Source organism: Chiloscyllium plagiosum, unplaced genomic scaffold, assembly GCF_037043375.1.
Source record: "Chiloscyllium plagiosum isolate Xiang-an unplaced genomic scaffold, Cpla_swu_hap1 HiC_scaffold_40, whole genome shotgun sequence".
In the NCBI taxonomy this organism is placed as follows: Eukaryota; Metazoa; Chordata; class Chondrichthyes; order Orectolobiformes; family Hemiscylliidae; genus Chiloscyllium; species Chiloscyllium plagiosum.
This window is the reverse complement of record NW_028270178.1, coordinates 21,733,426-21,844,429: the sequence shown is the minus strand read 5'-3', so window position 1 is coordinate 21,844,429 and position 111,004 is coordinate 21,733,426. Positions and strand designations below refer to the sequence as shown.

Here is a 111,004-nt window from a genome sequence, read left to right as displayed (position 1 = left end):
TGCCAATGGCGTGTTGTCACCTGTTCTGTCAGGCCCCAATACACATGTTTCCTTGGTGACTGTTGCAGACGTCAGATTCGTCTTCCTGAGAGTGAACCTAAGGAAAGAGACGTGCCTGGGTAGTGGCCTCGGCCGTACTTTCGAACCTATGTGCAGGCATTTCACTGACATCTTCCACCTCTCCCTCTGATAAGCTGGAATCGGTACCTGCTTCAAAAGGACCACCATCATTTCAGTACCAAAGAAAGTGCATGCAACGTACCTTAATGGCTACCACCCCGTGCTTCTGACTTCTATATCGTCATGAAGTGCTTCGAGACGCTAATCATAGTCCACATCAGCTCGAGCCTCCCAGCCTGCCTCAATCCCCTGCAATTTGCCTAACAACGCAGCAGGTTAACTGTTGACGCCATTTCCATTGCTCTGCACTCATCCTTGCAACATTTGAACAACACGGACATCTATGTCAGACTCCAACTCATCGCCTACAGCTCAGGCTTCAACACCATAATCCCCTTCAGAATGATCACAAAGCTCCAACAACAACAATGTCTCGGCTCTGCCTCTGCAATTGGATCATCGGTTTCCTGACCCACAGACTACACTCAGTGAAAACCGATGACTGCACTTTCCTCAGGATAACACTCAACACTGGAGCCTCCCAAGGATGCAGTCTCCACACGCAGCTGTACTTCCTCCACACCCATGACTGTGCTGTAAAATTTAGTGCAAACACTATCTTCAAGTTTGCTGATGACACCACCGTGGGAGAACGGTTATCAAATAAAGATGATTCAGAATACTGAAAGGAGATAGAGTGCTTGGTGACGTGGTGCAATATTAACAACCTCTATCTGGGTGTTAGCAAAACAAAAGAACTGGTTAGTGACTTAAGAACGAAAGGAGTAGAAAATGTCCACATCTCGATTAATTGATCACAAGTTGAGAAGATTGAGAGCGTCAAGTTCCAAGGAGTGTCGAGAATAGACAACATCTTCTGGACTTGCCATGGAGAGAAGAAAGCAGAACAACGCATCTTCTTCCACAAGTGGCTGAGGAAATTCATTACGATGATGAGAAGCCTCACCAACCTGTACAGATGCACTCTAGAAAGCATACTGTCCATGTGCATGGTACAGCAATCTCACTGCCATAGACCACAACAAACCAGAGAAGATTGCGTGCACAGCTTAGACCATCACCGAAGCCAACCTTTCATCCCTGAACTCCTTTTACACTTTTTGTTGCTGCGGAAAGAATGCCAACATCAGCAAAGACCCGTTCCACCTCGGTAATGCTCTCCTACACCCTCTTCCATCAGGTGGAAGATACAGAAACTTGAATACATGCACCAACAGGTTCAACAGTTGCTTATCCCTGCCTTTACTTGATTGCTGAACAGACTCTTTACCGTCCAATCATGTTGATCTTGTTAATGCTGATCTTGCTTCACGAAGTTCTTTTGCAGTGCAATTTGTATGGCATCTGTGGCAACGCACCCGATATATGACTTTGTTGACAATGACCTGCCTTTACTGCTTGCAATCAAAGGTTTTCACTGTACTTGTATACACGTGGCCACAATAAATCAATTCAAAACAGTTTGAATACACAACAATATTTATGGATTAACCCGAACAACTCCAATTAATCCTAATATTTATCTGTCACCATAAACAACTCCAATGCACAACAACATTGAAAGTTAAACCGAAACAGCAACAATATATAACAATATTTAGGTAGAAACACAAAGAAATTCAAGAGACAACAATATTGATGCAGATGCACGAACAGCTCCAAGGCAGAAGAATATTAAAGTAAACAAGTCCAGCTCCAAGGCAGAAAAATATTAATGTAAAACAAGACCAGGTCCAATGCACAACAATATTTCCAGAGAAATGCAAACACCTCCAATTCATAGCAATTCTATTCTTAAATACAAAGAGTTCCAATACACGACAATACTTATATACAGACAAAAAGTGCACCAATTTCCCTGAAAAAAGTATACTGTTTAGGATACTGTTGGGGGGAGGGGGGGTTTCCACGGGCATGCATTGGGGTGCCGGCCTCTGCCACAGACTCTATCCCTGTTGTACAGAAGGAAAGAGGGAAAAAGGAGGAGAGTGTTATTCGCTGGGGACTCAATATTTAGACGGACAGATAGAAGGAATGAAAGAAACCTGCAGTTGATGTGTTGCCTCCCAGGTGCCAGGGTCCGTGATGTCTTAGATTAGATTAGATTACTTACAGTGTGGAAACAGGCCCTTCGGCCCCGCCGAAGCGCAACCCACCCATACATTTATCCCTTACCTAACACTACGGACAATTTCCCATGGCCAATTCATCTGACCTGCACATCTTTGGATGGTGGGAGGAAACCGGAGCACCCGGAGGAAACCCACGCAGACATGGGGAGAATGTGCAAACTCCACACAGTCAGTCGCCTGAGGCGGGAATTGAACCCGGGTCTCTGGCGCTGTGAGGCAGCAGTGCTAACCACTGTGCCACCGTGCCGCCCACATATTATTTGCATAAGCCGAAATCAATAGACATTTTAACCACCACGGAGGGTGATACTGTATGGAAAGAGCTGCCACAGGAAGTGGTGGAGGCTGGTGCAATTTCAACATTTAAAAGGCATCTGGATGGGGATATGAATAGGAAGGTTTTGGAGGGATATGGGCCAGGCCCTGGCAGGTTGGACTACATTGTGTTGGGATATCTGGTCGGCATGGAAGAGTTGGACCAAAGGGTCTGTTTCCATGCTGTACATCTATAACTATGACTCTACATACTTTTGGCAAGATCCCATGTTATCCAAGGAAAGTGCGAGTAGGCCATCTAGTGGCTATTTGCTAGTATTGGATCAGCTGAAATACTGTATAAATCCTTGTAGCTGATTGTATTTCGGAGCACTTTATTGACTGCTTCCCATGATATATATATATATCGTGAATAAAGTTGGTCAATACTGAAGGTCTGTTTCCAAGATTTTCTTCAACACTCAAATAAAAGCTTTTATTTCTCCTTCATAATTGTTTGATGTACTTGTCCAAAAACTATTATTCGATTGTATAGGCCACCCAGACTGTCCTGTATCTCAACATTCTCCAGTCATCTTCAGTTAATGAATATTTTGCTTGTCCATGCTGAATACGAGATGGACAATGCACAATATTATACTCAATCTGCTATTTTTTGTTTACTCATCTTAACTAAATATTCCTGATGGAGACTTATTGTTCAACTCATCAATTTCCTTCTTGACTCTGTATTAGTGTGAGTACAGTTTGTGATTATGAATGTACAAGCACTGATCTCTCGTTAGAGTTTAACGATGTGCAAATGACCCATTTTTCCTCAATCTGTTTCTCATCATGACTCAATTCTCGCTCTAAACTAGCATACTAACCCCATCACCATGTGCTTCGAGAACGGGCTGTAACATTATAAATGTCCTTTAGAAATTCGAATGCGCTACATCTGCATCCATCCGGCTTCGTTTATCCTCATAGATTAGGGACTGTTTAGCCACGTTTTGCTTTTCAGAAAACACTGCTGGCTTTGCTTCATTTCAAAATATCTTGCACCAAATTCCTTTAAAAAGGCGGTGTAGCAATGTTTTCGCTAACAGTAACTGTTAGACTGACACAGACGTTATTTCTTGGTTCTGATTCCCATCCTTCGTTTGAGGAGGAGTGTACTTTGTGGTAATCTCTGTCAGTGAGAGGGATTGAACCTTAGTCAGTGACAGGGATTGAATCCATTCTGTTGGCATCAGTGTGCATCATAAACCAGCTGACAGTGAACCAATCTTCTCTCAGAAGGTTCAGGTCAGAATAGAATCAGAAGCGAGCAGTGCCATCCATCTGGTAAATGAAGGTGAGGCTGTGCAATTCAAAGGGCTGAACGACTGTTCAGGATTAAAACAGCGATGCTGCTGAATGAAAATAGGTCGTTGTGATGTTAGCCCCTGTCAGGTAAAACAGTGACAATGATTTGACTGTATAGAGGGTAAACACCATGACAACTATTTCCCTCTGAGAAATGAGCCGGTGTACAGCATGAAAAAAATGTATTTTAAGAACATTTAATATTCACAAGTGCAATCCTCAGCCACATCAGAATAGGCTGTTCTGAGTGAGATCACGGGCTAATATTTACTTAGTTCATGAAGAAAGGTTTGGTTTAACTTTTTTCTTAACCAACGTCAATATCAAAAGGAAAGGATGTTTCATCATCTTCGTCATCTCTTCCCTGAATTTGGTTTTGTAGCTGTATAAATACGTGGGTTTGTACAGGAACTCATGAGAATGTACCCAGATTCAGTGGCAAAATATGTTGGAGCTGTGTTATCACCTCGGTAATACGCTGTTGTTGTGAGCTCGCTGGTTAAAAAGTTAACGACTGCTGTTAGCCACAATAGGACAAAACTGCCTGATACACTGAACAGTAACACGATGGATTTCCTTCTGCTTTTCATCTCAGGATCAGTGCTATTCTCATTGCTGAGACCCCACAGTGCGCTGCATACTTTGCTTGTCACTAAAATACGCTGGAATGTCAAAGAGTTAAGCAGTAATATCAAACAAAAAGGCAGCCATGCAACTAAAATTTATTTCTGCCAAGAGTAGGCCTCACCTGAAGGCGAAAAATAAAAGGCCATATTGGAGCGACAGCCCCAGGCAACGCTTGAAATTATTCAGCTGGAGTCATAGGCAAACCAGAAAAAGAAATCAGGGCAGACAGCGTGGTTGAAATCACAGTGACAGTTCTCACTGTGCGGTAGTTTAATTTGAACTTCTGACAACAGATTGTTACAAACCGGTAAATTGCAAAGAAGAAAGTGAACCACACAGACATATCCAGTGTGGCAGGATTAACACAGAGAATGAACTAACAAACAGCATTGTAGGATAGAAATGAATGTGTAAAGTGATAATTCAAAATATGATGCACAATTACAATAAAAAATGTCACCAGGAAATCTGCAGTTGCCATGGCAATTATGTAAGGCAAGATACATTTAGAAAGTCCATAATTTCCACTGGAGAGAATGACGATGACCAGTAGGTTTGCTGTAAGAATGAAAGAGAAGAGATTAGAAGTCGGATTCCATAAAGAAATATCACGGAAATGTTTGGGAAATAGTTGGAGGTGAGTTTACAGCGAGTTTCCCAACGATTTGTGTACAATGTAGACGAACGGACTGCATTTTGAGGTCAAAACAACATTGAAAATTTAAAGTCTGTGCTCTTCCAATAAACTTTATATTTCACTAATGGCAAAATCTAAACTAATTCTAGATAATTGCTAAATATTTCTTGATTCCAATAAAACATTCTGTTTGGACACAAACATTGCATTAACATCCAAGAGTTGATTTTCTTTGCTGATACCTATCCTGGAGGCGCTGCTCAATAAATGTGCATCATTGAGTCTGTATTCCCCAGTTCCTTCTGATGGATAAGTGACTCTGCAATGAGGATTATTCCTGAAATCTGTTACATGAACACCAAGACATTCACTGTCCAAGAAGAAAAATAACATTGTCTTACCAAGAACACCAAAGGCTGCAATAAGAGGATAGTAAATGTTCTTTATTTGGAGAATTGTAACCAAACTTTCATGAAGAATAAAAAAAATCCCTTACATTATCTGGCTTCGTGTGAAATCCATCAGAGGTCCTCAATTTCACCTTCTTTATAAATCAAGCCATCTCTCCCTCAGATTAAATGAGACCATATAATAACTGTGTCAAAACAATTAGTGGCAGTCCTTTAGCAAACAAGAGATGGCTTTCTACCTCAGCGTGGCTGGTTCATCAGGGGGTTAATTACAAAGCTCAGGCCATGAATTCCCAAACATTAGAGTTTCTTTGAGTGTGTGTGTGTGTGTGTGTGTGTCTGTGTGTGCGTGTTCCCCAGAGGAAGGGAAGATGAAACCCAATGTGTAGGGAATATTTTGTGAAGGCTAGATAGATCATTCCACTCGTCATTGCTGTTGTGGAATGATGCTAATTTAAGAAAATCTTCAATAAAGTGTCATTTAATAATATTGTTTAGTCTAAGAATGACAGTGCAATATAATGATACTGACTGCTGTTAATTTCCTCACAGTACAATGCATTGTGTAACGTCATTAGCAGTGATGGCAACTGTTATGTAAGATTACTCTTGATTGGCACCTACTCATATTCCTGGCGATGCACAAAATCTAGCATTAACGTTAACTCTAACAGCGCACAGGAAATACTCTAACATGGTGTAAAAGATAAACTGTCTAGACAGCATGGTGGTGCGCACACATGCAGACACTCGTACACACACACATGTAAGCACGCACACACACACACACACACACATACAGTATCAAAGGAACGTTGAATGCAAAGGATTATTTAGATTTCTGAAATCCCTGTGTGTCAGATTAACACAGGAAATTCATCCAGCTCGGTCAGGCTTAAGATTCTCCTCCCAGATAATGGAAACTGTTCATGTGGACATTTGGAAACGTGAATCTAACCGAGCAGAACGGAGAGAATCAAACAAGGAAATTTGCAATGAATGTATAGAATGCTTCCATCCAGTTGAGAATGTTGCGAATGTGATATCATAGAATCATCGATTAATACCGTACAGGAGAGGACATTCGACCCAACAAGTCTCTGCCACCAATAGCACACTCATCCCGAAACAAATCCCACGTTCCACACTAGGCCGAGAGCCTTGGCTGCACCATGTGACCAACCAGGTGCTTTTTAAAGTTTGGGAAGTTTCCCATCTCAATTACCCACTCACGCAGTGAATTCCAGGTTCCCACCGCTCTCTGGTGGGAACATAATCCTCAAATTCACTTTGAAAACTCCTGCCTTTCACTTTAAAAGTGTGCCCCTTGTTATTGACTCTTCAGTCAAGATATTTGACCATATGGTTGATCAGATTAAACTGTGTGCATGTGTGACAGTGTTTCTCTGCACAAGGGTGTGTGATAGTGTGTAAGAGCATGTGATTACATCTGTGTGAGTGTTTGAGTGAGCAAGGACAAGAATGTGCATTGTGTGTGTGTGTGCGCGCGCACGCGTGCCGACAGTGCAATGTGTCATTTAATGAGAGTGACTGAATAAGAGTGAGGGGTGTGAGTGTGAGGGTTTTCGCTGCAAAGTATGAGAGTCTGAGAGCAGGAAATTGAGTTTGAGAGCGTATGTGGGTGTGTCAGAGTCAGTGACTGTGTGTGACACAGTGAGAGCAGTGGGTGTTTGGCATCGAGTGTGAGAGACTGTGACAGTATGTATGATTGTACAGTGGTCTGTATGTTTTGTGTATTATTACTGGGGCAGAGACAGGTTGGGGTTTATGGACAGTTACACCATGGGATCATCGACACTCAGACTGTGCACTCGGATGGACACATGCAGGCAGACAGGCACAGTCTCACATCAACATACTTAGGAACACCATTAGAAATACACACACACTCTCTCTCTCTCTCGCTAAAAACACACACAAATGCAAAATAACAGAGTTCAAAATTACTGCTATTAATCATAATAATAAAAATTCAGATATTGAATTATTACACAGAAACACATGAAACTGGAATTGAGTCGGTCACTTGCGCGCTGGAACTGACTCCACCATTTCAGAATTCACCATACCCATCGCCCCAGAGTAACCTTAGATTCTTATTATGCAAGGGAATACATCTACCTGTAACTTAAATATATTCGTTGTCCCAGAAAGTGATGGGATGGGGACAATCAGTTCCAAAGTTACACAGCCCTAAAAACTAAATTCTCATCTGTGTCCAAAAAGGGTGACTCCCCCACTAATGTTCAAACCGTGCCCACAGTCTGAACTCACCCACAAGGAGAAACATCCATTGCCCATCCACCATATCCAGATCATGAGAGACATTATAGACATTGATCAGGTTATACTTAACTCGTCTGAACTCCAGCAGGAACAATCCCTGTCTGTCCACCCATCCCCAAAGCACAAGTCACTCAATCAAAGGATTATTGGAGTAAAATATGAGAGGCATGGAGTAAGTTGACAGCCAACCGCTTGTCCCCAGGGTAGGAAAGTCTGAGACTAGAGGGCATGGAAATGTTGGGCTGAAGAGCCTGTTTCCATGCTATCAACCTCCATGGCTCTTTGAATCTGTGAGAGCCTATGGTACAAGACAATGGGATTGCCAATCAGTGATCCTGGTGTCACCAAATTCCCTGTCACATCAAGCCTATGGCTCAACCGCCCATGAGATAGGGCTGAAATTTATCAGTTGTTACAACACAGGGTAAACCCCTCTGCAAATGTAAACCCAACACACAGAAGCTGACTTTGTGCCGTAAACTGTTACATTTCAAGATACAAAGATTTATCCCAGATGTGACTATTTGAAGTAAAAACTAACAATTTTATTCTTTAAGTCCCACAGAGAACCTTAAAACAATAGCTATTGACAACTCATTTCTCTTAAATCTATCTTTCACCTCTCACTCTACAATACTGGTCCAATTTTTTTTTAAAACTGAATTAAGATTTACAAAATAAATCATGTTTCAAAACCAGCCAGCATTGTAAATTTTCCTCTGTGTTTTCCTGGGTCATCTTTTCTTCTGTCTTCTCTTGCACAACGTTTCTTATTGACAGGTACCATTCAGAGAACCACTATTACGCGTGGGAACACCTCCCACCTTGTACATGGCAGGTACTCATGTGACTCAACCAACGTTGTCTATCTAAGACGTTGCAGGCAATGATGCCCGGTGGCATGGTACATTGGGGAAACTGAGCAAACGCTACGTCAACGGATGAATGGGCACCACACAACAATCAACAGACAGGAGGGTTCCCTCCCAGTTGGGGAACTCTTCAGTGGTCCAGGACATTCAGCCTCAGACCTTTGGGTGACCATCCTCCAAGGTGCACTTCTGGACAGGCAGCAGAGAAAAGTGGCCGAGCAGAGGGTGAAGGCTAAGTTCGGTACCCATAGGGAGGGCCTCAACCGGGACCTTGGGTTCATATCACATTACAGGTGATCACCATTGCACTACAGATATTCCCACACACACACTCTCACATACACACGAACACAGGTACACACAGACGCACAAACATACACTCAAACACACCCATATAGACACACACACTCTCACTCTCACACATGCACCCCCTCACAGACTTAAGACACTCTGCACTCACTACAGACACACACACACACTTTCTCACACTCACAACCCCCACCCCAGACAGACAAACACACACAGACAGACAAAGACCCAAATGCACACATATATTTTGTGGGGTGAATTTGTACTTGCAGAGTTACATTGTACTTTGCTCAAAAACTGCATGCATTCATGTAGAACTCTGAGCTCAAAAACGGCATGAATTTATGTAAAACTCTGTTATCTCACTTTTTAGATTAGAATCAATCTAAACATCATGGCATAGACAGAGAACACAGGTGGCCAACACCTTCAACATATTGTCTAGCTATCACCACTGTTAACAGCTAACCCGAGAATGCTACTTGAATAAAAAGGTTTTGTGATTTACACATGAAAGAAGTGAAACTATCAGTGTATTCTAACAGATGAAAGGCTTAGCACACAATCAATTTCTCAATGTATAATTTCTGTTACATCACACTGTAAATTTTTGCTATAAACTCTGTGTTACGATCGAGTCCTCCACTATCACCTGATGAAGGAGTGTCGCTCCGAAAGCTTGTGTGCTTCCAATTAAACCTGTTGGACTATAACCTGGTGTTGTGTAATGTTTCACTTTGTACACCTCAGTCCAACAACGGCATCTCCAAATCATGAGTAAAATTCAAATTCGATTAGATTTTGATATCTGAGTCATAATTTAAACGGATTGGCCAAATTTGAATTTGTTTTTTTCCCCTGGCAACGCAACCCCCGTTATTTGTTTCAAGCAAATGTTCCCTTTTTAAATTGTTTAGCACACTCTGTGCTTTCCGTCAGTCCTTGCCAGCTTCCTCTCTTTCTTCAAGGTACAGTACACATCTAAACCTTCATACCACCGTCCCCTAAAGAAAAAAAAGTCTTCATAATGAAAACATGGCATCTTCTTTTTCTCTATCCCTTCGCCACATCACTACAACATACATATGACTTTAATCTAAGTTCATTTTAACTGCCTCCCGCATATATATATAAAACATTGAATAGATACCAAGCACATCTATACTTTATCAGCTAAATTCACTGTAATTTAGTGATGACATTCTTACAACCAGCAATATGCACCATTTGTAAATTGAAAGTCAGTAACATAAGACTCCAGTGAAATAGTCTTATGCTGTTGTCTTTAAAGCATTCGAAGAATTTAAGGGGACGATGATCCTTGCACACAACCATCTCTGACATGTCATTTGTGACATGCATATTAAAATGCTGTAAGGCCAGTACCAAATTCAACAGTTCATTTTCGATCGTGGAGTATTTCCTCTGGTGGATGTTGAGTTTCTTCAAAAAATAACCAATTGGCAGTTCAATCCCATCCTCATTTTCATGTAGGAGTAAAGCTACAAATCCTGTTAGTAGCATCAATGAAAACTTTGAGGGATTTCGAAAAATTTGGTGTCGCTAAAACTGGTTTCGTGGTTAATATTGCTTTCAAATGGTTGAATGCGTCCTGGAATTGTTCTGTCCAGTGAAACTCTGTGTTCTTCTTCAGCAAATCTATTAGCGGTGCCACTACATTGCTGAAGTATGGAACAAACTTCCAATAGAATCCGCTGAGTCCCAGAAAATCAAGCACCTCTTTCTTCGAGGTTGGTCATGGAAATTCCTCGATGGCCTTCGTTTTTGTTTTCTGTGTGGTCAACCTTCTCTGACCGATGATGCGTCCCAAAAATGTCAACAGTGCTTTCACGAATTCAGTTTTGTTTAAGTATATTCCGAGTTTTGCTTCTCACCGTCATTCTTAGGGCTCGGCCAACGGTATCATGTGGTATTTCCAGGACTTACTAAAGATCGCTACATCTTCCAAATAGAAGCTTGTTAACCCAGGCACACTCTGTTCATGAGTGTTTGAAATGCGGCGGGTGTGTTCTTCATTCCAAAAAAAAACTTTAAGCTGATAGAGCTCATTTGGGGTTACAAAGTCAAACATTTCCTTTGTTGTCTCTGATAAAGGTAATTGCCAGTAACCCCGCAGTAAGTCCAAATCGGTGATTGTAACTGGCTTGTTGGACTTTCTCGATACAGTCTTCCAATCTCGGAATTGGACATGATTTTGATTTTATAACAGCATTGACCTTGCGATAATACATGCAGTGCCGTTGAGTCCCGTTTGGTTTGGCAACCAAGACAATCGGCGAATTCCCCTTGCTCTGGCTTGGTTCGATGAAATTGTCATTGAGCACGGCCTCCACCTCCTTCTGGACCTGTCTGCCTTTGAGAGGATTAAGCCAGTAGGACTATTATTTTATCAGAACAGTATTCCCTACGTCTACTTCATGTACAACAGCATTTGCCCTGTCTATCTGACTTTTATATATATCCTGATATTCAGTGACAAATCTTCCAATTGTGTTCTTTGTTCCTGAGACAGATAGATCAATAACCAATCCCACTCCTTAAGGATTTCTTCATTTTTTAAACATTTTAAGACATATAAAAATCCACACCATCTGTATTTGATTCCTCACTCTGTGGGGCAGTAACTAACACATGTTTCTCCAGTTCTTTCTCTCTCGTCTAACATTTATTCAATACCTTCACATGACATGCCTGATAAAGGTTTCTTTTTTCTCCATCTGGCATCTTTCCTAGATAGTTCACCTGACTCAATTTTTTCTCAATTTGATAGGGACCACTAAACCTGGCTTTGAAGGGTTCTTCTATCATTGGTAACACGATATCCACTTGGAAAAGGTCCGAGTCAGAGAGCGTTTTTATCTGCCACCTGCTTCATTCCACGCTGTGCCGTCTTTAGAAGTTGTTTAGCCGACTCACCTACTCGATTTAAACTCACCCTCACTTCTAATACATAATCTAATTGTGAGATCTCCGACTTTGGTCCAATAAACTTCTCTTTAATTAATTTCAAAGGGCCTTTCACTTCATGCATGAATATTAACTCGAAGGGAGTGGGCTGAGTAGATTCATTTGGCGCATCTCTAATGGCAAACAATACGAATGGGATACGTTTATCTCAATCATTCAGATAACCTTGACAGTATGCTCTCAACATGGACTTCAAAGTATGATGCCATATTTCTAAAGCTCCCTGGGATTCAGGATGATACGCACTGGATTTAAAGTGCTGTATACCTAAACTATCCATACCCTCCTTAAACAGCCGAGCAGTAAAATTTGATGCTTGGTTCGACTGAATCTCTCTGGGTAGCCCATACAATGTGAAGAAAGGCATTAAGTCCCCACAGCCCTTTTGGCCTTGATACTCCGGAATAGAATTGCCTCTGGAAATCTGGTAGTCACATGCATTAAGGTTAACAAGCACTGGTTCCCACTTTTCGTTCTCGCGAGGGGACCTACACAATCAGTTATAACCCGCATGAAAGGTTCTTCAATGTGGGAATTGGCAACAAAGCTGCTGTTTTTATTACCACCTGTGGTTTACCTACCATTTGGCATTAATGACACATACAGCTAAAGGGAACCACACCCTTGTGCATTCCAGGCCAATAAAAAATATTTTGTACCTGAGCCTGAGCCTTTGGTACCCCGAGGCGACCTCCTACTGGTATTCCATCTGCTATCCGTAACACATCCTGTCTATATGCTACCAGCAACACAATCTGATGCACTTCGGCCCATTTCTCTTCTGTACTAACCTGCCATGATCTCCATTTTCGTCTTAGGATTCTATCTTTCAAATAAAATCCTCAGGATTATTCGCTGCATCCTTTTTAGAGTACACATCCACATATATAAATATCTTTTTTCATCTTGTTATCCTGTTGCAAGTCCCTTTGCCTTTCAGGCCTAAACACTTCTGTCTGACCCTCGACCTGTTCAGGTTTTTTTTTCCTGAACCATTTCATCAGACAGGATATCCGCTAACTGAACCTCAACTCCTTCAGCTTTCTCTTTAGTTTTTACTTCGTGCTGTGATTTATGATAGTGGGATCTGGCTCCCACACAGTCTGTGGAAATACCAGGATATTTCTGTTTTAACTCCTCAGTTTTTTGGTCTTCCTTGGGTTTCTCCTCAACAACGGACGACCTTGGACCCTGCCAAATCATTCTCAAAAACAAACTGGATTCCTGGAACTGACACTCTGTCAATCACTCCGAATGCAAATTACCCAGTCCCAGTTGGCACTTCAAAATAGATCAGACATAGGGGAATGCTAAATTTCTGTCCACCTATTCCACAAATTGCCACACTCTCGTGTAACAGATCAGAAAAGGTGCATATTCACTCATCCCTTACTATCAGCGACTGGTTAGATTATGTATCTCTCAAAATCATAACTTCTTGTCCTACTCCCCCTTGTTCTTTCTGAGTAAACTTTACCCACAGAGGTGAATTAGTTGTAGAGATCAGATACTAACTCCATATCCAGCCCCTGCCCAGACTGTGCACTCTCCTGCAGCTCCTCGGCTCTTCTTGGGGTTTCCTTTTCTACTTCCACTAATGCTACTGGCTTAGCTTATTTTACCACATCTTTTGCCATAATGCTTTTCTTCACCAAACAGCACTGTGACTTTATGTGTCCCACTTTACCACAGTGGAAACACCTGAGGCCTTTCAAACTCCCTGTCCACCGTCTTTGGCTTCTTTTTTGTCCTGTGGTAAATTCTTACCAGTGCTCTCTTCTCATGGTTTTGCAGTGTAGGATCTTTACTTCTCCCAACTTCTGTATCTCACAGTACAAGATTATGGCCGGAAGCTTGTCTTATGCACCAACATGTATCCATCTGCTATTCTTGATGCCCTTCTCACTTTCTGACCTTTCTGTTCCTCCACGTGAATTCTTAACATTTCTGATAGAGAATTTTTAAACTTATCCAGCAGCATAGCCTCTCCTAAGGCCTGACACATCCTCTATTTTTAAAGCATGCAGCCATCTGTAAAATGGCTATTTTTAATTCTTTCGAACTTGGAATAAGTCTGACCTGGATCCTTTTTGTTTCTGAAACACTGTCTGCATTCTTCTGGTATCAATTCATAAGCAGTTAAAATAGCGTGTGTGACCTCTTCATAATCTCTTGATCCCTCATCTGACATAACTTGCTCCGCCTCCCAGTTTAGTCTTAACAAACATGGGACCACTCCATCTGCCCAGACAACGTTTCAAACGAAATAAAGAATGTTTCGACATCTTTCTCATCAAAATGCGGCAGAATTTTGACATATTTGTTTATATCACTACCATCTGTTTTAATCTCCATCCTGATAACTTGAGTTTGCTGACGAAGTCGCAACCTCTCAAGTTCAAATTCTCTCTCCTTTTGCTCAGTGAAGAACGGTCTCTCTCTTTCTTAATTCTCTCTCTCTCTTTCTCGCTCCCTTTCGTCTCTCTCTCTCCCTCTTTGCTCAGCTAAAAAACTTATATTTTTCTCTTTTGGCTCTCTCTCTCTCTTTCTCCTCTCTCTCTTTCTCTTTCCCTCTTCCTTTTCTCTGTCTTTGTTTATATCCTAACTACATTTTCCTCAATTGTAATTAAAGTTTTTCCACCTCGACTGCAATTATCTGTTTCTCTAATACACCTAAGTGTTTGCGTAATTCCCTTATAATTTCTGCTTTACTTTAATCCTTGGTCAAACCCAAATCTAACTTCTTTACTAATTCTAAAAGTATGGCCTTTTTCTTACTTTCTAAACTTTCTTGGCAAATTTGAGAATCATCTTCAAATTCCAGAAATTCTTTGGCAATTCTAAGAGCCATTTCTCTCACGTTTAACCAACCACAAGTCATTGAAATTAAACAAATTGTCCCACCCACATTTTATTTAAAGATCTAGGACACTAACCTGCAAGTAATTAAATCCATTGGGTTTTGACATTCCCCAAATCGATTCAAATCTGTCCAAATCCCAGCGCGGATCTGTCTAAACCTGTTGAAATCGTGCACGAAAGCCCCCAAACTGTTATGGCATGGGGTAAACCCCTCTGCTAATTTAAACCAGCAACACGTGCTTTAATCTGTTAAAATTCAAGAGGCAAAGAAATTTCCCAGAGGTCACTATTTAAAATAAAAATTAGCAACTTTATTCTTTAAGTCGAACAGAGAATATTGAAACCAACATCTATTTAAAACTTCTTTCTCTTAAACTTATCTTTTCCTCCCACTCTACAATACTAGTCTGACAAAAAAATCCTGATAAAGATTTACAAAATAAAATCCCGTTTCAAACCTAGTCAGCTTTGCTGCATCTCCTTTGTAGATTTTCCTCTTCAGATTCTCACCAGGTCGGCCTCGATGTTCTGCTGTGCAAACCCCTTCCCCAGACAGGCACCTTTCAGAGACCTCTTGTGCTAGCAGTGTCCGGTCTTATATCCTAAAACATCAGATCGTATCATTGGTTTTAATATTATTAAAATATTAAATTCAAACTTGATTGGAGTTTGGTATCTTGGGACATAATTAAATCTGATTGGCCGAATTTGAATTGCGTTTTGTCTCATGGCAAGCTAACTGTTCTATTTGTGTCGACCACGTGTTGCATTGTCACCTTGTTCAGAACACTTTATGCTCGATCAGGTAGTTTTGTTAGCTTTTCAACTCCCTGAAAGGTACAGTACCTCTACACCTTCATAAAACTTCCTACCATCAAGCCAACTTTGTATCCAGTTGGCTAGCTCTCCTGGATCCCATGAGATTTAACGTTACTCAACAACCTACCCATACGATACCTTATCAAAGATCTTGATTAAGTCCATGCAGAAAATGGTTACTGCACAGTCTTCATCTACCTCGTGGTTCCCACTTCAAAAAAACAGAATCAATCAGGACTTTGTTTTGGCCAGAGTTGGAGAATTGTGTGCAGTTCTCACTGAAACCAGAGGATGGAACTGATTGGACTGGAGGAAGTGCAAAGGAGATTCTCCATGAATGTTGCTGGGGGTGTCACAATGCAGCTGTGAAGAGGGTGGTTCATAAACTCGGGCTGCTTTCTTTAGAGCAGGAATCGGGGTATATAATACTATGTGGGGCATGGACATTGCGGATAAACAGTAGTTGTTTTCCCATTGTCGAATGTCCAATAACAAGGCGGGATAATTTTAAACTGAAAGGCTTAAGGGGGAGCATGAGGAAAACACTTCTCTCCTCGAGGATGGAAGGGGCCTGCAATACACTGACTGGAGTGTAGTTGAGACGAGAAACCTCTCAACCTTTAAACAATACTTGATGAACAGTTGAAATATCATAACATTCAAGCCCACAGGCCAAGTGCTGAAAAATAGGATGAACGTGGATTCAGTATAATTTCAGTGGGACAAACATGATAGGCTGCCCAGCTATTTCTCCTCTATGTGATTCTGTCATTCTGTAATTCTGAAGGGAAGGTTCCGAATTAGTTTCTTTTCTCGTATTTGTCTGAGTATCAGTTCCAGTTCTTGATATCCTCAGTATCAGCTTCAAGTTCTGTATTAGAGTGCTCGTTCACAGATAGAATTTCCCAAATGTGTTGTAAAACTGAATGAACAAGAACAACAGTGGGACAACAGGGTGCAGCAGAACAGCTCTCAAGGAGCTCGACAGCATGAGGTACTGAATGACTGTATAACCTCAGCAAAATGAAGGGCTTCATGAAAAAGAATATCAGAAGATATTTAGATATGTATGGCATTGTTAGGATATGGAACAATGCAAGTATTGTCATTTGAAGATAAATTGAAATTAACTTTGATGCCTGATAGGTTCAGATTAATCTAGTCTTTAGGGTATTCAATTACAGCGGAAAATCTCAATGATATCACATCACTAAAATAAACCTGTTGTCATACTTTGTTTGTTCAAAATGACATAAAAATTTAAGATATAATCACAATTTCTCTGTGGAGATACAATACAGTATATATCAAAAAAAATACTGTTACTGTGTCAGTTCCAGTTTCGAGGGAATGCTCCCGTTCCAACTGATTGGCAGCAGCAGGGAGAGGTTGTTTCACAAACAACAAAATGCATCTTCCAATACAAAAGGTCGTCAAAGTATATTGCACCATCCTTGCTGTTGTTGGTATTCCTGGTAAGTCTTATAACAACTTAAGTTGCGTACATCTCTGCATTAAATCAGACTTATTCCACTCTATGACTCTTAATCATTTTATTTCCATTTAGCAAGGCAAATACTGATGCCAAATTCCAGTATCCTTACTTATTGAGTTCAAAGAAATTCGTTTGATTAGTAGGTTCCTCAGTAATGTGCAGCATTACCTGTTTCTCTATACTGTGCAGAATGGGTTTACCCAGAGCCCACCTTGATGGGGTTGGGCTGAGCACAAGCCCTGGCTGGACTAGAAAGTGTTTAGCAAGACCACTCTCTCTCTCTGTCTGTGGGAGTCCAAAGCCTGCTATTGGTCAGATGGGTTTTTATAACAACCCACCTGTTAGTGATACCTGGTGTTTCCCATTCCTTGATGGGGAGGGATTGTGTTGGGGTCTTGCTCAGGCAGCTCGTTCTAAATAGGCCCAGATACAACAGGTGGGCAACGATCGAGTTGAACAAGTCATTACAGAGTGAGAAGAGAATGTCAGCATGGATAGCTTTGACCATCTTGTCTGTTTTTTTCAGTCAGTGGATGTGTGGGGGCATGATATTTGTGAGGATAGTTCACTGGGAGGGCCGTTGAACATAGGATTCCAATTATGATGTGTAATGTTGGATTATTTGATTGGCAAAAAGACGAGAGAGTTGTGCCATTTGTAAAACGGTGGACAGTGCTGTGGTGTGGAGTTTACTAGGACAAATACTGAGATCTGGAGTACAGTGGTAACAGCTCTCACACAGAGGAACAGACAACATTGTCTAACAGGATGTTTCCCATGTTGCACTTTGTTGCTGTTACCCTTTGATGCTCCTGAAGCAATACTGGTCAATGTGAAGGGGCTCCCACGTACATTCGTTTGGGATTGTTATTTGGACTTTGATTACCAGTTTGGATAAGTGTTATTATTATTTTGATTATTGTTATGGTTATTTGTGAGTACCTTTAGGTGAATCGTATGGATATATTTTAAAACCAATTCAATGTGAGACCATAGAGTTACACCATCGAGGGCAGTATCCCGTCAACTTTGCGAGATCTCTGTTCTTCCACCTGGTCCACGGGGCTCAGAACAGTGGAGATTGGGTGGTACAATAGGGTTTTTCACTGATGAATGGCAAGTTGGTTTCGGGTGACTGGTGTGCGATTTAGGATAATTGATATTGTTGTGTTTCTCCGAGGGTCCAATCGGGACAAAAACATCCGGCCATACGGACTGATTGTTAGCTCTGCTGTTGGGATGTTCAGTTGACCTGATGCTCAGGATTCAGGGACTTGTTGAGTTGGATAATATATCTGGGTCACCGGTTGATTCATGTCCATCCGTAGCACACTGCTAAAAGAATATGAATTATAGATGTATATTGTTGAATCCATTGATTGTCAAAAAGATATATATGTTGTACTGCCTCATTACCCTGGATTGAATGATGTTCTTGGCCCCACAGCATGGCACATCATTGCACCAAGTGTCACACGGGATGTCTGTCCAAATAGTGAATGTGGTTTATAGGTGGGGTGTTTATAGGAGGTCACATATCGATACTGAGTAAAGCCACCCTGTTTCTTAGCTGTTGAAGTTTGAAATTGTGGAGGGGGGTGGAAATGAGTTAGTATCGAAGGGATTCGTTGTTGCCAGCTCACAGTTGGATGTTTATAAATGTTTGCAGTATTGTAAACACTGAGCTGTTCACTCCCACAGCACACTGTAAATGTCAGGGCTGCTACACTAACCCTGCTGGCTGGGAGATATCTGGCACAGTGTGTTTTACATCAGGGGAGTAACACAGTGAATCAAACTCTTTGATGCAATAACGTCCCCTTTCTTCAATTCCAAAATAGTTCACTTGACAGAAAATGTTATTGTTGGAGTGTTGGGTGGAAAAATATCAAATGAGATTCATGTGGCATTCGATAAGACTGTAAGAATGAGAGAACATGACTGCCATAGTGCCACAGGTTAGTGCAGTACAGAAGACTGAGTCAACAGCAATAACAACAACAAAACAGATACTGCTGGGAAAGGTCAGCAGGTCTGGCAGCATCTGTGGAGAGAAATCACAGGAAACGTTTCAGATCCAGGAACAGTATGCAATGGATTGCAAATCGGAAATCTTTGCAGCTGGCTGCATATGTTTGGCGCTCAGTTTATAAAGTGAAATGTCCCAGTAAATATAAACAGATGTGATTGTTGTTATGAAATTAAAATGGCAGATTAACAACGTTAGTTCAATGAAGTGCCCTGTACAAATATTTTGTTGACCCAAATAATATTTTTGGTACTGATTAATCTTCCAGCAAGGTTAGGACAAGCTCGGGGATGTGGCTACATTAATTTACTACTTGTACGTTATTAATCATGGATTTACAGCTGGACTGTTTCACATCAGTATTTGATTGGAATTGGATGAATAATTGTTGAATCTGCTTTTCATAATCTGCCCACAGTTAAATTTCGAGTGATCGCTGCTCTTCACTTTGAGGTGTGTGTCCTCCTTGGGAGGAGGAAGTGAACCGTTAATCAGTGAAAAATCAATCAGCTTTACGACAATATATAAAAATAAAAATACCGATGAATGGGAATACAAATGTCTATTTCACCAAATAACTAACTTTACTAACTGCAATATTAAGATTATGGTTGATAATTAAATTGGGGAGAATCACCTCGAATTGACAGACCAGAATTCCGAACATTTAACATGGTGCTTTAATATACCATCCAAGCCTCTTTCTACCAAGTGCTCTAACGCTCAATAAGTATTCCACATTAATGAACTTCATTTGCCATTTCTTTTATTAGTGTAGATATTATTTCCGTATCTACTTCACAAAGTTCTTTATATCTGGATGCGTCTGTGTTCTCTATGTCAATAACATTGCTCACAAGTCCAGTTTCTAACATTAGGAGCATTTCTCTTACTTTAGTGTGATAGTGACAAACGTTCCGACTCGGCCAGGAGCCCAAACTCTGTCACACGTTGCTTGTTTCTTGTACTGTAACCTCTGGCCTTCCGATACAGCCACATGTTGCCTGACCTTTCCAGCTCCACATTCTATCCACTCTGACTTCCAGCATCTGCTGTCCTTACCATCTCCACATGTTAACTCTGTAATGCACCAAACTCAGAACTGTTTACCTTGCATTTACGAAGGATTGATGATCTGTTCCTCAATTACTTATTTTTCCAGTTAACGTTTAATTCCTGAAAAGAAATCTTCAGCTCTGAAACATATTAATTCTGAGCTCATGTTTACAATAAGGAACCCTTGAAAAACTGAACTCAATGAGATTGCAACACTCTTTTGTTTCATCCTGACCTTAGGTGGAATTGGTTAGGGCTTTTGGAGGTCAGTCATCTTAGTCACCATACACCTCTGCTGGCTTCTGCATGGTAGTACTTTGACCCTAAAATCTGCAGCTGCCTCAATGATGCCCTTCCTTTATCATAATTTCAAAATTAGAGATATAGATGTCCCTTGAATTCCAGCATCAACAGATTTCTGTATTTATCAATACCATGGACCAACCATTGACGAGAAAATGACCTGGCCCAGCCACACAAGTGCTGTAGTCACAGTAGTATGTCAGATACTCTGATAACTGTGACAGTAAGCTCCCTGACTGCCTCTATAATCCATGTCCACCATCCAGAAGCACAGGTCAGGGCTGGGATGGAATGATCTCCATGTACTGGCTGAGTGCAGCTCAAATGCAGCATTGAGTGTAACACTCACAGATCTCCACATTGTACAGGACAGACAACTGGTCCTAGTGATTGGCACACAGATCATTCAGTACTCACTCTCTTCACCAATGACACCATGACCAGCAATGAAAATCATCAACATGATCCAAACCAGTGCAAGTCTCATTTGAATAGCACTTTCCATGATCTCTCGGCAGAACAAGGACAGCAGATGCAGAGAAACACCATCACATGCACGTTCTCTTTCAAACTAGATTTAATTCTGACTGAAAAATATTGTCATTCCTTCACTGTTGCTGGGTAAAAAGATTAGATTAGATTTCCTACAGCATGGAAACAGGCCCTTCGGGCCAACAAGTTCACACTGACCCTCTGAAGAGTAATCCACCCAGACGCATTCCCCTAACAATTTAGGATAGCATGACAATTTAGTATGGCCAATTCACCTGACCTGCACATATTTGGATTATCGGAGGAAAGCCACGCAGACAATGTGCAAACTCCACACAGACAGACGACTGAGGCGGGAATTGAACCCAGGTCGCTGGTGCTGTGAGGCAGCAGGGCAAACCACTGAGCCACCATGCCATCCTGATTCTGCAACTGTACCCCAGAAACACAGTGAGCTTTCCTGTATCTCAGGAAATTTAGATGTTCAAAAAGGTAGATCTCCAATCCCATCAGAAAGGTGAATAGAGCTGGGCAATGAATATTGGCCCAGCTACGAAAGCTCACATTCCAATGGGACATTTAAAAATAACGCCCATTACAACAAGTGCAAGAGGATATTTCTGATCCCGAGAGGTGGCTAATGTCTCGGAGAATGTTTCGTCTGGCAGAGAGAAGGAGAAATGTCTGGGCTGAAAGAGTGGATGTTTGGTACTGAGCGGATAATCCCTATCATAGCTTATTTTACCAAATCCCATAAATTTCCGAATTCTTAATGGTTTCAAAGCCAGGAGACCGATCATATTGCCTCAGTTTTCTTTGCTAAGTACTGGTCTGTGTGTTAATGTTTCAAACTCCGGTAAACTACGGTGATTTGAGTGGACAATCCCTTGTCTTCAAAACTTGGATCAAATTTGGAGTGGATCATTTCATATCTGTGATAATGGACTCAGTATGGCGATATCCAATCCCAGATAAAGATCTAAAAAGGAAGCGGTTGGCGGCAGTACAGAGTTGGCTGTGCATGTGGAGCTTCATTTACTTTTTTTCATTGAAGGGATGTGAGTGTCGCTGGTTTGGTCAACATTCACCTCCTTTCCCTAATTGCCCAGAGGGCAGGTAACAGTCAATCAGGTTGTCGTGGGTCTGGAGTCACACGGTGGCGAGATGAGGTAAGGATGACAGATTGTCTTCTCTGAAGGACATTAGTGAACGAGATGGTTTTTCTTCCTGACAACTGTCAATTATTTCATTGTCATCATTCGACTCATTAAAATTCCACCATCTGCTATGGGGAATGTTGAACCCAGCTCCCCAGATCATTAGCTAAGTCTATTAATTAACAGTCTCGATATAGTCCCATTAGGACATTATCCTCCAACATCTTTAGTAATGGTGTGAATCCACAAAGATTTAACATTGGCACAGTAGTTAGCATTGCGGCCTCACAGTGCCAAGGACCTGGGTTTGATTCCACCCTTGAGTGATTGTCTGTGTGGAGCTTGCACATTCTCCCCATGTCTGCATGAGCTGCCTCTGGGTGCTCTGGTTTCCCCACACAATCCAAAGGTGAGCATGTTAGATGGGTTGGCTAAGCTAAATTGTCCTATAGTGCCCAGGATATCTGGTTAGGTGAGTTAATCATGATAAAACCACATGCATTGGGTGAGGTCTGGTTAGAATACTCTTCAGAAGTGTGCTGCAGATTCGATGGGCCAAATGACCTCTTTCCGCACGATAGGGTTTCTACGATGTTATCATAGAAACAGACTCTGATGATTGCCATGGAGAATGCTGGTTAGGTGGTGAAGATTCCGAGCCCCAGTGTGTTCTCTGAATCTGAGAGGGGATCTCTATTCACAAGGAGAGGTGTTTGGGAACATGAGCCTGGACACGAGGCAGGAAGGTTTGCTTAAACTCTGATAAAATGTGTGATTTCTAAACCAGAAAGTTGCTATGAACAATGCAGCATGAATTCAGGTTATATTTGAGTGGGAGCTGTAGTATACAGTGTACAGCCATGTGGGAGAGTCCCTGTCAAATGTTGCAGTGCTCATGGTTTCAGTGGGTATGCAGCTTGTGATATGGTGGTTCGATTCATTGCTGGATACTTCTGTGGTACAGATTGTCAGGATGCTCAATCCTGTCCATGAGGGAGGGACTCAATTCCCTATCAATTGTTCAGCAACAGTCATTCCTGGACAGTGTGGAGTGATTTAATGTCATTCATATAGTGTGGGTATACACTTCAGGGGACACTCTGAGCCATGGAGGCTCCAAAACCAAAGACAGAAATTTTGCAATCAATGTCCATGTTAGGTGCATCCCATTCATTGTTTTATTGATTTGAGGTGTCCTGATGTGGATGTTGTGATCTCAGGGGAATCTCCAGCCAGTCTGAGTAACCTATAAACCAGGTGAAATCAACCACTGCCAACTCCAACAAAAAAAAATCATTCAGCACATGGCTGTGCTTTGTGTGCACAATTTGCTGTTCTCATTCTTCCCCTTCTTTTTAAATTGCAAATGATTCATTTTGAGAGAGCTTGCTGCTATGGTTCAGATTCTTTAAACTTCATATGACATGGAGCAACATTTATCTTTGTGCTATTATTTTCAGTCTAAGCTCAGGCACGGAGAATGTTTGATCAGTAACTTCAAGTCTTTCTCTCTCTCTCTCTTGCAGTTAATCTAGTGGTGATTGTAATCTTAGCTCGGCAGAAGTGTGGTCTTTCTACATGCACCACTCACTATCTGGTGGCCATGGCAGCGTCTGATCTACTGTTCACTATTGTTTATTTCATCTTTCGCCGATTCCCTTACTATTATTATCCACTGTGTTTCCTGGACATCACTCCTGTTTGTACTGTTATCTATGTGCTTCACCTCTTGCTCATTGATTGCTCTGTCTGGTTCACTGTTGCTTTCTCTTTTGACCGATTTGTTGCGATTTGTTTTCATCAGATGAAAGCTAAGTATTGTACAGAGAAAACTGCAAAGCGGGTTGTAGCAACAATCTGCATTTTCTTTTCTTTAAAGAACATTCCCAACTACTTTCGATATATACCTCAAAAGATTATCAACAATGTTCCATGGCACTGTAAAACAAGGCCCAGTTATTATAATGACCGGTGGGAAAGTTTTCAATACTTTGAACATTTTTTAACACCAATGTTACCATTCACCTTTATTTTCTTTCTCAACATTCTGACTGCCAGACACATCTTCGAGGCTGTTAAGATGCGTAAGGGACTGAGGGGTCAGAGAAAAACAGAGAATGATCCAGAGATAGAGAGCAGAAAAGATTCTGTGATTTTACTGTTTGCCATTACCACCAGCTTCATACTTCTGTGGATTCTGTGTGTTTTAAGGTTCTTTCGAGCTGGTGATTCCTTGAATTACGCTAATTATTATCTCTTTGAAGAAGTCGGATATATGCTGCGGAACCTCAGTTGCTGCACAAATGCGCTTATTTATGTGGTGACGCAGAAAAAATTCAGAGACCAGTTAAAGTATGCAGCAAAATATCCAGTTATAAAAATAATTCAATTGGTGAATAAATCCAAGTCACTGACAGACAACAGTAGACACAGCAGATAATGGAATGACGAGTCCACGTGAGGCATGTTCAGAAGGAGAAGGAGGAACACCAACGGGACAACACTCATTTTCTAATGGGCAAGGATGACTCAATCTGAGGGACAAAACAAAAGCGACTGCAGGAACAAAATCAGTGTAAAGTACTGTCAGCAAGGAGCAACAGTCAGTAGAAAGCTGGACAACAAAAGCAAAACTGAAAGAGGAGTTAGACATGCACCAAAGATACAATCATTCAAAGCAATCCGTTCTCAGTAGGTGACACGGACACATAAATCAATGAGCTGGAGGAAAGGATCATCGTTCACTATCGGCCCAGAGTGTAAGACGCAGCGACAGAGTCCTCTCCATTCTTCCTCACTGAATTAACTGATCCACACATCGTGACAAAGGGAGGAAAAAATAAAGAGTGTTATAAGGAGAAAATAATGTCTTGTAAAAACATTCTGTGCCCTTTGATTGTAAGTTTATTTTCAACAGTAATTTACTTCATTTCCATTCAATCCCTGGTATCATTCTGTTTCTTTAATCCTGCCTTTCCATGAACCAGCTGATGGGTTAGTGGGGAATCCAAGGCCAACCAGACGGACTCCTGGACTCTCTCTCCCTCTGCACCTTCCTATGACCCAGCTCCCCTTTCGATTTAAGATGCTCCTTCAAATCTGCCTCTTTATATCAGTTACTGTCACCTGACCTAACATCACGTTCGGTGGGTGAACATCAGCTCTGTTTAATTTGTCATGACAAATGTCTTTATAAAATGTCTTTGGGGATTATGTTGAGTTAAAGTGGACAGTGATGGTACTGTCGTGGTGAGTATAACTGCCTTCCAAGCAGATGAACGGGGTTTGATTCCCGGCAATGGCAAGTTGTGATTTTAACATTGATCAACCGGAAATCGAAAAGAGAAATTTGATCAAGATGAGAATCCAAACAGCTTTCATTCCAAGACAATATTTTCTCACAACCCATCCTTCCCTCCTTCTAATCCTTCTAATCCCACTAAAAATGACTGTGGCTGTGATCCATCTCTGGGGAAGTCGACCCACAGGAAGAGGGAGCTGGGAGCTGACTGGATGATCTGGGTCTTGGGTGGAATGGGCGTCTATGAGTGACAGACCTGGGGGTATTTCAAATAGGTTCTGGCAACCACTGTCCCTTTCACCATGTGCACTGAGCAGGGAGTGAGTATCTGTGTGTTTCTGTCTGTATCTGTGTGAGGGTGTGGGGTGTGTTTTAATGTCAATCCCAGTTTGATCCTTTAATACTCCCCATTCCCTCCCTGAACCATCTCCTCCTAAAGGAGGCCCCTGGAGCAGGGTATGTCCACAATGGGAAAGAGGGAGTGTGAGAGACCCTCGAGTGAGCTGGGACCAACCAGAATAGAAAGTATCACCACTTTAATCTCATCATGTCTTTCCTTAACTCCTGTTTATCTCTGAGTGATCCTCTTTTCTGTCTACCTCTCATACATTCCACTTCTCTCTCAATCTTTTTTCTTTCTCACACTATCTCTCTCTTTTTACTGATACTCTTTCTTTTTGCCTTTTTCTCTCCTACTTCGTCTTTCGACTTGTGGATATTTTTCCCACTATCTTCCTTTCTTTCTTCTTGTTTCACTTTCTCTCTTTCTTTCCTTCCCTATTTTTGTCTTTCAATCCTGAAACTGCAGCCCTCCAACACCAATTTTGCGCACCCCACTTCGGCAAATTTTGCAGTCCCACAAACTTAGCACCCCCCGTCCATTGTCCCTGTCCAATTGCCCTCCCCTTGGGTCTTTCTTCACCCTTGAACTGCCCATTCTGTACTTCCTACATTACACATCCACTGTATATCAGAGACACTCTGTGTCTCCATCCATCCACAATACTCTCCATGCCATGTCCCTGCCCCTGGGGTGGGTGACAAAAGGAGCATATGTAGAGACAAAACTGTCCTTTGACTGCCTGCTGTAATGTCAGAGATTTATTCAGCACATAAACCGACCCTACAGGCCAATCTGTCCACACTAACCATATTCCAAGACCAAGAAGTTCCACCTACCTGTGCTTGGTCCGTATCCTTCCAAACATTTCGTATTCATTAACTTATCCAAATGCACATTTTGAGAAGGCAAATCTTAATGGCGAGGTCCTGGGAGTGTTGCTGATCAAAGACACCTTTGATTTCAGGTTGACAGTTCCTTGAAAATAGAGTCACAGGTAGATAGGATCGTGAAGAATGCATTTGGTATGCTTTCCTTTGTTGGTCAGAGCATTGAGTATAAGAGTTGCAAGGTCATGTTGCAGCTGTACAGGACATTGGTTCGGCCAGTTTTGGAATGCTGCATTCAGTTCTGGTCTCCTTCTTATCGAAAGGATGTTATGAAAACTGAAAGGGTTCAAAAAAGTCCTACAAGGATATTGCCAGTGTTGAAGACTTTGAGGCTGAATAGTCTGGGGCTGTTTTCCCTGGAACATTGGAGGCCGAGGAGAGACCTTATAGAGATTTATAAAATCATGTGGCATGGATAGGTTCAAACAAGAGGTGAGAAGGGAAAGATTTAAAAGGGACCAAAAGGGCAACGTTTTCATGCAGAGAATGGTGTGAATATAGAATGAGCTGCCTGAGGAAGCGGTGGAGGCTGGCAAAATTACTGCATTTAAAAGACAAGGAGAAACTGACGACTGCAGATGATGGAGATCAGTGTCGAGAGTGTGGTTCTGGAAAAGTACAGCAGATCATTCCTGATGAAGTCTTATGACCGAAACGTCGATTCTCCTGCTCCTCAGATGCTGCATGACCTGCTGTGCTTTTCCAGTACCACACTCCTGACAACATTTAAAAGGCATCTTTATGGGTAAATGAACTGAAAGGGCTTAGAGGGATATGGGCCAAGTGCTGGCAAATGGGACAAGATTTAGTTAGAATATCTGGTTGGCTTGAACGAGTTGGACGGAAGGGGTTTTCTCTTGCTGTTCATCTCTATGACTCTCTGCCTTTTAAACGTTAGAACTGTACCTGCATACATCACTTTCTCTGGCAGTTCATTCCAGCACGCAAACCACTATCTGTGCAAAAAAAGAGTTGCCCCTTATATCCTTCTTAAATCTTTCTCTTCTCATTTTAAAGTATGCCCCTACTTTTGATAGGGAAAAGACCCTCATCATTTCCCTTATCTATACACCTTAAGATTGTATAAACCTCAATAAGGTCATCCCTCCACCTCCAATGTTCCAGTGAGAAACAGTCTAACCTTTCTTGTCTATTTTTAGATCTCAAACCCTCCATTCCCGGCGACTTCTTGATAAATCTTTGTTGGACCCCCTCCAGTTTGATCTTTCCTTAACAGGTCACCAGAATTGCCCACATTAATCCAGCAGAGGCTTCCCCAACACTCTGTAAAACGTCAAGGTTCACATCCCAACTGCTATACTCAATGGTCTGAGCAATGAAGGGAAGACTGCTAAAAGCCTTCTTAACCACCCTGCCTACTCTCTAACGCAAATTTCAAAGAATTATGTACCTGAACCCCGAGGCTTCTCTGCTGTACAACACTGCCACTAATTCCTGTCCTTGTGTGTTTTACTAAAATGCAATCCCTCACACGTTTTCAAATTAAACTCCATCTGATACTCCTCAGTCCATTGAAGCAAATGATCAAGATCTCTTTGCAATCTTTAGTAGCATTCTTCACTGACCACTTCACCAGCCATTTTGGTGCCTTCCGCAAACTAACTAACCATGCTTTCTATATTGTCATCACAATCATTTATATAAATGACAAACAAAAGTGGATCTTGTACCGATCCTGATGGAACACCGCTGGTCACAGACCTCTTGTCCAAAAAATATACCTCTGCTATCAGTGACTGTCTGTTCCCTGTCATGAAGCCAAATTTGGATCCAATTAGCAAGCTCATCCTGAATCCCATGTGATCGAATTTTACTAACTGGTCACGATACAGAGCCTTGTCAAAGGCTTTGCTGTTGCTCAAGTAAACAATGTCTACCACTCTGTCAACATCAACTATTTTGGTCACTTCTTAAAGAACTTAATCAAATTTTGTGAGACATGATTTTCCTCACACAAAACCATGCTGCCTATCCCTGTTCAATCCTTACCACTCAAAATGCATATAAATCCCAACTTTCAGAATCATCCCCAAAGTCAGACTCACAAGCCTATAATTTCCTGGCTTCTCCTTACATCCCTTCTTAAACAATGGCACAACATTAGCCATCCTGCAGTCCTCTGGTATTTCAAACGTGTATCTGGATGATACAAATAATTCTGCCCCACAACTTCCTCCCCAATGCCCCACCATGTCATGGATACACTTGATTAGTCCTCGAGATTTATCTATCTGTATGTCTTCTAAGACCTCCAGCACTTTCTCTTCTGTCATGTTAAACCTGTTTTCAAAACATCAATATTTATTTCACTTCGGGCCTCTATCACAACTAATGCAAAATATTCACCTCCTGAGTTTCAACACAAAGATAACCTTGTTAATCTTTAAGAGGTCTTGCTCTCTGGAGTTGCTGTCTGGCTCTTAATGTCGTTGTAGAATCTTTTTGGATTATCATGAACATTATCTGCCAGAGATATCTCACATCTCTCTTTCCCTTCCTAATTCCACAGGCCCTTCCTAATTCCTGAGGAAGGGCCTGTGCCCGAAACGTCGAATCTCCTGTTCCCTGGATGCTGCCTGACCTGCTGTGCTGTTCCAGCAATAAAGTTTCAACTAATTTCTTTCCTCACAATGCTCCAATACACTTTATAGCCTTCAAGAGATTCAGTTGATCCCAATTGTCTGTATCCAACATATGATTATTTGTTATTCTTGACTACAACTTCAATACATTTATTCACTAATTGTTCCATAATCTTACCAGCCTTGCCTTTCACTCTGACAGGAACAACATGGTCCGAACACTTCTTACCACGTTTTTCAGGTTGGTGCCGGATTAGGAAAATTAAACTCACCTGCTATTACAACATTATTATTCTTACATATATTTGAGATCTCAACATGTTTTCTTCTCCATTTCCTTCTGACTACTGGGGGGCCTGTGGTCCAATCCCATCAAGGTGAACATCCCTTTTTTATTTCCCACGTCAAACCATAGATTTTCACTAAATGGTCCCTCAGTTATATCTGCATTAAGTACAGTAGCAATTGAGTATCTGTGATTGCATATCTAAACAACCTAAACCCGTCCATTAGATTCCAATCTGCAGTTCACTCCCTAGTGTTGTTTAATCCGATGTGAACCATACCATACCCTTCGACTATACTCTAATCTGGAACTCACTCCGTGGTACCTGTTACTCTGTATATTGATCCTCCTCCTCCCTTCCTCAATCAAAAATGCTGTCCCTCCTCCTGCCTTGCCTCTATTTCTATCATTTCTATAACATCTGAAACCCAGAACATTGAGCAGCTTGTCTTGTCCTTGCCTCAGCCACGTTTCTGTAATCACTCAAACAGGCGAGTTCTATGTTGCTACATATACCCTGAGTTCATCAGCCTTATTTGGATAGAAATAAATGCAGCTTAATTCTTCAGAAATACTTTGGGCTCTGAATTGCTATTGTCTATCTTTTCTAAATTATCTTGTTCTTTTCCGATTCAGTACCATTCACATCTTTCTGTCTGTTTTCAATGTTACATAGGAAATCCCCACCTGCCCCTTCCCCAACACAAAGGGTTCATAGCCTCTCGAAACAGAACCCACCAGGATATAGGTCCCTTCCCTGTTCAGGTGAAACCCTCCCTTTTTGAACAGGCCATTTCTGTCCCAGAAGACATCCCAATGATCCTCAAAAATGAGTCCCTGCACATTTCACCACCTCTTCAGCCATTGATTTGTCTGCCCTGTTCTTCCCTCATTTGAAATTGGGACCGGAAGTAAACCAGAGATTACTACTTGTGATGTTCTGTTTCTTTAAAATTCTACCCAAGCTCTTCGACTCACTCCACAAAGCCCTAACCCTTGTTTTGATGATGTCATTCCCTCCCAATGTATACAACAACTTCCGGCTTCTCACTCTCCGCTTTCACAATATGCTTCACATCTTTTGAGATGTCCTTCACTCTGGCACCATACTGGGTTCACACCTACTGCTGCTAAATCTCTTCTCTGTGCCCCTGACAGGACGGCCCCCTGTAACAATGGTTCTTTACATCTTCACAAACCCATTTAACATAAGATTAATTCTTAGTGCCAAGATCTGACTAGTACTTCTGTTTTCCTCTGAGGGACTTTCGCTTTCAACAGTACACAAAATTGAATATCTCTTTAAAAGAGGAATAGGAGACTTCTGGTCTACCCTCTTATCTTTCCTGACAGTCAATCATCTATCGTACTGACCCTGCTGTGTAATCAGTTCTCTAAATATACTTGTCATCACACTCAGTGTCTCCTGTATGCCCTCAGGGTGGCGGCACGGTGGCTCAGTGGTTAGCACTGATGCCTCACAGCGCAAGATCCCAGGTTCGATTCCAGCCTCTGGCAACTGTTTATGTGGAATTTGCATATTCTCCCCGTGTCTACGTGGGTTTCCGCCAGTGGCTCCGATTTCCTCCCACAGTCCAAAGATGTGCAGGTCAGGTGGATTGGCCATCGTGTTCGGTGCATTAGTCAGAGGAAAATGGGTCTGGGTGGGTTACTCTTCAGAGGGTCGGTGTGGACTTGTTGGGCTGTAGGGAACCTAATCAGTACCATTAATACGAATAAAGCAGCTCTCAACAGTACCTTATATATAAAATGTAATCACAGATTAATATGAACCATGTAGAGAAAATATTAGACTTAAAACATCAAACACTGAACTGAACAAATAAAAAAAAAAGACTCCTCCTCAAATAATCCAACAATCGGCATTTTATCTCTGGATTAAAACAACCTTTCCAAGTCATCCATGTGCAGGCCTCTCTGGAAGCTCTGTGTGTTAACCGTCTCTCCCCTTTCTTTGTCTTTTTATCCATCATTTTGATTTTGTCAAATTCTACCCACCACTGATAATATGCTCACGGATCTGTAGATCCCTGGCTTTTCCTTACTACCTTTATTCAATAAAGGCAACACCAGGCACCATCCAGTATTTCAGCACCTCACCCGTGGCTTTCAATTATACAGTTATATCTGAAATAGGGCCAGCAAACTCTTCCCACAGACTGACATTATGAAAGATCTGAGATTTGTTTAATGCAGGACTGTGTGAGGTGAAGTGCCCAAACAGCACAGCTTCCCATCCACTCACAAACGACATCACGGACAGCACAGACAGTAACATATTGGAGGATTAGGACAAATCACTAACACTGGAGAATTCGTTCAGAAGAATAAAACTCCCAGAATCAGTGAACCAGTATGTTGCATTTGTCTCGATGGGACTTGACCAGCCATGACTCGCTCGTGGTTTGTGGGCGGCACGGTGGCCCAGTGGTTAGCACTGCTGCCTCACAGCGCCTGTAGACCCGGGTTCAATTCCCGACTCAGGCGACTGACTGTGTGGAGTTTGCACATTCTCCCCGTGTCTGCGTGGGTTTCCTCCGGGTGCTCCGGTTTCCTCCCACAGTCCAAAAAATGTGCGGGTCAGGTGAATTGGCCATGCTAAATTGCCCGTAGTGTTAGGTTAAAGGGGTAAAGGTAGGGGTATGGGTGGGTTGCACTTCGGCGGGTCGGTGTGGACTTGTTGGGCCAAAGGGCCTGTTTCCACACTGTAAGTAATCTAATCTAACTCTGCTTGGCAGCATGTCTGAATCCATGAGTAAACGCATCCCTGTCCACACGTGGAAGGGGTTAAGGCAGCAGGCCGACCCCACTGTGCCTCTGTCATTGACCAAGGTGAAACCACACTGAGCCCACTGTGTCTCTGTCACTGATCCGTACGAGAGCCCACTTATCCCACTGTGTCTCTGCTTCTGACTCAGGTGAGACCACACTGACCCCACTGTTTCTCTGTCACTGTCCAAGGGGAGACCACACTGACCCCACTGTTGCTCTATCACTGACCCAGGGGTGACCACACTGTGTCTCTGTCACTGACCCAAGGGAGTCCACACTGATCCAACGTGTCTCAGTCACTGACCAAGCGGAGGTGACACTGAACCCACTGTGTCTCTGTTCCTGAACCTGGGAGACTACACTGACTCCACTGTGTCTCTGTCATTGACCCAGGGTAGTGCACACTGACCACATGGTGTCTCTGTCACTGAACTGGGGAGACCACACTGACCCCGCTGTGTCTTTGTCACTGACCCAGGAGAGACTGCACTGACCTCTGCTGTGAGCATCACTCTATATCACAAAGCAGCCATCCAACTAACTAAGAATCATACAACGGGGAGAGTGGAGTAATTCCTGATGAAGGACTTATGCTTGAAATGTCAACCCTCCTGCTTCTCGGATGCTGGCTGACTGGCTGTGCTTTTCTAGCACTGCATGTTTTGATTGAGAATTACACAATCCTGTCACGACACATAGGTGCCATTTGGCATATCAAATCCGCACCAACCCATCAAACAGCATTCCACCAGACCTATCCCCTCCCCACACTATCCCTATAACCCTGCATTTCCCATGTCTAACCCACCGAGCCTGCACAACTGTGAACAATATGGACAGCAATGTTGAAAGTGTTCATACTTCTGAGGCTCCTAACAGTGACACATGTTCTGTGTTATATCATTGAAATAATTCATGTTGTTATTTCAGGGGGCAGGTGCTGCCTTCTCACAGGATGGTGAAAGGAAGATAGAGAACGCAGTGTACATTTCTATGAAATGAAAGTTTTATTCCTTGAGAAAATGGCGGTTGATTCCTCCTCCTTACCCACAGGGGGAGCGGATTTGTATTGCTTCATAGCCCTGTCTTGGTCTCCTCTTGCCTCCTCCCCCGCCTCCTTGTCAGTCCTTCTCCATGGGGGCGGCCATCTTGGGGTGACATCACTGCGCAGCCTCTTGCGATTTTGCGTCACTCAGGTCATTGTGAGACTGTCAGAAATAACAGAATTAATTGTCCCAGAAACAAAAATCTTCAGCTTGTGTAGTGGCTGGTGAGGCCAGTAGATGGTGGCATTTTATCACTTTAAACACAAGAGGGACAAACAGACAGGGAGAGTCAGAGACATCAATTAAAAAGCAATGCATCAAATAGTTAATTCAAACTTCACTCCAGGACAAACTATGTCCCATTCCAGGCAGAAGTGGGCACACACACAAAACACGCAGATGCACGTCAACAAGCTTCTCGACTCACGACACTATAGACTAGAATGCCAGGCACATCAGATACATAGGAACACCATCAGTTGACAATTCCACATCAAGCCACTCTCCCCGGCTTAGAAAAAGTCTCGAGTCTACAAGTGCCATTGGTTGAAAATCCTGGAACTCCCTCCTTTGGTGCGTTAACCTGCACCAAATGATTGCAGCAATAACCCATCCTCATCTTTCCCACAGCAATTATCTTTGAGCAATAGTCCTTGGCACAGTGGGAGGGGGAGTTGAAGCATTCAGCCACAAGGAATGGGATTGGTTGGTGCGGGTGTCCTGGAGATGCTCTCTGAAGCATTCTGCAAGTAGGCATCTTGTCTCCCCATTGTAGAGGAGACCACATCGGGAGCAACGGATGCAGTAAATGATGTGTGGAACTGCAGGTGAAATTTTGATCGATGTGGAAGGCTCCTTTGGGGCCTTGGAGAGAGGTGAAGGGAGAGGTGAGGGAGGAGTTATGGGCGCAGATTTTGCAATTTCTGCCTCGGCAGAGGAAGGTGCCAGGAGGCGAAGGGGGGTTGTTAGTAGGCGTGGACCTGACTAGATAGGTTTGGAGAAAGTGAGGACTGCAGGTGTTGGGGATCAGAATCGAGAGAGTATGGTGCTGGAAATTCACAGTAGATCGAGAAGCAGGAGAAACAACATTTCAAGCATAATTCGTAAAGAAAGGCTTATGCTTGAAACTTTGACTGTTCTGCTCCTCGGATGCTGCCTGACCCGCTGTGCTTTTCCAGTGCCACACTCTCCATCTTCGAAGATTTGCTCTCCGCTGCTTCCCATTCCTTATTTACATGTTGATGGCAGCACAGGGATTTCTGGAGCACGACAAATGAGATACTGCTCCCTTTGGAAACTTGAATTAATGACAGAAGCTACTGGAAACACTGAAGACTTCCAACAGTGACTGCACAGATGGGGAAAGAGGATTAATGTGTCAGATCCAGCCTCAAACAATCAGTGGTGCTGAGTTTTACATTTTATCATGAAATTAACATTTTCTCTATTTCAAATCTTTCAGACTAATGCTCAATTATTTTGCAAAATTGTGCTCAATTTTGAATAAAATCGAACTGGACAAGTTCACAAATATCCAAACAACATTCTTTATAATGTACAGCCTGTTTTATTTCTCAATCTGAACCTATTACAAACTGAGTTGTCAGTGTACAGACGGAATCTATTTGCTCACATGAGCTGGTTTATTGACCTTGACAGATTCTGAGCATTTCTGCAAGGTGGCTGCAGTTACCATTCCTGGACAGTAGAGATTTCTAACCTGCGGAACAGTGAAGTTCCCGGATCAAAGACATCGCAACAACAGAGAATAATTATTACCCGCGTGTTGGACAGTATGAGGGAGGGAGAAGCAATAATTGTCGCCCTCGTGTTGGACAGTGTGAGGGAGCGAGAGACAACAATTATCGCCTTGGGGTTGGACAGTGTGACTGAGCGAGAGATAATAATTATCGCCCTCGCGATAGACAGTGTGAGGGAGGGAGAGACACTTATTATCGCCCTCGTGTTGGACAGTGTGAGGGAGGGAGAGACAATGATTATCGCCCTCGTGTTGGACGGAGTGAGAGAGGGAGGTAGAGGCGATAATTGTCACCCTCATGTTGGACAGTGTGAGGGAGGGAGAGACAATAATTAAAACCCTCTTGTTGAACAGTGTGAGGGAGGGAGAAACAATAATTATTGCCCTCATGTTGGACGGTGTGAGAGAGGGAGAAACAATAATTATCGCCCTCATGTTTTACAGTGTGAGGGAGGGAGAGATAATTATTATCGCCGTCGTGTTCGACAGTGTGAGGGAGGGAGAGGCAATAATTACCGCCCTCGTGTTGGATAGTGCGAAGGAGGGAGACAATAATTATCGCCCTCGTGCTGGACCATGTGAGGGAGCGAGAGACAATAATTATCGTTTCCGTGTTTGACAGTGTGAGAGAGGGAGAGACAAGAATTATTGCCCTCATTTTGAACAGTGTGGTGGTGTGTTTGAGAGGCAATAATTATCGCCATAGTGTTGGACAGTGTGAGGGAGTGAGAAGCAATAATTATCGCCCTCATGTTGGACAGTGTGAGGGAGTGAGAGGCAATAATTATCACCATCATTTAGGACAGTGTGAGGGTGTGAGAAATAATAATTATTGCCCTCGTGTTGGACAGTGTGAGGGAAGGAAGGAGAGATAATAATTATCGCCCTCTTATTGGGCAGTGTGAGGGAAGGAGGGAGAGACAATAATTATCGCCCTCGTGCTGGACAATGTGAGGGAGTGAGAAACAAATTCAAGAATCTCTCCGCGCTCCCCCCCAATAACCACCATCATTAACTTCAGGAACGGCACTTTACCGACACAGTCCTCTCTTCCTCCGACTCTGCTCCTTTCTGGCTGGGACCAGCCGTCGCAGCCATTTTAGCTCCAGGCCCCGCCCCCTCGGGCCCCGCGAGATGGCGAGATGGCGGTTAACGGCCGCTCTCGTGCGCCGAGTGACCGTTAGCAGATGCTTCAAGGGAAACTCTTTATAGAGAAACAAACCTTTCAGGGGAGAAAACACAAAAGCGGCCGACTCCAGATGCGGACAAACACAATAATATGGATCAGAATGAAATCTCCTCACAGAGAGGTGAAAGTGAATTTTGTGTCCCCGCATAAAGTTTCAAAACACATTGCCGCGAAGGACGGCCGCCCCCCGGGACTCGAAACATTATCTCTGCTTTATCTCTGTCTGGGCAGATGCTGCCAGACCTGAAAGACAGTAACAGATACTCAGTGGGGTGAGTCCTCGTATAGGATTCTCTGAAGGTTCAGTTGGCGGCTGGAATGCAATGGGGAACAAATGTGTGAGGTTATGCACTGGATTAAAAGGAGAGAAGGTCCTGGGGGCGGCGGTACTGAATCCTCTTTTACACATCTCTTTCTGGAATGTGCTTTTGCAAAGGATGTCTGAAAAAGATGCAGTGCTTCTGTTAAGGTTTATCCCAACACCAATAGCATGACACATTAGAGGTACAGTTTGCAGATGACACAAAAATTGGAGGTTTGTGGACAGCGAAGAAGATTACCTCAGATTACAACAGGATCTGGACCAGATTGGGCCAATGGGCTGAAAAGTGGCAGATGGAGTTTAATTCAGATAAATGTGAGTTGCTGCATTTTGGGAACGCAAAACTTAGCAGGACTTATACACTTAATGGTAAGGTCGTAGGGAATGTTGCTGAACAAAGAGACTTTGGAGTGTAGTTTCATACTTCGTTGAAAGTGGAGTTGCAGATCGATAGAATAGTGAAGAAGGCAGTTGGTATGCTTTCCTTTATTGGTCAGAATATTGAGTACAGGAGTTGGGAGGTCATGTTGCAGCTGTACAGGATGTTGTTGACGACACCTTTGGAATATTGTGTGCAATTCTGGTCTCCATCCTATCGGAAGGATGTCATGAAACTTGACATGGTTTGGAAAAGATTCACAAGTGTTGAAGGATTCGAGTTGTAGGGAGAGGCTGAACAGGCTGGGGCTGTTTTCACTGCAGCGTCAGAGGCTGAGATGTGACTTTGTAGAGGTTTCTAAAATCATGAGGGTCATGGATAGCGTAAATAGACGTGTTTTTCCCTGGGGTCGGGGAGTCCAGAACTAAAGGGCATGATTTAGGGTGAGAGGAGAAAGATATAAAAGAGTCTGAAGGGACATTTTCTTTATGCAAAGTGTGGTGCATGAGCTTCCAGACAAAGTGGTGGAGGCTGGTACAATTACAACATTTAAAAGGCATCTGATGGGTATATAAATAGGACGTGTTTTTAGGGATGGGGCCAAGTGCTGGAAAATGGCACTACATTGGATTGGGATATCTGACTGGCATGGACGAGTTGTACCAAAGCGTCTGTTTCCTTTGTGTACATCTTTATGTCTCTCTACTATGTGGGCTGTTCCCCAGGGTGCACACTGAGACAAATATCTACTTAACCTGGAGGAACATCAACTCGGTGAAATATGCTATTTCGTTTGCCTGGAATTTGTTGGATTTCCAGAGCCCTGACCGAATGTCACAGACTGGCACATTGCATGGTCCAGGTCTACGTGCTGTGGGATATAGACATAAAGCTCGGGTCAGCTGCCGCCAAGGCACAGTGGGGAAAGTCCACCGCTTGAGAAATTTTTCAACAGTTAAAGGTGGGATCTGATCATTTATGGGATCATTCAGGTAGGTCATCTTTATGTAAATATTGACTTTTGAACGTAAGAAATGTTTTTCATTTGTTTGGTAGGGTTGAGTCAAACTGTGATGTTTGTTTGGTTTCTTCACCAAAGCAATGTTTTTGAAAGTAAAAGTAAGTACTAATCTGAAGGAGTTGGGCGATAAGACCAGGGTGAAGGTCCGACTCAGGACGATCTGTTGGAGAAGGTTTCCCATCACCTGTCCTGTGGAGAAGGGCTAGCAGCCAGGACATCAAGATCTTACTTCCATTAATGTGACCACACACCAGTCAGAATATTTCAGTCCCGAAATAAATCATTCACTCTGATGGAGAATAGAGAAACCACTAACCAATTAGTGAAGAGCTTTACTATCCAATTCTTGAAACTGTTGCTCTTCCGGTGATTCATCGTTCTGCCCTGTGTATTGGAAGATAACAGGTGGAGGAGCTGCATTAAAAAGGGAGACAGAAAGCAGGAAACATATGCCAGTTAGCGTATCATGTCACATGGAATCTGTTGGAAGGTATTATAGATTATATTTAGATTACATTACAATGTGGAAACAGGCCCTTCGGCCCAACAAGTCCACACCGACCCGCCGAAGCGAAACCCACCCATACCCCTACATTTACCCCTTACCTAACACTACGGGCAATTTAGTATGGCCAATTCACCTGACCCTGCACATCTTTGGACTGTGGGAGGAAACCGGAGCACCCAGAGGAAACCCACGCAGACACAGGGAGAACGTGCAAACTCCACACAGGCAGCCGCCTGAGGTGGGAAATGAACCCAGGTCTCTGGCGCTGTGAGGCAGCAGTGCTAACCACCGTGCCACCGTGCCGCCCGCACGGGGTTGTGTCTTTGGGGTCCTGAAGGGAGAGGGTGATCAGCTCCATATCGTGATCCATATTGGTAACAACGAAATATGTAGAAAGAGGGAGAGGGATGTAAAGCAGGACTTCAGGGAGCTAGGATGGAAGTTGAAAGCTCGAACAAGCAGAATTGTTTTCTCTGGTTTGTTACCCGTGCCACGTGATAGCTAGGGAAGGAATAGGGAGAGATATCAGCTGAACATGTGGCTGCAGGGATGGTGCAAGAGGGAGGGTTTCAGGTATATGGATATTTAAGGCTCATTCTGGGGAAGATCCGACGTCTACAAACAGGACAGTACAATGGTGACTGAAAGAACTTTTGACGAGGACTTGTTTACTGAAGTGGTATGGGCTGAGGTTAGAAACAGAAGAGGAGAAGTCCCACTGCTGGGAGTTTTTAAAATAGGTTTCCGTAAAGTTTAAGAAATATGAGGAGAGGATTGGCAAAATGATTCTGGGTAGGAGTGAAAGGAACAGGGTGGTCATTATGGGGCTTCAACTTCGCCAATATTGACTGGAAATGCTCTAACTCTATTACATCGGATACAACAGTTTTTGTCCAATGTGTGCAGAAGGGTTCCCTAACACAGGTATATAAGGGGCCGACAAGAGGGGTGGCCACATTGGATCTGGTACTTGGCAATCAACCACGTCAGGGGTTTGATTTAGTTGTAGATGAGCACTTTGGAGAGAGTGCTAAAATTCGATTGTGTTCAGTTTAGCGATGGAAAGCGATCGGTACATGCCACATGGGAAGTGTTGGAGACGGGAGACGGGCAATTATAATGCGATTAGGCAAGACTTAGGAAACACAGAATGGATTAATAAAATTCAGGGGAAGGGGACAATCGAAATATGGAGCTGGTTTAAGGAACAGATATTGCGTGTCCTTGATAGATATGCCCCTGTCAGGCAAGGAGAAAGTGATAAGGTAAGGTAAGTTTGGTTTACTAAATAAATTGTAACTCTTGTTCAGCGGAAGAGGGAGGTTTATGTGACATTGAGACAAGACGGTTGAGATAAGACGATGGAGAGCTACAGATTAGCTAGGAAGGATTTGAAGAGAGAGTTAAGAGAGCAAGGAGGGGATATGAACAGTTTTTACCAGGTAGAATAAAGGAGAACCATAAAGCTTTCTATAGGTCTGTGAGGAATAAAAGAATGACTAGTGCAAGAATAGGGCCAGTCAAAGACAAAAAGTGGGAAGTTGCATGTGGACACTGTGGAGATCGGAGAGGTGCTAAACGAATATTTCTCATCTGTTTTCGCTCAGGAAAAGGAAAATATTGTAGATGAGTAGGCTAAGTTAAGGGATAGAAAGGATTATTAAAGAGGAGGTGCTAAAAATTCTGGAAGATGTGAAATTAGATAAGTCCCCAGGGCCAGATGGGATTTATCTGAGGATCTTGGGAAGCTAGGGAGGCGATGGTGGAGCCTTTAACCTTGATCTTTGAGTCGTCATTGTCTACAGGTTCAGTACCGGGGGACTGGAGGATTGCAAATTTTGTGCCCTAGTTCAGGAAGGGCAGTAAATATGACCCAGATAGTTATAAACCAGTGAACCTTATGTCTGTTGTAACAAATGCTTTGGAAAGGATTATAAGGGATAGGATTTATAATCATCTAGCAAGCAACAATTTGATTGGAGATAGTCAACACAGTTTTGTCTAGGGCAGATCGTGTCTCACAAATCTCACTGAGTTTTTGAGAAGGTAAACAAGTACGTGGATGAGGGTAGGGCAGTTGACGTGGTGTTAATGGGCTTCAGTTAAGCCTTTGATAAGGTTCCACGTTGTAAGAGTCTGGATAAATTGCGGAGGCATGGGATTGAGGGTGATTTAGCAGTTTGGATTAGAAATTGACTTTCTGTAAGAAGGCAGTGAGTGGTAGTTGATGGAAAATATTCAGCCTAGAGTCCAGTTACAATTGGTGTGCCATGAAAATCTGGTTTGGGACCACTGTTGTTTGTCAATTTCTATAAATGACTTGTACACAGACATACGTGAATTGGTTAGTATGTTTGCAGATGACACTAAAGCCGGTGGAGTGGGGGACAGTGTGGAAGAATGTTGCAGGTTACAGAAGAACTGCAGGTAAAATGCAGAATTGGGCTGAGGTGGCAAATGAAGTTCAATGCAGATAAATGTGAGCTGATTCACTTTGGGAAGAGTAACAGGAAGGCAGAGTACTGTGTCAATGGAAAGATTCTTGGCAGTTTGGATGTGCAGAGGTGTCTTGGTGTCCATGCACATATATCCCTGGAAGTTGCCACCCAGTTGATAGTGCTGTTTAGAACGCATATGTGTGTTGGGTGACATTGGGAGAGGGATTGAATTCCAGAGCTGTGATATCATGCTGCAACTGTACAAAATGTTAGTGCAGCTTCACTTGGAATATTGTGCACAATGCTGGTCGCCACATTACAGGAAGGATGTGGAGGCATTGGGAAAGGTACAGAGGAGATTTACCAGGATGTTGCTTGTCTGGAGGGAAGGTCTTACGAGGAATGGCTGAGGGACTTGGGTCTTTTCTCATTGAAAAGAAGAAGCCTTATAGGGGATTTAATGGGGAAATACAAGATGTTCAGAGGATTAGATAGGATGGACAGTGTGAGTCCTTTCCTAGGATGATGACTTGTATGAGGAGGCATAGCTGCAAGTTGATGGGTGATGGATTTAAGACAGATGTCAGAGACAGGTTCTTCACTCAGAGAATGGTAAGGCTGTGGAATTCCCTGCCTGCCAATGTATTTAACTCAGCCACATTCGGTTCATTTAAACAGTCCTTGGATAGGTATATGGATGATGATGATGGGATAATGTAGGAGGAAGGGCTTACAGTGGTTTGCAGGTCGGCGCAACATTGAGGGCTGAAGGTTCTGTTCTACACTGTATTGTACTATGTCCTGTACATAATATAATATACAAACATACATAGTATATTTGGATCTTCCCCTGGAATGTTTTCCACCTGCATGCTGGAGACTCAAAGAGGAGTTTCACTATTCTCCAACCTGTGTAAACCTTTGAGCGCCTCAATAGTTTCTGGAGCCAGCAGTCTCATATTCCCTTGCCAACCCACTGATCATGCTCTCAGAGAGCACAGTTTTGATGTGCAGTACAGAAACAAGTAAGGTATAATGAGCGGATAGACTTACCTGGTCTGTTCTGCACGAAATTTCCAACATGCAACTCTATTTATGTAGAAGCACGCACACCTCCAATACGGAATATTATTTATGTAATAACACAAACAGTTTGAATATGCAAACATATTTATGAATGAACACGAACAACACCATTGCATAATAATGTTTACATATACATAAACAGCTTTAATGACCGTATCTCAACTGAAACAGTACCAATACAAAACAATATTTACGGACAAACACCAACAGTTAGAATACACATGAACATTTATACAGAAACAAAAACACTTCAAATGTGCGCTAATTTTCACCCATAAGCACGAATACTTCCAATCTATAACAACATTTATGTAAAACAAGGACAGCGCCGTCTGCAATAATCGTACGCAAACAGGTCCAATGCATGATGATGTTTATTTTTATATACGAGAAATTCCAATACAGAATAGTATTTATGCATGGCCACAATGTAATCCAACATACAACAACACGAATACATTATATATAAACATATACGTGCATTTATTTGTAGAACACATGTATGTATAACATGTAATGTTGTTTACATGAATGATTAAAGAGTGGAAGCGAATGTGCTGTAGCCAGGTTTGTGGATGACATAAAAATAGGTGGGAAGGCAAATTACGAGAGGGGTACAAACAGTTTAGAGAGATCTTCATAGGTGAACTATTTGTACCAGAATTTGTCAAATAGGAAATCACGTTGCATAGTGTGAATTTGCTCATTTTGGAAATTCGAACAGCAGAACAGAACAACATCCTAAGAGAGAAAAGTTTTCAGAAAGCTGTAACAAAAGGAGACTTGAGATTAAATATGCACAAAACACAGCAAACTAGCACAGAAGTGCAGCAGGTAATCTAGAAGTCTGATGGAATATTGGATCTTATTTCAAGGGGGTCAGAGTGTAAGTGCAGGGAAATCTTCCTGCTTCTGTACAAGGTACTGATAGAGTCCTGTGAGCAGTTTTTGTTCCCATATTGAAAGAAAGAAGATCCAACATACAATGTTTATAAAAGGCATAACAAGTCAAACTGACAACAGTGTTTAGGTATAGCTGCAAACATATTCAGTGCAAAACTGTATTTACATAGAGACACAAATGTCTCCAACATACAGCACTCTCTATATACAGTGACACGGACACGTCATACGTATAACAGTTACATAGAACACAGAACATAGAAGAATACAGCGCAGTACAGGCCCTTGGGCCCTCGATGTTGCACCGATCCAAGCCCACCTAAACTACACTAACCCACTATCCTCCATATACCTATCCAATGCCCTCTTAAATGCCCATAAAGAGGGAGAGTCCACCACTGTTACTGGTTGTTATATATTGAGCCAAAACCTACAACAGACAATTATATTTGCATACAGGCACAAACATTCCGATGCTATTGCATGAAGAATTTGCAATATGTTACATGAAGCATTCAGAATCAAGTAGACAAATGCATGGTGCAAATTAATATCACAAGAACTTTGAACTATTTAAACTGGGTGAGGTACAGGAGTTTTTATTAAAATTTCCAGAAGATGCATGTAGAATAGAGAGTATGGAAAGGGACAGGAACAGAACTTCAGGCACATAAGGTAATGGGACAATATGAGAAGAATAGCAGTCAGTGAAGGACGAAGAATGTTGTATTTAAATGTATGCAACATATGAAACAAGATAAATGAGTTTATAGCGCAAGTTGAAATTGGCAGCTACAATGTTGACGTGATACGACATGGCATTGAACTCCTCTGTTCATTAAAGCAAACACCCAGAAAAGCTCGCCTCACCTCGTAGTCTCTTAAAGTATGAACGAGCAAGAACTCACAAATTCCACTATTTGAAGAAAATAATATCAATTTAGATTTTTTAACTCTAAAATTGAACATTAAACAAAAACTATTTGCAATTCTCAACTCTCCTTTCCCTTCTCTGCTTATTATCTGTCTTCCAATCTACAACAGTATGCTGTTCTAATAAGACACTGACTGAAATTACGTCAACTTAGTTTCAAAACCACACAGCGGCTGTCACTTCTGTGACTTTACTCTTCCAGCTGAAGATCTCCCGGGATCATCACCTTTCTTTTTACTGTGAATATATTTCATATGAAAAGGTACGTTGGATAGAGAGTATTTCCGAATTTGTTGGTCTCAGTCGGTGGCATATACCCTTTGTCCAGTTTCCAAAATGCATGTTTTTTTTATATCCCAACATCGGATCATTTCAGTGGTTCAATGTTGGCAAAACAATAAATTCAAACTTGATTGGTTTTTTTTATTCTGGGGCATAATTTAAACTGATTTGTTAAATTCGAATTGTTGTCAAAACAGTCTTCCAACTCAGGCATCTATTTCCAATACAATCTGGGACTATGATCTCGTCATAGACATAGGTGCCTGTAAGCTCTCAGTTCATTCAATTTCTCTTACATGTCCTGCACACTCATTCAGCTCCGTAACAGAGCTCATCACAGTAATGCGTTTGCAAGGGGTTTATGGATGGGCAGTAAATACCCAAGAATACATATCCCATTAAAAGTAACAAGAAATGGTCAAAGAGGGTTGCATTGCCTTGTCAATAAGAAGACTTTTTGAGATCCCTGTTTATTTCTCTTTCCTTCTACCCCTACACTACTGCCTAACTGTGGTTGTGTTTATTTTCCCCAGCATTCATATTGTGTGTGTGTGCAGGTGTGAGACATGTTGAAGTGCAACAGGTGTGCAAATCTTTATTCAATTTCCACCACCAGGAAGAAAGGAAACACCCGAGTGAGACAGTTGTTTATTTTTTTCCTTTTTATTACTTTTTTTCCACAGAGTGAACTGGATGTCTGACACTCCTGTTTCTTTTTTATTCCCCCACACTAGCTCCTAACTGCGGAAGTGCTTATTTTCCCCCTAGCACCCATTTTGTGTGTGTGCAAGTGTGAGACACAGTGAAAGACAACAGGTGAAAAAAATCTTTATTCAATTTCCACCATCAGGAAGAAAGGAAACATCCGAGTGAGACCCTTGTTTATATCTGTCATACAGGGCTCTGTTATGGGCCCTGGTTAACAGCACCAAGCAGGGATTTCATATTCGATTAGATCTACCAGGTCCTTGTTCTAAACGCTACAGAAGGCATTTAGAGGGACAGGATGTATTTAGAAAGGCATAATGCGATTAGGGATCAACCATAAGGCTTTGTGCGTGGAAAATAATATCTCCCTAACTGGATTGAGTTTTGAAGAAGTGACGAATACGACTGATGAAGGAAGAGTGGTGGATGCTCTCTGCAGTGACTTCAGCAAGGTATTCGACAAGGGTCCGTGTGACCAGTCGGAACTCGTTCCACTGTGACATGCAATTTATGTTCATTGGATGTGAAGACAGGATGGATGGTTGTAAGTTGTAAGTTTGCAGGTGACACCAAAATTGATGGTGGAATAGGCATTAAAGAAGGTCGTCTCAGAGTGCAACAGGACCTTGATTAGATGGGCCATTGTGCTGAAGCGTGTCAAGGGGAGTTTAATATAGAGAAATGTGAATTTCTACAATTTGGCAGTGCAAATCAGGGCTGGGAATGATTTGCAGGTAGACAGATATTCCTTGGATCATCGGAGGCCTAGGATTGTAGAGATTATAAAATTACAAGGTTGATGTGTCTAGCCAGGTCTTTTTCCAAAACTAAAATGTGTCGGTCTTAGTGGAACGGGGACACATGTGTTCCTCTGAATGAATTAATGCTTTATGTACTCTCAGACATCTATCAGGTGGAACCAAGAAAAATGTTCTGTCACCTGGCATTGACCATGCCAGATGCCCTCAAAACATTTAAGGAATGTAGCCCAGAACCTAATATTTCTGCTTATTTTAAGCAGGTGTAAAGTGGAATAATGCAACTGGTCCACCCCCTCGATTTCAAACAAATCGGTATTTATTTACACACGAGGAAAAGAGAACAGAATACCGAATAACATAACTGCACTGAAAACCCAGTCAACTCCATCACAACTTAATGATGCTGTTTCAAGTACTTACAACATCCTCATAAATCCCTTTGACAAAAGAAAAACGGTAAAATGAATCACAGGTCCTTACAGGAGCGATGTCAGAGAAAGACAGAATGGATCAGCATGGGACTGCTTCTTTGGGTTGCCATCAGCTTCTCTGGGTTCCCAGCTAAATTATGAACAGTGGATGTAAACAAACCAGCTGGCTAAAACGAAACCAAAGCATACCCTGATCTTGGAGATCTGCCCCCCACCCCCCCTTTAATTGTACACATGTTTTGAAGGAAAGAAGAACTGAAAAACTTTTTCACGTACATAAACCCAGACATATCGGAACCCGTGCCTTTAGGACCCGTCTGAAAAAAAAAAACAAGCTCTAAATAAACGTGGTGATGGGGCAACATTGTCAAAATCTGTTTATAAAAAAAATGCACAAATTGAATTCCATATCTCATTCACCTAGATAATCTGGCCTATAAGTCCTCACATGGCCCTTAATGTCTAATGCCACGTTTCTAGCGCTCCCTGTGATTATGCATGGTCAGCAGTAGATTTAAATTCTTTTATTCCTCAGCTATCCATATCTTCCTTGAATAATTTTGATGTAAAATTTGCAAATCTGTGAGTCGTCCGTATCTGTTGAAAAAATTGAGTTACTCCTCCACAATCCCTTTAGCTCAGATATTGCATAATGGAGTGGCCTCTGGAAATCTAGTGGGCTCATTTATTATTGTAATTCTCACTCTTTGTTTTAGGTAGGGGTCCTATGCAATCAGTTAAGACTCTTTAAAAGTGTTCGGCAAACGCAGGAATAGGTATTAAAGGTACGGGTTTCTCCACTCTTCACTTGACACTCTAATCTCACTCTACATAAATGAGCATTTGTTCTCTCGCCGCGTTGCTGGCACGTTTTCAGGGAATAGCCCTTCAGAGCTACATATTTCATCATATTTTAACATCAAAGATTGAGCGGATCCTGCATCTCTTAACCTTTTAACCACTTTACCTGCTGCTCCTGGCCTACGCAAAAAAAAAGCTTAGCCTCCGCAGGTTCATAGTTTAAGAAGAGCTGGCACTTCCTCTATAACCGATCTCCGACCAGATTGTACAGTCTGGTGCATCTTTGTAGCCCCCACTGTGCTTTCCGTTACCATTCCAACAAACTACATGGCTTATCCTATTTTCCTAACACAACAATGCTGTGGTTTCATGTGTCCTACTTTATTATCGTGAAAAGACTGGACTCTTTGTACATGTGTTTCCCCTTCAAAGGTTTTTTTTAACCCCGTGGTAAGTTATCCACACGATCTCCACAAGAACTGCATTTCCCTTACAACGTGAGGACTTCTCTTTTCGTCAATTTCTATCCCTTACGGATTGGAATTGACGTTGGATGCCAACATTTGATTTCACAACCAACCCAAAATCATTGGGCATTTCAACTGATAATTGTGCCGTTTTCATTGTCTGCTCTTGCACATGAGTACTTGTTACATCAGGAAGTAAACGTTTGAAATCCATCAACATAATTGTCTTTCCTCGAGCGTCATAGGTTTGATGATTTTTTTTTCTGTTAACCACCAATCAAAATTAACTTGTTTGATGATTTCAACATGTAAGTTTGACCAGGCCCCTTCATTATTTTCCTGAAATGCTGTCTGTAGGATTCTAGCACATTCTCATATGCACTTAAAATGGCTTTACGCTCCAGATCCATCTTATGGTATGATATAAATACCTCACTAGATCTACCTTAGAGTTTTATTTTGACTAATAAGAGTCACATGGTCACTGGCCACTTTAATTGTTTAGCCACATTATGAAATGAGATGAGAAACAGCTTCTGCATCCTTCTCCTCAAATTGAGGCAATACTTGAATATATTTAATCAGATCCAAGATAGCCTTGCAAAACCAAACCAAACCAAACCTTGAACTGGGAGAATTAACCGCTCCCCTTTCATATACAAGTGTTAAAAAGAAAAGCTTAAAAGCCCCCTCACGTATATATTTCCAGACATATCGGAACTTCTATCTTTATGAGACCTTTTGAAAAAAGACCCAAGAATAATGTAACCTTGTTTAATTAGCGGCATTAATTCATGCCATAATCTGACGCAATTTTAAGCTACAAGAAAGATAAAATAACATACTTAGATCAAGTTAATCTTCATTCATCGTGGTCTACAGGGTCCCTTCTCGTGGTCTTCCGTAACCAGGAGTCCCTCATCCACGGACTGACAAAGCCAAAGTTGACGACCCACTGATGCCACCATGAGACCACACGCCAGGCCAACTACAGCAACGTGTCACCGCTCCAGATCGACTACAGCCAAGATTCCATTCTCCAAGCCAACAAAATGATGAGTTCCCACCAACAGTGTTCCGGCCTCCCAGACATCAGGAAGATTAATGAAACAAAATGAAAACAAAACACAAAAAGGAGAGAGCGAAAAGGAATCTCTCCCCCCACCCCCGAAAACGTAAACACTACCTGCACCTTGCCTGCTGGAGTTGGAGTCATATCTGACGGATCCCAACGGTGCAGGCCCTAGCTTCTGCTCAGTTTCCTCATGGCCTGCCCTTCATTGCGTATTTCCCTTTCTTGCTCAGTTAGTTATTTCTTTGAATTGAAGTAACAATGCACTTTTCAGGATTCTTGGGGTTAGAGATACTGATATCTTGAATTATCGTGGGTTCCCAGTAATACTCCATTGAGTGCAATTTATGCACCAGGATCTGCCGTTAGTATTCACTCGTCCTTTCTCAGGAGAGGGAGTTTCAGGACGAGGCAGAAAAAGAACCACACTCTGACAAACATTCACATCCTACCACACGTACAGAAATACAGTTACATAAGTAGACATTACAAACCAACATGCAAAAGGTAACAGAAACATTGTTATATACGCACATGATCATACTCAAACATAGTTACAGAACTGCACAATTAGATGCAGATATTGAGCGACACATAAACACACACACACACACACATCCTGCTGGAGATAGAGAAAAATCTTGACACATGGACAGACAGCGAAATGTAGTCTGAACAATACAATCACCTGTTTGAACAGGAGCACCGGCAGGCAGAGACACATGCGGATTCCCACAATAATACCCCGAGACAGGTAGACATGGAGTCACAGAACCATCTTGAGACGCTGACAGTAATGCAAACACTCAGTAGACGCACATGTGCTAGGAATGCAATGATTTACAGTCACACACTCAACTACTTAATGAACATACACACAGACAGAAGCACATCAGATGCACATGAGCAAAACACACACACAGCTTCACGACCGTAAAGCACAGTACTGACCTTGAGGTGCTGGTGTTAGACTGGGGTGGACAAAGTTAAAAATCGCACAACACCAGGTTAAAGTCCAATAGGTTTATTTGGAAGCACTAACTTTCAGAGCGCCGCTCCTTCCAACAGGTGATGAAAGAGTGGCAGTCTCATAGCTCGTAGTTCCAAATAAACCTGTTGGACTTTGACCTGATGTTGGGTGATTTTTAACATAAAGTACAGCAGCAGACACATAAGTAGAAGTAGTCACAGTCACAGAAACATACAAACGCAAGAAGGATAAAACGAGGGACATTCCCACAAAAACAATGAAGCCGCCTACACACAGAGACTGTAACACACCGAAAGAGAAAGAAACACAGACAATCTTCCGCACTGACATTGGGGCGGGGAGGAGGTGGAATGGGGAGTGGCTTGGTGGGAGAGAGAGGAAGAGAGACAACCAAAGTGCCACAGATGAATGAACAAAACGTTACAGAACTATACTTCATATTGTGTCACGGTATTGCTCGTTGTGACCAAGCATGTTGTGTTCTCCAAAATCACTTACTGCAGTAAAATCAGTGACTGAAGGGATGAGGAAGGGACTTGAGTCAATGCACGTAAAAATAAGCTAAACTGAGTCAAAATTCTGATTTAGTCAATGAGAGCACGTGACGAAGAGAGCGAGAGAGAGAGAGAGGGAGAGAGAGAGAAGGAGATAGACAGAGACATAGGAAGAATTAGACAGCGAGACAATGAGTGAGATAGACAGAGAGACTGAGCGAGTCAGACAAAAAGTGAGAGAAACAGTGTCAGAGAAAGACCGAGAGAGAGAGAGAGAGAGAGAGAGCACGAGAATAACAGAAGGAGAGACTGACAGCGAGAAACTGGGAGATAGGGAGAGCGATAGAGATAGAGGTAGTGAAATAGAATGACAGACAAAAAGAGGCAGAGAAGGACAGGGAGTGACACAATAGCAGATAGAAAAAGGTAGGGAAAAGTGTTGTGAGTGGACAGAAGTTTGGCTTAAGAAACCCTTTCAAAAATAAATACAACAACAGAAAATTATTTCATATTTCGATGAGAGCATCACCAGCATCTGGAGTCTTTCTCTTGTTGTAATAAAGTGTTTATTGGGAGTTGTACCGAGAGAGACTGACAATCATCATAATACAGTCGGGACTGTTTCTGCCCCTATCTCGCCTCCACTGCAGGGGAAATGCAGAGACCCCTCCTGCCAGTGTTTAGCACTCATCCACAAGACATTCCGTGAATACCCAATGTTTCAACTACACGCATCAAATCACTTCTCCAGCCTCTTTCCATTCTACACTGCTCCTGTTAGTTACCTCTTGTCTCATTACCAGCTGTACCTTTGTGATATCGTCAATAATTTTAATGTAGAGATGGATAGGCTGTTGTTCAGGTGTGAAAGGGGATGGGTGGAGTGAACCTCCGGGACAGACGTGAATGTTGATTTGATGTTGTAATTGGATTATCCATGATATTCTGGAATGGCAGGAAGACCAGAATCGAAAGGCTGAATGACCTGGTACTGCTCATTTTCTGTTTGTCTCCGTATGTGACAATCCATCAGGCAATCAGGGACAGTAGCATGTTTCTGAGCATATTAAATGGTGACTGAATTCGCTCTCCCCTTCCCAACTCGGTGTCATACTCGGATTTATGTGATTGTGCTGATGGAATCCTCGCATACGTATGCAGTTTCTGCTCTGGAAACACTGTAGACCTCCCTGAGGTATTTTGCTGAGTCATTAAGAGAACAAATTTACGAGACCAGTTCTTGCACCGCACTCCTGAATTTTGCTCTGAACTTGGACAGTGTTATTGCATAAAATAATGTGTTCGTACTGCAGCTGAAATCCTTGCGTACGTATCCAATTTGTTCATAAGCACCAATAGTTGTTCCATTAATGACATAGTATAGGAAACTTGTACCGTACAGTAACCACAGAAGTATGAAGCTGATGGATATGGTGAAGAGGGAAATCACTGACTTCCTTCGGTTCTCCATCTCCACATCTTTGTGACTCTCCCCCTTGCTGTTACACCTCAGTGTCCTGCGGACTCGACTAGCCACGAAAATGTGCCTGACTGTCAGAGTGTTCATCAACAGAATTAACACGAATGGGACGAAAGGTGTTAAAATGTTATCAAGCCAGTTATATCCCTGCCACTTGGGATCAGTAAAAAAACTTGACTTTGTTTGGCAGCCCCACGGAACATTGCCAATTATCCTCTCAGGTTGAAACCGAAAATAGAAGGGAATGTTTACTGAACAAAACAGAATGCTAATTGTAGCTAGAGTCAGAGCCAAGGTTTTCTCTGTCCAACATATTCTCTTAAGTTTCTGGCAGCAAATGACCACATTCGCTGGAAGCATTCGGTGTCAAGAGTAAAATAAACTGAAACAATATGTAGTTACGCATGTTTGCATGATTATAGTCAATTTAATGTATACGTGTGCTGTAGAGTAGTAACAGTTTAAAATTAAGGAGTTTTAAAATGAAACTGTTTTTGGATATTGATGGTTCATTTTTGTTAAGGGGCGAGGCATAATGATGTCGCTCCTTTAACAAAGTTAGTTGGCTTTTTTTCACGAGATCGCAAAATCAGCCATTCTGAAATGTTTAGGTTTGAAAGGTTTTAAGGTTAATTTGATTATTACTAACAAATACTGCCTAACACAAAAGGGTTTCAAGTTTTAAAGAATTGTACAATGAAAGGGGAGTGGCCAGTTCTCCCAGCTCAGCTGAACTCTGGTTTGGTTGGTTTCAGCAGTCTGGCTGTTCACTGAAAACAGTCAGTCACTTTGAGGCTGCTGGTCCAAGAAATAGCTACATGGGAGAAGATGTTCCATGCTGAATCCTGCTGCCATCTCTCTCTCCCTCTGTCGCCTGTTAGACTCTGTGTTTGATTTTACCTTTTGTGCCAAATAGTCTTTATGAGGATTGTTGAAGGAATTTGGAACAAGCATCGTTACGTTGGGATAGTCTGTTGAGTTTAAGTATAGGTTAAGCCATTATCTATCCTGTTCTTTTTTCTTTGGGTGTCATTCGATAATACTGCAATTTTTTTGTTTTAAATTACGTGGCTGAGCCAACCGCATCACACTTGGAATATTCACCCTCCACCTGCTCTGTCCAACTTGCAAAGTTAGGGTCTGGATTACTTTCTTAAAATGTTTTAAGGGAGGTTTGGCCTGGTCCATAACAAATGCAAGTTGGAAATCCCATATATACAGAAAATCCCAGTCTGAATTCCTCAAATCCATCCGAGTTTTCAAAAGGTAAGAACAGACCAAGCTAGAGGGCTCAATAAATGATATACTCCGCCGCCTGTGTCAAGTCTAAAAAAAAAACAAAACAGCATACAAAGTGAAGCAGAGCATGATAGCAGACAAAGACACATCTCACCTTGATGTGGTCAATACTTTCTCTGCTCGGTTCGAGCAAAATGCCAATGGCGTGTTGTCACCTGTTCTGTCAGGCCCCAATACACATGTTTCCTTGGTGACTGTTGCAGACGTCAGATTCGTCTTCCTGAGAGTGAACCTAAGGAAAGAGATGTGCCTGGGTAGTGGCCTCGGCCGTACTTTCGAACCTATGTGCAGGCATTTCACTGACATCTTCCACCTCTCCCTCTGATAAGCTGGAATCGGTACCTGCTTCAAAAGGACCACCATCATTTCAGTACCAAAGAAAGTGCATGCAACGTACCTTAATGGCTACCACCCCGTGCTTCTGACTTCTATATCGTCATGAAGTGCTTCGAGACGCTAATCATAGTCCACATCAGCTCGAGCCTCCCAGCCTGCCTCAATCCCCTGCAATTTGCCTAACAACGCAGCAGGTTAACTGTTGACGCCATTTCCATTGCTCTGCACTCATCCTTGCAACATTTGAACAACACGGACATCTATGTCAGACTCCAACTCATCGCCTACAGCTCAGGCTTCAACACCATAATCCCCTTCAGAATGATCACAAAGCTCCAACAACAACAATGTCTCGGCTCTGCCTCTGCAATTGGATCATCGGTTTCCTGACCCACAGACTACACTCAGTGAAAACCGATGACTGCACTTTCCTCAGGATAACACTCAACACTGGAGCCTCCCAAGGATGCAGTCTCCACACGCAGCTGTACTTCCTCCACACCCATGACTGCGCTGTAAAATTTAGTGCAAACACTATCTTCAAGTTTGCTGATGACACCACCGTGGGAGAACGGTTATCAAATAAAGATGATTCAGAATACTGAAAGGAGATAGAGTGCTTGGTGACGTGGTGCAATATTAACAACCTCTATCTGGGTGTTAGCAAAACAAAAGAACTGGTTAGTGACTTAAGAACGAAAGGAGTAGAAAATGTCCACATCTCGATTAATTGATCACAAGTTGAGAAGATTGAGAGCGTCAAGTTCCAAGGAGTGTCGAGAATAGACAACATCTTCTGGACTTGCCATGGAGAGAAGAAAGCAGAACAACGCATCTTCTTCCACAAGTGGCTGAGGAAATTCATTACGATGATGAGAAGCCTCACCAACCTGTACAGATGCACTGTAGAAAGCATACTGTCCATGTGCATGGTACAGCAATCTCACTGCCATAGACCACAACAAACCAGAGAAGATTGCGTGCACAGCTTAGACCATCACCGAAGCCAACCTTTCATCCCTGAACTCCTTTTACACTTTTTGTTGCTGCGGAAAGAATGCCAACATCAGCAAAGACCCGTTCCACCTCGGTAATGCTCTCCTACACCCTCTTCCATCAGGTGGAAGATACAGAAACTTGAATACATGCACCAACAGGTTCAACAGTTGCTTATCCCTGCCTGTACTTGATTGCTGAACAGACTCTTTACCGTCCAATCATGTTGATCTTGTTAATGCTGATCTTGCTTCACGAAGTTCTTTTGCAGTGCAATTTGTATGGCATCTGTGGCAACGCACCCGATATATGACTTTGTTGACAATGACCTGCCTTTACTGCTTGCAATCAAAGGTTTTCACTGTACTTGTATACACGTGGCCACAATAAATCAATTCAAAACAGTTTGAATACACAACAATATTTATGGATTAACCCGAACAACTCCAATTAATCCTAATATTTATCTGTCACCATAAACAACTCCAATGCACAACAACATTGAAAGTTAAACCGAAACAGTAACAATATACAACAATATTTAGGTAGAAACACAAAGAAATTCAAGAGACAACAATATTGATGCAGATGCACAAACAGCTCCAAGGCAGAAGAATATTAAAGTAAAACAAGACCAGCTCCAAGGCAGAAAAATATTAATGTAAAACAAGACCAGGTCCAATGCACAACAATATTTCCAGAGAAATGCAAACACCTCCAATTCATAGCAATTCTATTCTTAAATACAAAGAGTTCCAATACACGACAATACTTATATACAGACAAAAAGTGCACCAATTTCTCTGAAAAAAGTATACTGTTTAGGATACTGTTGGGGGGGGGGGGGGGGGGGGGTTTCCACGGGCATGCATTGGGGTGCCGGCCTCTGCCACAGACTCTATCCCTGTTGTACAGAAGGAAAGAGGGAAAAAGGAGGAGAGTGTTAGTCGCTGGGGACTCAATATTTAGACGGACAGATAGAAGGAATGAAAGAAACCTGCAGTTGATGTGTTGCCTCCCAGGTGCCAGGGTCCGTGATGTCTTAGATTAGATTAGATTACTTACAGTGTGGAAACAGGCCCTTCGGCCCCGCCGAAGCGCAACCCACCCATACATTTATCCCTTACCTAACACTACAGACAATTTCCCATGGCCAATTCATCTGACCTGCACATCTTTGGATGGTGGGAGGAAACCGGAGCACCCGGAGGAAACCCACGCAGACACGGGGAGAATGTGCAAACTCCACACAGTCAGTCGCCTGAGGCGGGAATTGAACCCGGGTCTCTGGCGCTGTGAGGCAGCAGTGCTAACCACTGTGCCACCGTGCCGCCCACATATTATTTGCATAAGCCGAAATCAATAGACATTTTAACCACCACGGAGGGTGATACTGTATGGAAAGAGCTGCCTCAGGAAGTGGTGGAGGCTGGTGCAATTTCAACATTTAAAAGGCATCTGGATGGGGATATGAATAGGAAGGTTTTGGAGGGATATGGGCCAGGCCCTGGCAGGTTGGACTACATTGTGTTGGGATATCTGGTCGGCATGGAAGAGTTGGACCAAAGGGTCTGTTTCCATGCTGTACATCTATAACTATGACTCTACATATTTTTGGCAAGATCCCATGTTATCCAAGGAAAGTGCGAGTAGGCCATCTAGTGGCTATTTGCTAGTATTGGATCAGCTGAAATACTGTATAAATCCTTGTAGCTGATTGTATTTCGGAGCACTTTATTGACTGCTTCCCATGATATATATATATCGTGAATAAAGTTGGTCAATACTGAAGGTCTGTTTCCAAGATTTTCTTCAACATTCAAATAAAATCTTTTATTTCTCCTTCATAATTGTTTGATGTACTTGTCCAAAAACTATTATTTGATTGTATAGGCCACCCAGACTGTCCTGTATCTCAACATTCTCCAGTCATCTTCAGTTAATGAATATTTTGCTTGTCCATGCTGAATACGAGATGGACAATGCACAATATTATACTCAATCTGCTATTTTTTGTTTACTCATCTTAACTAAATGTTCCTGATGGAGACTTATTGTTCAACTCATCAATTTCCTTCTTGACTCTGTATTAGTGTGAGTACAGTTTGTGATTATGAATGTACAAGCACTGATCTCTCGTTAGAGTTTAACGATGTGCAAATGACCCATTTTTCCTCAATCTGTTTCTCATCATGACTCAATTCTCGCTCTAAACTAGCATACTAACCCCATCACCATGTGCTTCGAGAACGGGCTGTAACATTATAAATGTCCTTTAGAAATTCGAATGCGCTACATCTGCATCCATCCGGCTTCGTTTATCCTCATAGATTAGGGACTATTTAGCCACGTTTTGCTTTTCAGAAAACACTGCTGGCTTTGCTTCATTTCAAAATATCTTGCACCAAATTCCTTTAAAAAGGCGGTGTAGCAATGTTTTCGCTAACAGTAACTGTTAGACTGACACAGACTTTATTTCTTGGTTCTGATTCCCATCCTTCGTTTGAGGAGGAGTGTACTTTGTGGTAATCTCTGTCAGTGAGAGGGATTGAACCTTAGTCAGTGACAGGGATTGAATCCATTCTGTTGGCATCAGTGTGCATCATAAACCAGCTGACAGCGAACCAATCTTCCCTCAGAAGGTTCAGGTCAGAATAGAATCAGAAGCGAGCAGTGCCATCCATCTGGTAAATGAAGGTGAGGCTGTGCAATTCAAAGGGCTGAACGACTGTTCAGGATTAAAACAGCGATGCTGCTGAATGAAAATAGGTCGTTGTGATGTTAGCCCCTGTCAGGTAAAACAGTGACAATGATTTGACTGTATAGAGGGTAAACACCATGACAACTATTTCCCTCTGAGAAATGAGCCGGTGTACAGCATGAAAATAATGTATTTTAAGAACATTTAATATTCACAAGTGCAATCCTCAGCCACATCAGAATAGGCTGTTCTGAGTGAGATCACGGGCTGATATTTACTTAGTTTATGAAGAAAGGTTTGGTTTAACTTTTTTCTTAACCAACGTCAATATCAAAAGGAAAGGATGTTTCATCATCTTCGTCATCTCTTCCCTGAATTTGGTTTTGTAGCTATATAAATACGTGGGTTTGTACAGGAACTCATGAGAATGTACCCAGATTCAGTGGCAAAATATGTTGGAGCTGTGTTATCACCTCGGTAATACGCTGTTGTTGTGAGCTCGCTGGTTAAAAAGTTAACGACTGCTGTTAGCCACAATAGGACAAAACTGCCTGATACACTGAACAGTAACACGATGGATTTCCTTCTGCTTTTCATCTCAGGATCAGTGCTATTCTCATTGCTGAGACCCCACAGTGCGCTGCATACTTTGCTTGTCACTAAAATACGCTGGAATGTCAAAGAGTTAAGCAGTAATATCAAACAAAAAGGCAGCCATGCAACTAAAATTTATTTCTGCCAAGAGTAGGCCTCACCTGAAGGCGAAAAATAAAAGGCCATATTGGAGCGACAGCCCCAGGCAACGCTTGAAATTATTCAGCTGGAGTCATAGGCAAACCAGAAAAAGAAATCAGGGCAGACAGCGTGGTTGAAATCACAGTGGCAGTTCTCACTGTGCGGTAGTTTAATTTGAACTTCTGACAACAGATTGTTACAAACCGGTAAATTGCAAAGAAGAAAGTGAACCACACAGACATATCCAGTGTGGCAGGATTAACACAGAGAATGAACTAACAAACAGCATTGTAGGATAGAAATGAATGTGTAAAGTGATAATTCAAAATATGATGCACAATTATAATAAAAAATGTCACCAGGAAATCTGCAGTTGCCATGGCAATTATGTAAGGCAAGATACATTTAGAAAGTCCATAATTTCCACTGGAGAGAATGACGATGACCAGTAGGTTTGCTGTAAGAATGAAAGAGAAGAGATTAGAAGTCGGATTCCATAAAGAAATATCACGGAAATGTTTGGGAAATAGTTGGAGGTGAGTTTACAGCGAGTTTCCCAAAGATTTGTGTACAATGTAGACGAACGGACTGCATTTTGAGGTCAAAACAACATTGAAAATTTAAAGTCTGTGCTCTTCCAATAAACTTTATATTTCACTAATGGCAAAATCTAAATTAATTCTAGATAATTGCTAAATATTTCTTGATTCCAATAAAACATTCTGTTTGGACACAGACATTGCATTAACATCCAAGAGTTGATTTTCTTTGCTGATACCTATCCTGGAGGCGCTGCTCAGTAAATGTGCATCATTGAGTCTGTATTCCCCAGTTCCTTCTGATGGATAAGTGACTCTGCAATGAGGATTATTCCTGAAATCTGTTACATGAACACCAAGACATTCACTGTCCAAGAAGAAAAATAACATTGTCTTACCAAGAACACCAAAGGCTGCAATAAGAGGATAGTAAATGTTCTTTATTTGGAGAATTGTAACCAAACTTTCATGAAGAATAAAAAAATTCCCTTACATTATCGGGCTTCGTGTGAAATCCATCGGAGGTCCTCAATTTCACCTTCTTTATAAATCAAGCCATCTCTCCCTCAGATTAAATGAGACCATATAATAACTGTGTCAAAACAATTAGTGGCAGTCCTTTAGCAAACAAGAGATGGCTTTCTACCTCAGCGTGGCTGGTTCATCAGGGGGTTAATTACAAAGCTCAGGCCATGAATTCCCAAACATTAGAGTTTCTTTGAGTGTGTGTGTGTCTGTCTGTCTGTCTGTGTGTGTCTGTGTGTGCGTGTTCCCCAGAGGAAGGGAAGATGAACCCATTGTGTAGGGAATATTTTGTGAAGGCTAGATAGATCATTCCACTAGTCATTACTGTTGTGGAATGATGCTAATTTAAGAAAACCTTCAATGAAGTGTCATTTAATAATATTGTTTAGTCTAAGAATGACAGTGCAATATAATGATACTGACTGCTGTTAATTTCCTCACAGTACAATGCATTGTGTACGTCATTAGCAGTGATGGGAACTGTTATGTAAGATTACTCTTGATTGGCACCTACTCATATTCCTGGCGATGCACAAAATCTAGCATTAACGTTAACTCTAACAGCGCACAGGAAATACTCTAACATGGTGTAAAAGATAAACTGTCTAGACAGCATGGTGGTGTGCACACATGCAGACACTCGTACACACACACATGTAAGCACACGCACACACACACACACACACACACAGAAACATACACACACACACACACACACACATACAGTATCAAAGGAACGTTGAATGCAAAGGATTATTTAGATTTCTGAAATCCCTGTGTGTCAGATTAACACAGGAAATTCATCCAGCTCGGTCAGGCTTAAGATTCCCCTCCCAGATAATGGAAACTGTTCATGTGGACATTTGGAAACGGGAATCTAACCGAGCAGAACGGAGAGAATCAAACAAGGAAATTTGCAATGAATGTATAGAATGCTTCCATCCAGTTGAGAATGTTGCGAATGTGATATCATAGAATCATCGATTAATACCGTACAGGAGAGGACATTCGACCCAACAAGTCTCTGCCACCAATAGCACACTCATCCCGAAACAAATCCCACGTTCCACACTAGGCCGAGAGCCTTGACTGCACCATGTGACCAACCAGGTGCTTTTTAAAGTTTGGGAAGTTTCCCATCTCAATTACCCACTCACACAGTGAATTCCAGATTCCCACCGCTCTCTGGTGGGAACATAATCCTCAAATTCACTTTGAAAACTCCTGCCTTTCACTTTAAAAGTGTGCCCCTTGTTATTGACTCTCCAGTCAAGATATTTGACCATATGGTTGATCAGATTAAACTGTGTGCATGTGTGACAGTGTGTCTCTGCACAAGGGTGTGTGATAGTGTGTAAGAGCATGTGATTACATATGTGTGAGTGTTTGAGTGAGCAAGGACAAGAATGTGCATTGTGTGTGTGTGTGCGCGCGCACGCGTGCCGACTGTGCAATGTGTCATTTAATGAGAGTGACTGAATAAGAGTGAGGGGGTGTGAGTGTGAGGGTTTTCGCTGCAAAGTATGAGAGTCTGAGAGCAGGAAATTGAGTTTGAGAGCGGATGTGGGTGTGTCAGAGTCAGTGACTGTGTGTGACACAGTGAGAGCAGTGGGTGTTTGGCATCGAGTGTGAGAGACTGTGACAGTATGTATGATTGTACAGTGGTCTGTATGTTTTGTGTATTATTACTGGGGCAGAGACAGGTTGGGGTTTATGGACAGTTACACCATGGGATCATCGACACTCAGACTGTGCACTCGGATGGACACATGCAGGCAGACAGGCACAGTCTCACATCAACATACTTAGGAACACCATTAGAAATACACACTCTCTCTCTCGCTAAAAACACACACAAATGCAAAATAACAGAGTTCAAAATTACTGCTATTAATCATAATAATAAAAATTCAGATATCGAATTATTACACAGAAACACATGAAACTGGAATTGAGTCGGTCACTTGCGCGCTGGAACTGACTCCACCATTTCAGAATTCACCATACCCATCGTCCCAGAGTAACCTTAGATTCTTATTATGCAAGGGAATACATCTACCTGTAACTTAAATATATTCGTTGTCCCAGAAAGTGATGGGATGGGGACAATCAGTTCCAAAGTTACACAGCCCTAAAAACTAAATTCTCATCTGTGTCCAAAAAGGGTGACTCCCCCACTAATGTTCAAACCGTGCCCACAGTCTGAACTCACCCACAAGGAGAAACATCCATTGCCCATCCACCATATCCAGATCATGAGAGACATTATAGACATTGATCAGGTTATACTTAACTCGTCTGAACTCCAGCAGGAACAATCCCTGTCTGTCCACCCATCCCCAAAGCACAAGTCACTCAATCAAAGGATTATTGGAGTAAAATATGAGAGGCATGGAGAAAGTTGACAGCCATCCGCTTGTCCCCAGGGTAGGAAAGTCTAAGACTAGAGGGCATGAAAATGTTGGGCTGAAGGGCCTGTTTCCATGCTATCAAACTCCATGGCTCTTTGACTCTGTGAGAGCCTATGGTACAAGACAATTGGATTGCCAATCAGTGATCCTGGTGTCACCAAATTCCCTGTCACATCAAGCCTATGGCTCAACCGCCCATGAGATAGGGCTGAAATTTATCAGTTGTTACAACACAGGGTAAACCCCTCTGCAAATGTAAACCCAACACACAGAAGCTGACTTTGTGCCGTAAACTGTTACATTTCAAGATACAAAGATTTATCCCAGATGTGACTATTTGAAGTAAAAACTAACAATTTTATTCTTTAAGTCCCACAGAGAACCTTAAAACAATAGCTATTGACAACTCATTTCTCTTAAATCTATCTTTCACCTCTCACTCTACAATACTGGTCCAATTTTTTTTTAAAACTGAATTAAGATTTACAAAATAAATCATGTTTCAAAACCAGCCAGCATTGTAGATTTTCCTCTGTGTTTTCCTGGGTCATCTTTTCTTCTGTCTTCTCTTGCACAACGTTTCTTATTGACAGGTACCATTCAGAGAACCACTATTACGCGTGGGAACACCTCCCACTTGTACATGGCAGGTACTCATGTGAATCAACCAACGTTGTCTATCTAAGACATTGCAGGCAATGATGCCCGGTGGCATGGTACATTGGGGAAACTGAGCAAACGCTACGTCAACGGATGAATGGGCACCACACAACAATCAACAGACAGGAGGGTTCCCTCCCAGTTGGGGAACTCTTCAGTGGTCCAGGACATTCAGCCTCAGACCTTTGGGTGACCATCCTCCAAGGTGCACTTCTGGACAGGCAGCAGAGAAAAGTGGCCGAGCAGAGGGTGAAGGCTAAGTTCGGTACCCATAGGGAGGGCCTCAACCGGGACCTTGGGTTCATGTCACATTACAGGTGATCACCATTGCACTACAGATATTCCCACACACACACTCTCACATACACACGAACACAGGTACACACAGACGCACAAACATACACTCAAACACACCCATATAGACACACACACTCTCACTCTCACACATGCACCCCCTCACAGACTTAAGACACTCTGCACTCACTACAGACACACACACACACTTTCTCACACTCACAACCCCCACCCCAGACAGACAAACACACACAGACAGACAAAGACCCAAATGCACACATATATTTTGTGGGGTGAATTTGTACTTGCAGAGTTACATTGTACTTTGCTCAAAAACTGCATGCATTCATGTAGAACTCTGAGCTCAAAAAAGGCATGAATTTATGTAAAACTCTGTTATCTCACTTTTTAGATTAGAATCAATCTAAACATCATGGCATAGACAGAGAACACAGGTGGCCAACACCTTCAACATATTGTCTAGCTATCACCACTGTTAACAGCTAACCCGAGAATGCTACTTGAAAAAAAAGGTTTTGTGATTTACACATGAAAGAAGTGAAACTATCAGTGTATTCTAACAGATGAAAGGCTTAACACACAATCAATTTCTCAATGTATAATTTCTGTTACATCACACTGTAAATTTTTGCTATAAACTCTGTGTTACGATCGAGTCCTCCACTATCACCTGATGAAGGAGTGTCGCTCCGAAAGCTTGTGTGCTTCCAATTAAACCTGTTGGACTATAACCTGGTGTTGTGTAATGTTTCACTTTGTACACCTCAGTCCAACAACGGCATCTCCAAATCATGAGTAAAATTCAAATTCGATTAGATTTTGATATCTGAGTCATAATTTAAACGGATTGGCCAAATTTGAATTTGTTTTTTTTCCCCTGGCAACGCAACCCCCGTTATTTGTTTCAAGCAAATGTTCCCTTTTTAAATTGTTCAGCACACTCTGTGCTTTCAGTCAGTCCTTGCCAGCTTCCTCTCTTTCTTCAAGGTCCAGTACACATCTAAACCTTCATACCACCGTCCCCTAAAGAAAAAAAAAGAGTCTTCATAATGAAAATATGGCATCTTCTTTTTCTCTATCCCTTCGCCACATGACTACAACATACATATGACTTTAATCTAAGTTCATTTTAACTGCCTCCCGCATATATATAAAACATTGAATAGATACCAAGCACATCTATACTTTATCAGCTAAATTCACTGTAATTTAGTGATGACATTCTTCCAACCAGCAATATGCACGATTTGTAAATTGAAAGTCAGTAACATAAGACTCCAGTGAAATAGTCTTATGCTGTTGTCTTTAAAGCATTCGAAGAATTTAAGGGGACGATGATCCTTGCACACAACCATCTCTGACACGACACTTGTGACATGCATATTAAAATGCTGTAAGGCCAGTACCAAATTCAACAGTTCATTTTCGATCGTGGAGTATTTCCTCTGGTGGATGTTGAGTTTCTTCAAAAAATAACCAATTGGCAGATCAATCCCATCCTCACTTTCATGTAGGAGTACAGCTACAAATCCTGTTAGTAGCATCAATGAAAACTTTGAGGGATTTCGAAAAATTTGGTGTCGCTAAAACTGGTTTCGTGGTTAATATTGCTTTCAAATGATTGAATGCGTCCTGGAATTGTTCTGTCCAGTGAAACTCTGTGTTCTTCTTCAGCAAATCTATTAGCGGTGCCACTACATTGCTGAAGTATGGAACAAACTTCCAATAGAATCCGCTGAGTCCCAGAAAACCAAGCACCTCTTTCTTCGAGGTTGGTCATGGAAATTCCTCGATGGCCTTCGTTTTTGTTTTCTGTGTGGTCAACCTTCTCAGACCGATGATGCATCCCAAAAATGTCAACATTGCTTTCACGAATTCAGTTTTGTTTAAGCATATTTGTTTAACCACTGTGCCACTGTGCCACCGTGGGCGGCACGGTGGCACAGTGGTTAGCACTGCTGCCTCACAGCGCCTGAGACCCGGGTTCAATTCCTGCCTCAGGCGACTGACTGTGTGGAGTTTGCACATTCTCCCCGTGCCTGCGTGGGTTTCCTCCGGGTGCTCCGGTTTCCTCCCACAGTCCAAAAGATGTGCAGGGTCAGGTGAATTGGCCATGCTAAATTGCCCGTAGTGTTAGGTAAGGGGTAAATGTAGGGGTATGGGTGGGTTTCGCTTCGGCGGGTCGGTGTGGACTTGTTGGGCCGAAGGGCCTGTTTCCACACTGTAATGTAATCTAATCTAATCTAATCTAATCTAAAAAAATCTAATATTCCGAGTTTTGCTTCTCACCGTCATTCTTAGGGCTCGGCCAACGGTATCATGTGGTATTTCCAGGACTTACTAAAGATCGCTACATCTTCCAAATAGACTGCACAGTTTGTTAACCCAGGCACACTCTGTTCATGAGTGTTTGAAATGCGGCGGGTGTGTTCTTCATTCCAAAAAAAAAACTTTAAGCTGATAGAGCTCATTTGGGGTTACAAACGCAAACATTTCCTTTGTTGTCTCTGATAAAGATAATTGCCAGTAACCCCGCAGTAAGTCCAAATCGGTGATTGTAACTGGCTTGTTGGACTTTGTCGATACAGTCTTCCAATCTCGGAATTGGACATGATTTTGATTCTTAACAGCATTGACCTTGCGATAATCCATGCAGTGCCGTTGAGTCCCGTTTGGTTTGGGAACCAAGACAATCAGCGAATTCCCCTTGCTCTGGCTTGGTTCGATGAAATTGTCATTGAGCACGGCCTCCACCTCTTTCTGGATCTGTCTGCCTATGAGAGGATTAAGCCAGTAGGACTATTATTTTATCAGAACAGTATTCCCTACGTCTACTTCATGTACAACAGCATTTGCCCTGTCTATCTGACTTTTATATATATCCTGATATTCAGTGACAAATCTTCCAACTGTGTTCTTTGTTCCTGAGACAGATAGATCAATAACCAATCCCACTCCTTAAGGATTTCTTCATTTTTTAAACATTTTAAGACATATAAAAATCAACACCATCTGGATTTGATTCCTCACTCTGTGGGGCAGTAACTAACACCTGTTTCTCCAGTTCTTTCTCTCTCGTCTAACACTTATTCAATATCTTCACATGACATGCCTGATAAAGGGTTTCTTTTTCCCATCTGGCATCTTTCCTAGATAGTTCACCTGACTCAACATTTTCTCAATTTGATAGGGACCACTAAACCTGGCTTTGAAGGGTTCTTCTATCATTGGTAACACGATATCCACTTGGAAAAGGTCCGAGTCAGAGAGCGTTTTTATCTGCCACCTGCTTCATTCCATGCTGTGCCGTCTTTAGAAGTTGTTTAGCCGACTCACCTACTCGATTTAAACTCACCCTCACTTCTAATACATAATCTAATTGTGAGATCTCCGACTTTGGTCCAATAAACTTCTCTTTAATTAATTTCAAAGGGCCTTTCACTTCATGCATGAATATTAACTCGAAGGGAGTGAGCTGAGTAGATTCATTTGGCGCATCTCCAATGGCAAACAATACGAATGGGATACGTTTATCTCAATCATTCAGATAATCCTGACAGTATGCTCTCAACATGGACTTCAAAGTATGATGCCACATTTCTAAAGCTCCCTGGGATTCAGCATGATACGCACTGGATTTAAAGTGCTGTATACCTCAACTATCCATACCCTCCTTAAACAGCCGAGCAGTAAAATTTGATGCTTGGTTCGACTGAATCTCTCTGGGTAGCCCATACAATGTAAAGAAGGCCATTAAGTTCCCACAACCCTTTTTGCCTCGATACTCCGGAATGGAATTGCCTCTGGAAATCTGGTAGTCACATGCATTAAGGTTAACAAGCACTGGTTCCCACTTTTCGTTCTCGCGAGGGGACCTACACAATCAGTTATAACCCGCATGAAAGGTTCTTCAATGTGGGAATTGGCAACAAAGCTGCTGTTTTAATTACCACCTGTGGTTTACCTACCATTTGGCATTAATGACACATACAGCTAAAGGGAATCACACCCTTGTGCATTCCAGGCCAATAAAAATTATTTTGTACCTGAGCCTGAGCCTTTGGTACCCCGAGGTGACCTCCTGCTAGTATTCCATCTGCTATCCGTAACACATCCTGTCTATATGCTACCAGCAACACAATCGGATGCACTTTGGCCCATTTCTCTTCTGTACTAACCTGCTATGATCTCTATTTTGGTTTTAGGATTCTATCTTTCAAATAAAATCCTCAGGATTATTCGCTGCATCCTTTATAGAGTACACATCCACATATATAAATATCTTTTTTCATCTTGTTCTCCTGTTGCAAGTCCCTTAGCCTTTCAGGCCTAAACACTTCTGTCTGGCCCTCTACCTGTTCAGGTTTTTTTTTTCCTGAACCATTTCATCAGACAGGATATCCGCTAACTGAACCTCAACTCCTTCAGCTTTCTCTTTAGTTTTTACTTCGTGCTGTGATTTATGATAGTGGGATCTGGCACCCACACAGTCTGGGAAAATACCAGGATATTTCTGTTTTAACTCCTCAGTTTCTTGGTCTTCCTTGGGTTTTTCCTCAACAACGGACCACCTTGGACCCTGCCAAATCATTCCCAAAAACAAATTGGATTCCTGGAACTGACACTCTGTCAATCACTCCTACTGCAAATTACCCAGTCTTCAGTTGGCACTTCAAAATAGATCAGACATAGGGGAATGCTACATTTCTGTACACCTATTCCACAAATTGCCACACTCTCGTGTAACAGATCAGAAAAGGTGCATAGTCACTCATCCCTTACTATCAGCGACTGGTTAGATTATGTATCTCTCAAAATCATAACTTCTTGTCCTACTCCCCCTTGTTCTTTCTGATTAAACTTTACCCACAGAGGTGAATTAGTTGTAGAGATCAGATACTAACTCCATACCCAGCCCCTGTCCAGACTGTGCACTCTCCTGCAGCTCCTCGGCTCTTCTTGGGGTTTCCTTTTCTACTTCTACTAATGCTACTGGCTTAGCTTATTTTACCACATCTTTTCCCATAATGCCTTTCTTCAACAACCAGCACTGTGACTTTATGTGTCCCACTTTACCACAGTGGAAACACCTGAGGCCTTTCAACTCCCTGTCCACCCTCTTTGGCTTCTTTTTTGTCCTGTGGTAAATTCTTACCAGTGCTCTCTTCTCATGGTTTTGCAGTGTAGGATCTTCACTTCTCCCAACTTCTGTATCTCATAGTACAAGATTATGGCCGGAGGCTTGTCTTATGCACCAACATGTATCCATCTGCTATTCTTGCTGCCCTTCTCACTTTCTGACCTTTCTGTTCCTCCACGTGAATTCTTAACATTTCTGATAGAGAATTTTTAAACTTCTCCAGCAGCATAGCCTCTCGTAAGGCCTGACACATCCTCTATTTTTAAAGCATGCAGCCATCTGTAAAATGGCTATTTTTAATTCTTTCGAACTTGGAATAAGTCTGACCTGGATCCTTCTTTTTGTTTCTGAAACACTGTCTGTATTCTTCTGGTATCAATTCATAAGCAGTTAAAATAGCGTGTGTGACCTCTTCATAATCTCTTGATCCCTCATCTGACATAACTTTCTCCGCCTCCCAGTTTAGTCTTAACAAACATGGGACCACTCCATCTGCCCAGACAACGTTTCAAATGAAATAAAGAATGTTTTGACATCTTTCTCATCAAAATGCGGCAGAGTTTTGACATATTTGTTTATATCACTACCATCTGTTTTAATCTCCATCCTGGTAACTTGAATTTGCTGACGAAGTCGCAACCTCTCAAGTTCAAATTCTCTCTCCTTTTGCTCAGTGAAGAACGGTCTCTCTCTTTCTTAATTCTCTCTCTCTCTTTCTCGCTCCCTTTCGTCTCTCTCTCTCCCTCTTTGCTCAGCTAAAAAACTTATCTTTTTCTCTTTTGTCTCTCTCTCTCTCTTTCTCTCTCTCTCTCTCCCTTTTCTCTGTCTTTGTTTATATCCTAACTACATTTTCCTCAATTGTAATTAAAGTTTTTCCACCTCGACTGCAATTATCTGTTTCTCTAATACACCTAAGTGTTTGCGTAATTCCTTTATAATTTCCACTTTACTTTAATCCTTGGTCAAACCCAAATCTAACTTATTTACTAATTCTAAAAGTATGGCCTTTTTCTTACTTTATAAACTTTCTTGGCAAATTTGAGAATCATCTTCAAATTCCAGAAATTCTTTGGCAATTCTAAGAGCCATTTCTCTCACTTTTAACCAACCACAAGTCATTGAAATTAAACAAATTGTCCCACCCACACTTTATTTAAAGATCTAGGACACTAACCTGCAAGTAATTAAATCCACTGGGTTTTCACATTCCCCAAATCGATTCAAATCTGTCCAAATCCCAGCGCGGATCTGTCTAAACCTGTTCAAATCGTGCACAAAAGCCCCCAAACTGTTATGGCATGGGGTAAATCCCTCTGCTAATTTAAACCAGCAACACAGAAAAGATTCACCCCGTGCTGTAATCTGTTAAAATTCAAGAGGCAAAGAAATTTCCCAGAGGTCACTATTTAAAGTAAAAATTAGCAACTTTATTCTTTAAGTCGAACAGAGAATATTGAAACCAACATCTATTTGAAACTTCTTCCACTTAAACTTATCTTTTCCTCCCACTCTACAATACTAGTCTGACAAAAAAATCCTGATAATGATTTACAAAATAAAATCCCGTTTCAAACCTAGTCAGCTTTGCTGCATCTCCTTGGTAGATTTTCCTTTGCAGATTCTCACCAGGTCGGCCTCGATGTTCTGCTGTGCAAACCCCTTCCCCAGACAGGCACCTTTCAGAGACCTCTTGTGCGAGCAGTGTCCGTGCCAGTTCTCTCTCAACTGTTCAACAATGTCCCGTCTTATATCCTAAAACATCAGATCGTTTCATTGGTTTTAATATTATTAAAATATTAAATTCAAACTTGATTGGAGTTTGGTATCTTGGGACATAATTAAATCTGATTGTCCGAATATGAATTGCATTTTGTCTCATGGCAATCTATCTGTTCTATTTGTGTCGTCCACGTGTTGCATTGTCAACTTGTTCAGAACACTTTATGCTCGATCAGGTAGTTTTGCTAGCTTTTCAACTCCCTTAAAGGTACAGTACCTCTACACCTTCATAACACTTCCTACCATCAATCCAATTTTGTATCCAGTTGGCTAGCTCTCCTGGATCCCATGAGATTTAACGTTACTCAACAACCTACCCATACGATACCTTATCAAAGATCTTGATTAAGTCCATGCAGAAAATGGTTATTGCACAGTCTTCATCTACCTCGTGGTTCCCACTTCAAAAAAAAACAGAATCAATCAGGACTTTGTTTTGGCTAGAGTTGGAGAATTGTGTACAGTTCTCACTGAAACCAGAGGATGGATGTGATTGGACTGGAGGAAGTGCAAAGGAGATTCTCCATGAATGTTGCTGGGGGTGTCACAATGCAGCTGTGAAGAGGGTGGTTCATAAGCTCGGGCTGCTTTCTTTAGAGCAGGAATCGGGTTATATAATACTATGTGGGGCATGGACATTGCGGATAAACAGTAGTTGTTTTCCCATTGTCGAATGTCCAATAACAAGGCGGGATAATTTTAAACTGAAAGGCTTAGGGGGGAGCATGAGGAAAACACTTCTCACCTCGAGGATGGAAGGGGCCTGCAATACACTGACTGGAGGGTAGTTGAGACGAGAAACCTCTCAACCTTTAAACAATACTTGATGAACAGTTGAAATATCATAACATTCAAGCCCACAGGCCAAGTGCTGAAAAATAGGATGAATGTGGATTCAGTATAATTTCAGTGGGACAAACATGATAGGCTGCCCAGCTATTTCTCCTCTATGTGATTCTGTCATTTTGTAATTCTGAAGGGAAGGATCCGAATTAGTTTCTTTTCTCGTATTTGTCTGAGTATCAGTTCCAGTTCTTGATATGATCAGTATCAGCTTCAAGTTCTGTATTAGAGTGCTCTTTCACAGATAGAATTTCCCAAATATGTTGTAAAACTGAATGAACAAGAACAACAGTGGGACAACAGGGTGCAGCAGAACAGCTCTCAAGGAGCTCGACAGCATGAGGTACTGAATGACTGTATAACCTCAGCAAAATGAAGGGCTTCACGAAAAAGAATATCAGAAGATATTTAGATATGTATGGCATTGTTAGGATATGGAACAATGCAAGTATTGTCATTTGAAGATAAATTGAAATTAACTTTGATGCCTGATAGGTTCAGATTAATCTAGTCTTTAGGGTATTCAATTACAGCGAAAAATCTCAATGATATCACATCACTAAAATAAACCTGTTGTCATACTTTGTTTGTTCAAAATGATATAAAAAATTTAAGATATAATCACAATTTCTCTGTGGAGATACAATACAGTATATATAAAAAAAATACTGTTACTGTGTCAGTTGCAGTTTCGAGGGAATGCTCCCGTTCCAACTGATTGGCAGCAGCAGGGAGAGGTTGTTTCACAAACAACAAAATGCATATTCCAATACAAAAGGTCGTCAAAGTATATTGCACCATCCTTGCTGTTGTTGGTATTCCTGGTAAGTCTTATAACAACTTAAGTTGCGTACATCTCTGTATTAAATCAGACTTATTCCACTCTATGACTCTCAATCATTTTATTTCCATTTAGCAAGGCAAATACTGATGCCAAATTCCAGTATCCTCACTTATTGAGTTCAAAGAAATTCGTTTGATTAGTAGGTTCCTCAGTAATGTGCAGCATTACCTGTTTCTCTATACTGTGCAGAATGGGTTTACCCAGAGCCCACATTGATGGGGTTGGGCTGAGCACCAGCCCTGGATGGTCTAGAAAGTGTTTAGCAAGACCTCTCTCTCTCTCTCTCTCTCTCTCTCTCTCTCTCTCTCTCTCTGTGGGAGTCCAAAGCCTGCTATTGGTCAGATGGGTTTTTATAACAATCCACCTGTTAGTGATACCTGGTATTTCCCATTCCTTGATGGGAAGGGATTTTGTTGGGGGTCTTGCTCAGGCAGCTCGCTCTAAATAGGCCCAGATACAACAGGTGGGCAAAGATCGAGTAGAACAAGGTATTACAGAGTGAGAAGAGAATGTCAGCATGGACAGCTTTGACCATCTTATCTGTTTTTTCAGTCAGTGGATGTGTGGGGGCATGATATTTGTGAGGATAGTTCACTGGGAGGGCCATTGAATACAGGATTCCAATTATGATGTGTAATGTTGGATTATTTGATTGGCAAAAAGACGAGAGAGTTGTGCCATTTGTAAAACGGTGGACAGTGCTGTGATGTGGAGTTTACTTGGACAAATACTGAGATCTGGAGTACAGTGGTAGCAGCTCTCACACATAGGAACAAACAACATTGTCTAACAGGATGTTTCCCATGTTGCACTTTGTTGCTGTTACCCTTTGATGCTCCTGGAGCAATACTGGTCAATGTGAAAGGGCTCCCACGTACATTCGTTTGGGATTGTTATTTGGACTTTGATTACCAGTTTGGATAAGTGTTATTATTATTTTGATTATTGTTATGGTTATTTGAGCGTACCTTTAGGTGAATCCTATGGATATATTTTAAAACCAATTCAATGTGAGACCATAGAGTTACACCATCGAGGGCAGTATCCCGTCAACTTTGCGAGATCTCTGTTCTTCCACCTGGTCCACGGGGCTCAGAACGGTGGAGATTGGGTGGTACAATAGGGTTTTTCACTGATGAATGGCAAGTTGGTTTGGGGTGACTGGTGTGCGATTTAGGATATTTGATATTGTTGTGTTCCTCCGAGGGTCCAATCGGGATCAAAAACATCCGGCCATACGGACTGATTGTTAGCTCTGCTGTTGGGATGTTCAGTTGACCTGATGCTCAGGACTCAGGGACTTGTTGAGTTGGATAATATATCTGGGTCACCGGTTGATTCATGTCCATCCGTAGCACACTGCTAAAAGAATATGAATTATAGATGTATATTGTTGAATCCTTTGATTGTCAAAAAAGATATGTATGTTGTACTGCCTCATTACCCTGGATCGAATGATATTCTTGGCCCCACAACATGGCACGTCATTGCACCAAGTGTCACACGGGATGTCTGTCCAAATAGTGAATGTGATTTATAGGTGGGGTGTTTATAGGAGGTCACATTTCGATACTGAGTAAAGCCACCCTGTTTCTTAGCTGTTGAAGTTTGGAAATTGTGTAGTGGGGTGGGAATGAGTTAGTATCGAAGGGATTCGTTGTTGCCAGCTCACAGTTGGATGTTTATAAATGTTTGCAGTATTGTAAACACTGAGCTGTTCACTCCCATAGCATACTGTAAATGTCAGGGCTGCTACACTAACCCTGCTGGCTGGGAGATATCTGGCACAGTGTGTTTTACATCAGGGGAGTAACACAGTGGATCAAACTCTTTGATGCAATAACGTCTCCTTTCTTAAATTCCAAAATAGTTCACTTGACAGAAAATGTTATTGTTGCAGTGTTGGGTGGAAAAATATCAAATGAGATTCATATGGCATTCGATAAGACTGTAAGAATGAGAGAACATGACTACCATAGTGCCACAGGTTTGTGCAGTACAGAAGACTGAGTCAACAGCAATAACAACAACAAAACAGATACTGCTGGGAAAGGTCAGCAGGTCTGGCAGCATCTGTGGAGAGAAATCACAGGAAACGTTTCAGATCCAGGAACAGTATGCAATGGATTGCAAATCGGAAATCTTTGCAGCTGGCTGCATATGTTTGGCGCTCAGTTTATAAAGTGAAATGTCCCAGTAAAGATGTGATAGTTGTTATGAAATTAAAATGGCAGATTAACAACGTTAGTTCAATGAAGTGCCCTGTACAAATATTTTGTTGACCCAAATAATATTTTTGGTACTGATTAATCTTCCAGCAAGGTTAGGACAAGCTCGGGGATGTGGCTACATTAATTTACTACTTGTACGTTATTAATCATGGATTTACAGCTGGACTGTTTCACATCAGTATTTGATTGGAATACTGATTCAACAATTTGAATAATTGTTGAATCTGCTTTTCATAATCTGCCCACAGTTAAATTTCGAGTGATCGCTGCTCTTCACTTTGAGGTGTGTGTCCTCCTTTGAGGAGGAAGTGAACCGTTAATCAGTGAAAAGTCAATCAGCTTTAAGACAATATATAAAAATACCAATGAATGGGAATACAAATGTCTGTTTCACCAAATAACTAACTTTACTAACTGCAATATTAAGATTATGGTTGATAATTAAATTGGGGAGAATCACCTCGAATTGACAGTCCAGAATTCCGAACATTTAAAATGGTGCTTTAATATACCTCTCTTTCTACCAAGTGCTCTAACGCTGAATAAGTATTCCACATTAATGAACTTCATTTGCCATTTCTTTTATTAGTGCAGATATTATTTCCATATCTACGTCACAAAGTTCTTTATATCTAGGTGCGTCTGTGTACTCTCTGTCAATAACATTGCTCACAAGTCCAGTTTCCAGCATTAGGAGCATTTCTCTTACTTTAGTGTGATAGTGACAAACGTTCCGACTCGGCCAGGAGCCCAAACTATGTCACTCGTTGCTTGTTTATTGTACTGTAACCTCTGGCCTTCCGACGCAGCCACATGTTGCCTGACTTTTCCAGCTCCGCATTCTATCCACTCTGACTTCCAGCATCTGCTGTCCTTCCCATCTTCACATGTTAACTCTGTAATGCACTAAACTCAGAATTGTTTACCTTGCATTTACAGAAGGATTGATGATCTGTTCCTCAATTACTTATTTTTCCAGTTAACGTTTAATTCCTGAAAAGAAATCTTCAGCTCTTAAACACATTAATTCTGAGCAAATGTTCACAATAAGGAACCCTTGAAAAACTGAACTCAATGAGATTGCAACACTCTTTTGTTTCATCCTGACCTTAGGTGGAATTGGTGAGGGCTTTTGGAAGTCAGTCATCTTAGTCACTATACATCTCTGCTGGCTTCTGCATGGTGGTACTTTGACCCTAAAATCTGCAGCTGCCTCCTTTATCATAATTTCAAAATTAGAGATATAGATATAGCTTGAATTCCAGCATCAATAGATTTCTGTCTTTAACAATACCATGGACCAACCATTGACGAGAAAATGACCTGGCCCAGTCACACAAGTGCTGTAGCCACAGCAGTATGTCAGATACTCTGATAACTGTGATAGTAAGCTCCCTGACTGCCTCTATAATCCATGTCCACCATCCAGAAGCACAGGTCAGGGCTGGGATGGAATGATCTCCATGTTCTGGCTGAGTGCAGCTCAAATGCAGCATTGAGTGCAACACTCACAGATCTCCACATTGTACAGGACAGACAACTGGTCCTAATGATTGGCACACAGATCATTCAGTACTCACTCTCTTCACCAATGACACCATGACCAGCAATGAAAATCATCAACATGATGCAAACCAGTGCAAGTCTCATTTGAATAGTACTTTCCATGATCTTTCGGCAGAACAAGGACAGCAGATGCAGAGAAACACCATCACATGCAAGTTCTCTTTCAAACTAGATTTAATTCTGACTGAAAAATATTGTCATTCCTTCACTGTTGGTGGGTAAAAAGATTAGATTAGATTACCTACAGCATGGAAACAGGCCCTTCGGGCCAACAAATTCACACCGACCCTCTGAAGAGTAATCCACCCAGACGCATTCCCCTAACAATTTAGGATAGCATGACAATTTAGCATGGCCAATTCACCTGACCGGCACATATTTGGATTGTCGGAGGAAAGCCACGCAGACAATGTGCAAACTCCACACAGACAGACGACTGAGGTGGGAATTGAACCCAGGTCGCTGGTGCTGTGAGGCAGCAGGGCAAACCACTGAGCCACCATGCCATCCTGATTCTGCAACTGTACCCCAGAAACACAGTGGGCTTTCCTGTATCTCAGGCAATGTAGATGTTCAAAAAGGTAGATCTCCAATCCCATCAGAAAGGTGAATAGAGCTGGGCAATGAATATTGGCCCAGCCACGAAAGCTCACATTCCAGTGGGACATTTAAAAATAACGCCCATTACAACATCTGCAAGAGGATATTTCTGAACCCGAGAGGTGGCTAATGTCTCGGAGAATGTTTCGTTTGGCAGAGAGAAGGAGAAATGTCTTGGCTGAAAGAGTGGATGTTTGGTACTGAGCGGATAATCCCTATCATAGCTTATTTTACCAAATCCCATAAATTTCCGAATTCTTAATGGTTTCAAAGCCAGGAGACCGATTGTATTGCCTCAGTTTTCTTTGCTAAGTACTGGTCTGTGTGTTAATGTTTCAAACTCCGGTAAACTACGGTGATTTGAGTGGACAATCCCTTGTCTTCAAAACTGGATCAAATTTGGAGTGGATCATTTCATATCTGTGATAATGGACTCAGTATGGGAATATCCAATCCCAGATAAAGATCTAAAAAGGGAGCAGTTGGCGGCAGTACAGAGCTGGCTGTGCATGTGGAGCTCCATTTTCATTTTTTCATTGAAGGGATGTGAGTGTCGCTGGTTTGGTCAACATTCACCTCCTTTCCCTAATTGCCCAGAGGGCAGGTAACAGTCAATCAGGTTGTCGTGGGTCTGGCGTCACACGGTGGCGAGACGAGGTAAGGATGACAGATTGTCTTCTCTGAAGGCCATTAGTGAACGAGATGGTTTTTCTTCCTGACAACTGTCAATTATTTCATTGTCATCATTAGACTCATTAAAATTCCACCAGCTGCTATGGGGAATGTTGAACCCAGCTCCCCAGATCATTAGCTAAGTCTATTAATTAACAGTCTTGATATAGTCCCATTAGGACATTATCCTCCAACATCTTTAGTAATGGTGTGAATCCACAGAGATTTAAGATTAGCACAGTAGTTAGCATTGCGGCCTCACAGTGCCAAGGACCTGGGTTTGATTCCACCCTTGAGTGACTGTCTGTGTGAAGCTTGCACATTCTCCCCATGGCTGCATGAGCTTCCTCTGGGTGCTCTGGATTCCCCACACAATCCAAAGGTGAGCATGTTAGATGGTTTGGCTAAGCTAAATTGCCCTATAGCGCCCAGGATATCTGGTTAGGTGAGTTAATCATGATAAAACCACATGCATTGGGTGAGGTCTGGTTAGAATGCTCTTCAGAAGTGTGCTGCAGATTCGATGGGCCGAATGACCTCTTTCCGCACAATAGGGTTTCTACGATGTTATCATAGAAACAGACTCTGATGATTGCCATGGAGAATGCTGGTTAGGTGGTGAAGATTCCGAGCCCCAGTGTGTTCTCTGAACCTGAGAGGGGGATCTCTATTCACAAGGAGAGGTGTTTGGGAACATGAGCCTGGTAACGAGGCAGGAAGGTTTGCTTAAACTCTGATAAAATGTGTGATTTCTAAACCAGAAAGTTGCTATGAACAATGCAGCATGGATTCAGGTTACATTTGAGTGGGAGCTGTAGTATACAGTGTACAGCCATGTGGGAGAGTCCCTGTCAAATGTTGCAGTACTTATGGTTTCAGTGGGTATGCAGCTTGTGATATGGTGGTTCGATTCATTGCTGGATACTTCTGTGGTACAGATTGTCAGGATGCTCAATCCTGTCCATGAGGGAGGGACTCAATGCCCTATCAACTGTTCATCAACAGTCATTCCTGGACAGTGTGGATTGATTTAATGTCATTCATATAGTGTGGGTATACACTTCAGGGGACACTCTGAGCAGTGGAGGCTCCAAAACCAAAGACAGACATTTTGCAATCAATGTCCATGTTAGGTGCATCCCATTCATTGTTTTATTGATTTGAGGTGTCCTGATGTGGATGTTGTGATCTCAGGGGAATCTCCAGCCAGTCTGAGTATCCTATAAACCAGGTGAAATCAACCACTGCCAACCCCCCCAAAAAAAGATTGAGCACATGGCTGTGCTTTGTGTGCACAATTTGCTGTTCTCATTCTTCCTCTTCTTTTTAAATTGCAAATGATTCATTTTGAGAGAGCTTGCTGCTATGGTTCAGATTCTTTAAACTTTATATGACATGAAGCAACATTTATCTTTGTGCTATTATTTTAAGTCTAAGCTCATGCACGGAGAATGTTTGATCAGTAACTTCAAGTCTTTCTCTCTCTCTCTCTTTTGCAGTTAATCTAGTGGTGATTGTAATCCTAGCTCGGCAGAAGTGTGGTCTTTCTACATGCATCACTCACTATCTGGTGGCCATGGCAGCGTCTGATCTACTGTTCACTATTGTTTATTTCATCTTTCGCCGATTCCCTTACTATTATTTTCCACTGTGTTTCCTGGACATCACTCCTGTTTGTACTGTTATCTATGTGCTTCACCTCTTGCTCATTGATTGCTCTGTCTGGTACACTGTTGCTTTCTCTTTTGACCGATTTGTTGCGATTTGTTTTCATCAGATGAAAGCTAAGTATTGTACAGCGAAAACCGCAAAGCGGGTTGTAGCAACAATCTGCATTTTCTTTTCTTTAAAGAACATTCCCAACTACTTTCGATATATACCTCAAAAGATTATCAACAATGTTCCATGGCACTGTAAAACAAGGCCCAGTTATTATAATGACCGGTGGGAAAGTTTTAAATACTTTGAATATTTTTTAACACCAATGTTACCATTCACTTTTATTTTCTTTCTCAACATTCTGACTGCCAGACACATCTTCAAGGCTGTGAAGATGCGTAAGAGACTGAGGGGTCAGAGAAAAACAGAGAATGACCCAGAGATAGAGAGCAGAAAAGATTCTGTGATTTTACTGTTTGCCATTACCACCAGCTTCATACTTCTGTGGATTCTGTGTGTTTTAAGGTTCTTTCGAGCTGGTGATTCCTTGAATTACGCTAATTATTTTCTCTTTGAAGAAGTCGGATATATGCTGCGGAACCTCAGTTGCTGCACAAATGCGCTTATTTATGTGGTGACGCAGAAAAAATTCAGAGACCAGTTAAAGTATGCAGCAAAATATCCAGTTATAAAAATAATTCAATTGGTGAATAAATCCAAGTAACTGACAGACAACATTAGACACAGCAGATAATGGAATTACGAGTCCACGTGAGGCATGTTCAGAAGGAGAAGGAGGAACACCAATGTGACAACACTCATTTTCTCATGGGCAAGGATGACTAAATCTGAGGGACAAAACAAAAGCGACTGCAGGAACAAAGTCAGTGTAAAGTACTGTCAGCAAGGAGCAACAGTCAGTAGAAAGCTGGACAACAAAAGCAAAACTGAAAGAGGAGTTAGACATGCACCAAAGATACAATCATTCAGAGCAATCCGTTCTCAGTAGGTGACACGGACACATAAATCAAGGAGCTGGAGGAAAGGATCATCGTTCACTATCGGCCCAGAGTGTAAGACGCAGCGACAGAGTCCTCTCCATTCTTCCTCACTGAATTAACTGATCCACACATCGTGACAAAGGTAGGAAAAAATAAAGAGTGTTATAAGGAGAAAATAATGTCTTGTAAAAACATTCTGTGCCCTTTGATTGTAAGTTTATTTTCAACAGTAATTTACTTCATTTCCATTCAATCCCTGGTATCATTCTATTTCTTTAATCCTGCCTTTCCAGGAACCAGCTGATGGGTTAGTGGGGAATCCAAGGCCAACCAGACGGACTCCTGGACTCTCTCTCTCTCTGCACCTTCCTATGACCCAGCTCCCCTTTCGATTTAAGATGCTCCTTCAAATCTGCCTCTTTATATCAGTTACTGTCACCTGACCTAACATCACGTTCGGTGGGTGAACATCAGCTCTGTTTAATTTGTCATGACAAATGTCTTTATAAAATGTCTTTGGGGATTATGTTGAGTTAAAGTGGACAGTGATGGTACTGTCCTTGTGAGTATAACTGCCTTCCAAGCAGATGAACGGGGTTTGATTCCCGGCAATGGCAAGTTGTGATTTTAACATTGATCAACGGGAAATCGAAAAGAGAAATTTGATCAGGATGAGAATCTATACAGCTTTCATTCCAAGACAATATTTTCTCACAACCCATCCCTCCCTCCTTCTAATCCTTCTAATCCCACTAAAAATGACTCTGGCTGTGATCCATCTCTGGGGAAGTCGATCCACAGGAAGAGGGAGCTGGGAGCTGACTGGATGAGCTGGGTCTTGGGTGGAATGGGCGTCTATGAGTGACAGACCTGGGGGTATTTCAAATAGGTTCTGGCAACCACTGTGCCTTTCACCATGTGCACTGAGCAGGGAGTGAGTATCTGTGTGTTTCTGTCTGTACCTCTGTGAGGGTGTGGGGTGTGTTTTAATGTCAATCCCAGTTTGATCCTTTAATACTCCCCATTCCCTCCCTGAACCATCTCCTCCTAAAGCAGGCCCCTGGAGCAGGGTATGTCCACAATGGGAAAGAGGGAGTGTGAGAGACCTTTGAGTGAGCTGGGATCAACCGGAATAGAAAGTATCACCACTTTAATCTCATCATGTCTTTCCTTAACTCCTGTTTATCTCTGAGTGATCCTCTTTTCTGTCTCCTCTCATACATTCTACTTCTCTCTCAATCTTTTTTCTTTCTCATACTATTTCTCTCTTTTTACTGATACTCTTTCTTTTTGCCTTTTTCTCTCCTACTTCGTCTTTCGACTTGTGGATATTTTTCCCACTCTCTTCCTTTCTTTCTTCTTGTTTCACTTTCTCTCTATCTTTCTTTCCTTCCGTATTTTTGTCTTTCAATCCTGAAACTGCAGCCCTCCAACACCAATTTTGCGCACCCCACTTCGGTAAATTTTGCAGTCCCACAAACTTAGCACCCTCCTTCCATTGTCCCTGTCCAATTGCCCTCCCCGTGGGTCTTTCTTCTCCCTTGAACTGCCCATTCTGTACTTCCTACATTACACATCCACTGTATATCAGAGACCCTCTGTGTCTCCATCCATCCACAATACTCTCCATGCCATGTCCCTGCCCCTGGGGTGGGTGACAAAAGGAGCATATGTAGAGACAAAACTGTCCTTTGACTGCCTGCTGTAACGTCAGAGAGTTATTCAGCACAGAAACCGACCCTACAGGCCAATCTGTCCACACTAACCATATTCCAAGACTAAGAAGTTCCACCTACCTGTGCTTGGTCCGTATCCTTCCAAACATTTCGTATTCATTAACTTATCCAAATGCACATTTTGAGAAGGAAAATCTTAATGGCGAGGTCCTGGGAGTGTTGCTGATCAAAGACACCTTTGATTTCAGGTTGACAGTTCCTTGAAAATAGAGTCACAGGTAGATAGGATCGTGAAGAATGCATTTAGTATGCTTTCCTTTGTTGGTCAGAGCATTGAGTATAAGAGTTGCAAGGTCATGTTGCAGCTGTACAGGACATTGGTTCGGCCAGTTTTGGAATGCTGCATTCAGTTCTGGTCTCCTTCTTATCGAAAGGATGTTATGAAAACTGAAAGGGTTCAAAAAAGTCCTACAAGGACATTGCCAGTGTTGAAGACTTTGAGGCTGAATAGTCTGGGGCTGTTTTCCCTGGAACATTGGAGGCCGAGGAGAGACCTTATAGAGATTTATAAAATCATGTGGCATGGATAGGTTCAAACAAGAGGTGAGAAGGGAAAGATTTAAAAGGGACCAAAGGGGCAACGTTTTCATGCAGAGAATGGTGTGAATATAGAATGAGCTGCCTGAGGAAGCGGTGGAGGCTGGCAAAATTACTGCATTTAAAAGACAAGGAGAAACTGACGACTGCAGATGATGGAGATCAGTATCGAGAGTGTGGTTCTGGAAAAGTACAGCAGATCATTCCTGATGAAGTCTTATGACCGAAACGTCGATTCTCCTGCTCCTCAGATGCTGCATGACCTGCTGTGCTTTTCCAGTACCACACTCCTGACAACATTTAAAAGGCATCTTTATGGGTAAATGAACTGAAAGGGCTTAGTGGGATATGGGCCAAGTGCTGGCAAATGGGACAATATTTAGTTAGAATATCTGGTTGGCTTGAACGAGTTGGACGGAAGGGGTTTTCCCTTGCTGTTCATCTCTATGACTCTCTGCCTTTTAAACGTTAGAACTGTACCTGCATACATCACTTTCTCTGGCAGTTCATTCCAGCACGCAAACCACTATCTGTGTAAAAAAAGAGTTGCCCCTTATATCCTTCTTAAATCTTTCTCTTCTCATTTTAAAGTATGCCCCTACTTTTGATAGGGAAAAGACCCTCATCATTTCCCTTATCTATACACCTTACGATTGTATAAACCTCAATAAGGTCATCCCTCCACCTCCAATGTTCCAGTGAGAAACAGCCTAAACTTTCTTGTCTATTTTTACATCTCAAACCCTCCATTCCCGGCGACTTCTTGATAAATCTTTGTTGGACCCTCTCCAGTTTGATCTTTCCTTAACAGGTCACCAGAATTGCACACATTAATCCAGCAGAGGCTTCCCCAACACTCTGTAAAACGTCAAGGTTCACATCCCAACTGCTATACTCAATGGTCTGAGCAATGAAGGGAAGAATGCTAAAAGCCTTCTTAACCACCCTGCCTACTCTCTAAAGCAAATTTCAAAGAATTATGTACCTGAACCCCGAGGCTTCTCTGCTGTACAACACTGCCACTAATTCCTGTCCTTGTGTGTTTTACTAAAATGCAATCCCTCACACGTTTCCAAATTAAACTCCATCTGATACTCCTCAGTCCATTGAAGCAAATGATCAAGATCTCTTTGCAATCTTTAGTAGCATTCTTCACTGACCACTTCACCAGCCATTTTGGTGCCTTCCGCAAACTAACTAACCATGCTTTCTATATTGTCATCACAATCATTTATATAAATGACAAACAAAAGTGGATCTTGTACCGATCCTGATGGAACACCGCTGGTCACAGACCTCTTGTCCAAAAAATATACCTCTGCTATCAGTGACTGTTCCCTGTCATGAAGCCAAATTTGTATCCAATTAGCAAGCTCACCCTGAATCCCATGTGATCGAATTTTACTAACTGGTTACGATACAGAGCCTTGTCAAAGGCTTTGCTGTTGCTCAAGTAAACAATGTCTACCACTCTGTCCACATCAACTATTTTGGTCACTTCTTAAAAAACTTAATCAAATTTTGTGAGACATGATTTTCCTCACACAAAACCATGCTGCCTATCCCTGTTCAATCCTTACCACTCAAAATGCATATAAATCCCAACTTTCAGAATCACCCCCAAAGTCAGACTCACAAGCCTATAATTTCCTGGTTTCTCCTTACATCCCTTCTTAAACAATGGCACAACATTAGCCATCCTGCAGTCCTCTGGTATTTCAAACGTGTATCTGGATGATACAAATAATTCTGCCCCACAACTTCCTCCCCAATGCCCCACCATGTCATGGATACACTTGATTAGTCCTCGAGATTTATCTATCTGTATGTCTTCTAAGACCTCCAGCACTTTCTCTTCTGTCATGTTAAACCTGTTTTCAAAACATCAATATTTATTTCACTTCGGGCCTCTATCAAAACTAATGCAAAATATTCACCTCCTGAGTTTCAACACAAAGATAACCTTGTTAATCTTTAAGAGGTCTTGCTCTCTGGAGTTGCTGTCTGGCTCTTAATGTCGTTGTAGAATCTTTTTGGATTATCATGAACATTATCTGCCAGGGCTATCTCACATCTCTCTTTCCCTTCCTAATTTCTTTCCTCACAATGCTCCAATACACTTTATAGCCTTCAAGAGATTCAGTTGATCCCAATTGTCTGTATCCAACATATGATTATTTGTTATTCTTGACTACAACTTCAATACATTTATTCACCAATTGTTCCATAATCTTACCAGCCTTGCCTTTCACTCTGACAGGAACAACATGGTCCGAACACTTCTTACCACGTTTTTCAGGTTGGTACCGGATTAGGAAAATTAAACTCACCTGCTATTACAACATTATTATTCTTACATATATTTGAGATCTCAACATGTTTTCTTCTCCATTTCCTTCTGACTACTGGGGGGCCTGTGGTCCAATCCCATCAAAGTGAACATCCCTTTTTTTATTTCCCACGTCAAACCATAGATTTTCACTAAATGGTCCCTCAGTTATATCTGCATTAAGTACAGTAGTAATTGAGTATCTGTGATTGCATATCTAAACAACCTAAACCCGTCCGTTAGATTCCAATCTGCAGTTCACTCCCTCGTGTTGTTTAATCAGATGTGAACCATACCATACCCTTCGACTATACTCTAATCTGGAACTCACTCCGTGGTACCTGTTACTCTGTATATTGATCCTCCTCCTCCCTTCCTGAATCAAAAATGCTATCCCTCCTCCTGCCTTGCCTCTATTTCTATCATTTCTAGAACATCTGAAACCCAGAACATTGAGCAGCTTGTCTTGTCCTTGCCTCAGCCACGTTTCTGTAATCACTCAAACATGCGAGTTCTATGTTGCTACATATACCCTGAGTTCATCAGCCTTATTTGGATAGAAATAAATGCAGCTTAATTCTTCAGAAATACTTTGGGCTCTGAATTGCTGTTGTCTATCTTTTCTAAATTATCTTGTTCTTTTCCAATTCAGTACCATTCACATCTTTCTGTCTGTTTTCAATGTTACATAGGAAAGCCCCACCTGCCCCCTCCCCAACACAAAGGGTTCATAGCCTCTCGAAACAGAACCCACCAGGATATAGGTCCCTTCCCTGTTCAGGTGAAACCCTCCCTTTTTGAACAGGTCATTTCTGTCCCAGAAGACATCCCAATGATCCTCAAAAATGAGTCTCTGCACATTTCACCACCTCTTCAGCCATTGATTTGTCTGTCCTGTTCTTCCCTCATTTGAAATTGGGACCGGAAGTAAACCAGAGATTACTACTTGTGATGTTCTGTTTCTTTAAAATTCTACCCAAGCTCTTCGACTCACTCCACAAAGCCCTAACCCTTGTTTTGATGATGTCATTCCCTCCCAATGTATACAACAACTTCCGGCTTCTCACTCTCCGCTTTCACAATATGCTTCACATCTTTTGAGATGTCCTTCACTCTGGCACCATACTGGGTTCACACCTACTGCTGCTAAATCTCTTCTCTGTGCCCTTGACAGGACGGCCCCCTGTAACAATCGTTCTTTACATCTTCACAAACCCATTTAACATAAGATTAATTCTTAGTGCCAAGATCTGACTAGTACTTCTGTTTTCCTCTGAGGGACTTTCGCTTTCAACAGTACACAAAATTGAATATCTCTTTAAAAGAGGAATAGGAGACTTCTGGTCTACCCTCTTATCTTTCCTGACAGTCAATCATCTATCGTACTGACCCTGCTGTGTAATCAGTTCTCTAAATATACTTGTCATCACACTCAGTGTCTCCTGTATGCCCTCAGGGTGGCGGCACGGTGGCTCAGTGGTTAGCACTGATGCCTCACAGCGCAAGATCCCAGGTTCGATTCCAGCCTCTGGCAACTGTTTGTGTGGAATTTGCATATTCTCCCCGTGTCTACGTATGTTTCCGCCAGTGGCTCCGATTTCCTCCCACAGTCCAAAGATGTGCAGGTCAGGTTGATTGGCCATCGTGTTCGGTGCATTAGTCAGAGGAAAATGGGTCTGGGTGGGTTACTCTTCAGAGGGTCGGTGTGGACTTGTTGGGCTGTAGGGAACCTAATCAGTACCATTAATACGAATAAAGCAGCTCTCAACAGTACCTTATATAAAAAATGTAATCACAGATTAATATGAACCATGTAGAGAAAATATTAGACTTAAAACATCAAACACTGAACTGAACAAATAAAAAAAAAGACTCCTCCTCAAATAATCCAACATCGGCATTTTATCTCTGGATTAAAACAACCTTTCCAAGTCATCGCCAAGTTCCGTGCGTGGGCGGCACGGTGGCACAGTGGTTAGCACTGCTGCCTCACAGCGCATGAGACCCGTGTTCAATTCCCGCCTCAGGCGATTGACTGTGTGGAGTTTGCATGTTCTCCCCGTGTCTGAGTGGGTTTCCTCCGGGTGCTCCGGTTTCCTCCCACAGTCCAAAAGATGTGCAGGGTCAGGTGAATTGGCCATGCTAAATTGCCCGTAGTGTTAGGTAAGGGGTAAATGTAGGGGTATGGGTGGGTTTCGCTTCGGCGGGTCGGTGTGGACTTGTTGGACCGAAGGGCCTGTTTCCACACTGTTAAGTAATCTAATCTAAAGTAATCTAATCTAATCATCCATGTGCAGGCCTCTCTGGAAGCTCTGTGTGTTAACCGTCTCTCCCCTTTCTTTGTCTTTTTATCCATCATTTTGATTTTGTCAAATTCTACCCACCACTGATAATATGCTCACGGATCTGTAGATCCCTGGCTTTTCCTTAGTCCTTTTTTCAATAAAGGCACCATCCAGTATTTCAGCACCTCACCCGTGGCTTTCAATTATACAGTTATATCTGAAATAGGGCCAGCAAACTCTTCCCACAGACTGACATTATGAAAGATCTGAGATTTGTTTAATGCAGGACTGTGTGAGGTGAAGTGCCCAAACAGCACAGTTTCCCATCCACTCACAAACGACATCACGGACAGCACAGACTGTAACATATTGGAGGATCAGGACAAAGCACTAACACTGTAGAATTCGTTCAGAAGAATAAAACTCCCAGAATCAGTGAACCAGTATGTTGCATTTGTCTCGATGGGACTTGACCAGCTATGACTCGCTCGTGGTTTGTCAGACCAGAACTCTGCTTGGCAGCATGTCTGAATCCATGAGGAAACGCATCCCTGTCCACACGTGGAAGGGGTTAAGGCAGCAGGCCGACCCCACTGTGCCTCTGTCATTGACCAAGGTGAAACCACACTGAGCCCACTGTGTTTCTGTCACTGATCCGTACGAGAGCCCACTTATCCCACTGTGTCTCTGCTTCTGACCCAGGGGAGACCCCACTGTGTCTCTGTCACTGACTCAGGTGAGACCACACTGACCCCACTGTTTCTCTGTCACTGTCCAAGGCGAGACCACACTGACCCCACTGTTGCTCTACCACTGACCCAGGAGTGACCACACTGTGTCTCTGTCACTGACCCAAGGGAGTCCACACTGATCCAACGTGTCTCAGTCACTGACCAAGCGGAGGTGACACTGAACCCACTGTGTCTCTGTTCCTGAACCTGGGAGACTACACTGACTCCACTGTGTCTCTGTCATTGACCCAGGGTAGTGCACACTGACCACATGGTGTCTCTGTCACTGAACTGGGGAGACCACACTGACCCCGCTGTGTCTTTGTCACTGACCCAGGAGAGACTGCACTGACCTCTGCTGTGAGCATCACTCTATATCACAAAGCAGCCATCCAACTAACTAAGAATCATACAACGGGGAGAGTGGAGTAATTCCTGATGAAGGACTTATGCTTGAAATGTCAACCCTCCTGCTTCTCGGATGCTGGCTGACTGGCTGTGCTTTTCTAGCACTGCATGTTTTGATTGAGAATTACACAATCCTGTCACGACACATAGGTGCCATTTGGCATATCTAATCCGCACCAACCCATCAAACAGCATTCCACCAGACCCATCCCCTCCCCACACTATCCCTATAACCCTGCATTTCCCATGTCTAACCCAGCGAGCCTGCACAACTGTGAACAATATGGACAGCAATGTTGAAAGTGTTCATACTTCTGAGGCTCCTAACAGTGACACATGTTCTGTGTTATACCATTGAAATAATTCATGTTGGTATTTCAGGGGGTAGGTGCTGCCTTCTCACAGGATGGTGAAAGGAAGATAGAGAACGCAGTGTACATTTCTATGAAATGGAAGTTTTATTCCTTGAGAAAATGGCGGTTGATTCCTCCTCCTTACCCACAGGGGGAGCGGATTTGCATTGCTTCATAGCCCTGTCTTGGTCTCCTCTTGCCTCCTCCCCCGCCTCCTTGTCAGTCCTTCTCCATGGGGGCGGCCATCTTGGGGTGACATCACTGCGCAGCCTCTTGCGATTTTGCGTCACTCAGGTCATTGTGAGACTGTCAGAAATAACAGAATTAATTGTCCCAGAAACAAAAATCTTCAGCTTGTGTAGTGGCTGGTGAGGCCAGTAGATGGTGGCATTTTATCACTTTAAACACAAGAGGGACAAACAGACAGGGAGAGTCAGAGACATCAATTAAAAGCAATGCATCAAATAGTTAATTCAAACTTCACTCCAGGACAAACTATGTCCCATTCCAGGCAGAAGTGGGCACACACACAAATCACGCAGATGCACGTCAACATGACCAACAACATCGTGTCACTTTAAACACAAGAAACATGGACAGAGAGACATTTCGAATGATGCAAACCCCAAAGCAACAGAGAGCCCATTGTAGAGAGATACAAACAAGGAGTGACTCGCAAACAGAGACAAATATTAGTACAACTGTGAGACATATTAACACACAAACACATACTCACACAAGCACAGATAGTCAGACAGTTAGACAGATTCACAGAGATACACAGATTCAGAAAAACACATGATATACATATATTCATGCAGAAACACACACATATACATAGGGTCTGTATGCAATAACTGACACTTCCCTGAGTTCCTGCAACACACACTGTGTCAATCAGCTCATCCCCAGCTTTTACAAATGAGAAAGTGGAACAGTAGTGTGATGTCCTTCAGACCATTGTTAGAGGATAAGGTGAATCTGTGTAAAATTTCATGATCATTTGTAATATTAGCAGGTTTGTACAACAGATTCGTGTAACCATTAGATATCCATCTGTGAAATGGATTGATGATAATGGAGAGTAGTTGTGCTCTTTATATTTAGGTAGAATACAATTGCAGTGCAGCTTGCACAGCACCACAGCCATAAACATCCACTGTCTCCATCACCGACACTCAGTAGCAGCAGTGTGTACCATAGACAAAATGCACTGCAGAAATTCACCAAGGTTCCTTACAGGACAGCTTCTCGACTCATGACACTATAGTCTAGAATGCCAGGCACATCAGATACATAGGAACACCATCAGTTGACAATTCCACATCAAGCCACTCTCCCCGGCTTAGAAAAAGTCTCGAGTCTACAAGTGCCATTGGTTGAAAATCCTGGAACTCCCTCCTTTGGTGCGTTAACCTGCACCAAATAATTGCAGCAATAACCCATCTTCATCTTTCCCACAGCAATTATCTTTGAGCAATAGCTGGTGTCCCAGCCAGCGGTTACCCAAATACATTAATGAATCATAAAAAATAATCTTCACTATTGAGTACTCGATGTGTTCCTGCGCTGAGTACCAGAATAAATTGAGTCTATATACTAGAAAATAGAAAGGCAATTTCATTAGAATGTATCAGATTCTGAAGGACAGAGGCTTGATAGAGTAGATGCTGAGAAATTATTCCCAGGGGTCCAGGAATGTAAAACACAACGACACAATCTCAGGAGTTGCTGGAAAGGCTCAGCAGCACTGGCAGCTTCTGAGAAATGAAATCAGAGTTAAAGTTTCTGGTTCGGTGACTGAACGGTTTCACTCTGATTACACTTCAAAGATGCTGCCGGTAATGCTGAGCTTTACCAGTCAATTCTGTTTTTATTTCAGCCCCATTCTCTTGATGATGATCACGGTTTAGTTAAATGTGTTTGGGAATACTGACAAGCTCGCTGTCAGTGATGGTGTTATAGTGGTGCGCATAGCTGCCTTCCAAGCAGTTGACCCGAATTTGATTTCGAGCCATTGCAAGGTCGCAACTTTAAAGCAATTTCAAAGGAAAAATCTCAAGATAAGATTTATTGGTGATTTTTGTCTAGAAATGCATAAATGTATCTAGTAGATCCATCAGATTGCTGCTCGATCTTTCTGATGATGATTTCTGTGAAATTACAATGTGGAACCAGGCAACACTGTTCGGTATCTCGGAAGCTTCAGAGTCAAAAATATGGTGCTGGAGAAGCACAGGTCAGGCAGTATCCGAGGAGCAGGAAAATCGACATTTCGGACAAAAGCCCTTCATCAGCAATGAGGCTGGGAACCTTCAGTGTACAGAGATAAATGGGAGGTGGGGTGGGGCTGGTTGGGAAGTTAGCTGAGAATGTGAGAGGTGGAGGGAGGTGGGGGTTATGGTAAAACGACAGAGGGCATGGTGAAGTGGATCAGTGGGAAGGACGATAGATCGGTCATGATAGCAGTGCTGAGGTAGAAGGTTGGAACCGGGGGAAGTTGGGAGGAGGGGAAATGTGGAAAATGGTGAAGTACAACTTGATGCGATTGGGTTGGAGGGTCCCAAAATGGAACATGATGGAGGAGGCCCAGGACCTGCATGTCCTTGGCACAGTGGGAGGGGGAGTTGAAGCATTCAGCCACAGGGAATGGGATTGGTTGGTGCGGGTGTCCTGGAGATGCTCTCTGAAGCATTCTGCAAGTAGGCGTCTTGTCTCCCCATTGTAGAGGAGACCACATCGGGAGCAACGGATGCAGTAAATGATGTGTGGAACTGCAGGTGAAATTTTGATCGATGTGGAAGGCTCCTTTGGGGCCTTGGAGAGAGGTGAAGGGAGAGGTGAGGGAGGAGTTATGGGCGCAGATTTTGCAATTTCTGCCTCGGCAGAGGAAGGTGCCAGGAGGAGAGGTGGATTGTTAGTAGGCGTGGACCTGACTAGATAGGTTTGGAGAAAGTGAGGACTGCAGGTGTTGGGGATCAGAATCGAGAGAGTATGGTGCTGGAAATTCACAGTAGATCGAGAAGCAGGAGAAACAACATTTCAAGCATAAATCGTAAAGAAAGGCTTATGCTTGAAACTTTGACTGTTCTGCTCCTCGGATGCTGCCTGACCCGCTGTGCTTTTCCAGTGCCACACTCTCCATCTTCGAAGATTTCCTCTCCGCTGCTTGCCATTCCTTATTTACATGTTGATGGCAGCACAGGGATTTCTGGAGCACGACAAATGAGATACTGCTCCCTTTGGGAACTTGAATTAATGACCGAAGCTACTGGAAACACTGAAGACTTCCAACAGTGACTGCACAGATGGGGAAAGAGGATTAATGTGTCAGATCCAGCCTCAAACAATCAGTGGTGCTGAGTTTTACATTTTATCATGAAATTAACATTTTCTCTATTTCAAATCTTTCAGACTACTGCTCAATTATTTTGCAAAATTGTGCTCAATTTTGAATAAAATCGAACTGGACAAGTTCACAAATATCCAAGCAACATTCTTTATAATGTACAGCCTGTTTTATTTCTCAATCTGAACCTATTACAAACTGAGTTGTCAGTGTACAGACAGAATCTATTTGCTCACATGAGCTGGTTTATTGACCTTGACAGACTCTGAGCATTTCTGCAAGGTGGCTGCAGTTACCATTCCTGGACAGTAGAGATTTCTAACCTGCGGAACAGTGAAGTTCCCGGATCAAAGACATCGCAACAACAGAGAATAATTATTACCCGCGTGTTGGACAGTATGAGGGAGGGAGGAGCAATAATTGTCGCCCTCGTGTTGGACAGTGTGAGGGAGCGAGAGACAACAATTATCGCCTTGGGGTTGGACAGTGTGACTGAGCGAGAGATAATAATTATCGCCCTCGCGATAGACAGTGTGAGGGAGGGAGAGACAATGATTATCGCCCTCGTGTTGGACGGAGTGAGAGAGGGAGGGAGAGGCGATAATTGTCGCCCTCATGTTGGACAGTGTGAGGGAGGGAGAGACAATAATTAAAACCCTCTTGTTGGACAGTGTGAGAGAGGGAGAAACAATAATTCTCGCCCTCATGTTTTACAGTGTGAGGGAGGGAGAGATAATAATTATCGCCGTCGTGTTCGACAGTGTGAGGGAGGGAGAGGCAATAATTACCGCCCTCGTATTGAATAGTGCGAGGGAGGGAGACAATAATTATCGCCCTCGTGCTGGACCATGTGAGGGAGCGAGAGACAATAATTATCGTTTCCGTGTTTGACAGTGTGAGAGAGGGTGAGACAATAATTATTGCCCTCGTTTTGAACAGTGTGGGGGTGTGTTTGAGAGGCAATAATTATCGCCATAGTGTAGGACAGTGTGAGGGTGTGAGAAGTAATAATTATTGCCCTCGTGTTGGACAGTGTGAGGGAAGGAGGGAGAGACAATAATTATCGCCCTCGTGCTGGACAGTGTGAGGGAGCGAGAAACAAATTCAAGAATCTCTCCGCTCTCCCCCCCAATAACCACCATCATTAACTTCAGGAACGGCACTTTACCGACACAGTCCTCTCTTCCTCCGACTCTGCTCCTTTCTGGCTGGGACCAGCCGTCGCAGCCATTTTAGCTCCAGGCCCCGCCCCCTCAAGCCCCGCGAGATGGCGAGATGGCGGTTAACGGCCGCTCTCGTGCCCCGAGTGACCGTTAGCAGATGCTTCAAGGGAAACTCTTTATAGAGAAACAAACCTTTCAGGGGAGAAAACACAAAAGGGGCCGACTCCAGATGCGGCCAAACACAATACTATGGATCAGAATGAAATCTCCTCACAGAGAGGTGAAAGTGATAGAGGAATTTTGTGTCCCCGCATCAAGTTTCAAAACACACTGCCGCGAAGGACGGCCTGCCCCCCGGGACTCGAAACATTATCTCTGCTTTATCTCTGTCTGGGCAGATGCTGCCAGACCTGAAAGACAGTAACAGATACTCAGTGGGGTGAGTCCTCGTTCAGGATTCTCTGAAGGTTCAGTTGGCGGCTGGAATGCAATGGGGAACAAATGTGTGAGGTTATGCACTGGATTAAAAGGAGAGAAGGTCCTGGGAGCGGTGGTACTGAGTCCTCCTTCACACATCTCTTTCTGGAATGTGCTTTTGCAAAGGATGTCTGAAAAAGATGCAGTGCTTCTGTTAAGGTTTATCCCAACACCAATAGCATGACACATTAGAGGTACAGTTTGCAGATGACACAAAAATTGGAGGTTTGTGGACAGCGAAGAAGATTACCTCAGATTACAACAGGATCTGGATCAGATTGGGCCAATGGGCTGAAAAGTGGCAGATGGAGTTTAATTCAGATAAATGTGAGTTGCTGCATTTTGGGAACGCAAAACTTAGCAGGACTTATACACTTAATGGTAAGGTCGTAGGGAATGTTGCTGAACAAAGAGACTTTGGAGTGTAGTTTCATACTTCGTTGAAAGTGGAGTTGCAGATCGATAGAATAGTGAAGAAGGCAGTTGGTATGCTTTCCTTTATTGGTCAGAATATTGAGTACAGGAGTTGGGAGGTCATGTTGCAGCTGTACAGGATGTTGTTGACGACACCTTTGGAATATTGTGTGCAATTCTGGTCTCCATCCTATCGGAAGGATGTCATGAAACTTGACATGGTTTGGAAAAGATTCACAAGTGTTGAAGGATTCGAGTTGTAGGGAGAGGTTGAACAGGCTGGGGCTGTTTTCACTGCAGCGTCAGAGGCTGAGATGTGACTTTGTAGAGGTTTCTAAAATCATGAGGGTCATGGATAGAGTAAATAGACGTGTTTTTCCCTGGGGTCGGGGAGTCCAGAACTAAAGGGCATGATTTAGGGTGAGAGGAGAAAGATATAAAAGAGTCTGAAGGGACATTTTCTTTATGTAAAGTGTGGTGCATGAGCTTCCAGACAAAGTGGTGGAGGCTGGTACAATTACAACATTTAAAAGGCATCTGATGGGTTTTTCAATAGGACGTGTTTTTAGGGATGGGGCCAAGTGCTGGAAAATGGCACTACATTGGATTGGGATATCTGACTGGCATGGACGAGTTGTACCAAAGCGTCTGTTTCCTTTGTGTACATCTTTATGTCTCTCTACTATGTGGGCTGTTCCCCAGGGTGCACACTGAGACAAATATCTACTTAACCTGGAGGAACATCAACTCGGTGAAATATGCTATTTCGTTTGCCTGGAATTTGTTGGATTTCCAGAGCCCTGACCGAATGTCACAGACTGGCACATTGCATGGTCCAGGTCTACGTGCTGTGGGATATAGACATAAAGCTCGGGTCAGCTGCCGCCAAGGCACAGTGGGGAAAGTCCACCGCTTGAGAAATTTTTCAACAGTTAAAGGTGGGATCTGATCATTTATGGGATCATTCAGGTAGGTCATCTTTATGTAAATATTGACTTTTGAACGTAAGAAATGTTTTTCATTTGTTTGGTAGGGTTGAGTCAAACTGTGATGTTTGTTTGGTTTCTTCACCAAAGCAATGTTTTTGAAAGTAAAAGTAAGTACTAATCTGAAGGAGTTGGGCGATAAGACCAGGGTGAAGGTCCGACTCAGGACGATCTGTTGGAGAAGGTTTCCCATCACCTGTCCTGTGGAGAAGGGCTAGCAGCCAGGACATCAAGATCTTACTTCCATTAATGTGACCACACACCAGTCAGAATATTTCAGTCCCGAAATAAATCATTCACTCTGATGGAGAATAGAGAAACCACTAACCAATTAGTGAAGAGCTTTACTATCCAATTCTTGAAACTGTTGCTCTTCCGGTGATTCATCGTTCTGCCCTGTGTATTGGAAGATAACAGGTGGAGGAGCTGCATTAAAAAGGGAGACAGAAAGCAGGAAACATATGCCAGTTAGCGTATCATGTCACATGGAATCTGTTGGAAGGTATTATAGATTATATTTAGATTACATTACAATGTGGAAACAGGCCCTTCGGCCCAACAAGTCCACACCGACCCGCCGAAGCGAAACCCACCCATACCCCTACATTTACCCCTTACCTAACACTACGGGCAATTTAGTATGGCCAATTCACCTGACCCTGCACATCTTTGGACTGTGGGAGGAAACCGGAGCACCCAGAGGAAACCCACGCAGACACGGGGAGAACGTGCAAACTCCACACAGGCAGCCGCCTGAGGCGGGAAATGAACCCAGGTCTCTGGCGCTGTGAGGCAGCAATGCTAACCACCGTGCCACCGTGCCGCCCGCACGGGGTTGTGTCTTTGGGGTCCTGAAGGGAGAGGGTGATCAGCTCCATATCGTGATCCACATTGGTAACAACGAAATATGTAGAAAGAGGGAGAGGGATGTAAAGCAGGACTTCAGGGAGCTAGGATGGAAGTTGAAAGCTCGAACAAGCAGAATTGTTTTCTCTGGTTTGTTACCCGTGCCACGTGATAGCTAGGGAAGGAATAGGGAGAGATATCAGCTGAACGTGTGGCTGCAGGGATGGTGCAAGAGGGAGGGTTTCAGGTATATGGATATTTAAGGCTCATTCTGGGGAAGATCCGACGTCTACAAACAGGACAGTACAATGGTGACTGAAAGAACTTTTGACGAGGACTTGTTTACTGAAGTGGTATGGGCTGAGGTTAGAAACAGAAGAGGAGAAGTCCCACTGCTGGGAGTTTTTAAAATAGGTTTCCGTAAAGTTTAAGAAATATGAGGAGAGGATTGGCAAAATGATTCTGGGTAGGAGTGAAAGGAACAGGGTGGTCATTATGGGGCTTCAACTTCGCCAATATTGACTGGAAATGCTCTAACTCTATTACATCGGATACAACAGTTTTTGTCCAATGTGTGCAGAAGGGTTCCCTAACACAGGTATATAAGGGGCCGACAAGAGGGGTGGCCACATTGGATCTGGTACTTGGCAATCAACCACGTCAGGGGTTTGATTTAGTTGTAGATGAGCACTTTGGAGAGAGTGCTAAAATTCGATTGTGTTCAGTTTAGCGATGGAAAGCGATCGGTACATGCCACATGGGAAGTGTTGGAGACGGGAGACGGGCAATTATAATGCGATTAGGCAAGACTTAGGAAGCACAGAATGGATTAATAAAATTCAGGCGAAGGGGACAATCGAAATATGGAGCTGGTTTAAGGAACAGATATTGCGTGTCCTTGATAGATATGCCCCTGTCAGGCAAGGAGAAAGTGATAAGGTAAGGTAAGTTTGGTTTACTAAATAAATTGTAACTCTTGTTCAGCGGAAGAGGGAGGTTTATGTGACATTGAGACAAGACGGTTGAGATAAGACGATGGAGAGCTACAGATTAGCTAGGAAGGATTTGAAGAGAGAGTTAAGAGAGCAAGGAGGGGATATGAACAGTTTTTACCAGGTAGAATAAAGGAGAACCATAAAGCTTTCTATAGGTCTGTGAGGAATAAAAGAATGACTAGTGCAAGAATAGGGCCAGTCAAAGACAAAAAGTGGGAAGTTGCATGTGGACACTGTGGAGATCGGAGAGGTGCTAAACGAATATTTCTCATCTGTTTTCGCTCAGGAAAAGGAAAATATTGTAGATGAGTAGGCTAAGTTAAGGGATAGAAAGGATTATTAAAGAGGAGGTGCTAAAAATTCTGGAAGATGTGAAATTAGATAAGTCCCCAGGGCCAGATGGGATTTATCTGAGGATCTTGGGAAGCTAGGGAGGCGATGGTGGAGCCTTTAACCTTGATCTTTGAGTCGTCATTGTCTACAGGTTCAGTACCGGAGGACTGGAGGATTGCAAATTTTGTGCCCTAGTTCAGGAAGGGCAGTAAATATGACCCAGATAGTTATAAACCAGTGAACCTTATGTCTGTTGTAACAAACGCTTTGGAAAGGATTATAAGGGATAGGATTTATAATCATCTAGCAAGCAACAATTTGATTGGAGATAGTCAACACAGTTTTGTCTAGGGCAGATCGTGTCTCACAAATCTCACTGAGTTTTTGAGAAGGTAAACAAGTACGTGGATGAGGGTAGGGCAGTTGACGTGGTGTTAATGGGCTTCAGTTAAGCCTTTGATAAGATTCCACGTTGTAAGAGTCTGGATAAATTGCGGAGGCATGGGATTGAGGGTGATTTAGCAGTTTGGATTAGAAATTGACTTTCTGTAAGAAGGCAGTGAGTGGTGGTTGATGGAAAATATTCAGCCTAGAGTCCAGTTACAATTGGTGTGCCATGAAAATCTGGTTTGGGACCACTGTTGTTTGTCAATTTCTATAAATGACTTGTACACAGACATAGGTGAATTGGTTAGTATGTTTGCAGATGACACTAAAGCCGGTGGAGTGGGGGACAGTGTGGAAGAATGTTGCAGGTTACAGAAGAACTGCAGGTAAAATGCAGAATTGGGCTGAGGTGGCAAATGAAGTTCAATGCAGATAAATGTGAGCTGATTCACTTTGGGAAGAGTAACAGGAAGGCAGAGTACTGTGTCAATGGAAAGATTCTTGGCAGTTTGGATGTGCAGAGGTGTCTTGGTGTCCATGCACATATATCCCTGGAAGTTGCCACCCAGTTGATAGTGCTGATTAGAACGCATATGTGTGTTGGGTGACATTGGGAGAGGGATTGAATTCCGGAGCTGTGATATCATGCTGCAACTGTACAAAATGTTAGTGCAGCTTCACTTGGAATATTGTGCACAATGCTGGTCGCCACATTACAGGAAGGATGTGGAGGCATTGGCAAAGGTACAGAGGAGATTTACCAGGATGTTGCTTGTCTGGAGGGAAGGTCTTACGAGGAATGGCTGAGGGACTTGGGTCTTTTCTCATTGAAAAGAAGAAGCCTTATAGGGGATTTAATGGGGAAATACAAGATGTTCAGAGGATTAGATAGGATGGACAGTGTGAGTCCTTTCCTAGGATGATGACTTGTATGAGGAGGCATAGCTGCAAGTTGATGGGTGATGGATTTAAGACAGATGTCAGAGACAGGTTCTTCACTCAGAGAATGGTAAGGCTGTGGAATTCCCTGCCTGCCAATGTATTTAACTCAGCCACATTCGGTTCATTTAAACAGTCCTTGGATAGGTATATGGATGATGATGATGGGATAATGTAGGAGGAAGGGCTTACAGTGGTTTGCAGGTCGGCGCAACATTGAGGGCTGAAGGTTCTGTTCTACACTGTATTGTACTATGTCCTGTACATAATATAATATACAAACATACATAGTATATTTGGATCTTCCCCTGGAATGTTTTCCACCTGCATGCTGGAGACTCGAAGAGGAGTTTCACTATTCTCCAACCTGTGTAAACCTTTGAGCGCCTCAATAGTTTCTGGAGCCAGCAGTCTCATATTCCCTTGCCAACCCACTGATCATGCTCTCAGAGAGCACAGTTTTGATGTGCAGTACAGAAACAAGTAAGGTATAATGAGCGGATAGACTTACCTGGTCTGTTCTGCACGAAATTTCCAACATGCAACTCTATTTATGTAGAAGCACGCACACCTCCAATACGGAATATTATTTATGTAATAACACAAACAGTTTGAATATGCAACAATATTTATGAATGAACACGAACAACACCATTGCATAATAATGTTTACATATACATAAACAGCTTTATTGACCGTATCTCAACTGAAACAGTACCAATACAAAACAATATTTACGGACAAACACCAACAGTTAGAATACACATGAACATTTATACAGAAACAAAAACACTTCAAATGTGCGCTAATATTCACCCATAAGCACGAATACTTCCAATCTATAACAACATTTATGTAAAACAAGGACAGCGCCGTCTGCAATAATAGTACGCAAACAGGTCCAATGCATGATGATGTTTATTTTTATATACGAGAAATTCCAATACAGAATAGTATTTATGCATGGCCACAATGTAATCCAACATACAACAACACGAATACATTATATATAAACATATACGTGCATTTATTTGTAGAACACATGTATGTATAACATGTAATGTTGTTTACATGAATGATTAAAGAGTGGAAGCGAATGTGCTGTAGCCAGGTTTGTGGATGACATAAAAATAGGTGGGAAGGCAAATTACGAGAGGGGTACAAACAGTTTAGAGAGATATTCATAGGTGAACTATTTGTACCAGAATTTGTCAAATAGGAAATCACGTTGCATAGTGTGAATTTGCTCATTTTGGAAATTCGAACAGCAGAACAGAACAACATCCTAAGAGAGAAAAGTTTTCAGAAAGCTGTAACAAAAGGAGACTTGAGATTAAATATGCACAAAACACAGCAAACTAGCACAGAAGTGCAGCAGGTAATCTAGAAGTCTGATGGAATATTGGATCTTATTTCAAGGGGGTCAGAGTGTAAGTGCAGGGAAATCTTCCTGCTTCTGTACAAGGTACTGATAGAGTCCTGTGAGCAGTTTTTGTTCCCATATTGAAAGAAAGAAGATCCAACATACAATGTTTATAAAAGGCATAACAAGTCAAACTGACAACAGTGTTTAGGTATAGCTGCAAACATATTCAGTGCAAAACTGTATTTACATAGAGACACAAATGTCTCCAACATACAGCACTCTCTATATACAGTGACACGGACACGTCATACGTATAACAGTTACATAGAACATAGAACATAGAAGAATACAGCGCAGTACAGGCCCTTGGGCCCTCGATGTTGCACCGATCCAAGCCCACCTAAACTACACTAACCCACTATCCTCCATATACCTATCCAATGCCCTCTTAAATGCCCATAAAGAGGGAGAGTCCACCACTGTTACTGGTTGTTATATATTGAGCCAAAACCTACAACAGACAATTATATTTACATACAGGCACAAACATTCCGATGCTATTGCATGAAGAATTTGCAATATGTTACATGAAGCATTCAGAATCAAGTAGACAAATGCATGGTGCAAATTAATATCACAAGAACTTTGAACTATTTAAACTGGGTGAGGCACAGGAGTTTTTATTAAAATTTCCAGAAGATGCATGTAGAATAGAGAGTATGGAAAGGGACAGGAACAGAACTTCAGGCACATAAGGTAATGGGACAATATGAGAATAATAGCAGTCAGTGAAGGACGAAGAGTGTTGTATTTAAATGTATGCAACATATGAAACAAGATAAATGAGTTTATAGCGCAAGTTGAAATTGGCAGCTACAATGTTGACGTGATACGACATGGCTTTGAACTCCTCTGTTCATTAAAGCAAACACCCAGAAAAGCTCGCCTCACCTCGTAGTCTCTTAAAGTATGAACGAGCAAGAACTCACAAATTCCACTATTTGAAGAAAATAATATCAATTTAGATTTTTTAACTCTAAAATTGAACATTAAACAAAAACTATTTGCAATTCTCAACTCTCCTTTCCCTTCTCTGCTTATTATCTGTCTTCCAATCTACAACAGTATGCTGTTCTAATAAGACACTGACTGAAATTACGTCAACTTAGTTTCAAAACCACACAGCGGCTGTCACTTCTGTGACTTTACTCTTCCAGCTGAAGATCTCCCGGGATCATCACCTTTCTTTTTACTGTGAATATATTTCATATGAAAAGGTACGTTGGATAGAGAGTATTTCCGAATTTGTTGGTCTCAGTCGGTGGCATATACCCTTTGTCCAGTTTCCAAAATGCATGTTTTTTTTTATATCCCAACATCGGATCATTTCAGTGGTTCAATGTTGGCAAAACAATAAATTCAAACTTGATTGTTTTTTTTTATTGTGGGGCATAATTTAAACTGATTTGTTAAATTCGAATTGTTGTCAAAACAGTCTTCCAACTCAGGCATCTATTTCCAATACAATCTGGGACTATGATCTCGTCATAGACACAGGTGCCTGTAAGCTCTCAGTTCATTCAATTTCTCTTACATGTCCTGCACACTCATTCAGCTCCGTAACAGAGCTCATCACAGTAATGCGTTTGCAAGGGGTTTATGGATGGGCAGTAAATACCCAAGAATACATATCCCATTAAAAGTAACAAGAAATGGTCAAAGAGGGTTGCATTGCCTTGTCAATAAGAAGACTTTTTGAGACCCCTGTTTATTTCTCTTTCCTTCTACCCCTACACTACTGCCTAACTGTGGTTGTGTTTATTTTCCCCAGCATTCATATTGTGTGTGTGTGCAGGTGTGAGACATGTTGAAGTGCAACAGGTGTGCAAATCTTTATTCAATTTCCACCACCAGGAAGAAAGGAAACACCCGAGTGAGACAGTTGTTTATTTTTTTCCTTTTTATTACTTTTTTCCCACAGAGTGAACTGGATGTCTGACACTCCTGTTTCTTTTTTATTCCCCCACACTACCTCCTAACTGCGGAAGTGCTTATTTTCCCCCTAGCACCCATTTTGTGTGTGTGCAAGTGTGAGACACAGTGAAAGACAACAGGTGAAAAAAATCTTTATTCAATTTCCACCATCAGGAAGAAAGGAAACATCCGAGTGAGACCCTTGTTTATATCTGTCATACAGGGCTCTGTTATGGGCCCTGGTTAACAGCACCAAGCAGGGATTTCATATTCGATTAGATCTACCAGGTCCTTGTTCTAAACGCTACAGAAGGCATTTAGAGGGACAGGATGTATTTAGAAAGGCATAATGCGATTAGGGATCAACCATAAGGCTTTGTGCGTGGAAAATAATATCTGCCTAACTGGATTGAGTTTTGAAGAAGTGACGAATACGACTGATGAAGGAAGAGTGGTGGATGCTCTCTGCAGTGACTTCAGCAAGGTATTCGACAAGGGTCCGTGTGACCAGTCGGAACTCGTTCCACTGTGACATGCAATTTATGTTCATTGGATGTGAAGACAGGATGGATGGTTGTAAGTTGTAAGTTTGCAGGTGACACCAAAATTGATGGTGGAATAGGCATTAAAGAAGGTCGTCTCAGAGTGCAACAGGACCTTGATTAGATGGGCCATTGTGCTGAAGCGTGTCAAGGGGAGTTTAATATAGAGAAATGTGAATTTCTACAATTTGGCAGTGCAAATCAGGGCTGGGAATGATTTGCAGGTAGACAGATATTCCTTGGATCATCGGAGGCCTAGGATTGTAGAGATTATAAAATTACAAGGTTGATGTGTCTAGCCAGGTCTTTTTCCAAAACTAAAATGTGTCGGTCTTAGTGGAACGGGGACACATGTGTTCCTCTGAATGAATTAATGCTTTATGTACTCTCAGACATCTATCAGGTGGAACCAAGAAAAATGTTCTGTCACCTGGCATTGACCATGCCAGATGCCCTCAAAACATTTAAGGAATGTAGCCCAGAACCTAATATTTCTGCTTATTTTAAGCAGGTGTAAAGTGGAATAATGCAACTGGTCCACCCCCTCGATTTCAAACAAATCGGTATGTATTTACACACGAGGAAAAGAGAACAGAATACCGAATAACATAACTGCACTGAAAACCCAGTCAACTCCATCACAACTTAATGATGCTGTTTCAAGTACTTACAACATCCTCATAAATCCCTTTGACAAAAGAAAAACGGTAAAATGAATCACAGGTCTTTACCGGAGCGATGTCAGAGAAAGACAGAATGGATCAGCATGGGACTGCTTCTTTGGGTTGCCATCAGCTTCTCTGGGTTCCCAGCTACATTATGAACAGTGGATGTAAACAAACCAGCTGGCTAAAACGAAACCAAAGCATACCCTGATCTTGGAGATCTGCCCCCCACCCCCCCTTTAATTGTACACATGTTTTGAAGGAAAGAAGAACTGAAAAACTTTTTCACGTACATAAACCCAGACATATCGGAACCCGTGCCTTTAGGACCCGTCTGAAAAAAAAAAACAAGCTCTAAATAAACGTGGTGATGGGGCAACATTGTCAAAATTTGTTTATAAAAAAAATGCACAAATTGAATTCCATATCTCATTCACCTAGATAATCTGGCCTATAAGTCCTCACATGGCCCTTAATGTCTAATGCCACGTTTCTAGCGCTCCCTGTGATTATGCATGGTCAGCAGTAGATTTAAATTCTTTTATTCCTCATCTATCCATATCTTCCTTGAATAATTTTGATGTAAAATTTGTAAATCTGTGAGTCGTCCGTATCTGTTGAAAAAATTGAGTTACTCCTCCACAATCCCTTTAGCTCAGATATTGCATAATGGAGTGGCCTCTGGAAATCTAGTGGGCTCATTTATTATTGTAATTCTCACTCTTTGTTTTAGGTAGGGGTCCTATGCAATCAGTTAAGACTCTTTAAAAGTGTTCGGCAAACGCAGGAATAGGTATTAAAGGTACGGGTTTCTCCACTCTTCACTTGACAATCTAATCTCACTCTACATAAATGAGCATTTGTTCTCTCGCCGCGTTGCTGGCACGTTTTCAGGGAATAGCCCTTCAGAGCTACATATTTCATCATATTTTAACATCAAAGATTGAGCGGATCCTGCATCTCTTAACCTTTGAACCACTTTACCTGCTGCTCCTGGCCTACGCAAAAAAAAAGCTTAGCCTACGCAGGTTCATAGTTTAAGAAGAGCTGGCACTTCCTCTATAACCGATCTCCGACCAGATTGTACAGTCTGGTGCATCTTTCTAGCCCCCACTGTGCTTTCCGTTACCATTCCAACAAACTACATGGCTTATCCTATTTTCCTAACACATCAATGCTGTGGTTTCATGTGTCCTACTTTATTATCGTGAAAAGACTGGACTCTTTGTACATGTGTTTCCCCTTCAAAGGTTTTTTTTAACCCCGTGGTAAGTTATCCACACGATCTCCACAAGAACTGCATTTCCCTTACAACGTGAGGACTTCTCTTTTCGTCAATTTCTATCCCTTACGGATTGGAATTGACGTTGGATGCCAACATTTGATTTCACAACCAACCCAAAATCATTGGGCATTTCAACTGATAATTGTGCCGTTTTCATTGTCTGCTCTTGCACATGAGTACTTGTTACATCAGGAAGTAAACGTTTGAAATCCATCAACATAATTGTCTTTCCTCGAGCGTCATAGGTTTGATGATTTTTTTTTCTGTTAACCACCAATCAAAATTAACTTGTTTGATGATTTCAACATGTAAGTTTGACCAGGCCCCTTCATTATTTTCCTGAAATGCTGTCTGTAGGATTCTAGCACATTCTCATATGCACTTAAAATGGCTTTACGCTCCAGATCCATCTTATGGTATGATATAAATACCTCACTAGATCTACCTTAGAGTTTTATTTTGACTAATAAGAGTCACATGGTCACTGGCCACTTTAATTGTTTAGCCACATTATGAAATGAGATGAGAAACAGCTTCTGCATCCTTCTCCTCAAATTGAGGCAATACTTGAATATATTTAATCAGATCCAAGATAGCCTTGCAAAACCAAACCAAACCAAACCTTGAACTGGGAGAATTAACTGCTCCCCTTTCATATACAAGTGTTAAAAAGAAAAGCTTAAAAGCCCCCTCACGTATATATTTCCAGACATATCGGAACTTCTATCTTTATGAGACCTTTTGAAAAAAGACCCAAGAATAATGTAACCTTGTTTAATTAGCGGCATTAATTCACGCCATAATCTGACGCAATTTTAAGCTACAAGAAAGATAAAATAACATACTTAGATCAAGTTAATCTTCATTCATCGTGGTCTACAGGGTCCCTTCTCGTGGTCTTCCGTAACCAGGAGTCCCTCATCCACGGACTGACAAAGCCAAAGTTGACGACCCACTGATGCCACCATGAGACCACACGCCAGGCCAACTACAGCAACGTGTCACCGCTCCAGATCGACTACAGCCAAGATTCCATTCTCCAAGTCAACAAAATGATGAGTTCCCACCAACAGTGTTCCGGCTTCCCAGACATCAGGAAGATTAATGAAACAAAATGAAAACAAAACACAAAAAGGAGAGAGCGAAAAGGAATCTCTCCCCCCACCCCCGTCAACGTAAACACTACCTGCACCTTGCCTGCTGGAGTTGGAGTCATATCTGACGGATCCCAACGGTGCAGGCCCTAGCTTCTGCTCAGTTTCCTCATGGCCTGCCCTTCATTGCGTATTTCCCTTTCTTGCTCAGTTAGTTATTTCTTTGAATTGAAGTAACAATGCACTTTTCAGGATTCTTGGGGTTAGAGATACTGATATCTTGAATTATCGTGGGTTCCCAGTAATACTCCATTGAGTGCAATTTATGCACCAGGATCTGCCGTTAGTATTCACTCGTCCTTTCTCAGGAGAGGGAGTTTCAGGACGAGGCAGAAAAAGAACCACACTCTGACAAACATTCACATCCTACCACACGTACAGAAATACAGTTACATAAGTAGACATTACAAACCAACATGCAAAAGGTAACAGAAACATTGTTATATACGCACATGATCATACTCAAACATAGTTACAGAACTGCACAATTAGATGCAGATATTGAGCGACACATAAACACACACACACACACACATCCTGCTGGAGATAGAGAAAAATCTTGACACATGGACAGACAGCGAAATGTAGTCTGAACTATATACAATCACCTGTTTGAACAGGAGCACCGGCAGGCAGAGACACATGCGGATTCCCACAATAATACCCCGAGACAGGTAGACATGGAGTCACAGAACCATCTTGAGACGCTGACAGTAATGCAAACACTCAGTAGACGCACATGTGCTAGGAATGCAATGATTTACAGTCACACACTCAACTACTTAATGAACATACACACAGACAGAAGCACATCAGATGCACATGAGCAAAACACACACACAGCTTCACGACCGTAAAGCACAGTACTGACCTTGAGGTGCTGGTGTTAGACTGGGGTGGACAAAGTTAAAAATCGCACAACACCAGGTTAAAGTCCAATAGGTTTATTTGGAAGCACTAACTTTCAGAGCGCCGCTCCTTCCAACAGGTGATGAAAGAGTGGCAGTCTCATAGCTCGTAGTTCCAAATAAACCTGTTGGACTTTGACCTGATGTTGGGTGATTTTTAACATAAAGTACAGCAGCAGACACATAGGTAGAAGTAGTCACAGTCACAGAAACACACAAACGCAAGAAGGATAAAACGAGGGACATTCCCACAAAAACAATGAAGCCGCCTACACACAGAGACTGTAACACACCGAAAGAGAAAGAAACACAGACAATCTTCCGCACTGACATTGGGGCGGGGAGGAGGTGGAATGGGGAGTGGCTTGGTGGGAGAGAGAGGAAGAGAGACAACCAAAGTGCCACAGATGAATGAACAAAACGTTACAGAACTATACTTCATATTGTGTCACGGTATTGCTCGTTGTGACCAAGCATGTTGTGTTCTCCAAAATCACTTACTGCAGTAAAATCAGTGACTGAAGGGATGAGGAAGGGACTTGAGTCAATGCACGTAAAAATAAGCTAAACTGAGTCAAAATTCTGATTTAGTCAATGAGAGCACGTGACGAAGAGAGCGAGAGAGAGAGAGAGAGAGAGAGGGAGAGAGAGAGAAGGAGATAGACAGAGACATAGGAAGAATTAGACAGCGAGACAATGAGTGAGATAGACAGAGAGACTGAGCGAGTCAGACAAAAAGTGAGAGAAACAGTGTCAGAGAAAGACCGAGAGAGAGAGAGAGAGAGAGAGAGAGCACGAGAATAACAGAAGGAGAGACTGACAGCGAGAAACTGGGAGATAGGGAGAGCGATAGAGATAGAGGTAGTGAAATAGAATGACAGACAAAAAGAGGCAGAGAAGGACAGGGAGTGACACAATAGCAGATAGAAAAAGGTAGGGAAAAGTGTTGTGAGTGGACAGAAGTTTGGCTTAAGAAACCCTTTCAAAAATAAATACAACAACAGAAAATTATTTCATATTTCGATGAGAGCATCACCAGCATCTGGAGTCTTTCTCTTGTTGTAATAAAGTGTTTATTGGGAGTTGTACCGAGAGAGACTGACAATCATCATAATACAGTCGGGACTGTTTCTGCCCCTATCTCGCCTCCACTGCAGGGGAAATGCAGAGACCCCTCCTGCCAGTGTTTAGCACTCATCCCCAAGGCATTCCGTGAATACCCAATGTTTCAACTGCACGCATCAAATCACTTCTCCAGCCTCTTTCCATTCTACACTGCTCCTGTTAGTTACCTCTTGTCTCATTACCAGCTGTACCTTTGTGATATCGTCAATAATTTTAATGTCGAGATGGATAGGCTGTTGTTCAGGTGTGAAAGGGGATGGGTGGAGTGAACCTCCGGGACAGACGTGAATGTTGATTTGATGTTGTAATTGGATTATCCATGATATTCTGGAATGGCAGGAAGACCAGAATCGAAAGGCTGAATGACCTGGTACTGCTCATTTTCTGTTTGTCTCCGTATGTGACAATCCATCAGGCAATCAGGGACAGTAGCATGTTTCTGAGCATATTAAATGGTGACTGAATTCGCTCTCCCCTTCCCAACTCGGTGTCATACTCGGATTTATGTGATTGTGCTGATGGAATCCTCGCATACGTATGCAGTTTCTGCTCTGGAAACACTGTAGACCTCCCTGAGGTATTTTGCTGAGTCATTAAGAGAACAAATTTACGAGACCAGTTCTTGCACCGCACTCCTGAATTTTGCTCTGAACTTGGACAGTGTTATTGCATAAAATAATGTGTTCGTACTGCAGCTGAAATCCTTGAGTACGTATCCAATTTGTTCATAAGCACCAATAGTTGTTCCATTAATGACATAGTATAGGAAACTTGTACCGTACAGTAACCACAGAAGTATGAAGCTGATGGATATGGTGAAGAGGGAAATCACTGACTTCCTTCGGTTCTCCATCTCCACATCTTTGTGACTCTCCCCCTTGCTGTTACACCTCAGTGTCCTGCGGACTCGACTAGCCACGAAAATGTGCCTGACTGTCAGAGTGTTCATCAACAGAATTAACACGAATGGGACGAAAGGTGTTAAAATGTTATCAAGCCAGTTATATCCCTGCCACTTGGGATCAGTAAAAAAACTTGACTTTGTTTGGCAGCCAGCCCCACGGAACATTGCCAATTATCCTCTCAGGTTGAAACCGAAAATAGAAGGGAATGTTTACTGAACAAAACAGAATGCTAATTGTAGCTAGAGTCAGAGCCAAGGTTTTCTCTGTCCAACATATTCTCTTAAGTTTCTGGCAGCAAATGACCACATTCGCTGGAAGCATTCGGTGTCAAGAGTAAAATAAACTGAAACAATATGTAGTTACGCATGTTTGCATGATTATAGTCAATTTAATGTATACGTGTGCTGTAGAGTAGTAACAGTTTAAAATTAAGGAGTTTTAAAATGAAACTGTTTTTGGATATTGATGGTTCATTTTTGTTAAGGGGCGAGGCATAATGATGTCGCTCCTTTAACAAAGTTAGTTGGCTTTTTTTCACGAGATCGCAAAATCAGCCATTCTGAAATGTCTAGGTTTGAAAGGTTTTAAGGTTAATTTGATTATTACTAACAAATACTGCCTAACACAAAAGGGTTTCAAGTTTTAAAGAATTGTACAATGAAAGGGGAGTGGCCAGTTCTCCCAGCTCAGCTGAACTCTGGTTTGGTTGGTTTCAGCAGTCTGGCTGTTCACTGAAAACAGTCAGTCACTTTGAGGCTGCTGGTCCAAGAAATAGCTACATGGGAGAAGATGTTCCATGCTGAATCCTGCTGCCATCTCTCTCTCCCTCTGTCGCCTGTTAGACTCTGTGTTTGATTTTACCTTTTGTGCCAAATAGTCTTTATGAGGATTGTTGAAGGAATTTGGAACAAGCATCGTTACGTTGGGATAGTCTGTTGAGTTTAAGTATAGGTTAAGCCATTATCTATCCTGTTCTTTTTTCTTTGGGTGTCATTCGATAATACTGCAATTTTTTTGTTTTAAATTACGTGGCTGAGCCAACCGCATCACACTTGGAATATTCACCCTCCACCTGCTCTGTACAACTTGCAAAGTTAGGGTCTGGATTACTTTCTTAAAATGTTTTAAGGGAGGTTTGGCCTGGTCCATAACAAATGCAAGTTGGAAATCCCATATATACAGAAAATCCCAGTCTGAATTCCTCAAATCCATCCGAGTTTTCAAAAGGTAAGAACAGACCAAGCTAGAGGGCTCAATAAATGATATACTCCGCCGCCTGTGTCAAGTCTAAAAAAAAACAAAACAGCATACAAAGTGAAGCAGAGCATGATAGCAGACAAAGACACATCTCACCTTGATGTGGTCAATACTTTCTCTGCTCGGTTCGAGCAAAATGCCAATGGCGTGTTGTCACCTGTTCTGTCAGGCCCCAATACACATGTTTCCTTGGTGACTGTTGCAGACGTCAGATTCGTCTTCCTGAGAGTGAACCTAAGGAAAGAGACGTGCCTGGGTAGTGGCCTCGGCCGTACTTTCGAACCTATGTGCAGGCATTTCACTGACATCTTCCACCTCTCCCTCTGATAAGCTGGAATCGGTACCTGCTTCAAAAGGACCACCATCATTTCAGTACCAAAGAAAGTGCATGCAACGTACCTTAATGGCTACCACCCCGTGCTTCTGACTTCTATATCGTCATGAAGTGCTTCGAGACGCTAATCATAGTCCACATCAGCTCGAGCCTCCCAGCCTGCCTCAATCCCCTGCAATTTGCCTAACAACGCAGCAGGTTAACTGTTGACGCCATTTCCATTGCTCTGCACTCATCCTTGCAACATTTGAACAACACGGACATCTATGTCAGACTCCAACTCATCGCCTACAGCTCAGGCTTCAACACCATAATCCCCTTCAGAATGATCACAAAGCTCCAACAACAACAATGTCTCGGCTCTGCCTCTGCAATTGGATCATCGGTTTCCTGACCCACAGACTACACTCAGTGAAAACCGATGACTGCACTTTCCTCAGGATAACACTCAACACTGGAGCCTCCCAAGGATGCAGTCTCCACACGCAGCTGTACTTCCTCCACACCCATGACTGCGCTGTAAAATTTAGTGCAAACACTATCTTCAAGTTTGCTGATGACACCACCGTGGGAGAACGGTTATCAAATAAAGATGATTCAGAATACTGAAAGGAGATAGAGTGCTTGGTGACGTGGTGCAATATTAACAACCTCTATCTGGGTGTTAGCAAAACAAAAGAACTGGTTAGTGACTTAAGAACGAAAGGAGTAGAAAATGTCCACATCTCGATTAATTGATCACAAGTTGAGAAGATTGAGAGCGTCAAGTTCCAAGGAGTGTCGAGAATAGACAACATCTTCTGGACTTGCCATGGAGAGAAGAAAGCAGAACAACGCATCTTCTTCCACAAGTGGCTGAGGAAATTCATTACGATGATGAGAAGCCTCACCAACCTGTACAGATGCACTGTAGAAAGCATACTGTCCATGTGCATGGTGCAGCAATCTCACTGCCATAGACCACAACAAACCAGAGAAGATTGCGTGCACAGCTTAGACCATCACCGAAGCCAACCTTTCATCCCTGAACTCCTTTTACACTTTTTGTTGCTGCGGAAAGAATGCCAACATCAGCAAAGACCCGTTCCACCTCGGTAATGCTCTCCTACACCCTCTTCCATCAGGTGGAAGATACAGAAACTTGAATACATGCACCAACAGGTTCAACAGTTGCTTATCCCTGCCTTTACTTGATTGCTGAACAGACTCTTTACCGTCCAATCATGTTGATCTTGTTAATGCTGATCTTGCTTCACGAAGTTCTTTTGCAGTGCAATTTGTATGGCATCTGTGGCAACGCACCCGATATATGACTTTGTTGACAATGACCTGCCTTTACTGCTTGCAATCAAAGGTTTTCACTGTACTTGTATACACGTGGCCACAATAAATCAATTCAAAACAGTTTGAATACACAACAATATTTATGGATTAACCCGAACAACTCCAATTAATCCTAATATTTATCTGTCACCATAAACAACTCCAATGCACAACAACATTGAAAGTTAAACCGAAACAGTAACAATATACAACAATATTTAGGTAGAAACACAAAGAAATTCAAGAGACAACAATATTGATGCAGATGCACAAACAGCTCCAAGGCAGAAGAATATTAAAGTAAAACAAGACCAGCTCCAAGGCAGAAAAATATTAATGTAAAACAAGACCAGGTCCAATGCACAACAATATTTCCAGAGAAATGCAAACACCTCCAATTCATAGCAATTCTATTCTTAAATACAAAGAGTTCCAATACACGACAATACTTATATACAGACAAAAAGTGCACCAATTTCTCTGAAAAAAGTATACTGTTTAGGATACTGTTGGGGGGGCGGGGGGGGGGGGGTTTCCACGGGCATGCATTGGGGTGCCGGCGTCTGCCACAGACTCTATCCCTGTTGTACAGAAGGAAAGAGGGAAAAAGGAGGAGAGTGTTAGTCGCTGGGGACTCAATATTTAGACGGACAGATAGAAGGAATGAAAGAAACCTGCAGTTGATGTGTTGCCTCCCAGGTGCCAGGGTCCGTGATGTCTTAGATTAGATTAGATTACTTACAGTGTGGAAACAGGCCCTTCGGCCCCGCCGAAGCGCAACCCACCCATACATTTATCCCTTACCTAACACTACGGACAATTTCCCATGGCCAATTCATCTGACCTGCACATCTTTGGATGGTGGGAGGAAACCGGAGCACCCGGAGGAAACCCACGCAGACACGGGGAGAATGTGCAAACTCCACACAGTCAGTCGCCTGAGGCGGGAATTGAACCCGGGTCTCTGGCGCTGTGAGGCAGCAGTGCTAACCACTGTGCCACCGTGCCGCCCACATATTATTTGCATAAGCCGAAATCAATAGACATTTTAACCACCACGGAGGGTGATACTGTATGGAAAGAGCTGCCACAGGAAGTGGTGGAGGCTGGTGCAATTTCAACATTTAAAAGGCATCTGGATGGGGATATGAATAGGAAGGTTTTGGAGGGATATGGGCCAGGCCCTGGCAGGTTGGACTACATTGTGTTGGGATATCTGGTCGGCATGGAAGAGTTGGACCAAAGGGTCTGTTTCCATGCTGTACATCTATAACTATGACTCTACATATTTTTGGCAAGATCCCATGTTATCCAAGGAAAGTGCGAGTAGGCCATCTAGTGGCTATTTGCTAGTATTGGATCAGCTGAAATACTGTATAAATCCTTGTAGCTGATTGTATTTCGGAGCACTATATTGACTGCTTCCCATGATATATATATCGTGAATAAAGTTGGTCAATACTGAAGGTCTGTTTCCAAGATTTTCTTCAACATTCAAA

At 42.3% G+C, this 111,004-nt stretch overlaps 2 pseudogenes; both read right to left on the bottom strand.

Annotated features, from left to right (window-relative positions):
• Positions 1 to 4,175: 4,175 nt before the first annotated feature.
• Positions 4,176 to 51,634, bottom strand: LOC148138401 (uncharacterized; annotated as a pseudogene).
• A 5,528-nt stretch (positions 51,635 to 57,162) lies between these two features.
• Positions 57,163 to 97,084, bottom strand: LOC148138400 (uncharacterized; annotated as a pseudogene).
• Positions 97,085 to 111,004: the final 13,920 nt, after the last annotated feature.